At 39.2% G+C, this 144179-nt stretch overlaps 1 protein-coding gene across 3 annotated transcripts; it reads right to left on the bottom strand.

Moving 5' to 3' along the window:
• Nucleotides 1-87895: 87895 nt before the first annotated feature.
• On the bottom strand, nucleotides 87896-135948 carry LRRN1 (leucine rich repeat neuronal 1). Of its 3 annotated transcripts, none has more exons than XM_030921372.1 (3): nucleotides 135442-135925; nucleotides 134299-134580; nucleotides 87896-91135 (listed from the first exon to the last, which is right to left on the bottom strand). In XM_030921372.1, the coding sequence occupies exon 3, from the start codon at nucleotides 90854-90856 to the stop codon at nucleotides 88706-88708; it is 2151 nt and encodes a 716-aa protein (XP_030777232.1). In that variant the 5' UTR covers nucleotides 90857-91135; nucleotides 134299-134580; nucleotides 135442-135925; the 3' UTR covers nucleotides 87896-88705. The 3 variants fall into 3 exon arrangements, with proteins under 3 accessions (XP_030777232.1, XP_030777262.1, XP_010364089.1); XM_030921402.1 differs by having other exon boundaries at nucleotides 134299-134502; XM_010365787.2 differs by lacking the exon at nucleotides 134299-134580 and having other exon boundaries at nucleotides 135442-135948.
• Between the last annotated feature and the right edge of the window lie 8231 nt (nucleotides 135949-144179).

Below are 144179 nucleotides of genomic sequence, written 5' to 3'. Positions count from 1 at the left end.
AGTAGTGGCTCAGTCTGAGTCCCAAAATCTCAAAAGTAGAGAAGCTGACAGTGTAGCTTTCAGTCTGTGGCCAAAGTCCTGAGAACTGCTGGCAAACTACTGGTGTAAGTCCAAGAGTCCAAAAGCCAAAGAACTTGGAGTCTGATGTTTGAGAGCAGCAAGCATCCAGAATGAGAGAAAGATGAAGGCTAAAAGACTCAGCAAGTCAGCTAATTCCACCTTCTTCTGCCTGCTTTTTCTACCCATGCTGGCAGCTGATTGGATGGTGCCCACCCATATTGTGGATGGCTCTTCTTGAGGGTGGGTGTTTGTCTCCCAGTCCACTGATGTTAATCTCTTCAGGCAACACCTACAAACACCCAGATACATCCAGAAACAATACTTTGCAGCCTTCAATCCAATCAAGTTGACAATATTAACCATCACAGGGATATAACAATTTTAAATATATATGCACCTAACACTGATGCACCCAAATATATGAAGGAGATATTAGAGCTAAAGAGACCGATAGGCCCCAATACAATAATAACTAGAGACTTCAACACCCCACTTGCAGCATTACACCAGTGTTCCAGACAGGAAAACAACAAAGAAACAGCAGATTTAATCTGCACCATACACCAAATGGATCTAATAGATATTTACAGAACATTTCATCCAACAGCTGCAGAATGCACATTCTTTTCCTCAGCACATGGGTTATTCTCAAGGATAGACCATATGTCACCTCACAAAACAAGTCTTAAAACATTCAAAAAATTGAAATAATATAAAGTATCTTCTCTGACTACAATGGAATAAAACTAGAAATTAATAACAAGAGGAGTTTTGGAAAATATAGAAATACATGGAAGTTAAAATATGTGCTCCTGAATGACCAGTGGGTCAATGAAGAAATTAATAAGGAAATTAAAAATTTTCTTGAAACAAATGATAATGAAACACAACATAGCAAAACCTATGGAATATAGCAAAAGCAATAGTAAGATAGAATTTTATAACTATAAATGCCTATATCAAAAAAGAGGGAAAATTTCAAATAGACAACCTAACGATGCATCTTAAAGAACCAGAAAAGCCAGAATAAACCCAGCCCAAAATTAGTAGAAGAAAGGAAATAATAAAGATCAGAGCAGAAATAAATGAAATTGAATTGAGGAAAACAATACAAAAGATCAATGGAACAAAAAGTTGTTTTTTTTTTGAAAAGTTAAACAAAATTGATAAACCTTTAGCTAGACTAAGAGAAAAAAGAGAAGATCCAATTAAATAAAATCAGAAATGAAGAAGGAGACATTCTAGCTGATACTGCAGAAATTCAAAGGATTATTGTAGCTACTATGTGCAACTATATGCCAATAAATTGGAAAATCTAGAAGAAATGCGCAAATTCCTAGCCACATACAGCCTACCAAAATTGAGTCAAGACGAAATCCAAAATCAGAACAGACCAAGTAACAAGTAATGAGGTCAAAGCCATAATATTAATAAAAAGTCCCCTAGTAAAGAAAAGTCCAGGACATCAGGGCTTCAAGGCTGAATTTTACCAAACAAGAACTAATACCAGTTCTACTCAAACTATTCGGAAAAATAGAGGAGGAAAGAATACTTCCAGACTCATCCTGTGAGGCCAATATTACCCTGATACCAAAACCAGATAAAGACAAATCAAAAAAGAAAACTACAGGCCAATATCTCTGGTGAATATTGATGCAAACATCCTCAATAAAATACTAGCAAACTGAATTTAACAGTACATCAGAATGCTCATTCACCATCACCAGGTGGGATTTATCCCTGGGATAAAAGGATGGTTCATATGCAAATCAATTGATGTGATATATCATATCATCAGAATGACAGATAAAAACCATATGATCATTTCAATTGATGAAAAAGCATTTGATAAAATTCAACATTGCTTTATGATAAAAACCCTAAAATAACAGGGTATAGAAGGAATATACCTCACTATAATAAAAGCCATATATGACAGACCCATAGCTGGTATCATACTGAATGGGGAAAAAGTGAAAGCCTTTTCTCTAACATCTGGAACATGACAAGGATGCCCATTGTCACCAATATTATTCAACATAATACTGGAAGTCCTAGCTAGAGCAATGAGACGAGAAAAACGTGAAGGGCATCCAAACTGGAAAGGAAGAATTCAGGCTGGGTGCAGTGGCTCACACCTATAATTCCAGCATTTTGTGAGGCCAAGAAGGGTGGATTGCTTGAGCTCAGGCATTCAAGACCAGCCTGGGCAACATGACAAAACCCTGTCTCTACTAATAATACAAAGCATTAGCCAGGTGTGGTGGTGCACTCCTGTAGTCCCAGCCACGTGGGAGGCTGAGACACAATAATTGCTTGAACCCAGGAGGTGGAGGTTGCAGTGAGTCGAGATCATGCCACTGCACTCCAGCCTGGGTGACACAGTGAGACTCTGTCTCAAAAAGAAGAAAAAAAAAAGGGAAAGGAAGAATTCAAATTATACTTGTTTGCAGATGATATGATCTTATATTTGGAAAAACCTAAAGACTCCACAAGGAAACAATGAGAACTGATAAATTCAGTAAAGTTGCAGGATACAAAATCAACATACAAAAATCAGTAGCATTTCTGTATACCAACAGTGAACAATATGAAAAAGAAATTAAAAAGCAATCATTTACAATAGCCATACGTAAAATTAAATACATAGGAATTAACCAAAAAAGTGAAAGACCTCTATACCAAAAACTATAAATCACTAATGAAAGAAATTGAAGAGGAGATAAAAAAATGAAAAAATATTCCATGTTCACAGACTGGAAGAATCAATATTGTTAAAATGTCTATATAACCCAAAGTAATAAATAGATTCAATGGAATCCCTATCAAATACCAATAACATTCTTCACAGAAATAGAAAAAACAATTGTAAAATTTATGTGGAACCAGAATATCCAAAGCTGTTCTAAGCAAAAAGAACAAAACTGTAGGAATCACATTACCTGACTTCAAATTATACTACATAGCTACAATAACCAAAACAGCATGGTACTGGCATAAAAACAGACACAGAGACGATTGGAGCAGAATAGAGAACCCAGAAACAAACTCACATACCTACAGTGAAGTCATTTTCAATGAACGTGCCAAGAACATACACTGGGGAAAAGACAGTCTCTTCAATAAATGGTGCTGGGAAACTGGATATCCATAAGCAGAAGAATGAAACTAGACTCCTGTTACTGTATTTTAAAAATTCAAAATGAATTAAAGATTTAAATCCAAGACCTCAAACCATGAAATTACTACAAGAAAACATTGGAAGAAATCTCTAGGACATTGGTCTGGGCAAAAATTTCTTGAGCAATACCCTACAAGCCCAGGCAACCAAAGCAAAAATGGACAAATGTGATCACATCAAGTTAAAAAGCTTCTACACAACAAATGATACAATCAACAAAATGAAGAGACAACCTATAGAATGGGAGAAAAAAATTTGCAAAATACTCATTTGACAAGGGGTTAGTAATCGGAGTATTTAAGGAGCTCAAACAACTCTATAGGAAAAAACATAATAATTTAATCAAAAGGTGAGTGAAAGATTTGAATAGATATTTCTCAAGACATACAAATGGCAAAAACACACATGAAAAGGTGCACAGCATCACTAATCATCACAGAAATGCAAATCAAAACTACAATGAGATATCACCTCACTCCAGTTAAAATGACTTATATCCGAAAGACAGGCAATAACAAATGCTGGTGAGGATGTGGAGAAAAAGGAATACTTGTATACTGTTGGTGGGAATGTAAATTAGTATAACCACTATGGAGAACAGTTTGGAGGTTCCTCGAGAAACAAAAATTGAGCTCCCATATTATCCAGCAATCTAACTGTTGTATATATACCCAAAGGAAAGAAAATCAGTGTATGGAAGAGATGTCTACACTCCTATGTTTGTTACAACACTGTCTACAATAAGATTTGGAAGAAACGTAGTTTCCATCAACAGATGAATGAATAAAATAAATGTGGTACATATATACAATGGAGTACCTTTCAGCCATAAAAAGAATGAGATTCATGATTTGTAACAACATGGATGGAACTGGAGATCATTTTGTTAAGTGAAATAAGCCAGACACGGAATGACAAACATCAGATGTTCTCACTTACTTGTAGCATCTAAAAGTCAAAACAAGTTAGCTCATGGATATAGAAAGTAGAAGGATGGTCAGGAAGGGTAGACCATCTGGTAGACCAGAGTCAGGAAGGATAGTCAGGGGCTCATGGGAGAGAAGGTTGGGATGATTAATGGATACAAAAAAAAAGCTAGAAATAATGAATAATATTTACTATTTGATAACATAACAGGATGACTATAGTCAATTATAACTATATTTCATAATAACTTAAAAGTACGTAATTGGATTGTTTGCAACTCAATGAATAAATGCTTGAGAGGATGGATACACTATTCATGATGTGCTGATTTCATATTGCGTGCCTGTATCCAAACATATCACGTACCCCATAAATATATATAACTACTATGCATCCACAAAAATTAAAAATTCAAAAAATATTGGTATAAACTGTGGTGCACAAGGGTAATTTTGTTTCGTGCATAGATTGCATAATGGTGTAGTCAAGGCTTTTAGGTTAGTCATCACAATTTTTTAAAAATATATAGATCTGTTTGAGGCAGGGGTGGAAGGAAGAAGATAGCTGAATAGAAACAGCTCTGGTCTGCAGCTCCCAGCATGATCGATGCAGAAGACAGGTGATTTCTGCATTTCCAACTGAGGTACCTGGTTCATCTCACTGGGACTGGTTGGACAGTGGGTGCAGCCCACAGAGGGTGAGCCGAAGCAGGGCGGGGTGTCATCTCACCTGGGAAGTGCAAGCGGTCAGGGGATTTCTTTTTCCTAACCAAGGGAAGTCGTGACTGACTACCTGGAAAAATGGGACACTCCTGCCCAAATACAGTGCTTTTCCCAAGGTCTTAGCAACCAGCAGACAAGGAGATTCTCTCCTGTGCCTGGCTCGGTGGGTCCCATGCCCACAGAGCCTTGGTCACTGCTAGCGTAGCAGTCTGAGATTGAACTACAAAGCAACCTGGCTGGGAGAGGGGCGTACCCATTGCTGAGGCTTGAGTAGCTTAAAAAAAGCAGCCAGGAAGCTTGAACTGGGTGGAGCCCACCACAACTCAAGAAGGCCTACTGCCTCTAGACTCCACATCTGTGGGCAGGGCATAGCTGAAAAAAGGGCAGCAGACAACTTCTGCAGACTTAAACGTCCCTGTCTGACAGCTCTGAAGAGAGCAGTGGTTCTCCTAGCATGGCATTTGAGCTCTGAGAATGGACATACTGCTTCCACAAGTGGGTCCCTGACCCCCGTGTAGCCTAACGGGAGACATCTCCCAGTAGGGGCCAACAGACACCTCATATAGGCAGGCACCCCTCTGGGACGAAGCTTCCAGAGGAAGAATCAGGCAGCAATATTTGCTGTTCTGCAATATTTGCTGTTCTGCAGCTTCTGCTGGTGATACACAAGCAAACAGGGTCAGGAGTGGACCTCCAGCAAATTCCAACAGACCTGTAGCTGAGGGACCTGACTGTTAGAAGGAAAACTAACAAACAGAAAGGAATAGCATCAACATCAATAAAATGGTGATCTACACCAAAACCCCATCTGTAGGTCACCAACATCAAAGACCAAAGGTAAATAAAACCACAAAGATGGGGAGAAACCAAAGCAGAAAAGCTGAAAATTCTAAAAATCAGAGCACCTCTTCTCCTCCAAAGGATCACAGCTCCTTGCTGGCAATGGAACAAAGCTGGATGGAGAATGACTTTGATGAGTTGACAGAAGTAGGCTTCAGAAGGTCAGTAGTAACAAACTTCTCCGAGCTAAAGGAGGAAGTTTGAAACCATCGCAAGGAAGCTAAAAACCTTGAGAAAAGATTAGACGAATGGCTAACTAGAACAAACAGTGTAGATACGACCTTAAATGACCTGATAGAGCTGAAAACCGTGGCACGAGAACCTCGTGACGCATGCACAAGCTTCAATAGCTGATTCAATCAAATGGAAGAAAGGGTATCAGTGATTGAAGATCAAATTAATGAAATAAAGCAAGAAGAAAAGGTTAGAGAAAAAAACAGTAAAAAGAAACAAACAAAGCCTCTAAGAAACAGGGAATGTGTGAAAAGAACAAATCTACATTTGATTGGTGTACCTGAAAGTGATGGGGAGAATGGAACCAAGTTGGAAAACACTCTTCAGGATATTATCCACGAGAACTTCCCCAACCTGGCAAGGTGGGCCAACATTCAAATTCAGGAAATACAGAGAACACCACAAAGATGCTCCTCAAGAAGAGCAACCCCAATACACATAACTGTCAGATTCAACAAGGTTGAAATGAAGGAAAACGTGTTAAGGGCAGCCAGAGAGAAAGGTCAAGTTACCCACAACGGGAAGTCCACCAGACTAACAGCAGATGTCTTGGCAGAAACACTGCAAGCCAGAAGAGAGTGCAGGCCAATATTCAACATTCTTAAAGAAAAGAATTTTCAACCCAGAATTTCATATCCTAGCAAACTAAGCTTCATAAGTGAAGGAGAAATAAAATCCTTTACAGATAAGCAAATGACAGGAGATTTTGTCACCACTAGGCCTGCCTTACAAGCACTCCTGAAGGAAGCACTGAACATAGAAATAACCAGTACCAGCCACTGCAAAAACATGCCAAATTGTAAAGACCATTGATGCTAGGAAGAAACTGCATCAATTAACAGGCAAAATAAGCAGTAAACATCATAATGACAGGATCAAATTCACACATAACAATATTAACCTTAAATGTAAATGGGCTAATTGCCCCAACTAAAATACACAGACTGGCAAATTGGATAAAGAGTCAAGACCCGTCAGTGTGCTGTACTCAGGAGACCTATCTCATGTGCAAAGACACACATAGGCTCAAAATAAAGGGATGGAGGAAGATTACCAACCAAATGGAATGCAAACAGAAAAAGCAGGGGTTGCAGTCCTAGTCTCTGATGAAACAGACTTTAAACCAACAAAGATCAAAAGAGAGAAAGAAGGCCATTACATAATGGTAAAGGGATCAATTCAACAAGAAGGGCTAATTATCCTAAATATGTATGCACTGAATACAGGAACACCCAGATTCATAAAGCAAGTTTTAGAGACCTACAAAGAGACTTAGACTCCCACACAATAATAATGGGAGAATTTAACGCCCCACTGTCAATATTAGACAGATCAATGAGACAGAAGGTTAACAAGGGTATCCAGGACTTGAACTCAGCTCTGCAACAGGCAAACCTAATAGATATCTACAGAACTCTCCACCCCAAATCAACAGAATATACATTCTTCTCAGCAAAGCATTGCACTTATTCTAAAACTGACCACATAATTGGAATTAAAGCACTCCTCAGCAAATGTAAAAGAACAGAAATCACAATAAACTGTCTCTCAGACCACAGTGCAATCAAACTAGAACTCAGGATTTAGAAACTCACTCAAAACCATACAACTACATGGGAACTGAACAACTTGCTCCTGAATGACTGCTAGGTAAATAGTGAAATGAAGGCAGAAATAAAGATGTTTTTTGAAACCAATGAGAACAAAAACACAATATACCAGAATCTCTGGGACATGTTTAAAGCAGTGTGTAGAGGAAAATTTATAGCACTAAGTGCCCACAAGAGAAAGCAGGAAAGATCTAAAATAGACACTATCACATCACAATTGAAAGAACTAGAAAAGCAAGAGCAAACAAATTCAAAAGCTAGGAGAAGGCAATAAATAACTAAGATCAGAACAGAACTGAGAGAGATAAAGACACAAAAACCCCTTCAAAAAATCAGTGAATCCAGGAGCTGGTTTTTTGAAAGATCAACAAAATTGATAGACCGCTAGCAAGACTAATGAAGAAGACAAGAGAGAAGAATCAAATAGACACAATAAAAAATTCCTGTGGGATCAGAGGATATCACCTCTGATCCCACAGGAATACAAACTACCATCAGAGAATAGTATAAACACCTCTACAAAATAAACTAGAAAATCTAGAAGAAATGATAAATTCCTGCACACATCCACCCTCTCAAGACTAAACCAGGAAAAAGTTGAATCTCTGAATAGACCAATTAACAGGCTCTGAAATTGAGGCAATAATTAATAGCCTACCAACCTAAAAAAGTCCAGGACCAGGCAGATTCACAGCCGAATTCTACCAGAGGTACAAAGAGGAGCTAGTACCATTCCTTCTGAATCTATTCCAATCAATAGAAAAAGAGGGACTCCTCCCTAACCCATTTTATGAGGCCAATATCATCCTGATATCAAAGCTTGGCAGAGACACAACCAAAAAAAGAGAATTTTAGAACAATAACCCTGATGAACATCGATGCAAAAATCCTCAATAAAATACTGGCAAACCAAATCCAGTAGCACATCAAAAAGCTTATCTACCGCGATCAAGTTGGCTTCATCTCTGGGATGCAAGGCTGATTCAACATACAGAAATCAATAAACGTAATTCTTGACATAAACAGAACCAATGACAAAAACCACACGATTATCTCAATAGATGCAGAAAAGGCCTTTGACAAAATTCAACAGCCCTTCATGCTAGAAAATCTCAATAAACTAGGTATTGATGGAACGTATTTCAAAATAATAAGAGCTGTTTAGGACAAACCCACAGCCAGTATCATACTGAATGGGCAAAAACTGGAAGCATTCCCTTTGAAAACTGGCACAAGACAGGGATGTCCTCTCTCACCACTCCTATTCAACGTAGTGTTGGAAGTTCTGGCCGGGGCAATCAGGCAGGAGAAAGAAATAAAGGGTATTCAAATAGGAAAAGAGGAAGTCAAATTGTCCCTGTTTGCAGATGACATGATTATATATTTAGAAAACCCCATTGTCTCAGCCCCAAATCTCCTTAAGCTGATAAGCAACTTCAGCAAAGTCTCAAGATACAAAGTCAATGTGCAAAAATCACAAGCATTACTGTACATCATTAACAGACAAACAGAGAGCTAAATGATGAGTGAACTCTCATTCAAAATTGCTACAAAGGAATAAAATACCTAGGAATCCACTTACAAGGGATATGAAGGACCTCTTCAAGAAGAGCTACAAACCACTGCTCAAGGAAATAAAAGAGGACAGAAAAAAATGGGAGAATATTCAATGCTCATGGATAGGAAGAACCAGTATCGTGAAAATGGCCACGCTGCCCAAGGTAATTTATAGATTCAATACCATCCCCATCAAGCTATCAATGACTTTCTTCAAAGAATTGGGAAAAAAAACTACTTTAAAGTTCATATGGAACCAAAAAAGAGCCTGCATTGCCAAGACAATCCTAAGCAAAAAGAACAAAGCTGGAGGCATCACACTACCTGACTTCAAACTATACTACAAAGCTACAGTAATCAATACACTATGGTACTGGTACCAAAACAGAGACATAGACCAATGGGACAAAACAGAGTCCTTAGAAATAACACCACACATCTACAACTATCTGATCTTTGACAAACCTGACAAAAACAAGAAATGGGGAAAGGATTCCTTATTAATAAATGGTGCAGGGAAAACTGGGTAGCCATATGTAGAAAGCTGAAACTGGATCCTATCCTTACATCTTATAAAAAAATTAATTCAAGATGGATTAAAGACTTATATGTTAGACCTAAAACCATAAAAACCCTAGAAGAAAACCTAGGCAATTCCATTCAGGACATAGGCATGGGCAAACACTTCATGACTAAAACACTAAAAGCAATGGCAACAAAAGGCAAAATTGACAAATAGGATCTAATTAAACTAAAGATCTTCTGCATGGCAAAAGAAATTAACATCAGAGTGAACAGGCAACATACAGAATGGGAGAAAATTTTTGCAATCTACCCATCTGATAAAGGGGTAATATCCAGAATCTACAAAGACCTCAAACAAATTTACAAGAAAAAAAAACCTCATCAAAAAGTGGACAAAGGATATGAACAGACACTTCTCAAGAGAGGACATTTATGCAGCCAACAGACACATGAAAAAATGCTCATCAACACTGGTCATCAGAGAAATGCAAATCAAAACTACAATGAGATACCATCTCACGCCATTTAGAATGGCAGTCATTAAAAAGTCAGGAAACAACAGATGCTGGAGAGGACGTGGAGAAATAGGAATGCTTTTACACTGTTGGTGGGAGTGTAAATTAGTTCAACCATTGTGGAAGACAGTGTAGTGATTCCTCAAGGATCTAGAACTAGAATTACCATTTGACCCAGCAATCCCATTACTAGGTATATACCCAAAGGATTATAAATCATTCTGCTATAAAGACACATGCACACATATGTTTATTATGGCACTATTCACAATAGCAAAGACTTGGAACCAACCCAAATGTCCATCAGTGATAGACTGCATTAAGAAAATGTGGCACATATACACCATGGAATACTATGCAGCCATAAGAAGGATGAGTTCATGTCATTTGCAGGGACATGGATGAGGCTGGAAACCATCATTCTCAGCAACCTATCACAAGGACAGAAAACCAAACACCGCTTGTTCTCACTCTTAGGTAGGAATTGAACAATGAGACCACTTGGACACAGCGCGGGGAACATCACGCACTGTGGTCTGTTGTGGGGTGGGGGGCTGCAGGAGGGATAGCATTAGGATAAATACCTAATGTAAATGATGAGTTGATGGGTGCAGCAACCAACATGGCACATGTATAGCTATGTATCAAATCTGCACATTGTGCACATGTACCCTAGAACTTAAAGTATAATTAATATATATTAATTATATATAATTATATATGGCTATATATTTTATATATATATATATATATATATATATATATATATGTCTTCATATTATCTATTTATTGTGTGAGTTTTGGCAGATTGTGCCTTCCAATAATTGGTCCATTTTATCTATGTTATCAAATTTGTGGGCATAGAGTTCATGCTATTCCATTATTATCCTTTGAATGCCCATGGGATCTGTAGCAATATCCCCTTTTTGATTTCTAATATTAGTAATTTATATCTTCTCTCTCTCTTTCTTATCCTGGCTAGAGTCTTATCAATTGTATTGATCTTTTCAAAGAGCCAGCATTTGGTTTAATACATTTTCTGTATTAGTTTCCTGTTTTCAGTTTCATGGATTTCTGCTCTAATTTTTATTATTTGTTTACATCTGCTCACTTTGGATTGAATTTACTCTTCTTTTTTCTAGTTTTCTAAGGTAAACACTTAGAGAATTGATTTTAGATCTTTTATTTTTTCTAGTATCAAAATTAATATAGCTACCCCAGCTTTCATTTGATTAGTATTAGCAAAGTATTTCTTTCTGTATCCTTTTACTTTCATATTTAAAGTGGGTTTCTTGTAGGCGACATGTAGTTGGGTCTTTTTTTTTTTAAATCTACTATCTCTGTCTTTCAATTAGTAAATTTAGCCCATTGTCATTTAAAGTGATTATTGATTTAGGTGGGTTAATGTGTACCAAATTTGTTAATGATTTTTATTTATTGCCCTTCTTCCTATTTTGTATCTCATTATTTTCCTATCTTTCGTGGTCTTAGTTGAGCATTTTCTATGATTTCATTTTCTCTCCTTTCTTAGCATATCAATTATACTTCTTTTTGAAACTTTTTTAGTGGTTGCCCTAGAATTAGTGATACACATTTACAATGATTCCATGTCTATTTTCATATAACAGTATATCACTTCATGGGTAGGACAAGTACCTTAAAATATCAAAATATTCCCAATTCTTCTCTCCCATCTCTTGTATCATTGATGTAATTCATTTCACTTATTCATAAGCTATAATCATTGAATATATTTTTACTATTATTATTTTGAGCAAACTGTTACCTGTTAGCTCATTGGAAAATATGAAAAATAAAAGTTTTTATTTTACCTTCACTTATTCTTTCTCTGGCATTTTTCCTTTTTTAATGTAAATTCAAGTTTCCGAACTATACGATTTTTCTTCTTCCTGAAGAATTAGTTTTAATATTTTTTGCCGGGCAGGTCTACTGGTAATAAGTTCCCTTAATTTTTGTCTGAGAAAGTCTTTAGTTCTCTTTTGTTGTTGAAGGATAATTTTACAGCATATGTAACTCTAGATTGGTGATTTTTATTTTCTCTCATCACTTAAAATATTTCACTCCAGTCTCTTCTTGCTTACATGGTTTCTGAGGATAAGTTGTTTGTGATTCTTATCTTTGCTCCTCTATAGGTAAGGTATTTTTACCTCTGGCTTCTTTCAAGGTGTTTTTTTTTGTTTTGTTTTGTTTTTTTTTGTTTTTGTTTTTGTTTTTGTTTTCTGCAGTTTGAATATCATATGCCTGAGTGTATATTTTTAATGAATTTATCCTGCTTGGTGTTCTCTGAGCTTCCTGGATCTGTGTTTTCATGTCTGATATTAATTTGAAAAAATTCTCAGTCATTATTGCTTAAAATATTTCTTCTGTTTCTTTCTTTTGTATCCTTCTGGTATTCCTATTACTCAACTACCTTTTGTGCTTGTTTCGCTGTTCTTGGATATTCTATTTTCTATTTTCCAGTCTTTTTCCCTTTGTTTTTCAGTTTTGGAATTTCCATTGATATATCCTCAAGCTCAGAGAATCTTTCCTTAGCCATGTCCAGTTTCCTAATGAGCTCATGAAAGGCATTCTTTGTTTCTGTTACAATGTTTTTGATATCTAGCATTTTATTTTTATTTTTTTCCTTAGAATTCCATCTCTGTGTACATTAATCATCTATCCTTGCATGTCGTCTATTTTTTCCACTAGAGCTCTTAGCATATTAATCACAATTCTTTTAAATTTTTAATTCAATGTATCTGCCATATCTGAGTTTGGATCTGATGTTTCCTCTGTCTCTTCAGACTTTACTTTTTAACATATCTTGTAATGGTTTTGTTGAAAATTGGAGCTGGTGCACTGGAGAAAAGAAAGTCTGGTGAATAGGCCTTTAGTGATATGGTAGTAAGGTGTAGGCATAGAGGAAGTATTATTCTGTAGTTCTATGATTAAGTTGCAAACATTTAGTGAGCCTGTTCCCTTGCACTGTAATCTTCACAAGTGCTACTCAGTCCCTTTTCCTCCCCTTAGGTAGGGTAGATAGGATGCCTAGAGGGAGTTGGGGTTGGATATCCCTTCACCGTACAAATGTTTTGTAGTTTTGGGTTTGGCATTTTTTGCTTATCTTTTAATAGATGTCTTTCTAAATACTTCATTTTTTGAGCCACTATGTAAGTGGTCTTTTTAAAACAATTCTTTCTCTAATAATATTTTTTCTCATATATGAAAGTGCAATATATTTTTAATACTAATCTGGTTTCCAGTAACTTTCTGAATTCACATATTAGTATTAAAAATTTACAGATGTATTTGGACTTCCTACATACATGATCATGTCATCTGCATGTAAAAGTTTTATTTCTTCCTTTTTAATGACTATACCTTCTTTTCCCTGTCTTAGTGCACTGGCTAACATGTGCAGTTTAATGGTGGTAGAAAGGGTAATAGTAGAGGTCTTTATCTCATTGCTGATTTTAGAGAAAAAGCTTTTAATATTTCATGAGCATAATGTTTATTATAGTCCCTTCTATTTTTGTAGATAAGATTTGTCAGATTAAGAATGTTCCCTTTTGTTCTTAGCATATGAGATTCTTCTTAAATAGATATTACATTTTATGAAATGCTTTTACTGCATTTATTGAGATGCTTATACATTTTTTTTTCCGTTTTGTTAATTAGTGAAATTTATGGATTTTTTTAAAGAGACAGGATCTCACTGTGTTGCCCAGACTGGAGTGCAGTGTCATGACCATAGCTCACTGCGGTCTCAAACTCCTGGACTCAAGCTATCCTCCTGCCTCAGCTTTCTGAATAGCTGGGACTACAGGCATGTACCACCACACATGGTTGATCTTTTAAAAAATTTTTGTAGAGATGAGGTCTTGCTATGTTGCCGAGGCTGATCTCAAACTCCTGACCTTAAGTGATCGTCCCACCTTGGCCTCTCAAAGTTCTGGGATTATACACATGAAGCATCATGACTGGCCCTGGATTAATATCTTGATAGTTAAACCAATCTTGCATTTCTAGAAGAAACTCAATTGGGTCATGATGCATTAGACTTTTTGTGAATTGCTGGATTCGATTTCTTAATATTTTCCTAATAGACATACATCTATGTTCTTGACAGAGATTGACTAGTAATTTCCCTTTCTTGTAATTTTTTTGGTCAGATTTTGGGACAATGTTATGTTGTTCTGATAAAATGAGTTTGTATTTTTTCTCTCTTTTTCTAAAATCTACAAAGATTTGTGTAAAGTTAGTATAGTTTCATCATTAAATGTTTATAAAATTTCAACAGAAAGGCCAACATGAGCCTAGATATTTTCTTGTGGGAAGCTTTATAAACTATGGATTCAATTATTGGACAAATAGGGAATTATCTAGAGTTTTTGTTTCTTTTTGTGTTGATTTTTATAGGTTTCATCATTCTAGAAATTAGTCTATTTCATGTAAACGTTCAAATTTATTGTCATAGAGTTGTTCCTAATATGTTCCTGTTATCTTTTTAACATCTATAATATCTTTAGTGATGTTCCCTTTTTAATTATTGATGTTTAAAATTCGTGCCATCACTTTTTTCTTAATCAGCTTTGTTAGGTGCTTATCAAAGTTATTCATTGTTATAAAGAACCATTATTTGGTGCTATTGATTTTTCTATTGAATTATTTTATTCCATTAATATTTGCTCTTACCTTTATTGTTGCCTTCCTCATACATTCTTTGGGTTTTATTGGCTGTTTTTCTAATTTCTTGAGATAAATCTTAAATCATTAATGTTCAGACATTCTTCTTTTCAAATAAATGAATTGTAAGGCTAAACATTTTCTTCTGAACACACATTTATCTCCATCCCCCATATTTTTTCGTTATCTAAAATGTTTTAAAGTTGCTTTAATATTTGAAGAGTAATTTGCTCTGAATGAAATTCTATGTTGTAAGTTTCTTTATTGTAGCACGTCAAATATGTCATCCTAGTTTTTCTTGGATCCTATTACTTATTTTGAGAAGTAATCTGTTAATGTTATTGTTGTTTCTCTGAAAATAATGTCATCTTTCTTTAGCATGGCTTAAGATTTTTCCCTTGCTTTCTTAAAATTAGTTTTGCCAAGATGTGCCTAGATGAGTTTTTCATGTATTGATTGTTCTGGGAATCTGTAGTACTTCTTGAATATATGGGTTAAGGTGTTCTGTAGTTTCTGAAAAATTCTCAGCCATCATCTCTTCACATATTGAAGGATGATGAGAACTTTGTTCTCTTTTCCCTTCCCTTCTAGGAGGCAATTACACTTATGTTGGTCCTTTTCACCATGTCTCCTGTAGTAGATTAAAGATGGCCACAGATTATTTGCCAATTTTCCCATTAGGAAATGGAATCTATTCCCCCAAAACACACTCCACCCCCTTAGAGTCTGTCCTGGCCCTGTGACTTGATTTGATTATGAGTACTTCATCCCTATAGCCAGTGGTACACAAAGTGTGGTCACTGGAGCAGCAGTTTGAATATCACCAGAAAAGCATGTATTTTGAGGAGCTATCCCAGACCTACCAAATAAGAAATTCTGGGAGTAGGGCACAGTGAGCATTTTTTAACAAGTCTTTGAGGTGATACTGATGCATGCTAAAGTTTTAGAATAGCTGTCCAAGCTAATGGCAGTTGGTTCATGGGGGTGGTTAGATAAACTAAGCAGGATATTTGAGTCATTTGCTATGATTATATAAACCCTAGAAGGAAGAAGCTCTCATTTTCTGATGGCATTGCTAAGCTAGTGTGATATAACCTGGAGCTATTGACAGCCACTTTCTGTCTCTTTGCAGAAAAAGTGCCCCTGGAGTAGGACAGAATAAGACTGACACATAGATAAGAGAAAGCCCAGACAACTTTGTGTGAACCCTTAATCCCATTGTGCCTGAAGTCCCCAATTAGCTCTTGATTTCTCAGTTATGTGAAATTTTTTCTTTGCTCAAACTAGTTCAATTTGGTTTGTGCACTTAAAACTAAAGAATCATGACTAATACACAAGTAAGCCCCCATCCCCCTACAAATGATATCTGAAAGAGCACCTCTAACATATAAAACAGATAAATGTAGGTCTACCCTGAATGAGGAAGAAGTAGAAGTTCTAAAATCCTACCATGTGGCTCTTCCGGGGTGTGATGGTTAATTTTATATGACAATGTTACTAGGTTAAAAGATACGCAGATAGCTGATGAAATATTATTTCTGGGTGTGTCTATGAGGATGATTGATCCAGGCTATCAAAGGGAAATTGGATAACCGCTCCATAATGGAGGTAAAGAAGCATATGTCTAGAATACAGGATATTCCATAGGGCATATCTTAGTATTACCATACCCTTTAATTAAGGTCAGTGGAAAAGTACAACTCAATCCAGGCAGGACTACAAATGGCCTAGACCCGTCAGGAATGATGGTTTGGGTCACGTTGCTAGGTAAAGAGCCAAGACTGGATGAGATGTTTACTGAAGGCAAAGGAAACACAGAATTGGTAGTAGAAGAAGGTAGTTACAAATACCAGCTACAACCACATGACCAGTTAGAAAAACAAGGACTATAATCATTGTGAATATTTTTGTTATAAGTGAATTTGTGTGTATATATACACATATGAAGGAAATACCTTTGTTTTCTTCCCTTTACTGACTTATGTAAGTATGTATAACTATAACAATACCTAATACAGTTTAGTATCTGTATTAGGTATTGTTAATTTTCTTCATAGTATTTAAGTTATGGGATATCAGGAGAAGAGTAAACATCATTCATGGACTTTATATCCTCTGGGAAGGGATTTGTTCATTTTTGTTTGTTTGCAGGATAGTTACATCCTGCTAGGTGGAATTAGGATCTTGTTGTTATCTTTAATTGGAGAATAAGTATGGTGTAAGGAGATACATATGAGTACCAGCTTGACAAGGGAGGGATTTGTGATTGTTAATTTTATCCATCAAGTTGACTGGGCCATATGATGCCTAGATATCTGATTAAGCATTATTTCTGGATGTGTGTGTTACCAGAAAATATTACTATTTGAACAGGTAGATTGAGTAAAGAAGTTCCCCCTCGTTAATGTGGGTAGACATTATCCAATCAAGGGCCAGGATAGAACAAAAAGGTAGAGGAAAGGCAAGTTCACTATCTTTTCTGGAGCTGGGATAGCTATATTTCTCCTGCCCTTGGACTTCAGATCTCCAGGTTCTTGGGTCTTCAGACTCCAACACCAGCAGCCTCTGTCCCCGCCCGAGGTTCTCACACTGTTTCCTGGTTCTCCAGGTTGCAGACAACTTATCGTGGGACTTCTCAACCTCCATAGTTGCATGAGACAATTCCCGTAATAAGCCTCTCATATATATATATAAATATCTTATTGGTTTTGTTTCTCTTGAGAACCCTAATACACTAGGTCCTTTCTCAGCCCCCCTGGAGCCTCTTTGCAGAACCCCAAAGTTGTAGGCAACATAGTTTAAAAACCACTTGTAGTGGATTCTTTGTGGCCTATGACACAACCTCTTGTTCCACCTGTTTTCAGCTGCAGCTGTGATGGAGAGTTGCTTAAAGTTCCCTAACTCAAGTACTCAACTGTCTCTCTGCTTTTCTGTCCTTAGGCATTTTCTAAAGTCACGAGGCTTGCTTAGTCATAGCCTGAAAACTTGGGGAAGTTAAGGCCTGTGGGAACAACCCTCTACTGGAATGAGTGGTTAAGTGTTGTGGGCTTCCATCCTGTGAAGGCACATTGCTGATATATGTGGTGTATGGCTCTAGTGGGTCCATAGTGGAATTGGGCCCTAGTTTCCCATATTTATAACCAAATCAATGTTGCATTTACTTTTCTCTTCTTTCTGGCCTCATCTTCCTGCTTTATTGCTCCCATTTCTTATGATTACTTCTAAAATAAACCACCTGCACCCAACCCCTTTTCTCAGACTCTACTTTTGGGGAAATCCAAACTAAAATATCAGTGTTAGAAAGTCTTATAGTTCTGAGTCTCAGCTCTGCAAGTTAGGTTATGATATAGGCCAAATTGCTTCCTTTCTGTCAGCCTTAGAGGTGTCATTTGTAAAATGAGGAAGTTGAATTAGCTGTTTACTTGGTTCCTTCTAGCTCTGACTTTCATATAACACTATATATTGTTTCAGAAACTGAACACTTACAACATAAAACTAAAGTGATGAGGCTGGTCAATCTGAATAGTCAGGCCCTTGAAACTTCCCTGTTTTCTAGCCATCTTTTTCCGTAAGTGTCCAGATGATCTCCCTCATCCTCCACCTTGATTGGTGCTTATAGATACAGACACAGAAAAACACCAAAAATACCCAGCCCAAGCAAACTATACACAGCTATTTTGACAGGGAAGAAGCTCTCAAAAACCACTGACATTCAAAGCCTCATGTTTATGCAGGACAGAAAGATTGAGAGTGAAAACAAGTATAGGCTGAATATGTTCAACTATCTGGATGACTAAATGCATCATGATAGCCTTAGTACTTTAGAGCTGGAGCCAAAAATACTTACTGCAAAATGGCTTCCATTTCATATTGATTTTAAAAAATGAAATGTTACACCTGGGGATCCAGCTATAGATTTCAATCTACTTTTCCTTGTAATTTGAGACAAATTGAAATCTATGGTAATGAACATAATCAGGAAGGGAAAGTCTATTATTTTCTTCTTTTAGTAACTAGAAATGATCAATTTGAAATTTTATTGTTTTTTTTTTTTATTTTTAACACAGTGGTGGCTTCCCATGGGGCCTTAACACAATGATTGCATTGATTCCCGTGGGGGAGAAGGACAGAGAGAAGCAATGCTTGCTGTTTTAAATGGAAGCAGGTCTGGAAGGGAGGATATTCTGCATACTACTGTCAGGTGAGATAGGTACTCACTATGCTCACCAGTGGCTTTCTTTAGCAGAACTGGTCTTACATAAGAAGAGAGTAGGCAGGCACCAACAAATATGGTTTAAGGGGTTCAGGCAGGGCTTCTGTTTTTCAGTATGTTTTCTCTTTACTCTTTGATGTGTAAAATTTCTTTGAGGTCAGAATATTCCTCTGAAATTAAAAAAAAAAAGGAAAAAAACCTTTGTGAGGATATAATGAATAGAACTGTGAGTTGGGAGTCAGGAAACAGAATTCTTTCTTCTGTTCTGTAAGTACATCATTGGCTCTGTGAACTCAGCTAAGACCCTTAACCTTTCTGTGGCTTGGTCTCCACATCTGTAAAATGACTGGATTCAGAAATGGTTTCTATCATCCTTTGCAGCTCAAAAATCTGGATTATTGATGGAAATGCATGCTCCTTCATAAATGACAGGTGTCATATTATTTCTTAGAATTCACTAGAGAAGTAGACAAAAAGGAAGGTAAGTATCAAGGCTAGCAGAATCTGAAAGTGGCCTGGGGACACAGAAAGGATGAATGTGCTTCTTTACAATTTTACCTCTCATATGTATTACCACTGCATCTGCAGCATTGCGTAAAATGACATGAAATACAGAGGGAGGCTTGCAGTAGTCTAATAGCAATAGTTTAATACTTTCATTGAAAGACAAACCTCAATTCTTATCCTGGTTCTGCCACTTATTAGTGACTACAGGAAATGACTTAATAGTTTTGAGCCTCAATTTACACATCTGTAGAATGGGGAAGGAAGGAAGGATTTATAAGGATTTATAAGCTGGTTTTTGCCCTCTGGATGACATTGTGTCTCTCTAGTACAGAAGATCATGAGCTCTGCTCTCTGCAGGATATTAACTTGAGAGATAGAGGGAATCATCAGACATGCTAATACTTTGGCAATTTCACCAACAGTTAAGCTACATTAGTACCGCTCAGTGCTGCATCATTTCAAAGATAGCATGCAGTGCTAATATCTTTAGAATCAGCAACATTTTCCAAAAGTAGTGATGCATCATAGATCTTATCAATATCACTGAAAATGGACTCATATCTAGGCATATGAAAAGTTAAAGCTTAATTATGGATAATTGCTGTGCAGTAAATATAGTCTATGTTCATGTAGCAAACAGTCTCAAATAACTGAAACCATTATTTTGAAGAGAATAGTCTGAAGTGAAATCCACATTTATTGTTAATGTTCCTGATGTTGTCAGAAAAGCTCAGTATTTTCTTGTATTCTAATTGGTTTGTTAAGTGTAAAGCTTCAACCATAGAGAAGAAAACATCTCAGAATATATCTTTAGTTGACTATGAAAATTCATGATTCCATAATGTGTTTTTTATATCTTGGAGAGGACTTGATGATTAAAAACTCCTTTTATAATTATTGATATTTTAATTTAAAAGCTCTTTAGAGCCTTTAATACTTCTTTAGAAATCATGAATCCCAATTCTTCCAGTGATATGTTACCTTAACTGACTACCTCCAAACCAAGAGAAGTTGAATTTCATCTTAACTCTGAGGATGACAAATTTTGAAAACCTTAAAACTTCTTGAGCAGTTTGGATCTAATATGTGGACCTCTTAAGTGGAAAATGCTGTGACTTTTCAGCTCCAGCTATTATAGAATCATCAGAATTTATTCCTCCTTTTATTTCTGCACAGTAGGAATAGTATTCAAATTTCCTGCAGCTCATTGCTGCAAAATGAGGCAGTTACATATACCTAATATAAAAAGTTTGTGTGGGAAAATATTCGTTTCCAGTAATTTTCATTACCCAGTTTATCCATTCATAAATACCTTCCAGTGAAACAATGCAATATATACTTTGTAAGTATTACATGTTTCCTTATTAGAATTGGAAAGGAGAACCATAAAATACAACTGGCCACCTCCTTCTTGGTCATTATAGTGCATCTACTAGTGATACTACCAAGAAACATACATTAAGCTCCCATCCAATAGATTTTTTTTTCTTTATGAGAAGAACAATACATACATCTTCCCTTTCTTTGTAATCTCTAATGCCATGTACCTATGTGAAGAGGGGAAATCTAGACACATTCAGGAGCTCACTGATGAGCATAACAAGGACCCAACTTGCAGCATCCCTACAACATCATGTTATTGAGAAAATTGTTATTTATCAGCAGAAGCAGCAGTGAGCTGTTTGTTTCATAAGAAAACTCCCCAGCTCTTATTTAATTACCCTGGAGGACCTTATTCTCAGAAACAACACTATAATGAGTGTACCATCAGACACCAAATTTATTTCCTGAAACAGAGGGGATTTGAAATGTACAGTAAATAGGGAGTTCCTGTGAGCAGAGACTCCAAACAGTAGAGAGAGCTTACTAATGTAGGGCTTGGTATTTGGCCTCTTTTAATTGGTTAAAATTTCAAAATTGGCTAAAATTTCAAAAACAAGGCTGTGAGGAGGAAGAAACAGCATGGGTGGTGATGGAAGAAGTGACTGGATCTCTAGAAACAACTTGAACTCTTTCTGCTCTGCAGCTTGTTGAATCCTTTGAAGATTTTTCTGCATTGTGGCTAGGTTGCTTTGCTGATTATGAGACAGATCCTGGTTATGAGCACATCACAGGGTGATGGTCTTGGTACATGATTGCATTATTGTTTTCAAGTATTCACTGTGTATCATGAAGTTGTTACCAGGTAAGTCTCACCTAGATAGACATCCTTGCTTCGACAAAATAAGTTCTTAAGAAATTTGTTTGTTTTATTTTGGCTGATGTGAAATAACCAGAATGACAGAAAGAATGAGAAAGAAAAGAATCAGACAGGAAGAATGAGAATCACTGTATATGTGATATTCACAAATCTTGGCCTCTTTTTTCCCGAAGGTAGCCAGATCTTTTGTGTTCTTTGTGTCAAGGGCATTTATCAAACTTAAAGTAGAAGCTGCTTGAAAATAAATTTTCTGGTTGCCTTTTGTGACTGTTATTGAGGAAGGGGAGGCAGAAGAGGGAAAGAGATGAGAAATTCCCTAAAGTAGATGTGGGGCAGAGAATGACATGATAGGCGCCAAGTGTATTGGAGACCAGCACCATAAAGCTTGGCAGCATGCCAGGTAGCACTCTGGAAAGAGAATGGTGGTGTGTCCAGACTGGGATCCCTAGGTAAGCTGGTCAAAGGTGACCCTTTTTTCTAGGCTCGCTTCCCTAGGGTCAGCCCCCTGGCTTGGCCTGGTTTTTAGACTGGAGTCTAAAGACATCTCCAGAGCATGATGAGGGAAGGGTGGAAACACCCCTAAGGGTTGAAACTCAACCTCCTATCAACTTGGCAGAACAGGGGCTTGTATTAGATTTCCAGGGCTGCCAAAAAAAAGTACCACAAACTAGGTGATTTAAACAACAGAAATTTGTTCTTCCTTAGTTCTGGAGGCCAGAGGATAAAGGCATCAATAGGGTTGCTTACTTCTGAAGGCTGTGGGGAAGAACTTGTTCCATGCCTCTTTCCTAGTTTTTGGCGATTGGTTGTTAATCTTTGATAATTTTTGGCTTGTAACCCCATCACCCTGATTTCAGTCCTTGGCTTAATCAACTATGTACGTAGTGATGCCACTTGCTGAGATGGGGAAGATTGTGGGAGGGACAGATCTACACAGGAAAAATCAACAATCATATTTTGGCCAAGTTCCGACTGAAGTGCCTATAGACACATAGATAAGGATGTCAAGCAGTTAGCTGAACAGATAAGTTTGGGGCTGAATTAAGAGGTCAGGGCTAGAGAGTCCTTGTTATACATATTATTTTTAAAACAGAAGTCTAGATGAGGATGAATGTAGAGCTTGAAGAATGTAGGGACAGAAAAGAAGACTAAAGGAAAGCTTGGTATAGTCACACTTCAATGACTGAAACAGGAGAGAGAACTAGCGAAAGTGACTGAGAAGTAATGGTCAGTGAGATGGAAGGCAAATCGTGAGAAATCAAGAGAAGGGAATATTTTAAGAAGGAGGGAGTGGACAACAATGATAAATACTGCTGAGAGGTCAAAAGAGATGAAGATAGAGATGATCATTTGAGTTGGAAATATGGAAGACACCCTCTTAAGAGAGGTTTCAGTGGAAAGGGAAGGAGTAGTGTGGTGGGAAAGAAGCCTGGTTTTAGAGGATTGAGGGAGAATAGAAGGAGAAGAAGTAGAGACAGCCACTTAGAGAGCAGAGAAACATGGATATATAGAGCTATATGGGATTATACTGCAGTGACAAAAACCAACTAAAAGCTTCAAACAAAATGGGTTTGTTTCTTGATCACATTCCATGTCAGTAGCTAGATAGAGGTCAGCTATGCCCTGTACCATGTGTCTTATGTCTGGACACAAGCTGACAGAGTTCCCCCAGTCTGGGGCACATCCTTTTGATAGAAGAGAGAAGCAAGAGACAGAACCATGCCATGCAATGTCTCAAATCTTCAGCTTGAATTTGCCATACTACACATTTACACACATTCCATTCACCACATCAAGTGACATGGCCAAGCCCAATGTCAATGGGTAGAGAAGTACACTCCTTCTGTAAGGCACTTCACTGCCTATGGTAATGTGCACAAATGAAGAAATAGTGAATACTTGAAAACAATAATGCAATCTATCCCCCCGCCCCTGCAACCACCACATATGCACACCTTTTTTTTTTTTTTTTTGGTGGGTGATATAGACCATGTTTGCATGCTGTTGGAAATAATGCAGTAGATCCACAAAATGGAGAAAAAATCCTGTGAGGAGGTGAGGTTGCTATTTTAGGGGTAAGAATACTATATTATTAACAGGAAGAAAGGTATAGAGAGAGTACAGAAACTGAAAGGTTGGTACGCTTGCCATGTTTTTTATATGATGACTTCTTGATTCTAAATTTTGGTTCTGTTTTTGCTTCCGAATAATGTGTAAGATCAAGGTACTTGAGGAGTATGTTTTCTGAAATTTGAATGTTGAGACATCTTTTGTTGCCTGTTGCCTTCAACAAAACAGTTTGATGGGTCTGGAATTATTTTTTTAATCTCTAAATGTCTAGCCATGTTGCTACATTGTTGTATAGTAGTATTTCGGTTATAGAGGTGTTTAATACCATGATCTCATGATCTCTAGGACATGCCCCCTGTGGGTTATAGCAGCTCAATGCCTACTTATTGAACTAGTGCATGCATGAACTGCATGCATTACATTTTTTCAGACAACTCTTTAATGGCTCATTCTTTAATATTTTCAATTAGATCATCTTTTTTAGCTCTGGGAGAGTAAAATGCAATTCTCTTTGATGAATACTAAGTATGAAAGGAAAAAATAAGTGTTATAAGCATGTATTTTGAGAATGAAGTCCTGTAAAATGTAGATAGATCAGGCACAATTAAAAACTAACATGTAGGTTGTAGTCTCCTTTCTTGCCTGAGACAGTATGAAGATAATCATGTATCTATTAAGGTGGTAAAGCAGCAAGGCTTTCAGGGTGAAAACTGGATCTTCCTTACAGTCTGTACATTAAGATCATCAATCTTAGCAATAACTTCTACTGGATGAACAAATATAAGGGATTTCACCTACCTAGAGTTAAGAAAAGAACTCACTTCCTTCTCATAAAACATCCTTTCCTTCATAGCAATGGTAAAAGGTGGTAACTCAAGTAATTATCATTGAAGAATGAGAACACCTACTTAAAGCGTCCTTGTATAGATGGCTTCCTTGCCCTCTTCACTGAGCGACGCCGTTGGGATTGGAGAGATGGGTGTGAATGCTCAAGTGTGTGGCACTTCAATATGCCATGGCATTTTTCAGTAAGTTTTGAGCTACTGAGTTGCCACTTGTCTTCTCTGAAAACCATGATTCTTAATTATAAGAAACCCATTTTGACCAAGATTGAGAGCAGCAGAGACTTAAGTGGAAAGTTAACTTCAGAATATCATCTGCCCCCACCCGCCCCCCGCCTTGTTCTGTGTTCTGGAGAGTATTTGAGAACAAAGTTCCAATTTCATAGCTATTGCTCTTTAGTATATTAATTGGCAGTGATGGGAGGGGGAAGTTCATGACATTTCTGTGCAATAACTTTTAAATTATTCCTAAAACAAAAAAATCACTTGGTTCATTTTTGAAATTTAGGTGTTGTCTAACCAATAGGAAGCTCAGGGACATCTGGGAGACAGCAAGCCTTCTTCTGTAGTTTGGCTGTAGATAGACCCAGGTTTGAAAAATGATTCTGTCACCTACTACTTGACTGAAATTGGGAACGATTTTTTTTTCTTTTTGGAGGCTGGTTTTACTCACGTATAAATAGGAATACTAGTGTTTGTCTTATTAACTCATCTATTTACTCTTTTAATAATCACTGAGTAGTTACCATATACTCATCCCTGGTTTGTGGATACTAAAAATGCAAATAACAATAGCTAACATTTGATGAATATTAACCGAATATAAGCCACTTTGAATACATCTCTTCTATTGTTCCCTTCAGATTTGTAAGAAAAATGGATTACCATTATGTTCATTTTACAGATAAGAAAGCTGCACTTAGAGTTCAAGTACCTTGTCCAAGTTACATAAACTAGGAAGCATGGAGCCGAAATTCAAACCAAGACAGTCTTCAGTTGAGAGTTTATTTTCTTAACCACTGTGTTACACTGCAAAGATGTAATGATACACTCTCTGCTTGCTAGTATGGACACAGACAAGAAAGTAAGCAATTATAATAAATGGATGTGCGAAGTATCCAGGCATTGTAGAGGAACAAGCATTACTTCCTTAGAATCAACTTTGTTTTGAGATCCAAGATCCTGATGAATCTACAGAAGTCTTATCTGATGTGTTGGATTTTGTGCTGATATCAAAGCCATTGGCATCAGAAACACGCATACATACTATAATTTTGGAAATGTCAATATTTAACATCAGTCGCTCTCTATAAAAATTCATGATGTTATAGTGATAGAGTACCAGAAATCTTACCAAATTTCTGCTACTAGGAAATACTTAGCACAGGCCACCATTTACATTAAGAAGATGATTAGACTATTTTAAAGATTCTGATTTTGTTAATGACTGATGCTATTAAGAATACAATTCACGGAAAATATGCTAATAATATTTTCATTAATCAAGTGCATATTTTAATAAAAACCAAAACGTAATTTTTATAAGCACATTATAGGAGGATGTGATGTGTGAACTGTACTATAAAGGCACCGATAAATCAGAATGAAACAAATGAAAATAATCAATTTTTAATGACTTGAAGTTTGGGTTAGAAAAAAAGTGAAATTAGAACGTTTTGAATTAGTAGCAGACTGTGAGCTTGAAGACCTTGATAACAATCCACACTTTATATGTATGGTGTGCTATTAACTTGAAAGCAAAAATGGCCTCTGTAAAACATTGCCTTTTGTTAATTAGACAACTTTGAGCCTTTGAACATGAATCATTAACTACTGATATTGCCCTAAGGCCAAATATTTGTGATCTCCTGGGGCTGTGAGAGATAAAGAAGAAAAAACAATGAGGAAATGAAAGTGCTTATTTCTCAGTTTTAGATTATCCAATTATTTCAAGTAGAGAAATATCATTAATAGGGTCACTTAAAATAGAGTAAGTGGGAAAATAGGAAGACAGCATCCCTGTTTCAGGCATAGAATTTTATGACAATTACAAAAGCCTAGCAATCTATCATTTTAATGGTGGCAGGAGAATAGTGGGTTGCAAGCTCCTCTGTGTGAGGAAGATGTGACATGTACCAGTAACATCTCTATTACTACAAAGTAGGGGACCCAGCTTTCAAGCAAAGCCTACCAACTATTATTAAGGACTTCTGTGATGTTCTTGGCCATGTGAGACTATGTAGATTGAAAGGGAAATTTCATTGTATCTTTAAACATTTAAATACTTGGCTTCATAGTTCACTGATCTTGAGCAGCCTGACTCTCATTTTGATTCAGGTTTCCTTTGTTCCTTGGTTATTTATTGATGGTCCCTTTCTCATTTATTGTGTCACATTGAGAGGCGCTCCCTCCCTAAATGTAGAATTACTCTGGTGTGCTGATTTTGCCAGTGATGTGACAGATTTCCTGGGATCATTTGTAGGATTATCTCTTTGAAGCTCTGGTGTCAGGATCCACCGCACACGTGGTGAGGAGAGTATTCTTTATCTGCAAAACTACAGATTACTAGGACGAGCCTGCTTCACTCTGCTCCTACAGCTCTTTTGTGGCCTCTGTTCCTAGGAAGCAAAAGAAGTAGAGGTGATAGGTAAGGACCAAAGTGTTCTCCACTCTGTTCACATCAAGAGACTTCAGCACCCAGAGACTATAAGCAGCGGCTGAGGAGAAATGGAGTGAGGAGGTAGTGTCAAGGAGAAAATGGCTCTGAAATACTTCACAATATGGAAAGTGCTGTATTTAAGGATTGTAGGTATTAGTATTATTTTTATTTCTTGCTTTGACAATTTAAATTTCCTGTGCTCCCTCTGAAATGAAGCAAGGGACCAGGCTGTATTTTTCCTTCTAACACTTTTCTCTTCCCTGCCGCTTTCTTTCCTCTTTGGTACTTTTCATGCTATGCCCCTTACCCCTCGTCTAATAATGAGGTCCAGTAAGTGGCAAATGGAAGGTCTAGGCAGATCCACTCCCTGTCTCTGTTCCATGACCCCTACCCCTTCAAACCATGAGGAAACTAATGGTGATCTTGTTGACTATTCCTGTGTTCGGAACCTTCCACATGAGTCACAGCTAGTTTCTACTCCAGCATCCCTGCCCTCTAAGTGCCTCTCCCAATGTCCTCTCCCTCATATCTAGCTTTTTCTGTGGCCTATTCTTTGTCTCCATTGGCAGGTACTTTCTTTTTTTCTTTTTGGTCTCTTTATGTGCTCAATTTAAATAAAAATCATGGTCCTTTTGCACTGTTAGAGGCATTTTATCATAATCTTCAGGCAATAAAAGAGAGAAACATTTCAAATGAAAGCAACAGGGACTGTGCCCAGATCATCTTTATTGGATACATGCCAGTTTGCACAGCTAATGGTCTTCTTTGTGCATGGGTGGTTATTAGATGTTCAATGACCATTGCTCTGTTAGAACTCTAGATGGTCTTAGCTCTGGGTGAACAGTTTAAAATCTGGCTGCATTAGCAAATACCTCATTGTAAGAAGACATATTTCTTCCTATTTCTAAGTGAGGACACAAGGAAGATTTAGTTTTTATTTTTGTGGGGGATGAGATTCGGTGGGACAGTGGATCTGTTCCATAAATAATTCTTATTGAAAGGCTGCTAGGTAAGGATATCATAAACACCTGGGTATTTAGAATGAAGGGTGATACAAATAGAAATAAATCTTGTTTATAATTTTATTTATGGAGGAAACACATAATTTCTTGATCAGAGATTTTGGGATTCTGTTTCCTTCTGTTTCCCTGGACCTAGGAAAAGACTTGGTCCATAATGGATACTCAATAAGTGTCCTAGCCAACTACATAGTGAATGAATGAATGAATGAATGAATGAATGCAAAATATAAACACAGGAAGAGAAATACATGGCAAGCAGAAGGTAAGTACTCAGACACTGCTAATGAAACCATCAGCCAAGGAAAGCCAACAGTTCAGTGGCAGTATCTCTGGTAGAAAAGGTGAATATACATGGAAAGCAAGTAGTTTTGTTTTTGTGACCTCTCTATGCCTCCATTTCTTCATCTGTAAAAATAAACAGTCTGAATTAGATCAATATTTTTAAAACTTTAGCTTTGTGCATGATAATCACCTTGTTGAAGAGTAAGTTTGGGAATCCACTCCCAGATAATCTGATCTGGTGGTTCTGGGGTAGAGGTTAGGAGTCTACGTTTTTCAAAAGCCATGTTCAGTTACCTCCATGGATTGATGGCCAGTCTTTGAGTTGGCTGACCTTGGGTCAAGTGCACAAGAGTTCTGGCTGGAGTGAAGCTATTCAAGTGTACAGACGATGGCCTTTCCTACTCAAAGAACTGCTTTTCTCAAAACAGGCTGTGAGTGTAGCAAGCACTATGACTGACCTACCCACTTCAGTATTAACCAACTTGGCTCTCACATGCTCATGTGGTAGAAATGGCCTTGCTCAAAGCACCAAGATTCTTCTGATGGAGCTGAAGTCACAATGGGTTTGGTTGCTTCCTGTTCTGGCAAGGCACTTCTGCCTTCCAAATGCCATGCTTTATGCTAACAAAACTGACAAGACTCTGTATCAGCCTTTGCTGATGTTATTGCTGAAAAACTGGTACCTGTTTTTACTTCACCTTGTACCTTCCTAAGTTCTTTTCAGTTGAGTTGATGGACTGTGGCACTCCTGACTTGAGCTCAAGTACATATGCCTTAAGTAAAATGGCATTTATTTTCCTTATCTTTCATTTTTTATGTAATTTTTACAGGAATATACTTTGTAGTTTTATAGCTAGGAAAAAAGTGAATGAGCCCAGGTAATCTTGTTAAATACCTCTCTTCTCTGGGTGTAATGGAATTTTTTTAAAAATTCTGATAAATCTCTCCAATCAGCTTGACATTCCTCCCATCTCTTTTTTAGGTGACTCTTATTTCCTGGTTGGTGAAGAATATCTGTGGCATTCCATAAGTGCTTCTCTCTTAACAGGGTCTTGTGAAACATTTATTATTGTTCATTGGCTCCAGTTGCAAATATTGTAGTAAGAGTTCATTTCCATGATATGTTTTGGGAACTGGAGTGATGCTGACAAAAGAGCACAGTGCCTGGCACATAGTAGATACCCATAAATGCTGTTGGATGAACAGATTAATGCCTGAGTTGGGGATGTCAAGTCCTGACTCTGCTATTTATGAGTTCTGCCTTCTGAGGCAACTCATTCAGCCTTTCTGAACTTCAGTTTCCTAATCTGTAAATGAGTTCAGATGAGGTGGCCTCTTTCTGCTAAAAAAAAAAAAAAAAAAAAAAAAAGTTATAATTCTTTTATGACTCTAAGCATAAAAGGTACCCTGGATAGTTGTGATTATATATTGAATATTTGCATTACCTCTCAGGATGCTTTCTGCTACAAATTCAAAGTAATAGAATCCTAGACTGAAATGGCCTAAAGGACATTTATTCTCTTACATAACAGGAAGATGAGAGGTAGTGCAGGCTTTATATTTCAGTGATTCAGCAGCTCAACAATGTCACAGGAACCCAGGAGCTTTCGTATCTCTGCTCTGTGATCTTCTGCATCAGCTTCATCCTTTTGCTGGTTCTCCTGGAGACTTTATGTAAATTGAAGCGTCATGCTTTTCACATCCAATGTGAGAGAGAAGAAAAATCTCCTAGTCAACTACATAATATAGTTCCTTTTCTTCAGTCTGTTTGGGCCAAACAAAGACCTGTGCTCCTCGCTGGACCAACTGAGCCCCCACAGGATTAAATAGGGTGATTAAATTGGACTGATCATGTGGGATGGAATAGACATGAGTCTACTCAGGCAATGTCTACTTAGGTTTCTTAATCATTTCTGCAATTGCTCTTCAGGTGCCAGTCATATATCTGCTGTCCATTTTTAACTATTATGTATCTGGTCTTGCAGTGGTGAATAGAAGGCAAAATCTACTTTGATGCCTTTATGTATGTACTAGTAGGTATTAGGCTTGCTATTGTAACTATGACAGACCAAGAACCCAGTTTCAACTTGGTTACTATATTGAAGACACCTTTGATATATTTCAAGTTATTCCTTCTTTTCTCAATATTTTTTAATTGACAAAAATTTTATATCATGTACAACATCAATCCTTTTTGGCATCTGTATTTGTCAGGGTTCTCTTAGAGGGACAGAAGTAATAGGATATATATAAAGGGGAGTTTATTAAGTATTAACTTATACAATCACAGTGTCCCACAACAGGCTGTCTGCAAGTTGAGGAGCAAGGAGAGTCAGTCTGAGTCCCGAAACTGAAGAACTTGGAGGCCAATGTTCAAAGGCAGGAAGCATCAAGCATGGGAGAAAGATGTAGGCTGGGAGGCTAGGCCCATCATTGTTTCATGCTTTTCTGCCTGCTTTATATTCGTTGGTGGCTGATTAGATGGTGCCCACCTGATTAAGGGTGAGTTTGCCTTCTCCAGCCCACTGACTCAAATGTTAATCTCCTTTGGCAACACCCTCACAGACAAACCCAGGATCAATATTGCATCCTTCAATCCAATCAATTTGACACTCAGTATTAACCATCAGAGCATTATATAGAAAATCCAGATTAAGTAAATAGCACATTTCTTGCTCTCCAGGAATTCAGAGTTTCATAGAAGAAGCAAGAAAGAAATACTCAAAAAGTTAAATTAGAATACAAGGAGAGTACATGTGAAGTGCCAAAGGACCCATAACAGTATATAACGAACTACTAGACACCTACTGTGTACGAGGCATTGTTTAGGTGTGTTGTTTATGTGGCTATATTTAATTCTTGCAACAAACCTACTAAGTAGATGGTGATACCTCCACTTGATGGAGGAGAAAACTTAGGCTCACAGGGATTAAGTACAAGACCCAGATAACACAGAGCTGGGATTTGAACCCAGAGCTCTGTTTCCAAAGCCTGTGTTAATTTTACTACATCATGCTTTGAACAATATGTAAAAGTAAGACCAGAAACTTCTAACCAATTAAGTATTTTTTATCAACTTATTTTGGGGTGTTGGGCTAAAGGGGATGCAATTAAGAAGAGTTAAGGTCACAGAACAGAAAAAGGTGATTGTCACAGATTGAGTTCTCAAGAAGCAGATGCTAAATGGAGTTTGAGATGCAAGACATTTATTGGGTTTCAACACATGCAAAGGGGAACAGCAAGCAAAATGGGACAGAGAAAGAAGTTAAACTGTGATGCAGGCCCAAGAAACTCATGGCCAGGTTGGCAGGGAGTGCTGCAGTGAGCATTGCCCTGCGTAGTGTCCTGCTACAGGCTGAATGGCAAGACCTGTCTAGCCCCACTTTGCCCAACCACTGGATAAAGCTATCCTGGGAAGGGCATGACCTCTGTGAGCCAGCTCTCTGCAGCTAAGGTGGTCCTGCAGAGGTTGACAGCTGGAGGCTGCCTGCTGGCAATACTCCCTGCAGCAGGGAAGCAAGGCCTTCCTTGAAGGGGACCTGGACCATGCCTTTCTATGTCTGCCACAGTGATGCCAAAGGCAAATTCTGCCTGTATCCCAGTTCTACCCATATCCTAGTTTGTGTCCAGTGGGTGTTACTAAAAGTGGTGAGTGGGGACCTATTTGAGTGAAATGGATAGGGGCCTGGGAGTGTGAGCCCACAGATGTCATTTCCATGCTTGCCAAAATGCTTAGGGAAGGACATCTTTCAGTCTGGCCTCATTTCTTTCAAACTAGGGTCTCATTTACTTTCTCAGAAGCAATTTTGAAAATGGGCCATGGTGTATCAAAAGACAGGAGTCATGCTTTTTATCATAGCAGTGAGGTTGGGCCAAACCAGGTCACCAGAGTTTATTGTTTTTTCAAAGCTGATGGATTTCTAGGATTGGGCTCTGCTGTGGTAATCACCGGATCACAGAAAGCTTCTTGAGGTCAAAAGTTTACTCCCATCATTCAGGGATCCTGGCTGACTCACTGTCTCATCTGCTGAGGCCTAGGTTACTAAAGTGACCTGGAGATCTTTTCTTTCCCACACTGCTTGCTTGAGTTTGCATGTAATAATTAAGAGATATTACAAAATCTAAACCACACTAATGAGCCCATGAAACAAGGCTGGAGGAGAAGTGTAGATTCTCCTTTCTCACTCAGATATCATACATAATAACATTCCACCTTGCCTTGCAATGGTCAGACAGATCTGGAGTAGTCTCTCCTGGCTCTCTGACATGCTAGGATAACTGAGTGCCCAGCATACCCAGTGCAGGTTAGTGGGGATATTTGCAAGCAGGCAGTGTGCATCTATGAAAGAATCCTCCGAAAGAAGCATTGGAGTTGCTAATGGAAGCTATTTTTCCTTCTCTCCTTTCCTGTCCAGAATGTGCTGCCCATCTCCTTCTTAGGCTCTGTATTAGTCCATTTTCATGCTGTTGATCAAGACATACCCAAGACTGGGAAGAAAAAGAGGTTTAATTGGGCTTACAGTTCCACATGGCTGGGGAGGCCTCAGAATCATGGCGGGAGGCAAAAGGCACTTTTTACATGGTGGCAGCTGGAGAAAATGAGAGAGAAACAAAAGCAGAAACCCCTGATAAACCCATTTGATCTCATGAGGCTTATTCACTATCAGGAGAATAGCATGGGAAAGACCAGCCCCCCATGATTCAATTACCTCTCCCTGAGTCCCTCCCACAACACGTGGGAATTCTGGGACATACAATTCAAGTTGAGATTTGGGCCACAGCCAAATGATGTCAGGCCCCATCGGGTTCCTAGGCTTGCTAAGCGGATGTGAAAGGCCTTGATACACTGAAGCTGAGCTCTCAAGCATCAAGCCACACACAACCTCAGCCAGGAGAACAAGGGAGCTAGCTTTTGGCAGGGTTCCACATGGGCTGTATTGGAGAGACAATTGGTGGTACTGTCATTAGGTACCTCTTAATGGCTTTCTTAAATGTGCTGACTTAAATTTATTTAGTTCTAGGGGTTCTCTGAGCAGTCATAACTATATTTCAAATTGTGATTTCTATAAATTAGAAATGCCACTTTTCTTCAGCTCAAGAATTTCAATGAACCAATTATTCAAAACCAAATTTAATCAAGTGCATTTTTTTTTCCTTTGCAAGCCTATGTTCCCTGGGCCTGCAAAGAAACACAATGTTGCCATCGGATTGGCTGAACAGAGCTGATAGATGGGGCTGTCAGAATTTATTGCTAATTTGGCTGTTAAGCCTTGCAAAGACTTGACACAGAACTGGTGCCTTACATAATAATATTTAGTGTCTGGCCTTGGGTATAAACTTCAGTTTTCCCAAGTGTTGGTAAACACATGGCTTTGCTGTGCTTTTGCAAGTACCCTCGACTTGGTTGATTTCCTTTGACAGAAGACAATGTACAGTTGTGGCAATTGTTTTAGTGCATTCTCTCTTTGTTCTCATTGTGCCCCATGTGCTATAACTTGTGCGTGTGTGTGTGTGTGTGTGTGTGCACTCATGCACACAGGTGTTTCAAGTACCTCTGACTGTGGCATCCACAACCTATTTTATTGGATAAGGGTATAAATTCTGGCCAAGGAAAAAGGACTGCAGAAGGTTACCAGAGTAAGAGAGTATGGGAAACATTATAAATTCTTTTGTTGTATTTAGAGACCAAAAATGTACTAAGAGCACAAAATCAGCCCAAGATTCCCTAGGCTGAATCCTGGCATCACTATTTACTAGTTGTGTGACGTTGGTGAGTGACTTGTTGTGGGAATATGATCCATGTAAAGTGGTTACTCATTGCCTGGTTAGAAACTGCCCACTTTATGCTGGCTATTGTTACCATCAATACAAGGTTAGAATGTGCTATTGAATGATTGCTTCACAGAATTCATGGACAAAGGTAACCCCACATAACAGAGACAAGGCTTATAGAGCAATAAATGATGATCTTCCCAGCTTGCACAAGCGTTCATTGAGTTTGACATATGTATAACCTTTAATGGGATCTCTGCCTCTCCAAAAACTAAATAATAATAAAGGAACAAGGTCTTGCTCTTGAGGATTCCAAAATCAAGATATGTTAGACTACAAGATATCTGAGATATTTTTCAGCATAAAGGTATATGATTTACAGTCTCTTTACCCACAAATTTGGTGATTATTATCTTCTAATACCCCCAGGGAACTCTGGGATGAATTTAATAGTGTAGCATTTGGTTACAGCTTTCAGGTCTATATATGGAAGATTTTGGAAATACATCCAGAGCGCATTCCCCATCTTCACCTCATGCCTTCAGGACCTATTCTGGCCCAGTGTCTAGGAACTGAACTGAAGGGGAGGATTTCCCCACGTATTATGGCTGGCTCCAATTTGTGTTCTAGGATGGGTCTCTATCATGGATAATAATTCTAATAGTTAACATTTATTGAGCACTTACTATGTGCCAAGCATTTTGATGATTATGTGCATGTCATATTTAATTGTTACACTCACCCTGTGATCTAGGCATGATTAGGATCTTTATTTTACCTGGGATGAAATTGAAGCTAAGCGGGATAAAATAAGTGGCAGTGTTGGAACCTCACCCCAGATTGCCAAGCCCCAAAGCTCTTCCTGGTACAAGCATGGTAGCATAGATAGTCCTTTCCTGGCTCTTTTTCACCTTTCTCATCTATAAAGTGACGGTGCTAGGCTGTCTCTAAGACTCTTCCAGTTATAACATTCTATGACTTTAGATGCGTTGACTGCTTTATATCAAATAAAATTGTTGTAGAATCCACAGTCATATACATCATCTCCCTAACTCTTTCTTCTCTCCTTTGGCTTGCTTTCAAATGACCTGAGAGTGGATTGCAGAGTAGTATACAAGCATTTTATTTTCTTCTTTTTACATGTGAACTCACCCCAGTGGATCATTATACACTTTGGGCTTTGCTGGTTTCTGTGTCTGATTCTGGTCCTGAGGGGGACCCTTTCTTGACTACAGTGATGTCTGAGAGCAGCTCTCTGGGAACATTTGGCAAGTCATGGCTTAAACAAGGTAATAGTTGTGTTGAGTAGAATGTTTTCAGCCAAGTTAGCACTGAGGCTTGAGGAAAATAGGTGATAGTTGGCCCTCTGTTAAACAGAAGCATTTGAAAATATGTGAGTTCTTTGTAATGCCTGATAATAAATATGTGGTATACTTTTTTTCAGGTTTAGCCTATCACCCCTTCAGGTTTGATTATTAATGAGGAGGCTATGAACTTTGGAGAGTGATAAAGCACTCCCTGCTCTCTGATAAATGACATGTGAAATCAAATGACATGTAAAGACACAGCAAAGAGAAAAGGAAGGTGAACTAGAAAAATTTCAAGTCCTGTTCAAGGAAATGTTTAGGATAAGCCTTTTTGGGCCAGGTGTGGTGGCTCACACCTGTAATCCTAGCACTTTGGAAGGCCAAGGCAGGTGGATCACTCGAGATCAGGAGTTCAAGACCAGCCTGGCCAACATGGCAAAACCCTGTCTCTGCTAAAAATACAAAAATTGGCTGGGCATGGTGGTACATGCCTTTAATCCCAGCTACTCGGGAGGCTGAGTCATGAGAATCACTTGAACCAGGGAGGCAGAGCTTGCAGTGAGCTGAGATTGCACCACTGCACTCAAGCCTAGGCAACAGCATGAGACTCTGTTGAAAAAAAAAAAAAAAAGAAAGAAAGAAAGAAAAGAAAGGAAAATAAAAGCCTTATTAATTTCTCAGAGATTTTACTCCCTTCCTTAGAACAATGCATAATATAAATGTAAACTTATTCAAAACCTGATGACTATATTTATAACTAAAACAGCATTACAGAAGGCTTTTGATTTCAACTCAACAATTAATAGCTAAGAATGGGATGATAAGCAAGTATCCATCTTTTATTCTTATATTTTGTCATCACCCATCTGTGTCTAGAATCAGAATTATTCATGTAGGATTGTGTCTGAACTTTGGAAAGATGTTTGTTACCTTTACTTCAGTTTCTTTCTTTGTAAGATAAATTAGAAATTGCTAAAACCCAAAGACCTTGACATTTGAAGGCCAACATAAATTTTTAGGAGCTTCCTCTAAAGGCTGGATATCTTGGTTTCTTAGCTACCTGACCCTCCAAAGACTGAGAAACTAGTTTTTGGAGCCTTCTGATGTCTAAAGCACACATGCACACATACAAAGTTTATATATAGGGAGTATAAAAATGAGGACCAAGGGATGGAAGAAGCAGCAAAACTATGATCATTGGATTTTATATAGTTGCTAAACATAAGTTTGGCTAAGAGCTTCCTGGTTGCCAAGACAAAAATGGCAACACTAAAAATTATGAGATTCCCCAGTTTTCTTCTGGTGGCAAGAAAGAAAAATATGTATTTTACTTCCGGTGATATTTTACTGTTAGAATATTCCAGAAGGCAAGAAAACAGTAGAAACCCTGTCAGTAACTGTAGAGGCATGCCTCGTTCGTAGCTCAAATATATACAGTGGTTTTATAACCCAAGAATAACCCTTAAGTGAGCTGCCTTCATGGTTCAGATTTTTTCTCTCTCAGTTTACTTCTACTCCCTTACTGAGTTGATTGACAATTCTCTATGTATATCTTACATTCCTCTTCCCCAAGAGAGGAGAACTGGTTGGAATTGTTGGTCACTATTCAGTATGGAGCATTCCTGTTGGGCACACTTCTCAAGTTAAGTAACCCTAGAAGTTATTTCCCAGCATATAAAACACCAGTTCAGCCATGTGTGGCTAATTCGACCTGGTCCAGTGGTAAGAGCATGCCAAATCTCTGAGTAAACATCGTCTTGTAATAGTTTCCTCAAAAGAGCGGAGTGTAACATGTAAGAACTTTAGGTTTTGTGACCATTTGATACACTTTCCTTGACAGAAAGGAAGAAGCCAGTGTTGACTCTATCCCTTATTCCCCACCTTTGAGCAGACACACCATTCCTAGGAAATGGTAATGGCAGGGTGTGCAATGTTCCATTTTACTCAACTTATTCAGGGCACCAGATGAGTGAGTATTCACCCTTTTCTAGTCCTAGGCTACCGGGATTTCTTTTCAAGTAGCAATGCTAACAAGTGAAATAGATGGATCTGAATTACAATGACCTTATTTTTTGCCTAAAGTGACTTAATCAGCATCAGTGAGAGAAACAACAGGACTACAGAATCTAGAAATCCACTTAATAGTATAATATCAAGTTAACTTTTTTGTATATAACAAATTCTTCTCCTTCCTGACTTTTTAAATCTCCCCAAATCCTCCCTAGACTTTTTCTCAAGATGGAGACACTAGATCACTGTGGCACCAGTTCTAATTACTGTTTGTTTTATTCACATGTGGTTTTTCTTATTTTAATGCCAGGACAAGCAGGAATGAAGTATCCAGAGGGAAGCATTTAGCAAACACCACATTTTCATTTATTCAGCTTCATACTGTGTTCTTAGCCAAAAGAATGGAAACCATCCCAAAGTTACTTTGATTTCTCCCACTGTATTATTTCCCTATTTAACCACGATTCCTGACCTGAATGTATTTATCTGAATTTATTTACTCTTTTTATTTCTACTACCCAACTTTGATATTCCCTCTTTGTATACAATTATTTCCCCTTCTATTTATAATACTGCCCATTTGATATGTAACACTTTTACAAAAGAAACAAAACTTTTTCTGGAATTGACTTTAAAAATAAGGTTCCAATATGGACTCTTAACTGGGGATTTAGTAGTATAATTGAGGAACAACTAATGATGCGTTTTATAGCAAAACGAACACAGTTTAAGTTTGATCAACACCCAATATTCCTGGGCAGGGAGTTGAGGAGTCATGTGTTAGACTCCCATGAGTGGAAGTATGAGAATTCCACTTTTTGCCTTGCTTTGCTTTGTCTTGCATTTCCTGCCTGTGATAAATGTGTCCCAATATTTGTCCTTTGGATGTTGTTGTTGAGAATCATTTCTCATAATGGGAAATGTCAAGTCAAATAGTGTGACAGAACTTGCTGAATGATTGAGTCAACTCAACCACCAGTGGTATTGTCAACCATGGCTGTTGAATTAATGAGAACAATTAAAACTCATTTTTCAGAGGTCAAGAGAGGCTCACTTTTGTGACTTCATGTCAGATGATTGATGAATTTTTTTTTGAGATGGAGTCTCACTCTGTCACCCAGGCTGGAGTGCAGTGGCATGATCTCGGTTCAATGTAACCTCTGCCACTCAGATTCAAGCAATTCTCCTGCCTCAGCCTCCCAAGTAGCTGGGATTACAGGCACCAGCCACTGTGCCCAGCTAATTTTTGTAGTTTTTAGGAGAGATGGGGTTTCGCCATCTTGGCCAGGCCAGTCTTGAACTCCTGACCTTGTGATCCACCTGCCTTGGCCTCCCAAAGTGCTGGGATTACAATCATGAGCCACTGCACCCAGCCTGATGACCATTTTTCCACCCTTTATTTTGACATTTTTGATATTGAAAACCACCTGCAACAGAACACCATTTAAGATCAATGACTAGTGTCAGAATGAAAGAGACACTGTTCAGATTTGAGAGGCAGAACCTTAGAAGAAACTGGGTGTTAGACGATTTGTGTTAGAATTCTAGCTGTGTGATTAGCTCTGTGACCTTGGAAATATCATCAAACCTCTAAAAACCTACCTTCTATTGTTTTTTTAACTTGTAAAAGCTAGGTAATATTCTTGCTTTATTTTAATAATCAAATAACATGATAAATGTGAAAGTTTGCAATCTGTAAGTCACACTGCAGATCTATTATATATTATAATTTTCTTTTTTTTTACTTAAAATTTGTTCTGAAAACATATTATTTATCAAATGTTCCTTAAATTAACTTAGTGAGTGCTATATTGGGTCTTCCTTTGGCAGGGCTGTGTATTAGTCCCTTTTCACACTGCTATAGAGACATACCTGAGAATGGGTAATTTATAAAGGAAGGAGGTGTAATTGACTCACAGTTCTGCATGGCTGGGGAGGCCTCGGGAAACTTACAATCATGGTGCAAGGCGAGAGAGAAGCAAAGGCATGTTTTACATGGCAGCAGGTGAGAGAGAGGTTGCCTGTGTGAAGCAAAGGAGGAAGAGCCCCTTATAAAGCCTTCATATCTCATGAGAATTCACTCATTATCATGAGAACACCATGAAGGAAACCACCCCCATGATGCTGTCAGCCTTAAACTGGGTCCCTCCCTAGACACATTGGGGATTATGGAGATTACATTTTAAGATGAGATTCAGGTGGGGGCACAGCCAAACCACATCAGGCTGTTAAGGGCTATTTCACAGGAGATGTGATAGTTTCAAACAAAAGGCAAGAAAATTTTTCTTTGAACAAAAAGATTAATTGTATGCCAGGAAGATTGACTAGAATGCTGAATAAATGTACATCTACTTAAGTAATATGGCTGTATTAGTTTTCTCTTGCTACATAACAAATTACCCCCAAATTTAGCAGCTTAAATGATACATATTTAGTATCTCACAGTTTCTCTGAGTCTGGAATTCTGCTTAGTTAGATGTTTCTGGTTCAGTGTCTCTCATGAAGTTATAGTCAGGATATCAGCTTGGGTTACAGTCATCGAAAGACTTGAGTGGGGCTGTTAATAGGAGGCCTCAGTTCCTCGCTAGCTGTTACCCAGAGGGCTCAGTTTTTTACCATATGGGCCTCACCATAGGGTTGCTTGAATGTCTTCATGAAATGGCAGCTGGCTTCTGCCAGAGTGAGTGATCCAAGAGAGAAGGAGGAAGCCACAGTGCATTTTATGACCCAGGCTCTGAAATCACACACTACCACTTCTACTAGGGTTGCCAGATATGACACAAAATACCCACTTAAATTTGAATTTCAGATAATAAATAATTATTTTTAGTACAAGTATGTCCCGTGCCTGGCTCACCTGCAGTATTGTTGATTCCCAACCACATCTTTTCTCTCTTTGTAGCTATCAGTGGTGCTAAAATCTGAGTTCAAAATGCAAAGAATTTCATATATTTAAAATTAAATAAAATGCAGAGAAACTTAGAGGCAGAGAAAAACACCATGTCAACCACAGGTGTAATTAATATTTTCCAAGTAACTATAATTCTTGAAGGACTGTGGTATTATCAGATACTCTCCATCCTGAGCCCTGAATTCTATGTATAGTGTAACTGCCCCCCATCAGGGGAAAATACAGGGTGCCTCGAAGTTCAGAAGCACAGGAGAATGAATATAATGTTGTCCACGACCACTTTCTCTCTCTCTCTCTCTCTCTCTCTCTCTCTCTCTCTGTGTGTGTGTGTGTGTGCATATAAGCATATATAAAATTTACATTTTCAGACTTTGTAGACATCCGATAGCTAAATGTCAGACAATGTAAAGAGAGAGCAAGAACAGTTAAGGTGTAGAGATAATGCCTGAAGAAAAAAGCAATTCTTTTTGAACAGCATTCTGGGATGATGTACATTTATTCCAAATTATCCAATATATGTAGTTTGCCTTGATCACAGAAATGAAGTCAATGTGGAGGCAGTATGACATAGTGGCTAGGAATATAGCCTCTATGGGTCCCATTATGGCTCTGGGACTTTAGGCAAGTTTCTTATCTCAGAGGGGCTTGATTTCTTTATCTGTAAAATGGGACAAATAATAGTACCTCACAAAAAAATTCTTAGGATCAAATAAATTAAATTTTCTACATAGTAAGAGCTCAAAAACTGTTGGTAATAATTATTTAGGAGTGATTGAAATATAGAAATGAATAAGAATCGTTCCCAAGGAAGAAAAAGTCTGGCTTTGAATAGCTAATCAGAAAGAACTGGTGGCTTCTACATGTTTAGGTTTTATGTGCTTGGTTATCATGACTTGTATAAGACTGATGTGCTGATTGGTAGGGTAAAAATGCTTGTGTCCTTCAGTTGCTGAGTTTCCCCCCAAATAGCAGCGACTGCTTTGTTTTCCCTCAGTTCCTTTGCTCAAAGACTCAAAGACATTCCTGTTTTTCCCACACATCTTCTTCCTCCTTTTCTCTGCTACCTATTGCAGTTAGTGGGAAAGTTTTCTGAAATAAATGAGAACTTTTTCTCCTCTTCTGTCATTTATTTTCCAGATCTTTTCTAAATTATACTTCAAATGCTACTTCCCCATTTGTCACCCACTTTCCTGTCAAGGTTGACAGTGATGATTAGCATACCCTTACATCCTGCCACTCATTCCCCGCCTACCCTAGCATCATCCTGTGGAAAGGAGTCTGCATTTCCACAAGAGCAATGCCAAGTCTCCTTGAAAGGGGCCATGAAATGAAATGCAAAATAAATATCATTGGTGCGCTTCAGAGATGCTGTAGAAGAGATACTTGCTTTGGGTAAGAAAGGGGACTAATGACTGATAAGTTATCATTCTCTGCAAGGACTCCATGAATGTTATGGGAGATTTATCATAATTCACTATGATCTTATTTTATGATTCTTTATTGGCTCCCTGTGGCAAGTTTCTTAATTTTTCTTTCTCACTAACAAGAATGATAATTTGGGGTATGTGAATGAGATAAAAATTCACAAATAGCTCCAAGACCATGGAGAAATTAGTTTGATGAGAATTTTTTATTTTGCCTTTTCCTTCTCTCCTTCATCTTTTATCATTGTACTACTTATTTAAAGCTGTTAGAGTTCATTGATTCTAAGGTGCTTTTTCTCCCCTACAATATTACTTCTCTGCAATAGGGCTATGTCTCATGTTTGATGGTGTTTTACAATTAATTAACAGAATTTTTTTCTTTTGTAGAATCACATGCCACAATGGTGTATCTTATAATGGATGATTTCTTAGAAGCAATGAAATAGGGCATTGTCCAGGCTTTGTGCTATGTCTGTTGCATACATTTTCTAGTTTAGCCCTCACAATAATCCAGTGATTAATTAACCAGTACATTTACTCTTAACAAACATTTAGAGTAATTGTATTTGAGCTAATACAATTAATAATAATATTTAACATATATTGAGCAGGCACTATGTAAGTCCTTTACATATACTTTCTCCACTTAGCACTTAGATGACCCTGGGAGGTAGATATTGATATTATTTTCATGTTTGCATGTCATAGGCCAGCAAAGGAAATAGGCATTGAAAAACTTGCCAAAGTTAGAGAGCTACTAGCAGGCAAGGCAAGATTCAAGACTGGGTTGTTCTGACTTCAAAACCTATGCTATTAACCACTACCCTACATTGTGTCAAATTATTATAATTAACATTGGTGAAGTACTTTACCATTTACAATAGCTTTCACAAACACCTAATTTAATCCTAGCCTAATAACAAGTCAATGCAATTCCTTTTATATATTTTACTTTTAAAGATATAAAACACTGTTAAAAACATTATTAAAAGCCTTCTTAAAAAGGTATTAGCAAACCAAAGAAACATTAAGGAAAACCGAAAAGCTGGGACTGTTTCACTTTATTAGGACAAAGTAGAGACAAGCTGAATCAGAGTTCATGCTAAATAGTATCCAAAGGATAATTGTCTACTTTATTATAGAAAATCAAGCTATTGCACCATATGAGCCTTTGCTCTGAGATCTAAGTTTGCATTTCCAACTAACTAAGGAAAATCAATTGGAGTATTAAAACAATGGGTAATAATAATTTGTAAAATGGATCACTGGAGTTGATAAATATGATAAATGAACTGAGGTCAATGACTCTTTTATATAGCTTCAACTTTACAGGGAATGACTATTAATGTATTTGGGTTAAATCTATTGTCTTGTTATTCTAGTGATTTATGGCCAACAAAAAAATACCCTAAAAGAGGCATATGTCTGGATGAACAAGGGAGCTATAATTAGATTCACATTGTCCCCAAAGAATTCTAACCATTTAGAATTCCTGGTGGATGGCTAGGTGGCTGAATAGGAACAGCTCCAGTCTGCAGCTCCCAGCAAGATCAACGCAGAAGGCGGGTAATTTCTGCATTTCCAATTGAGGTACCCAGCTCATCTCATTAGGACCGTTTAGACAGTGGGTGCAGCACACAGAGGAGGAGCTGAAGCAGGGTGGGGCGTTGCCTCACCCGGGAAGCACAAGGGGTCAGAGAACTCCCTCCCCTAGCCAAGAGAAGCCTTGAGGGACTGTGCCTTAAGGAACGGTGCATTCTGGCCCAGATAATACGCTTTTCCCACAGTCTTTGCAACCTGCAGACTAGGTGATTCCCTTGGGTGCCTACGCCACCAGGGCCCTGAGTTTCAAGCACAAAACTGGGCACCCATTTGGGCAGACACCGAGCTAGCTGCAAGAGTTTTTTTTCATACCCCAGTGGCGCCTGGGACGCCAGTGAGACAGAACCGTTCACTCCCCTGGAAAGGGTGCTGAAGTCAGGGAGCCAAGTTGTCTAGCTCAGTGGATCCCACCCCCACGGAGCCCAGCAAGCCAAGAACCACTGGCTTGAAATTCTCCCTGCCAGCACAGCAGTCTGAAGTCCACCTGGGATGCTCGAGGTTGGTGTGGGGAGGGCGTCCACCATTACTGAGGCTTGAGTAGGCAGTTTTCCCCTCACAGTGTAAACAAAGCCACCTGGAAGTCTGAACTGGCTGGAGCCCAACATAGGTTGGCAAAACCACTGTAGTCACACTGCCTCTCTAGATTCCTCCTCTCTGGAAAGTGCATCTCTGAAAGAAAGGCAGCAGCCCAAGTCAGGGGCTTACAGATAAAACTACCATCTCCTGGAACAGAACACCTGCGGGGAGGGGCAGCTGTGAGCACAGCTTCAGCAGACTTAAACGTTCCTGCCTGCTGGCTCTGAAGAGAGCAGTGGCTCTCCCAACAGAACACTTGAGCTCTGCTAAGGGTCAGATTACCTCTCAAGTGGGTCGCTGACCCCTGTGTATCCTGACTAAGAGACACCTCCAGGCAGGGGTTGACAGACACCTCATACAGGAGAGCTCCAGCTGGCATCTGGCAGATGACCCTCTGGGATGAAGCTTCCAGAGGAAGGAATAGGCAGCAATCTTTGCTGTTCTGCAGCCTCCGCTGGTAATACCCAGGCAAACAGGGTCTGGAGTGGACCTCCAGCAAACTCCAGTAGACCTGCAGCAGAGGGGCCTTACTTTTAGAAGGAAAACTAACAAACAGAAAGGAATACCATCAACATCAACAAAAAGGACGTCTACACAGAAACCGCATCCACAGGTCACCAGTATCAAAGACCAAAGGTAGATAAATCCACAAAGATGAGGAAAAACCAGCGCAAAAAGGCTGAAAATTCTGAAACCAGAAGGCCTCTTCTCCTCCAAAGGATGACAATTCCTTGCCAGCAAGGGAACAAAACTGGATGGAAAATGAGTTTGGCAAATTGACAGAAGTAGGCTTCAGAAGGTGGGTAATAACAAACTCCTCTCAGCTAAAGAAGCATGTTCTAACCCAATGCAAGGAAGCTAAGAACCTTGAAAAAATGTTAGAGGAATTGCTAACTAGGATAACCAGTTTAGAGAAAAACATAAATGACCTCATGGAACTGAAAAACACCGCACAAGAACTTCCTGAAGCATGCACAAGAACTTTGTGAAGCATACACAAGTATCACTAGCCGAATAAATCAAGCAGAAGAAAGGATATCAGATATTGAAGATCAACTAACTGAAATAAAGCATGAGGACAATATTAGAGAAAAAAAAAAATGAAAGGGAACGAACAAAGCCTCCAAGAAATATGGGACTATGTGAAAAGACCAAACCTTCGTTTGATTGGTGTACCTGAAAGTGATGGGGAGAATGGAACCAAGTTGGAAAACTCTTCAGGATATTATCCAGGAGAATTCCCCAACCTAGCAAGACAGGCCAACATTCAAATTCAGGAAATACAGAGAACACTACAAGGAAGCACCTCAAGGAGTGTAACCCCAAGACACAAAATCATCAGATTCACCAAGATTGAAATGAGAGAAAAATGTTAATGGCAGCCAGAGAGAAAGGTCGGGTTACCCACAAAGGGAAGCCCATCAGACTAACAGTGGATCTTGCTGCAGAAACCCTGCAAGCCAGAAGAGAGTGGGGGCCAATATTCCACATTCTTAAAGAAAAGAATTTTCAACCCAGAATTTCATATCCAGCCAAGCTAAGATTCATAAGCAAAGAAGAAACAAAATCCTTTACAGACAAGCAAATCCTGAGAGATTTTGTCACCACCAGGCCTGCCTTACAAGAGCTCCTGAAGGAAGCACTTAATATGGAAAGGAAAAACTGTTACCAGCCACTGCAAAACATTCCAAATTGTAACGACCATTGACACTATGAAGAAACTGCATCAACCAACGGGCAAAATAACCAGCTAGCATCATAATGACCGAATCAAATTCACACATAATAATATTAATCTTAAATGTAAATGGGCTAAATGCCCCCAATGAAAAGACACAGACTGGCAAATTGGATAAAGAGTCACGACGTATCAATGTGCTGTATTCAAGAGACCTATTTCATATGGAAAGACACACATAGGCTCAAAATAAAGGGATGGAGGAATATTTACCAAGCAAATGGAAAGTAAAAAAAAGCAAGGATTGCAATCCTAGTCTCTGATAAAACCGACTTTAAACCAACAAAGATCAAAAAAGGCAAAGAAGGGCATTACATAATGGTAAAGGGATCAAGGCAACAAGAAGAGCTTACTATGCTCAATATATATACACCCAATACAGGAGCATCCAGGTTCATAAAGCAAGTTCTTAGAGACCTACAAAGAGACTTAGACTCCTACACAATAATAATGGGAGACTTTAACACCCCACTGTCAATATTAGACAGATTAATGAGACAGAAAATTAACAAGGATATTCAGGACTTGAATTCAGCTCTGGACCAAGCGGACCTAACAGACATCTACAGAACTCTCCACCCCAAATCAACAGAATATACATTCTTCTCAGCATCACATCACACCTATTCTAAAATTGACCACATAATTGGAAGGAAAACACTCCTCAGCAAATGCAAAAGAATGGAAATCATAACACACAATCTCTCAGACCACAGTGAAATCAAATTAGAACTCAGGATTATGAAACTCACTCAAAACCACACTTGGAAACTTAACAATCTGCTTCTGAATGACTGCTGGGTAAATAATGAATTTAAGGCAGAAATAAATGTCTTTGAAATCAATGAGAATGAAGACACAACCTACCAGAATCTCTGGGACACAGCTAAAGCAGGGTTTAGAGGGAAATGTATAGCACTAAATGCCTACAGAAGAAAGCAGGAAAGATCTAAAATTGACAACCTAATATCACAATTAAAAGAACTACAGAAGCAAGAGCAAACAAATTCAAAAGCTAGCAAAAGACAAGAAATAACTAAGGTCAGAGCAGAACTGAATGAGATAGAGACATGAAAAACCCTTCAAAAAAATCAGTGAATCCAGGAGCTGGTTTTTTGAAAAGATTATCAAAATAGATAGACCACTAGCCAGACTAATTAAGAAGAAAAGAGAGACGAATCAAATAGACACAAAAAAAAATGCTAAAGGGGGTATCACCATTGATCCCACAGACATACAAACTACCATCAGAGAATACCATAAACACCTCTTCACAAACACACTAGAAAATCTAGAAGAAATGCATAAATTCCTGGACACATAAACCCTCTCAAGACTAAACCAGGAAGAAACTGAATCTCTGACTAGACCAATAACAAGTTCTGAAATTGAGGCAGTAATTAATAGCCTATCAACCAACAAAAAGCTTGGGACCACATGGATTCACAGCCAAATTCTACCAGAGGTACAAAGAGGAGCTGGTACCATTCCTTCTGAAACTATTCCGAACAATAGAAAAAGAGGGACTCCTCTCTAACTCATTTTCTGGGGCTTGCACCATCCTGATACCAAAGCGTGTCAGAGAAATAAAAAAAAGAAAATTTAAGGCCAATATTTCTGATGAACATTGAAAAATCCTCAATAAAATAGTGGCAAACCAAATCCAGCAGCACATCAAAAAGCTTATCCACCATGATCAAGTCAACTTCATCCCTGGGATGCAAGGCTGGTTCAACTTATGCAAATCAATAAACATAATTCATGACATAAACAGAATCAATGACAAAAACCACATGATTAACTCAATAGATGCAGAAAAAGCCTTTGATAAAATTCAACACCACTTCATGCAAAAATCTCTCAATAAAATTGGTATTCATGGAACTTATCTAAAATAATAAGAGCTATTTATGACAAATCCACAGCCAATACCACACTAAACGGGCAAAAGCTGGAAGCATTCCCTTTGAAAACTGACATAAGACAAGGTTGCCCTCTCTCACCACTCCTATTCAACATGTTATTGGAAGTTCTGGCCAGGGTAATCAGGCAAGACAAAGAAATAAAGGGTATTCAGTTAGGAAAAGAGGAAGTCAGATTGTCTCTGTTTGTAGATGACATGATTGTATATTTAGAAAACCCTGTTGTCTTAGCTCAAAATCTCCTTAGGCTGATAAGCAACTTCAACAAAGTCTCAGGATACAAAATCAATGTGCAAGCAATATGAAAAATCACAAGTATTCCTCTACAACAATAATAGACAAACAGAGAGGCAAATCATGAGTGAACTCCCATTCACACTTGCTACAAAGAGAATAAAATACCTAGGAATCCAACTTACAAGGAATATGAAGGACCTCTTCAAGGAGAACTACAAACCACTGCTCAAGGAAATACGAGAGGACACAAACATGGAAATACATTCCATGTTCATGGATAGGAAGAATCAATATCACAAAAATGACCATACAGTCCAAAGTAATTTATAGATTCAATGCTACCCCTTTCAGGCTACTGTTGACTTTCTTCACAGAATTGGAAAAAACTACTTTAAATCTCATGTGGAACCAAAAAAGAGCCCATATAGCCAAGACAATCCTAAGCAAAAAGAACAAAGCTGGAGGCATCATGCTACCTGACTTCAAACTATACTACAAGGCTACAGTAACCAAAACAGCATGGTACTGGTACCAAAACAGATATATAGACCAATGGAACAGAATAGAGGCCTCAGTAATAACATCACATGTCTACAATTATCTGATCTTTGACAAACATGACAAAAACAAGAAATGGAAAAGGATTCCCTATTTAATAAATGGTGTTGGGAAAATTGGCTAGCCATATCCAGAAAACCGAAACTGGACGCCTTCCTTACACCTTATACAAAAATTAACTCAAGTTGGATTAAAGGCTTGAACGTAAGACCTAAAACCATGAAAACCCTAGAAGGAAACCTGGGCAATACCATTCAGGACATAGGCATGGGCAAACACTTCATGACTAAAACACGAAAAGCAATGGCAACAAAAGCCAAAATTGACAAATGGGACATAATTAAACTAAAGAATTTCTGCATGGTAAAAGAAACTATCATCAGAGTGAACAGGCAACCTATAGAATGAGAGAAAATGTTTGCAATCTGTCCATCTGACAAAGAGCTAATATCCAGAATCTACAAGGAACTTAAAGAAATTTACAAGAAAAAACAGACAACCCCATCAAAAGGTGGGCAAAAGATATGAACAGGCACTTCTCAAAAGAAGACATTTATGCAGCCAACAGACAAATGAAAAAAGGCTCATCATCACTGGTCATTAGAGAAATGAAAATCAAAACCACAATGAGATACCATCTTATGCCAGTTAGAATGGCAATCATTAAATAGTTAGGAAACAACAGATGCTGGAGAGGATGTGGAGAAATAGGAATGCTTTTACACTGTTGGTGGGAGTGTAAATTAGTTTAACCATTGTGGAAGACAGTGTGGTGATTCCTCAAGGATCTAGAACCAGAAATACCATTTGACCCAGCAATCCCATTACTGGGTATATATACAAAGGATTATAAATCATTCTACTATAAAGACATATGCACACATATTTATTGTAGCACTGCTCACAATAGCAAAGACTTGGAACCAGCCCAAATGCCCATTGATGATAGACTGGATAAAGAAAATGTGTCACATATATACAGAATTTTATGCAGCCATAAAAAAGGATGAGTTCATGTCCTTTGCAGCAACATGGATGAAGCTGGAAACCATCATTCTTAGCAAACTAACACAGGAACAAAAAAACAAACACTGCATGTTCTCACTCATAAATGGGAGTTGAACAATGAGACCACATGGACACAGGGAGGGGAACATCATACACTGGGGCCTATCAGGGGGTGGGGGGTTAGGGGAGGGATAGCATTAGGAGAAATACCTAATGTAGATGACAGGTTGATGGGTGCAGCAAAACACTTGGCATGTGTATACCTATGTAACAAACCTGCATGTTCTGCACATGCATCCCAGAACTTACATATAATAAAAAAATGAAAATTTAAAAAAAATCTAGAATTATCATAAAGGCACAGAGTTGTAGAATTTTAGAGATAGGAGTCGTCTCAGGAGGTTGAGCATTTCCCACTTACACAGATAGAACATGAGCTCTCTTAAATAGCCATCAATATTTCATTTCTTCTTTGTTGGGCATCTTCTTTAATTGCAATATGTCCTTGTCTTATAAGTCTTTATAGATACCTGACCTGGGTTTGTGGTTTTGATACTTTTATTTTCTGGAACAATACCCTTTCTAATCCCTTTCTGACGGGGGGGGGGGCAGTGATATGGAATGTAATGTCACTTTTGACAAAGGGGTAGAAATATTACCATTTTGAACACCAGGCATCCTTCTCCAACATGTCCCATGTTTTATGCAAGAGATGGATTATGCTTGGCCCTGAATGCCTGCCTTTTAGTCAAAGATCTCTACGGTGAATGAAGCACCTACCAACTAGGTAAAGGATTAGTAACCAAGGTGAGGAAAAGAAATCTTCCTTGTATCCAATTCCAAACTTTCCCTTCTTCCTGTCCTTCCGTCTATGGAGCAAAACCCTCACAATAAAAAAGCCTGTATAGCCCAAGAGACAGGCAATAATTTTTTATCTCAATATTTAAATAAAATTTCTTATATTTTTCTTTAAAAATATTAGCCAACATTATTTGCCATGGAATTACAATGGATTTAGAACTGGAATATACCTCAGAGATTATCCATTCCAAATTCTCTTATTTTGCAAATGAAAGATTTTGTAACTGGAGTGATTAAACGCCTTACCCAACAACATATAGCTATTTGTGGCAGCTGTAAATCTAGAACCTTTGTGTTACAGTCTGTTTGTGCTGTTGTAACAAAATACCACAGATTAGTTAATTGATAAAGAACAGAAATTTACTTTTCACAGCTGTAGAGGCCAGGAAGTCCAAGATCAAGACTCTGGCATATGATAAGGGCTGCTGTCTGCTTCCAAGATGGCACTTTGAATGCTGCATCCTTTGGAGGGGTACAGCACTGCACCTTCACATGGCACAAGGTGGAAATGCAAAAAGGAACAAAACTCCATCCATCAAGCCCTTTTATAACAGCATTAATCTATTCATGAAGGCAGAGCCCTCATAATCTAAACACCTTCCAAAAGACCCCACCTTCCAACACTATTGCAATGGGGATTAAATTTCCAACACATGAATTTTGAGGGACACATTCAGACCATAGCACCTCGTTTGCTGACTCCCAACTTGACTCTCCCCCTACAAAAAATTTTTCAATTTTCAAGTAATATTGTAAACTTCTTACAAGTAAGAACAATTCCCATAAAACTTTTTCTTTGGAAAACTGGCAAAAGATCCTGACTAGGTTGCAAAAGAGATTGCTCTTTAAGACAGAGTTTCAGAAATGACCTTTGAGGGCATTTTCCATATTTCTGATTAGTGGGTGCAATAACCTTTAGCTGAAGAAAAGGGCACCCAAAAGAGCAGAGCAATAATAGAGGAATTACTTTGGCAATTACTATTACAAGTCCACCTTTGAAAGCAGGTGGAGAAGTCAGTGATGGAAAAAGCCAGCATCACAACCTATGATAAGAACAGAAATGTCAATATCAGCCATCTAGGGCATTTCTTTGCCTTCTGTGATTGGTAGCAAAAAACAAAATGAAACAAAACAAGCAAAAAAAAAAAAAAAAAAAAAAACCACTATGGTTTTTTCCAGTTTAGTGAAAGGTATTTTCTATGCAGCTAGGTGTAATTAAACCTACGAAATTACTTGGTATCTTTTAATTAATATAAGCCATAGCCTTGTCACCTCTAAAATGAAAGTAGTGTAACCTAACCAGCTTACCTCATATGATAAACATAAATTTAATAAATGATAAGACTGAGAAAACCATTCTGGTTTTGAGTGAAATGTTTGAACTCTGTTAGAGCTTCCTCTTAATGAGAGTAGCCTTTAGATGCATTTCTTTAGATTATTTTATTTAAGTGCTGACTCCTGTTTCCCAGTTCTCTATAAGATATGGAAGAAGACAGAGCATATCTTACTTAAGATGAGAAAAGCTTCAGGTCATTTTTATTTAACCTATTCAGCTGAGGATAATTGAGTGAGGGAATGCTAGATGTACCCAAGTGTATGCCTTCAACATTTCCCACAACACAGGCTTGGCTTTGCCCATGGTGGGCATACCAATCATAAACAAAGCCCATCCTAGCATGGCAGAACACAGATTAGACCAATAAGCCCTTTATTTGAGCAAGTTACATTTGCTTTAGTTTCTTTTATCCCTCCAAAGAATGCAATGAGAAAAAATTACCTTTTCTCTGACATTAGTTTTTCTAGATTCCCAAGTCCTTCTTTTTCTGTTTTTTGTTTTTTGTTTTTTTTTTTTTCCAGAATTAAGAATTTTTGGCTTGTGGTGACATGGAGTGTCAGCAGTTTTTTTTTTTTTTTAAAAAAAAGACCTTCATGACTCTGCCATCCATCAGTTCACACTCCCACTTGGGACCATGACAGTTTTCTTGCAATTTCTCTTACCTGTTGCCTCCTTGGAGGAGAAAAATACTGTCTTTTATCCATAGTTTATCCATTAGGGATATCCTGAGAATAAATGAAACCATCACATGTTGAGATAATCCTCTGAATAAAGATCTCTTAGAATCTGATACCATTCAGAGTTTTAATAGAGTTACAGAGTCCAAAATCTCTCACTCTTTGCCAGGCTATCCCAGCTGTAGTGCCAGAAGAACATCACCTGTCAGCTCCGTGCCAAGCCTTCCCTTCTCCAAAGCAGCCACCATCATCTTTTGACATCATTTTTTTTTTTTTTTAATTGAGACAAAGTCTCACTCTGTTGCCAGGCTGAAGTGCAGTGGCATGATCTTGGCTCACTGCAACCTCCACCTCCTGGGTTCAAGCGATTCTCTTGCCTCAGCCTCCCAAGTAGCTGGGACTACAGGCGTGTGCCACCATGCCCAACTAATTTTGTATGTTTAGTAGAAACAGGATTTTACCATGTTGGTCAGGATGGTCTTGATCTCTTGACTTCGTGATCTGCCTGCCTCGGCCTCTCAAAGTGCTGGGATTACAGGCATGCACCACCATGCCTGGCCCATCTTTGACATCTTAACCAGTGCTCCTAACCAGTTCCTGACCTCCAATTTAGAATAGGACTCTACCTGGACAGATGATTTAACAAACCATATAAAACAAAAATATTTATAGCTATATAGCACCTTTTTAGATATAAAAGTACTTCCTCATTCATTAACAGAAAATTAGGCCAAGAATTTGAGGAATATGCTTTTTCAAAACCTGAAGTAATCTTCACAAACCAGCTATCTTAAGGCATCAGCCTAGCTTTGCCACTTGACTTAAAATTTCTGTGTTAACAGCTTTCCCCTCTGGGGAGAGGCCAGAAATGTTATGAGAATAATGAAGCCACCACTGGATTCAGACAATTTCCTGGACAAAAAATGAAAATGTCCTGTGAACTCAAAATAATGTTAGTTATTCTATGGACTTTGTGGGTTGCTGTGCATGCATTTGTGCATATGCATTTTATCTCTGTTTCCCTGGACACTCCTTCATCAAATTTAATTGTTCTCATTTTTTTCTGTTAATACCCCTTGACCACATTCAAATCCTTGATTTCATGCTAAGGCTTTGAGACACTAAGAAGGAGCTATGCTACTTGATATAAGTGGAGGTTCCACTTCAATTTAAGAATTTCTGAAATTGCCTTAAGCTGTAATCAGAGCAAAGGAGCAAGTGTCAGAATATTTCTGTCTGTAATGGAAATAACCAGAGAAATGCAAAATATTTTTCTCTAGTCCATTCTCACCAATTCTATTTTAGATTCCAAGGCAACTGTCAGTTTGATACCTGGGTCCCTTTAAGCAGAAGTTTTGACTTGCAATAAATTTAACAGGGTGCAGGTTATTAAATGACTGTTCTCTTTATAACAGCTCCCTCTCCCTTTTGTTTGAAAAATTAAAAATGGAAATCACATAGTCAAAAATTCCTGATTTATTTAGGTTCCTCCTTAACCTCACTTGTCCAACCAATTGGGAGAAACAGTGCTTTTAGAAGAATGTCTTAATTTTGGTTTCTCTGGAAGCAAACTCTGAGAAAAAAAATTGAGTACAAGTAGTTGATTTGGAAGGTGATCCCAGGAAACAGCAGTCTAGATGTGGGGAAGAGAAAAACAGAAGGAGTCAATAAAGCCTTTCTGATTAAACAAATTACCACTGTGGATAACTGAAGCTCATTCCTGCTGGAGAACTCTGAGAACTAGTGTAGAACACACACCTCCATGCTCTCTCCCTGGAGGAGTGAGAGAGCTGGGGCATTTATAAAGCAATTCCAAAACCATCAGATTTTGTTTGAGAAATGCTGGTGGGGATGTTTTGCAACTTACCAGCAATAGGTCCTTGATTACATCACTTAAGTCCTTGAATTTCATTTTCTTAAGAACAAAGTGAAAACAAGAATATTGCTTCACAAGATTGTGGTAAGAATTCCATGCACTAGTGTGTTAAAGGGGTTTGTAAATTACTAATGTGCTAGACAAATGTTATTTATTATTAATATAGATGAATAACACATGCTCTACACCACCAAGGAGCTTGAAGTCTTATGGAGTTAAGACATAAACATAAATAAATACAGCAGTTCTCCCTTATCCTTGGTTTCACCTTCCACAGTTTTCGTTACCAAAGGTCAATCACAGTTCAAAAATCTTAAATGGAGAATTTCAGAAATAAACAATTCATAAGCTTTAAATTGTGCACTGTTCTGAGTAGCATGATGAAGTTTCACACTGTCCAGCTCCATCTTGCCTAGGTCATGAATCCTCCGTTTGCCCAGCGTATCCATGCTGTAGCTGCCGCATATCCACTAGTCACTTAGTGGACATCTCAGTGGTCAGATTGACTATCGCAGTATCACAGTGCTTGTGTTCAAGTAGCCTTTATTGTCCCTAATTGTTCTATTTTATTATTAATTATTATGGTCAATCTTATACTGTGCCTAATTTATAAATTAAACTTTATCATATGTATGTATGTACAGGGAAAAAAATGCATAGTATATATATAGGGTTTTGTCCTATCCGTAGTTTCAGGCATCCACTGGGGGTCTTGGAATATATTCCCCATGGATAAATGGTGACTACTGCAGCTATCAAAGACAATATGTAATCTGTGCCATTAGAGAGGAACAAATTTGTCTGATAGTACAATGGATTAGGAACCTAGGCTTTGGAGTTCCAACCTTTGCTCTGCCACTTATTAGTTTTGTGACCTTGGGCAATTTACTTGCTCCCTATGAGTCTCAGTTTTCTTATCTACACAATGAGAATGCCAGAACTGTTAATGAAGTTAGTATAAATATTAAATTAGACAATACAGGTAAAGCGCTTAGTACTTATTAAATGGTGGTTTTATCACTATTATTATTATTTCTGCTGCTACTCCTACATGGGACTCAGAGGAGGGAGAGATTACTAGTTTGGAATGTGAAAGGCTCTGGGAAGTCTCCTGACATGAGGTAGTGAATATGGAAGTCCTTCATTAACTGTACTTTCTATCATCAATTTCAAGGTATGATTAATCATACATAAGGTTACATGACTTGGGCATTATAGTCTGTAGAACTATGGAGGCAGACGTAAGAGAGGAAAGGCATTTTAAATATGAGAAATGGAACATGGAAATGAGAAAAGACTGCAGTGTCTCAGGCATGTTTTGTGAAGAGTGAGCAGAGTGGTGGGCATGAGGAGGAGGAAGAACGAAGTGGGAGATGGTGTCAGTACAGGGAAGGTCTCAGGGACCAAGGTAAAGAGCTGGAGACCCAATTAACGTTTTGAAGAGATGAGTGACTTGCAGTCATTGCTCTCACAGCCTTGCAAGCCTGAGCCTTCAGATACACTCACGTGTGGCCTCTTCAGTCCTGAATCCAGAACCACCATTGTACTGCCTGGCTTGATTTCCTTCTCCTTCCTCTGTCCTGCGTGCTTCTCTTCCGACTCTCCCACTTGTCTTCTTGCTAGTCTTTGCTAATGCCGCACTCCTCACCTGGAGTCCCCTTTCCCAATTGCATCCTCCTTAATCACAGCCAGCCATGCATTTCGCACAGTAATCCCTTCTGCCTTAGCACTTTCAACACTTTTAGTCCCTACCTTCCACTTGACCCATTTCCCAACAAGAGTAAGGCCTTTCAATGCAGAGAATGTATTTTCTGTTTTCATATTCCACATAATTTTGGATTCACAGAGAGTTCTTAGCAAATACTTGGCTGCTGAGACCAGTGGCCATACCTTCCCAAAAGGGCCTCAGCTTGTGTTTGTTAGGTCAATTGTGTCTTTCTTGAATGCACCTGGTCATAGTCAGGGGAGTAAAATGACAGGCTTGTCTCGACTTCTTTAAAGAAGGTCTGGTGATGTTACCATTACATGGCAATGTGAAATGGGATCCATGAAGCTCCAGGTAGCAATTGGGAAAAAAGACTGATGTTTTCTGTGATATTTTGGATATAACTGTCTGGTGTGCTATTAAATTTCACCTCTATTCACTACTAGCTTTGAACCAGAAGTCAAGAGATCCCATTGTAGTTCCAGATTTTCCATGAACTAGCTGTGTGCATTTGGGCCAGTGTTTTCCTCTCTTTACCAGTAATAGCTGTCATTTATTTGACTGAGTGCTAGGTACCCTGCTAAGTGCTATACATTCATTATCTCAATCTTCACATCACCCCTGTGAGGTGGGTACCATGACTCATCCTATTTTCAGATGAGTAGAATCAGGTTCCAGTCAGTAAAGTAACTTGCTCAGAGACACAGAACTAGTTAAGTGGCAGAATCAGAACTTAAAGCCCGGGATGTCTGATTCCAAAGTCTGTGAGTTTAACCACTATGCTTCACTGCCTCAGTTTCTTCAATACTCTGCATTTTCAGCCTTACATAAAGAGATGGGACTCAGATCTTTCGGATAATTTCTAAGTTTATGACTGTACTCTAGGATCTCATGTTATTTCAGGCATGAAATAGAGATCTGTAACTTATAACTCTGCCATCATCCAGCTTCTAGCTAAGCTTATTCCCTGAGGAAAGTCTCTCACTCTCACTTTGCAAGGTGTGTGTGGTGGGGTGGCTGACCTTTGCTCCTCCCACCACCTCCGGGGCTGGCATGGGACCAAGGACCAGGCTGATCAGCTTGTTGTATCCTTGGGCCACAGTGCTTGGTTCAGATTTGACCATGTGATTTAATTCAGGCCAGTAGTAATGAGGCTCAGGAATTTTATTCTGACTTTGGAGGGAAACAAGTACTCATTTGCACTGAAATTGAACCTGGGAAGATGTAGACTCAGAGCTTGTAGCAGTCAGCCACATTGCTTCTTGTGGAATCTGGGAATAAAACTACACAGAACAGAGGAGAGTCAAAAGAGGGAAGGACTGAATCTTAGTGACATTGTGATATCCCCCGAATCCAGCCCTGTCTGAGGTCAAGGTCTAAGGCTGAACTTTGCAGATAATTGAACCAATGTGTTCCTTTTGCAAGGTTCAGTTTTCTGTTTCTGAGCACCAGAAGGTAAGAGGAGATCACGATTCTTTTCTTTCTGGCACAAACCTACCAAAATCTGATTGAACAAGCAATTTCTTCAGGATCACACCCAGTCAGAGTGCATCAGGCCTGGAATCACCTCTAATTATTGTAGGAAATATGTTATTACAGTGGATGGAAAAGTACCTAATTTATCATGTGATAAAATATCTGTTAAGTGGTACGATGAAACTTTATGATTCCCTTCTGCCAAGAGGCTTCCTGATCATTTGCTTGTCTCCAGAAGACATTAATTGCTAATTGTCAACGTGCATTTCAGGAAAGTGAGCTGCTGACCGTGATGCCTGTTAGCTTCCAGTGGCAACTCATGTCTGTCCTCTTCATTTCTTTGTAATTACATTTGAACTTTGAAACCCAAAATCATTTACATTGAGGCAATATAACTTGATTGAATGAATTATCTCTGTATTTTTACATTAGTCATTATATTTCACTGAATCGTGGAATGTTAGGGTCAAAAGAGACCTTTAGAGAATAGATTTTCCAACCTCTCTAATTTAGTAGATGAGGGAAATGGCAGCCAGATGTTGACACTGAGTTATAGAGTAGTGAGAGGCTGTTGGGGACTAGAATCAAGGTCTCCTGATGAAACCAGGATAATTTTCACTATACTATACCATCTCTCTTGACCCTGTCCTGATGTGTTACATGAATATAAACTAAGAAAAGCCCAAGAGACATGCTGAATAAGTGTAGTCTGCCAGATATGAATTTACATCATTGATAGTTCCCCCTCCCCAGTTCTTTTTCCCCACCTTCTGTTCTTTCCGTGTGTCAGGCTAAGGGGGTTGAAATGTCTCCTGGGTAGCCGATTCAAGTCAGGAAACCTACCAAGAAGTTAATGCAAAGTAAGGTAAAACCTTAGGCATTTGTCCCCACAATTTGTGATGAGTTTTAAGGAATTTGTGATGAGTTGTGGTGCCTGGAAAAGAACAAATTTTTCTATGTGATATAAGAAAATTCATTTTCTAATTACAGGTGGTTTTTGAGTTTTCATTACAGTAGGTTTGATCCATTCTCTGCCTGGCAAAATGTTAGAACTTCAATTTATATTATTATCCTTGAAAATAAGAAGATCCGAATTATTAGTTACATTCTGTAATTTATCTATTTTTCTTTCTTTCTGTGTTTGTTTTTGTTTTTGTTATTTTGAGACAGGGGCTCACTCTATCACGCAGGCGGGGGGGCAGTGGCATGATCATAGCTCATTGCAACCTTGACTTTCTGGGCTTAAGCAATCCTCCAACTTCAGCCTTCCAAGTAACTAGGACCACAGGTGTTTTTCTTTTTTCCAGATTTACTTTGTGCACCAAGATTTCAACTTGTTTCAGTGAGAGAGAAGATTAAATTTGTTTTGGGATCACCGAGTCCGTTGTAGACTAAAGCCACTTAGCAACACTGCAAAAATGCTATCTTAATTCATCATTAAGGGTCTCCCTCCTAAAAACTTAATTAGTACACTGCTGTCAGTAGTTTTTCAGAATAAGAAATCAGAGAAGAATCAGGAGGAGGACCAATAGGAAACTTGGATTTCCTGTTGGATTTATAAGGACACATTTTAAAAGATGGCTTTCACTTTAGTGACAGTAAATAACTGGAAGTGCTAACAACCATCCCTGAGGTTGGTTAACCAAGGGCATAGACTGTCACTCAGACTCTCAGAGTGAAGAGGGACAGCTGCAGAAATTACCCTTTGAAAATGGACGTGTATAAGTGATGGCCCTTTTCTGTTGTCTCTGAAAATTTACATTGCAATTCATCAGTACAGCGTCAAAGACAAAATTTAGGCTCCCTGAATTTTTGAGCTTTTGATAGACAGGCTTAATAAAAAGTGAGAGCCTCAGTTCAGAATTAGAAACATAACTTAGCAATTTATAAAGTAAAGTTAAATTTTGACACTAAAAAATATCACATCACAAATATCTGTTTAATTATTGATTCTTGCTAGAAGTATTAAGGTCATAAGAAGAAGAAAGATAACTTTGGAAGATATCAAAACGAAGCCCAGTGTAACCTTTCCTAAAGTAAAATGATTGGAAGGTGATCGTATTTTTTTTTAACAATTAAGCAAGTGATAATATTGATCCTGATAAACTGGGTTTCTAACCAAAGGTGATAATCTTAGGACCCAGTTCTATTTTATGGAAGATGTATTGAGAGCTTAGTGGATGTCTTTTAGAAAGTGTTAAATCCCTGTAAAAAATTCTGTCAAGCCAATAGGAAAACTGCCCACTCTCTGCTAGCAGTAAAGCATATTTTATGGACTTGAAATGTTAAAGGTAAATGGACAAGTTTACTGCCGATTTAGTGTCCTGTCTCTGCCGAGTTCTAAAGCTTCATGTAGTAAAGAAAGGAAGGGCCTTTTAATAGGAACTGCCCCCAATGAACCCCTGGAAGGGGGCTGAAGGAGGGTAAGGGACTGAGCAAGGGTGGCCATTTAATACAGGTGGCAGGTGTTACAAAGATGGCTGTGTTAACAGTGCAGAAATGCCCTCCAGAGCCTTTTCACAAAACCACTACCACAAAACAAACACCACCACAACCAAAACCAGCCAGGACAGTGAAAAAATGAAAAAGTGCCAGATTGTAGGCCCCCAATCACATCTGACAGGTGGGCACAATGCCAACCCTTTCTGAGGACCCTCCCAGCCTCCAGGGCTCCTCAGGGTCCATAGTCCTACAAGAGTATGGCACTCTAGAGTTGACCTTTTTCTGCTGTCTGTGCCATTATGTTGACCCATGTTTGAAGATGAAATAATTAATGCAATCTTCAACAAATCCTTATTGGACACCTATTCAGTGGCATCCTATGATTCTTATAAAAGTATCCAAATATGGATTAACATAACTACATTTTTCACTGATACAGTAGTAGATTGTAGACCTCTAATACAACTAGTTAATTACATTCCAACTAGTTAGAACTCTTCACTTGAATATTAAATAATTAATGCAAATCTTAAATACTGAGTGAACACCTATTGGGTGGCAGATTTTATTGCCTCACACCCCAGAAAGACTCTTTATTTATTGAAAAACAATGACATTAAATTAATAAGAAGAACATAGTCCCTGCCATTTGGGTTTAGTGAGGAGACAGGCAATAAACAAGTAAACAAACAGAGAATTTATAAATCATTGTAAGTACTAAGAAGGAAACAAACAGGGCTCAATAATAGAGGACATTAGGAGAAAGAAGAACGCTGAGACCAATAGATGGACCATTACTTGTGCAAGACCCGCCAAGAAGTTAGTGGTGGAAAGGAGATTCTAGAATCTGTAAGCAATTCCTGAGCTCTATGTCCCAGGTATTGTTCTAGGCACTGGTAGAATAGCAGCAAAAGCAACACCGACTAAAATGTTTGCCTCTATGGACCTTTAATTTTAGTTGGAGATATAGACCACAAATAAATGAGCAAATAAAAACATATAGTATGCTTATATTTCTAATTACTATGGAGAAATAAAGCAAACCAGGGAAGGTGGATGAAGAGTGCCAGGTGGCAGTGACTTACTCTATTAAGTACTTTGATCGGGAGAGCCTCACTATTAAAGTGACATTTAAGCAGATACATGAAAGAAGTGAGGGAATGAGTCATGCAGGTATCTCAAGGAAGAGCACACTAGACCTGCTTTGTCTAATATGATATGCACTAGCAACATGTGGCTGTTTACATTTAAAGTAAATAAAACACATACAATTAAAAACTCAATTCCTCAGTTGCATTGGCCATATTTCAAGTGTCCAATAGCCACAAGTGCCTGGTAGCTACTGTACCTAAAACAGATCTAGAGCAGATCTAGAACAGCACAAATCTAGAACATTTCCATCATGACAGAGAGTTCTATTGGATAGACAGAGGGACTAGCCAGTGCACAAAGGCTTTCAGAGGAAAGAGGGTGTGGAGTGTTTGAACAATGGCAAGAAGACAGGCGCAGTAGTAGAGGATTGACTGACAGAATTGGAGGGTGTGAGGTCTCAGAGGTAGCTGGCAATGATAGGAGCACAACTGGGCCTGGAAGGCAGTTGTAAGAATATGGGCTTTCACTCAGAGTGAGTTGGGAAATCACTGGAGGGTTTTGAGCTAGGGAATTCCATGCTTAGTCTTACATTTAAGGGGATCATTCTAGCCTAGGGTCAAGGGCAGGAGCAAGGGGACCATTTAGGAGTCTCTTGTAGTCAACCAGGCAAGAGATGATAGTGAATTGATCCAAACCAATCATAGTCTGGATATTTTTAAGGCAGAGCCAACAGAATTCGCCAATATTTCAAGTGAGAGGTGATGGTGGCATGGATTGGGTTTGTGTCATTGGAGGTAGTGAAAAGGTTGGATTCTGACTTTGCACCAAAGGTAGAGCCAACAGGATTTGCCGGTAGAGCAAATGAATGGTATGAGGGGAACAGAAGAAGCCAGGATGTGTCCAAGATTTGAGACTCAGACAAAATGCAGGTGGAGTTGCCCTTAGCAGATATGGGGAAATTTGGGGGTAGAGTACGTTTGGGGGGAAAATTAGGAGTTCAGTTTCAAACATGTTAACCTTAAGAGGCTTAGTAGAAATCAGGGTAGAGATGCATATTAAAGACTAGAACTCAGGAGAGAGATGTGACCTGGAGGTAGAAGTTTCAACTATGAATGTACAGGTGACAATCAAAGCCCTGAGACTGGAGTGTGTGCGGATGGAGGTGTGAGGATTGAGTCTTGGGGTACTCCACAGCGAAGAGTTTGGGGAGATAAGGAGAAACCAGCAAAAGGGCTGAAAAAGACTGGTCTGTAAGGTAGGAGGAAAATCAAGAGGGCGTGGAGTCCCAGATGCCATGGGAAGAAACTGTTTCCAGGAGGAGGGAATGATCAACTGTGTCAAATGCTGCTCACACTTCAAGTAGGATGAGGACTTTAAAGCAGTCATTCAATTTAGCAGCATGGAAACCATTGGTGTCTTTTTCAAGATCAGTTTCAGGGAAGTGGATTCAAAAGAGTATGGGAGGGGATAAACTAGAGAGTTTTGCTTTAAAGGGCAGCTGAGAAATGAGGTGATAGCTAGAGGGAAAAGTGGGTAAAGATTGTTTTGTTTTGTTGAGATGTAAGAAATTACAGCACACTTGAATGCTGACGAGGATAATTCAGTAGAGAGGGAAAATTTAATTATGCATGAAAGACAGGGAACAATTGCTAGGGAAATATCCTAAAGTAGGCAAGAGGGGATGGCATCTACTGCGCAATTGTGGGGAATGAATTTAGGTAGAAGCAAGGACAGTGAGTCCAGGAAGCAAACAGGAGGGACAGGAGGGAAGGCAGGGCATATGGACACAAATGCAGGTGGGAGGGTAGATGTGGTTATGAGAGCATTCAGAATTTCTCTTCTTATTGCGTCTGTTTTCTCCATGAAATAAGGAGCAAGGGCATTCATTAGCTGGGAGTGAGGGAATGGGAGGAGTTGGGATGCTAGTGGAAACACAAAGCATGAAATACTTCTCTTAGGAAAGGGGGAGAGGGAATGGACTGGGGGATGCAGTAGGATTACTGGGTACTGCTATAACCCTTTGAGGTTCAAGGACTTTAACTTAAAGGCAGAGCATTTTTAATGGTTGTAGTTTTCTTCCCCTAGCCATTTCAGCTACATAGGTATAAATTCAGGGTTGTTAAAGAGTTGGATTTACCTAGAGTAGAGTTTGGTTGGAGAATACGAAAACAATAAGGGGCGTAAAAATGGGGGTTGTATACACATCAAGGAATGACACACCTGGCATAGAAGTTGGGTAATAAGGAAGTGAGGACATATGAGGTTTAAAGGACAGGAAAATGGCTTTAGAACTAGCGGACTGCTTGTCCTAGTTGGGAATGAAGAATCACAGGAGGCGATGGATCTGCTTTCCAGAGTGGACTATTTGGAATTGAGAGTATGGAGCGTTGTTAGGAACAATGAGGTCCAGAGAATGACTGTGGGGTAAGTGGCTGAGACTGTGTATGGGACAAGGTCATTGGAAGACAGGAAGGAAGTCAAGGAATTAAGATGCCACGCAACTGGAAGGATTCTCTACATCAATATTAAAGTCATCAGGAATGACGACAGGAGCAGTATTGGAGAAAGCAGCAGTAAGTCAGCACCTAAGAAAGATCTCCAAGAATAATGGAGAGTGACAGGGATCTGTAGAAGCCTGTAACAAGAACTAGTAGTAAGGGGTAAAGCCAGATCTTGTGATGTTTATAGAGGAGGGGAGGAGAAAGGTCTTTAAGTAGAATGAAGCATAGGATGCCTTAGAATCCTATTCTTTCCTTAAATGCCTTTATCTTCACCTAACTACCATAAATACCTTTTCCCTGCTGGGTCAGGGGAAAGAGCTGGGTTGGCACCAGACAGAGTTGGCACTGCTCATGATTTTTGTCAGTTGAGGACAAATTGTGTTCTTATAATATTCCTGGGTCTCAAGGTTGTGAAGACACATAATTGCAGAGATGCCAGAGGGAACATGGCCCGTTGGTGAAAGTTTTCAGCTCTAGAATCAGAAAACCTATATCCAACCTACCTTTCTTCACTTACTGTGTGACACTGGGCAAATCGCTAAATCTATTTTTGTTCTCCATGTTCTCATCTGTGTGACAGAGTTAATAGTATCAATCCTTACAATTGCATGGCATCTTAATCTATTTTATCAAATTGTGGTGAGGATTAAAGGAAATAATTTACATTAAGGGCCTTGAATGTAGGATGTAACTGGTAAGTTTCAGCTATTGTCAGTGATGTTCAGATTGTGATGTTCATCTTTACTCAGCAAAATGTACTTCGCAAAGTACATTCATTCCTAGATTGGGAACTGGTTGGGTCCTTACAGATACTGGACTTGTAATTCAGGTAGGTCTCACCAGAAGTAAAGGCCTCTTAGATTTCCCAAACAGGACTTCTCCCCAGGCTGACCTAGTGGATTATCTGTCCTCTATTCAACAGTTGAGAAATCTCCAAACTGCTTTCCACAGTTGTTGAACTAATTTACAAATACAGCATCAGTCTATAAGTGTTCCCTTTTCTCTGCAGCCTCACCAACATCTGTTATTTTTCGACTTTTTCATAGTAGCCATTCTGACTGGTGTGAGATGCTATCCCATTGTGGTTTTGATTTTCATTTCTCTATGATTAGTGATGTTGATCATTTTTTCATGTTTAAAGAAACATAAATTATTCTACCAAAAGGTACATGCACTCATATGTTCATTGTAGCACTGTTCACAATGGCAAAAACAGGGAATCAATCTAGATGCCTACAAATGGCAAATGGGATAAAGAAAATGTGGTACATGTACACCATGGAATACCATGCAATCATAAAAAAGAACAAAATCATTTTCCTTGCAGCAACATGTATACAGCTGGAGACCATCATCCTAAGCAAATTAACACTGAACAGAAAACCAAATACCATATGTTCTCATTTATAAGTGGGAACTAAACAATGAATAGACGTGGATATAAATATGGAAACAAAAGACACCAGAGGCTGCTATAAGATGGGGTGAGGAAGGGTGACAATGGTGGAAAAACTAATTATTTGGGTACTGTGCTCACTACCTGGGTGATGGGATCAATCGTACCCCAAACCTCAGCATCACACAATATACCCTGCACATGTACCCCCTGAATCTAAAATAAAAATTGAAATTAAAAAAGCTGGTTGAAAGGAGAATTTGCTTGTGACCTTGAGCAAACTATTTAATCTTTTGAACATTAGTTTTGGTATCTGTAAATTGAGATAATAGTACTTCTCTGATCTTACTCAGGTACTCAATAAATATTTGCTGAATCAGTCAATTCGCTACTACTTGGAGGAAGCCTATCTTTACAGCCTTATTTCTAACACTCCCCACCTTGAAATCCATGCTGTAGTCATGCCAGACTATCTGCATGTCCAAGAACACACCATTTACTTACACATCTCTGTCCTTTGGTTGTACTGTTCTGTCAACTGGAATTTCATCCTTGCATTTCCAAACAGCTACATTCTGCTTTTCTTAAAGGATCAGTCATAAAATAATCTCTTTTTTGAACCTTCTCATTGTCTTCATTGAATTATTCAGTCTCTGTTTTCCCTCTCCAAGGCATTCTGCATGTAGAGTTATGTTTGTATTGACCATAACATTGTATTATAGTAGGGGATATAGGTGTTTTCATTATTAAAGGATAGGTTCTTTATGGGGAAAGATAAGTCTTCTTTATAATTACACCTCCAAAGGCTAGCTCAGTACCTCAAAATTAGAACATGCCCGATAAATGTTGGCTAGGTATATAGGTTATAAGCAGGCTCTGTGTTGGTTATTTTACATCCATTTTCTTTCAGATTTTTATAGTAGTATCCCATAGGGATAATTACTATTATTATCTCAACTTTGAAGATGAGGTTAAATTCTTGTCCAAGGTCTCAGTAACTGGCAGAACCTGTATTTAACCCTAGACAGTTTGACTCCAGAGCCCATAATCCTTAGAATGTAGCTACTAAAATGGGGGTTTCAAATACAGAACTCTCATTTTGGACATCTCTCATGTTTCAAGATGCCAACTTTGCAAATCATTTTTGTGAAAAATAGGATTTGCTGAAAACGTGCAGTACAGAAGTCTGCCATCTATTCTTACATCAGTATAGTTATTGCTGTCTCTCAATTTTGTTTCTTTAGGAACAAAGTTACTTCTTTTAATCTCTTCATTAAAACTTAATTTTCAACTCCCAGAGCTACTATATTTCGAGAGAGAGGGGGCAAAAAAAATGTATAAAAGCAGAATTGGAAGAACAGGATAATTAGAAAGAGTCGTGTGCAGCTGGGCCTATTTCTATATCCATAATTTGGTAAGAAGCAGATCCTAGCACGTCATAGAAGAGCCTCACTTTATGTTTTCTTGGTATTTCTGCAAAATTCCCCATCCATTCTCTCTTCCTCTGAACTACTGACATAGGAATCTAGATTACAAAATTTATTATTTGATTTCGTGGTGTCTAGATGTTTTTGGGGTGCAAGATTTCCTAAAATTCTAAGATTTTAGAAAGTTGGAGCTAAGTGACAGCTAAGACATCATCTGTTGAAGTCTATCATTTTATTTTATTTTATTTTATTTTATTTTATTTTATTTATTTATTTTTATTATACTTTAAGTTCTAGGGTACATGGGCACAATGTGCCAGTTTGTTACGTATGTATACATGTGCCATGTTGCTGTGCTGCACCCATTAATTCATTATTTACATTAGGTAAATAATGTAATTACATTCCTCCTAATGCTCCTAATGCTATCCCTCCCCCTCCCCCCACCCCACGACAGGCCCCAGTGTGTGATGTTCCCTTCCTGTGTCCAAGTGTTCTCATTGTTCAGTTCCCACCTATAAGTGAGAACATGCGGTGTTTGGTTTTATGTCCTTGTGATAGTTTGCTCAGAATTATAGTTTCCGGCTTCATCCATGTCCCTACAAAAGACATGAACTCATCCCTTTTTATGGCTGCATAGTATTCCATGGGGTATATGTGCCACATTTTCTTAATCCAGTCTATCATTGATGGACATTTGGGTTGTTTCCAAGTCTTTGCTATTGTGAATAGTGCTGTAATAAACATACGTGTGCATGTGTCTTTTTAGTAGCATGATTTATAATCCTTTGGGTATATACCCAGTAATCGGATCACTGGGTTAAATGATATTTCTAGTTCTAGATCCTTGAGGAATTGCCACACTGTCTTCCACAATGGTTGAAGTAGTTTACACTCCCACCAACAGTGTAGAAGTGTTCCTATTTCTCCACATGCTCTCCAGCACCTGTTGTTTCCTGACTTTTTAATGATCACCATTCTAACTGCTGTGAGATGGCATCTCATTGTGGTTTTGATTTGCATTTCTCTGATGGCCAGTGATGGTGAGCTTTTTTTATATGTCTGTTGGCTGCATAAATATCTTCTTTTGAGAAGTGTCTGTTTATCTCCTTTGCCCACTTTTTGATGGGGTTGTTTGATTTTTTTTCTTGTAAATTTGTTTGAGTTCTTGGTAGATTCTGGATATTAGCCCTTTGTCAGATGGGTAGATTGCAAACATTTTCTCCCATTCTGTAGGTTGCCCATTCACTCTGATGGTATTTTCTTTTGCTATGCAGAAGATCTTTAGTTTAATTAGATCCCATTTGTCTATTTTGGCTTCTGTTGCCATTGCTTTTGGTGTTTTAGTCATGAAGTCCTTGCTCACGCCTATGTCCTGAATGGTATTGTCTAGGTTTTCTTCTAGGATTTTTATGGTTTTAGGTCTAACATTTAAGTCTTTAATCCATCTTGAATTAATTTTTGTCTAAGGTGTAGGGAAGGGATCCAGTTTCAGCTTTCTACATATGGCTAGCCAGTTTTCCCAGTACCATTTATTAAATAGAGAATCCTTTCCCCATTTCTTGTTTTTGTCAGGTTTGTCAAAAATCAGATGGTAGTAGATGTGCGGTATTATTTCTGAGGACTCTGTTCTGTTCCATTGGTCTATATCTCTGTTTTGGTACCAGTACCATGCTGTTTTGGTTACTGTAGCCTTGTAGTATAGTTTGAAGTCAGGTAGCGTGATGCCTCCAGCTTTGTTCTTTTGGCTTAGGATTGTCTTGGCTATATGGGCTCTTTTTGGTTCCATATGAAGTTTAAAATAGTTTTTTCCAATTCTGTGAAGAAAGTCACTGGTAGCTTGATGGGGATGGGATTGAATCTATAAATTACCTTGGGCAGTATGGCCATTTTCACAGTATTGATTCTTCCTATCTATGAGCATGGAATGTTCTTCCCTTTGTTTGTGTCCTCTTTTATTTCATTGAGCAGTGGTTTGTAGTTCTCCTTGAAGAGGTCCTTCACATCCCTTGTAAGTTGGATTCCTAGGTAGTTTATTCTCTTTGAAGCAATTGTGAATGGGGGTTCACTCATGATTTGGCTCTCTGTTTGTCTGTTAATGGTGTATAGGAATGCTTGTGATTTTTGCACATTGATTTTGTATCCTGAGACTGGTGAAGTTGCTTATCAGCTTAAGGAGATTTTGGGCTGAGACAATGGGATTTTCTAAATATACAATCTTGTCATCTGCAAACAGGGACAATTTGACTTCCTGTTTTCCTAATTGAATACCCTTTATTTCTTTCTCTTGCCTGATTGCCCTGGCCAGAACTTCCAACACTATGTTGAATAGGAGTGGTGAGAGAGGGCATCCCTGTCTTGTGCCAGTTTTCAAAGGGAATTCTTCCAATTTTTGCCCATTGAGTATGATATTGGCTGTGGGTTTGTCCTAAATAGCTCTTATTATTTTGAGATACGTTCCATCAATACCTAGTTTATTGAGAGTTTTTAGCATGAAGGGCTGTTGAATTTTGTCAAAGGCCTTTTCTGCATCTATTGAGATAATCATGTGGTTTTTGTCTTTGGTTCTGTTTATATGATGTATTGTGTGTATTGATTTGTATATGTTAAACCAGCCTTGCATCCCAGGGATGAAGCCAACTTGATCGTGGTGGAGAAGCTTTTTGATGTGCTGCTGGATTCAGTTTGCCAGTATTTTATTGAGGATTTTTGCATCAATGTTCATCAGGGATATTGGTCTAAAATTCTCCTTTTTTGTTGTGTCTCTGCCAGGCTTTGGTATCAGGATGATGCTGGCCTCATAAAATGAGTTAGGGAGGATTCCCTCTTTTTTTTGATTGGAATTGTTTCAGAAGGTATGATATGAGCTCCTCTTTGTACCCCTAGTAGAATTCGGCTGTGAATCTGTCTGGTCCTGGACTTTTGTTTGTTGGTAGGCTATTAATTATTTCCTCAATTTCAGAGCCTGTTTGTGGTCTATTCAGGATTCAACCTCTTCCTGGTTTAGTCTTGGGAGGGTGTATGTGTCCAGGGATTTATCCGTTTCTTCTAGATTTTCCAGTTTATTTGCATAGAGGTATTTATAGTATTTTCTGGTGGTAGTTTGTATTTCCATGGGATCAGTGCTGATATCCCCTTTATCATTTTTTATTGTGTCTATTTGATTCTTCTCTCTTTTCTTCTTTATTAGTCTTGCTAGCGGTCTATCAATTTTGTTGATCTTTTCAAAAAACCAGCTCCTGGATTCATTCATTTTTTTGAAAGGTTTTTTGGAAGATTTTTTGAAAGATCAGTTCTACTCTGATCTTAGTTATTTCTTGCCTTCTGCTAGCTTTGGATGTGTTTGCTCTTGCTTCTCTAGTTCTTTTAATTGTGATGTTAGGGTGTCGATTTTAGATCTTTCCTGCTTTCTCTTATGGACATTTAGAGCTATAAATTTCCTTCTGCACACTGCTTTAAATGTGTCCCAGAGATTCTAGTATGTTGTGTCTTTGTTCTTATTGGTTTCAAAGAATATCTTTATTTCTGCCTTCATTTCTTTATTTACCCAGTAGTCATTCAGGAGCAGGTTGTTCAGTTTCCATGTAGTTGTGTGGTTTTGAGTGAATTTCTTAATCCTGAGTTCTAATTTGATTGCACTATGGTCTGAGAGGCAGTTTGTTATAATTTCTGTTCTTTTACATTTGCTAAGGAGTGCTTTACTTCCATTTATGTGGTCAGTTTTGGAATAAGTGTGATGAGGCCTGGAACATGTAAATGACTTGCCTAAAGTTACATAGCAGGGAAGTGGCAGCACCAGAATTGGAGGGCAGATCTGCTCACACTCAAACTAAGACTTTGGACACTAGATCAAGGTGTCTCTTGCCTTCCAAATTAGATGTTGAACATCTCTTCAAATATTTACTCTTGCCTTCATATAACAGACATTGACAGAATGTTTTCTATGTGCCACACATGTACTAGGTAACGAAGTATGAAGAGGAATATGTTCCCATCTCGAGAGCTCAGGCATGGGGCATCCTTACCTCAGTCCCTTGAAAACTCATTCTTACAGGCATGAGCATTAATGAAGGTGTATACAGAATCCTCCCAGACCTCTGTGTGTACAAATAAGTTTCCAAGCAGGAGCTGGGAGGCAAAAGTCATCCCAGCAGAGGGATGGGCATTTGCAGTGGCGTGGTGTATGAAGGAGGATGGTTTGGCCCAGAGCAGAGTGTACAACGTAAGAAGGTATGAGAATGAGACAGGAGGAAGAATAAGGGAGCCCCTTGGGGAGTTGTGAGCAATGAGGCTGATGACTGTGGACAAGGGTCAAATTTTGAAGGGCATAATATGGTATCCTTAGAATGACAGACTATATTCTATAAAGAGTAGGAAATTACTACAAGTTATTAAGCAGGAGAATAATGTGATCGGACAATATTCTCTTTACTTTTCTTAAACCCCCATGTAGAGTCAGGGTTGTGTTGGGTAGATAATAACTGATATGGTTGGCTGTGTCCCCACCCAAATCTCATCTTGAATTGTAGTTTCCATAATCCCCATGTGTTGTGGGAGGGACCTGATGAGGGGTAATTGAATCATGGGGGAGTTTCCCTCATGCTATTCCATGATAGTGAGTGAGTTCTCATGAGATTTGATGGTTTTATAAGGGGTTTCCCCCTTTGCTTGGCTCTCTTCTTCTTCCTTCCACCACGTGAAGAAGGATGTGTTTGCTTCCCCTTCCATCATGATTGTAAGTTTCATGAGGCCTCCCCAGCCTTGCTGAACTGTGACACAATTAAACCTCTTTACTTTATAAATTACCCAGTGTCTGGTATGTCTTCATTAGTAGTGGGAGAATGGACTAATACAATAACATGAACTTAATTAACTTAGAAACTAGACTCAGTGGTAAGTTTCCAATCAAATATGCACTTTCTCTTTCAGGAATTTCTGGAAATGATCATGCTTTATTAAAATTTATTGGCTTTTTTGGACAAGTACAATGGTTTATACGTATATTGGTTGCTGTAAAAATTATAGCCTTTAGAATAAAGGAGTAGCCCGCCTATTCTGTCTGTCTCACTATTATACTTCCCTACTGTCATGCATGTAAAATGAAGGCAAAATGTAGAAGGAGGCACAATGGATAAGCTGAGGATGCTCAAGAGGAACTTCAGGGATTCACATTGGGCAACTAACTTAGTGATCAGAGGTTGAGAGTTAGTGGCTATTTCAAACCGATCTTGGCCTTCATTTCTCCTTGTTTCCTTACATACTGCTTACGTCCTGTATTTCCTTCTATAGAGAGTTCCATAAAATAACATTCTCCAAGTTTTTTAAAGAACATTTTTATAGTCTTTCATTATTCTAGTATAAATCCACTTTCCCTTGGGTTTGCCATGTAGATGTTTATCAACTGACCTTTGGTCTTATCTGTGATACTTGTTAAGTACTGCAGAGTATATGGTGAAGCTAAGTTTTACCAATGATACCAAATTTTATAAGCCTCTGTGTTTCTCTGGGGCCTTTTTCAGTCATAATAGATAACGTCCTCTATCTCAAATTGCCAAGAACCCATAGCAAGAAAGTAACACATTGAGATGAGATCCACAGAGAGACACATCAAAGTGTGCTGCTTTGGCCTCTTTCAGGATTGCTCCTCACTGCTTATTTAATGACTGAATTGTTGTAACAGAAGAGAGTGTTGGAGGGGATTAGGAAGTCTGGTAGTATGGGCAGTCAGTGCTCTGACCTTATGTTGTTGAATTTACACCAGTCTGAGTATAGATGTCTACATCTGTGTCTCATTGCCTGAGGCTTCCTCCAATCACAGCATGCAGAGTGGAAGTGCTGGTGAATAAACACCCCCAGAACGGTCCTTTAAAAATGGCTGATGATAGTTGGTATATATATTAGTTTCCTACTGCTGCTGTAACAAATTACCACACACTTCATGGCTTCAAACAATACCAATTTATTATCTTACAGTTCTGGAGGTCAGAAGTCTGACACAGGTCCCACCAGGCTATCTCAACAGGCTGTCAGGGGTGTGTTCCTTCGGGAGGGTCTGGGGAAGAATCTGACTTCTTGCCTTTTCCAGCTTCTGGAATTCCACGGTCTGTGGCTCCATTTTGCTCTGACCTCTGTTTCCTTGGTCACATTTCCTTTCCTGACTCTGACTCTTCTGCCTCCCTGTTGTAAGGACCCTTGTGATTACATTGGGATCACCCAGTTAATCCAATCTAATCTCCGCATCTCAGTATCGATGTCCTTAACTTAATCATGTCAACAAAGTTCCTTTGGCCTTTATGTAAGGTGATATATCCACAGGATCTGGAGATTAGGGCATGGACATCTTTTGGTGGGTGGTGGACATGATTCTGCTTACCACAGTGTATGAATATTCTAGTTTCCTCATTCTTTAAGTGGGGTAACTGAAGCATATGTTCTGCTGTTTTCAAGGTCTCCAAGTGAGATTTAGCCCTAGCTGTTCATATTGGTTACTTGTGCAATAAATACCCTTTCCTGGTTTCCTTCCCTTTCCCATTTCACTGCCTCATTTCCTTCCCAACGGCTCCTAGAATTACCTTCCAAATCCAAATACTTGTATTTAAATCCTTTTCTCAGGGTCTGCTTCCTATAGCTTGTTTAACTTCTGTCATTTCTTATGAGTGAATTTCTTTGAGTGCTCAAATAATGATGGACAAAGGGACAGGTCAAAAGGACACAGGAGCCAGCTTGAAGGAACTCCCACTGGCCAAATCTGGGACAACTGGAAAACCAAAATAAATAATCATAATAAAGGGTTACAATGTATTGAATAAAGTATTATAAGAATCCATGAGTCCATAGATAAACAAAAAACAAATGAAAATGGAAAACTCTTTCTTATAGTCAAAATTCAACTAATAAATGTAGAAAGGAAGATGAAATTATCAAATCATTATTTGGCAAACATCATAATAATAACTAATCCAGATAAGAATATTCAATGACTCTTAAAACTAGTAGGTGAAAGTTTGAGGAGTAACAGGATATTTACATAGTCTCAAAGCATTTCCCTCATGAGACAATTACGAAGGGTAAAAGAATAACTTTATAGTGGAGAAACCTGATACACCACCTTAACCAAATGACCTAATTGACTTGTGGAATATGGGATATATATGTAGCATGTGCCTTCTGATATGACACACTGAGAAGAACTCAGCATCACTTCTGTGATATTTCTGCCAAAAGTGTGTAACTTTAATCTAATCTTGAAAAAAGATCTGACAAAACCAAATTGAGGGACATTCTATAACCTTGGCCTGCCCTCTTCAAAAATGTCAATGTCATAAAATACAAAGAAAGACTCAAGAACTATTCCAGATTGAAAGAAACTAAAAAGACATGAACACTAAGTGAAACACTTAATCTTAGATTTTTTCTTTTGCTATAAAGAACATTGTTAGGCAATGTGATAAATCCAAATAAGGACTCTAGATTAGATAATAGTGTTATATCCATATTAATTGTCCTGATTTTATAAATTGTACTGTGGTCATGTAAGAGAACATTCTTTGTTTTAGGAATTATACACTGAGGTATTTAAGGATAAATGGACATCGTGTTTGTAACTTGTTCTTAAAGAGTTCAGAAGAGAGAAATGAAACACATGTAGTAAAATGTTAACATTTGGAGGATCTGGGCAAAAAGTATATGATAATTCTTTGTATTATTCTTGTAATTTTCCTGAATGTCTTTAAAATTATGATAAAATTTTAAATGCACAAAAATTTTATGGTGTTTTGAGTCATTGGGTCTTTGTGCTTGCTTACCTCCATGATAGATCTTGTCATTATGAGATAAGTGAAGTGTCCTCAGAATTCTTGAGCCAAGATATCTCTGTCTATATATGTGCATTGGGAAACCCAAGGATGTACCGACTATTAAGGAGATTTTCTAATACCTGTACCAGAGCACAGGATTTGGATTAAAGAAAACAGAATTTGAGTCTTGCTCAAAAGTTGTAAGACCTTTGATAAGTGATTTCACTTTTGTTGGCTTTAAACCGTGTCTGGAATGTGAAGGGCTTGGTATCAGTGATTCTTCTTTAACCCTTCCAGAACATTAATTTATTATTCTCATATGTCCTTTGAGTATTTAAATAACTGAGTCTGTTCTTCTGAATGTGGCTCATGATGGCTGCCTTATCATAAATTGCACTTGATGTGGTCATGAATTCATGTGAAAGAAACTTCCATTGTAAGGTTACTTGTTTGTTGTTTTAAAGGAAGAAAAAGCCAGATGAAACCGTCAACAAAATTATTCAGTTTGTGAATTTCTCATATAGGAAATTTTCTCATATAGATTTTCTCATATAGGAAATTTTTTGAGTTTAGGCAAACAAACTTCGTAATAATAATTATTGAAAACAATTTACTTAGTGTAACAAATATGCCCCATTTGTTGAGTTGGGATTGAGTTGGTTTATTTCTAAAACCTTTGGGCATATGTTAGTTCCCAACTTACATTGAAGGATAGAATTAAATAGTCTAATGTAAAAAGCTAGAAACAGGGGGATCTGAGCTGAGCCACAACATCAACCCCACAGCTGCTTTGCTCCTTAATATTTGGCAGAGGGTAGTTCTCCAGTCATTGCCCTTCCTCTTTCTTAAATAGAAGTAATGAGGCTTGAACCTCTCTTGCCTCTCAGGAGTGCTGCAGTGATGAATGGAAGTGCCATTTGAAAACTGCTGTGAGTTCTCTGCTAGGAAGATATTTAAGTAACAAAGCATCCTCATCAGAGTACAGTCAGCTATAGCTACAAAGTCAGCACCAGGGGAATGAATCTTTTCATAATAGCGTGATCTAGAATGTGCTGTAGATAGCTGTTGGCCAGGTGGGGGAGGGGGCGGGCGGGGAGCAGAGGGAGATGCGGGGGAAGGAATAGGCTACCTTTCCTCTCTCACACCAAGTATTCTTATTTCAGTACTCTTATTTTTTTATGGCACTTATCATAAACCCAAATTAACTAATTATTTAACTTATTATCTAGTTGCCCTTGAAAAACATAAATTCAAAGACAGCAAGAAACAAGTGTGCTTTGTTTTCTTGTATCCCTTGACAAATGGTACCTCAATAAAGACTTATTTAGAGATTAATGAATGAATTAGAAAATCCATGATACAATTTTGCTATTCTTTTTTGACAGAATTTGAGCAAATTTGCTAATATGCTTATAATTGCTCTTGAACATTTGAATTTCCATAGCCAAATAGGCAATTTCCCATGCATGTGATTTTTAAGATACCAATTGTAGACAACAAATAAGTAAGTTGTCATGAGATGCTTAAAAGTGAGTACTTCATCAGCACAATCTTCTTAAGGAGCTTCAGCATGTATACCTAGTATCAGTGAAATGGATAATTGAGAATATAGATTTTTTAATATATATTTGGAAGGTAATTTGTGTGTGTGTATGTGACAAAGTCTGGCTCTGTCACTCAGGCTGGAGTGCAGTGGTGTGATCATAGCTCACTGCAGCCTTGAACTCCTGGGCTCAAGGGATTCTCCTGTCTCAGCCTTCTGGGTGGCTGGGACTACAGGCATATGCAATCACAGCCAGCTAAGTTAAAAATAATTTTTTTAGAGATGGGAGCTCGTTATGTTGCCCAGGCTGGTATCAAACTCCTGACCTGAAGTATTCCTCTGCCTCAGTCTCCCAAGTAGCTAGGATTACGAAAGTGAGCAGTGCACCCTTGAAGTAATTTTTATGTCTGTTTTTTCTGCTCCATATCTTGTCACGTTTTGTTGTGTTACATTGCTATAAAAAGCGCATCATCCACTTTATATCCATCTCTTTATATCCAAAGAGCTAAGGGGCTCATACGACTGCAGGCAGAAAGGGAGCAAGGTGGCAGTAGGGCCACCCACTGGGATTAATCATTTGTCACAGGTAGTCCCCATACTTCTATGGGTAATTGATCTTTACTTTCATGCTGGTTTTAAAGATGAAGAAACTTGTGTGTTGCACCTTGCAACAGCCACCAGTGAACATTTGCTTCATTTGTCCCTCTAGCCGCCTCTGTACTGGTGCCCCATAGTCTGATGTCCTTAAGCAATTCATGAAATACAGGTGGGGAAGGATGAGGACTGTCTTTCTCCTATTAACTGCCTCAGTTCTTTAATGGTAGCTGAAGCGGGGAAATGACCTTGGTACTTGAAAGCTGCACTTTTATTTATTTATTTTTTAAGCTTTTTGTAAGAAGTCTTGGTGGGGGTCTTTTTTGCATGTATTTTGGACACTTGATCCTTGATCATTGTATTATTACCTTGACCCTCCTAAAGAATGACATTGATTATGTCATTCTCATTGTTCAAAGTCCTTCAGTGACTCCCCTCTACTTAGAGAAGATAGTCTCAGGCCTTCACTCCAGCATACAGGTTTCCTCATAATATAATTCTAGGATAGTGTCGTGGTGATGAGCATTGATTCTGGGTTAAATACCTGATTCTGCCTCTTGTGACTTTGAACAAATTGCTTAACCTTTCTGAGCTTCCTGTTTACTCATGTATAAAATGGAGGAAACAAGAGAACCCGTCTCATAGGATTGTTTTGAAGATTAATGCAATTATTCATATAAAGTGCTCACCATTGTCCCTGGAACATTGTAAAGGCTCAAAAAGGTTTGTTATTTTTATGACCTCTCCCTCCTGAACTAGTCCAGCAACTGAACTAATTATTGTTGCAAGTACCCCATAATTTACATTTTCCTTCAGACTTCCTTTGGTTCATGCTTTTCTTTACTCCTTCCCCGACTTTCTCAAGTTCAAATGCTCCCCATTCTCTGAGGCCCTGCCACAGTGTTACCTCATCTCTAAATCCTTCCACAAAAAAAATACTTGCGCCTGTTTTTCCCGCTACAGTTCTAAGAGATCTTTCCTTTCCCTGAATTCGCTTAACACTTTTTGAAAGCCACAGCCACTTAAATCAAGGAGGCTCTCTGGACTTCCACTTAGGTGAGGTCTGAGGGATGTGTCTTCTGTGATGAGGTAATGTCAGTCTACTCTACCATGCTGACTCTAACCAGTAAAGAGGACCACCCATAATTATGCCCAACACATAATAGTTGCTCAAAAAGTATTTATTCAGTGAAAGGACCTTCCTGTGACTACTGTACAGATCACTCCACCAGAATCCCTAGTTTCATCCCAAACTGAAATTCCTCAGAAAGCGTGTGTTGAGATTTCAAAAACTGTTGAACCTTGGGTGTGGGGAGGATTTGGTGACATGTCAGATATATTGTATGACTCATGAATTTAAACTAGTTTGGGAGATTCTATATGCTAGGACTCGATCTTTTCAAACTAAGAGTTCTTTTCTCCATGACAGCTATCATTTTTGCTTATGTTAGAGCTTCAAAATGATTGCATGGGAAGTGAAATGCTTTGGTATTTGAAAAGATTAGGAGGAGTTATTTCTGTCTTGCTATCTGCTTCCCTTACAAGATGGCAGGGGAAAAGATGACACCCCTATATTTTGGGGAAAAAAAGTATTTTTTTATCCAGAAGAATAGAAATGGGCTTGAGGGTTGCTGCCTGTGGTTTTGCTCAGTGCAGTTGATCTAGGCAGGGTGTTGGGGTAAAAACAGAATGGAACTTCTACACATTATAGGAGATAACAGCAAGACTGTCACTCACTGGTGACTGTTGGAAGGTGCAATATATATATAGCCAGAAATATATATGACCATAGATTATTCTTCCTCAACAGACTTAATGAAAAAATTAGCCTCAGGCAATTTTCCTCATAATGCAAGATGAGAAAATTTGGGGGGAAAGCTTAAGTTTTCCTATTTCTAAATAGGAAAGGCTTTAGTTCTAGTTTCAGCTTCTCCACTCACGGGTTGAGAGTGCTCGGCTAAATTATTCTCTTTCCCTGGGCCTCCGTTTCTCCATCTGCAAAACAAGGGTATTGAACTAAATGGTCTATAAAGGTTCCTCAAATTTTTATCAATATGCTTTGATGAGACAGCGCAGGTTGGGAGCACCCATTTGGTGAGTGAGAAAAGCAGAACTTGTTTAGTATGTCATTGTGAAGGGTATGCCCTACCCAGGATTCACAATGACAGTCAACTACCTAGGCATAGTCATCCAAGCAGGACCCCCAACTGTCGTGGTTGAATTGTTTCCCCAAAGTTCCTAACTGCCAGTACCTCAGAATGTTACTGTATTTAGAGACGGTCTGTTTCGAGAAAATCAAGTTAAAATGAGGTCATTAGGGTGGACCCTAATATAATATGACTAGTGTCCTTATAAAAAGAGAAAATAGGGCCAGAAGCAGTGCTTCATGCCTGTAATCCCAGCACTTTGGGAGGCCAAAGTGGGTGGATCACCTGAGGTCAGGAGTTCGAGACGAGCCTGGCCAGCATGGTGAAACCCTGTCTCTACTAAAAATACAAAAAAAAAAAAAAAAAGAAGAGGAAATAGGACACAGACACACAGAAGGAAGATCATATGAAGACATAAGGGGAAGACAGCCATCTACAAGCCAAGGAGAAGAGCCTCAGAGGAGACCAACCCTGCCAACATTTTGCCTTGGACTTCTAGCCTTGAGGACTATGAGGAAATAGATTCTTGTTGTTTAAGCCACCCCGTCTATGGTAGTTTGTTATGGCAGCCCCAGCAAATAAATACAAGGACTGTGCTCTCTAAGGAAAAGTAGAAATGCTATTGTGGTGGGGGAGAATAGCAGGAAAAAATTGGGGTGAGAGAAAAGAGTTTGCAGGGCTGCTCCTAAAATTGTGTTTCCTAAGTGCCCAGTCCTTGGGTCAGAAGTTGGGCATACATTTACTCATTATTTAGAAAGGGGAGAGAAGACAATTGAGAAGTTACCTGGGGCCATGTGTCATAGGCCCTAGGCATGCAGTAGTGAATAAGGCAAATATCTTCCAGTGGTGAATAAAGTCAGCAGCCATGACAGCTGCTAAGATGGAGAGAACGGCCTAATATAAGAAGGTATGACAGGCAAAACTAACTTAATCTGAGCTCTTTGAAGGCTTTGTCTAAAAAGCTCCAAGGAAAGAGTGAGGATTAAGCAGTAGAAAAAGGATGAGGCATTTCAGTGAGAGGATCTATGTGAATGTGAGAAGGTATGACCAAGGTTCTGAAAAGCAGTCTAGTGGAACTGCAATACAGCGAACAAGAAGTAGGGATGTGGAAGTATAAGCCAGTAAATTAGAAAAGATAAGTAGCTTAATTAGCTTAATACTTTTCATGGAGGAAGAGAAAAGACTAGGGTTAGAATTTAATTGACCAAGCCATTTGGCTCTGACTGCTAGCCATTCTAGACTTTATCCATCATTATTTCACCTTCAAGATGACTAACCAAGGGATGGTCAAGCCTATCATATGCATTTTTTTTTTAATGCACGGAAAGAGCTTTTATTCTGGATGCCTCTTTCCATATTCCCTGGGGAACTGGCCAGGACAACTTAAAAAGAAAATTTTAGGATCCTTAGAGTCCAGACCTCTGCCTCCACTCTTCTACATCCAACTTTGAGTTTTCCTCACTCCCCAGAATGGATGTTGCCTACAGAGAAGATGAGAACCCAAATGAGAGGTGTTACGAGTAATTGTAGAAATTCTGAAGAGCTTTGCTTAGAGAAAGTGAAAAAGAAGAGGGAAAAAGATAGACTGTTTCCTAAGAGGCCAGTTTAAAAGGCTCTTCTTTCAGCAAACTTTCAGTTATAATTTGTCCACTCCCACCAGGATCTCATGTTACAGAGCTTTGAGGGAGAGAGAGAGAGAGATGTCTACCACTCTGCCCCTAAGCAGTATTTTCTGACTGCACCGTCTCCACTGTTTGACATTTCCACAGTGGCTGTGTGGCTTTCTTTCCCTTCCTCCTCTGGTGTCATTACTCCTTCCCAAACTTCTCCCTAACCTGACCTTTGGTAGTTGTGATACAAGAGGAAGATTGTGTGTTAATTTCTGGTATTCATCTCCAAAGTGCAAGATTTGCTGGGGTAAAAAAAAGATGGCTGTACTCTTTTGAATAAGGCTTCCAGAGTTTGAGGAACTGTGAAAGTGTACCCCACTGAACTATGAAGAATAGGTACTCATCTGCATGGTTACCAAATCTACTGAAAGTTGCTATGTGCCCAGAAAAATGTAAGCTGTTAAGTTGTATGTTCAAAGTAGCACCTTGGGGAGCTGAACACAAATCCAAACAATCCCAGATCATTACAAGTGGCTCAGCCCAAGCAAGTTGTCCTGGGTTGTATGATTTCCACAAACTTGGAATGAAGTTAAGGGAAATTTTCCCAGGTCTCAATATGGAAGAAAAGAAAGAAAGAAAATTTAAGAAATGCAATCTGTTTCCCAAAATCAACCAAATGCCAGCTTGCTCTCTGCAACAGTCCAAAAATCTATTACAAGACAAAACAAAGTATAACCAGGGAGATGAATGCATCTGCTTCTAGCAAAAACTTATTATTCACTCCAAAGTCAAAGTTGTGAATGAGTTCATTCATTCAACAAACCTCTGTTGGCTTTTGGATGGTCCAGTGTTTTTCATTGTTTACAAATTGCTCCTCTCAATGTATGTAGTTAATGGGAAGCTAACTATAACTTGTAAGTCTGGGGAAATGAACTGAAATTAAGCTTTTTGTAAGATGGCCAGTTGAGTATTTCTCCAGAGACAGACCAATAATTCAGAGGAGGTAGTGATGGAATCTGCCTTGGACAAATCTCCTAATGATCAAAACAACAAGAAGTATAATGTCCACCCATATACTTGTTAAGAGCAGAATTGGGGAAAATAACCTTTTCTATCAATCTCTTCTTGCTATCAGGAATTTCTATGATCAGAAGTCAATCCAATTAAAAACCCAAGGAAAATCCCATAGGAATAGAATCTAGATTCAGAAGTATTTTGTATTAAGTTATACTACAATGTCTTTGACCTGTTTTACTTTTGGAAACAAAGGGAGAGGTGCAATATGGAGTTTGGGGGTACATGTATCCAAGTATGAATTGTTCTTTATTACTATTCCAAGTATAAGGCCTTGTTTGTTACATTAAGAAAAGGATCCGAATTTTGTCTAAGCAAGTGAACTAGAAGTATTTGTATTTAGTGGGCAAAGGACAAGCTGATGAGGATTCATTTGTGCTTTTAAACACCACAAAATCAGTTTCAATTTTCCAAACATGCACTTCCTATTTTCTTGACACCACAGACACCAAAGAAAACCTGTACTAAGTGGAAGCCACTGACTGGGATAGTCTTAAGCAATTAGGGCAATCTCGCAACTGTTTAATGCTTGTGTCTTACATATTACCACAGCTGAGGTTCCACACTGAGGCCCCAGGGCTTGGAAGGTTTATCAAATTGCTCTTGCGAGCTTCTCTTATCTCACCAGGAAGGCACTCCCCTCAGTGATTATGTGGAATGGCTTAAAAAATTTAACTGGGAATAAAGCTTCATCTGGGGACCATAGGCTCCTCATACAACCCAGCATCTCCCTCTCCCCTCTGCACAAAACCTTACTGTAGTTTCTCTCCTACTTCAGCTTCCAATGTAGTTACCCTGTATTTTTAGGAGCCCCTTCCCCTTTATCAGAAGGCCTCCAGAGTCCCCACGTCCTCTGGGAAGACTTCTTCCACATCCTTGGAAAGTCTGTGATCACGGCAATTTGTTTGCTGCCTAGGATGCCCTCCCTCTGGACGCTTGCTTGTGAAGCCCTCAGCTCATCTTTTCATTCTGAGCTTAAGTAGTGAAATCTGAAATTTGAGCTCCCCAATCTGACCAGGGTTCTTCTTCCCTGTGCTGTCGTGCCGTTTCATCTTCTCCGTGTAGTCATCGTACTGGATGGTCCTTTACGTGGATGTCTATCTTCCTCTGTGACTACACCCTGGAGAGCAGGGGCAGGGTGGGCTCATCTTCATGTCCCTGGTGCTTGACATGGAAGAGGCAAAATGCTTCCAAAAGGACTTATTCCATTACTGAATATCCGTATGATAGATGGTTATACAGCCTTTAATACCATGGTTTCCAAGATAGTTTAATAATATAAAAAGATGCTTACATTTTGCATAATAGAAAAAAGTGTACAAAGCTATATATACTATGATTCTAATTCTATACTCATAAAGGTATATATTTTTATAATTATATGTATATCTACATATATAAATATATACACAGAGAAAAAAGAGACTAGAAGGAAGTGTACCAAAATCTCATCTGGTTTTGAGTTGTGGAATTATATGCTATTTGTAATAAATATTTTTCTCTAGATTCTCTATAGTAAACATATACTACTGTTACAATCAGGATAAAAAATGTAATTTTTAAATGAGTTGCAAACACGAACCATCTTGTGATGGCAGTTAGAATAAAATTTGGTAAAATCAAGTACTGTTAATAAGTGTGTGGTGCTCTGATAAGTGGGAAAATAATATAAGAGCATATATTTTGGTTGATATTCACAGTCGCCTTCTTTTCATAGTTTCCTCAGTAGCACAGGAGATACTTAAACTGGTCTGCCTCTTACAAGATTGAAAGTAATACATTTTTAAACTAAGGGCTAATGAGATCACAAAGACACAGGATTAGGCATAAAACTCTTCACTAACAGTTCTCCAGGGAATTTATCCTCCTAGCACCCCCAGCCCCCAGAATGATCTATAGGAAAGTTAAGATGCAATTACTTACAGCATCAGAACACGTCTTTGCTCTGGATGATGTGGTATATGATTAAAATGGGAGACTAACTTTAATGGTTAAAAAATAAAAAGAGCAAGGTAGCATTTTCTTTTTTTATCTAAGGCTATGGCATTAAATGCCACATTAATAAGCCTTCTGTAGGGAGGTTCCTTGCAAGATTATGACACCTACTCTTTTCTTTGTTCCTCATTCTCAGGAAAGAACTGAATTCGCCGGGCCAATGAGATGGCCAGTCCAGTACTCTGAGTGCCTTTTCAGCTAGAACATAGTTTCATGGTTAGTCTTGCGTCTGGGAGTCTGACAGCCAGGGCTGCTTGGCTTCATCACTTATAAGTGATGAACTGAGGCTCAGTTTCTCTATGTGAAAAATGGGGACCTGAATACCTACTTTACAAAGTTATTGAGGATTCCACAAGATAATACAGGCCAAGTGCTCACCACGGCATCTGAAGCATAACAAGTGCTCAAAATGTGGCCATATTTGGGACCTAGTTTTACTCCCACTCACTTTTTGACTGATTGCTTGACTAGTTTTTTTTTCTTTTGCAGCTTCAGTTTCTTCCAGTTCATTGTATGGATTTGTTGTCACAGCCATGGAAGACCTGTCCTTTACTTAGTCCTCTTTGGCTTATGGTTTCCGCAGTATTGATCTCAGGTTTGAGTCTTAAATTAGACCTTGCCTTTGCTCCATTGTTCCTGACTCAAATGCTGAATATTTGGGGGTTATGTGTTCTCTATTCTTGACCTAGATTTAGTTTGTGGACCATTATACAGGTGGAAAACTACTGGTTTTAGTCATACAGTCCTGAGTTAAGTCTCAGTTGTTTCTTACCAGCTGTGAGATTTCAGGCAAGTTGCCTGGCTCTGTGAGGCTGAGTAAACACTGTTCTCTAACATAGGGATGATACGGGCAACTGAAAGGATTCAAAGTAATCTATGTGAAGCTCCTAGCAGAGGGCTAGATGCACAATAAATGCTTCTCCTCACTTTTCCTTAAGTCACAGCTGTAAAAATGTAGTCCTGTCTGTCCCAATTATATGGTTTGTTTTCCTTCTCCTCATGACCACTGTCTTCTGTTTATATGAATGAGGCATGCTAATATGCAGACTGATGCATTAAAATGCTACCTTATTAATTCAGTATAGCCCCTTATTAGGAATTCATGATTATTCTGTCAGGGCCTAGGCTGAAATTTACCTTGTCAGTCTAATCTTATGGGAGGGAGACAGGGAGGCCTAGGTGGAAAGGAGAGGCATGATCTGACCCACTTTGTGACCAGAACTACTTTCATGAGGTGCATGATACTGGATTTGCTTCATATTTAATATATAACTGACATAATGGGCTGTCAGGAGGGCGATTGCATAATGCCACTTTCATGTCTTACAGCATCCATATAAACTTGAGAGGGGCCTAGATGATTTCCTAAATATAAACATATCCACAGACTCCACAATTTGGTAATTATGCAAGAGCCATTGTGTCTGGCTCTTCCCTGTGTTTTCAGGCATGTCAGATACCCTTGCAAACTGCTCAATTCATATGAACTTCACATTTCCCCATTTAAGCTTTGGAGCTAAACACTTGAGTTTGTCATTAATTTTATAAAAGCTTTGCATGGTTTAGTGCTAAGGAAAGAGTTTGGTGTCTTCTCCACAAAAATCTATACATTTCAAAATTTTAGGAGTGTGTAACAGAAAATAGTACGGGGCAGTTCAAGATTAGAATTAAAATTTAGCCTGATATAAGTATAGTTTTGGAATATACCTCAGATTCCCAGCATATAAGGTTTCTTAAAAAAGAAAAGATAAATAAATTTGAAGACATAAAGAAAGCCTGCATTGTCATCTCCCGCCGTCAAGTCTCCTAGGAATTGTTTAATATGAGAAACCCATTGAGTTCTGTTTACCTGTTCTGGGCAATGTTGAACAAGCAGATGTAAAAATCATTAGTTCCCTCAGCATCTCCTTTTTACTAAAGAAGCTGGTATCAGTGCATATGGAGGAAGCGGGGGTGGGGGCAGGGGAACTGTCCACACCAGATTAGATCAAGTCCTGCAGAGATTCCAGGCCAAAATTATTCTAGACCTCCCGATAATGATTCTGAATCACCAATTTTTAAAGAAACATTTTTTTTTCCTCCAAGCTAATCCCTTTTGAATAATAATAAAAAAGTCTATTTGCAAGCAAGGAGAGAGTGAAAGAACTGAGGTGAAGAAAGCATTTGCAATTGTACTTAGAATGCATCAGAAGTAGTTACACTTCCCTTTTCTGTGAATAGAAAGGGAAAAAGTATGGTTTTTCCCAGCAAAGTGTTGGAGATCTAAAATGTTTCTCCCTACCCCAACAATGGTGAAAACAGTAATAAAGAAAAGAAAAGGCCCTGGAAAATGAATACAGAAATAGAAAGCAAACACCAAGTAAAGGGTTGACTATGGTGTCCTTAGCAAACGAATGATTGAATAAATAGAAACCACATGAGAGAAAATATGCACTTTGTTATTGTTTGCAAAAAAAAAAATGGAGATGATTCCTTTTTGCCATATCAGAAACACTGACAATCAAACATTGCATTTGTTTTTATATCCATGGCATCAGTTCAATTTTTCATTAATTAAATGAGAAGTTAGGGAATGCCTGTTTTAAGAAACTGCTCCAAAAATAACCTTGAAAAATCAGGTTAGAGATACACTATATACCCTGAGGGCAGCAGAAAGCAAAAGGGAATATATGAAATTAGAAAGTGACCTATAATAACCACTTCACTGTTAAATGTGACATAACATTCATTATCAATCAGGATCTAGTTTGATGTCTAATTTCACTGGCTGTCTAATTAATCAAATTAAATACAAATGAGAAAATACTTGGCCACGGAAAAAAGTACTCTATCATTTTGTTTTCTATCAGCTGAAAATCAACTGATTAGCACAGACAGGGAAAAGTAAGCTCCAGTACTTTACTGAAGAAAAATGTAAAGGGGATTATTTTCCCCTAAACTGGGCTGGCAGAAAATATTGTTGATGAAAAATCTCAGATTTCCCGGTGCTTGCTATATCTTCAGAATGGAGAAATGGCTGAGGTTTTTCCCTTCATTTATTGCACCAGTATTTAAGTGCTCATTCTGTCTAAGTTCAAATATTTGCTTTATGGGCTGAATGAAGCCTCGCAGATTTGCAACTGCAGGCTGCTGAGGGTCTAATGCATCAGTGCCACCCTTTTCGTGGTTCACGGATGGAAAGGAAAGTTGTAATATGGTCCACTACTCTCTGCAGACGTTTGAAGACAAGAACTCCTCAAGGGAAACACCCCAAATTTGCATTCAACGCAGCTCCAATTCTGTGTGTTTGCCATACATACTTTGCAGTACTAACGATAGAGACACCATCTGATCTGCCCTATGCTAAAATGTATCCTGAGTAAACGGGAACTTGAGGATGTACTGCATTTTTGAAGCAGGCGCACCAGAGGTTATTCAGAACTGTAAAAGAGGGGCCCTGCACAAGAACCCAAAAGGCTGCTGGGCCTAGAACAATCCATGGAGTGCAGAGCGCTGAACCAGCAGGAGTCTGATCTGGGTAAGCTGCAAGCCCTCCCTGGGCCCAGGTTTTTCTCACCAATAAATGAAGGCTTTGGGAAGGGATGCTTTGAGCTCGGATACTGCTTATTTTTATGTTGTGGCTCATTTGTTTCAAGATCTGAAATTCTGTTTGCCAAAACCCCTTAAGAATGGGAAGAAAGTGATTGTTTTTTAAGTGATTCCCAAAACCAGGGTATTGCCAAAGAAAAATACCTCAGCCTCCATCAGCTGGACTTTCTGTCAACTTTTCCTTGCTTTTGCTTGTCTGGCACCTGTCTGATGGAATGGTGTGTGCCTGGCGGCAGCTGCCTTTTCAAACAACCTTTATTTTCAAATGGGTTCTTCTTTACCTATTAAATCCCATCCCTCTGCCCTTTGTGGAACTGGCCTTCTACCTAAACCTAGTTCCATCTGCTCTAAACGTTACACACGTTTGCTTTGTAATCTTGAAACAATTCTCCAAAACTGTCTATATATATTTGGATGAAAAACGTCAATTGTATGGAAGTTGTTTTGTTTTCTATTAATCATTTACTTGTCTCAGCAGATATCGCCACACAGATACAGAGACTAATTAGGGTCTAAGCATATAGACAACTGTTAAAAAGAAATAACATGTCATACATTTTGGGACACTTCGTAGATGTTTTTGTACTTTGATGAAGAATGTGGATACTACAAAAGAAAATCAGGTTTTAACAAAACTCTTACAGAAATAACATATCCAATATATTCATATATATACACAAGCATTATGTGTGACAGGTTGGGATGTGTGTGTATATGAATATATTGGGGTGTGTGTGTGTATATATATATATATTTACCTTTATGCATGGGATACAACAATACACCTCTTTTTCTTCATATGAACCACCCTCCCACTGCCCCATGCTAGTCAGTACTATTTAAAATACAGAAATCCTGTTCATTAAAATATCTTAATTAAAATAGACATTTCTTCCCTTAGAAAAAGAAGTAAAACTTTTTAGGGCCTAGCTTTAAAAAGCAACATGCTATAGCTGATTTATTTTGGTGGTTGTTTTTATGGATGTGAAAAATATTACCACTGCAACTAGCAAGAACTATAAATGATACATTATTGCAAGTGTTCTAGAAAATCAGAACAAAACTAATTTATTATAGTTCTGTCTTCATTATATACCACGTTTTGGTGAGTAAACACAACAAAATTGTCTTTTCTTTTAAAAGTGTCTACTAAAGATAAAAAGAATAAGATAACAATTAACATGTAGTTTGTTACATTAAAAAATTTGATATACATATTTCTATTGCCTGTTAGCTTGTTCTAAGCCTCTTTATTACAAAAAAAAAAAAGAAAGAAAAAGAAAATTCATTGTTTAAAGGCAAACATTCAATTCAGTTGATACAACATTACAGTACAGTCAACTAACATCATTCAACGAAGGTAACAAGTCTAGCCTTAGCTTCTCAAGTTAAAAGTCTGTAGACCAGATTGCTACAAAAGTTTCAATGCTGCTTCAAAACTGTATGTTAGCTTTTGGAGGACAAGGTACTTTCTACAGATGGCTTCAGAAGGGGTCATGCTACTGGTAAAAGCACAGGGGAACCCCAACCTGTCATTAATCATTTTATTGAGCACTGTAGTTAGAAGAGCATTACTGAGCTTAGCACAACAACTAAAATAAAATAATATAATAATAATCATAATAATAAGAATAAAAACCAAACACAAACTGGAAGCCTAGAGTCGCTGCCAGCCATGTCAAACCCTTGCGATACGCTATACTAAAAAAATTTGAAATATCCACCCGTCCTCTCCACTCTGCCACAAACTAGCAAAGTCAAAAATACAAAAGTCTTCAACTGGTTTACTTTTGCAGAATAAAGCAAAAACGTCTTTGTGCTCCTTACTACCAGAAGCAAAATATCCTCTGAGTTACCACATGTAATAGCTTCTGGATGTGTCAACCTGGGTTGGCTTGGTGTCTGCAGAACCATCTTTGTCTTTCTCACTGTCGCCTTCCCAGAGGTTAATGAGTGGTGGGTACAGCTCATTTAGTGGGATTGAAGAGGTTTTTTGCATATACTTTTTTAGTGAGTGGTGGTAGTTTTTTCTCTTAAATCTTTTGGCAAAGTACACAGCAATGGACGCAAGGCTAATGACGGCAAACATAGACCCCATTACTGCAGCAAGGGCTGTACTGGTTTCTTGATCAGAGATGTCCAGTGCGAAGGCGGCATTTTTGGTTGTGACATTTACGCATGACTTTTGAGTCTGCTGATGAATATTGGACACCGTGAGACACACTTCATAATCTGTGGAAGGCTGCAGATGTGTTAGGTTGTATTCATGGACATCTACTGGGACCCTGGCAGTATATGTTATGTGGGGGTTATCAATCTTCATGGTGGCGGACGACCATTTTAAGTTTGACGTCATGACGTTGGAATTAACTTTCCAGGACACTAAGATGGAATGGGATTCTGTCTGCTTGACGTATATTTTTAGCACCTGGGTACCATCCAGAAGGGTCCCATTAACCTTAATTGTTGCTACCCGAGTGTCTGCCCCTTGGACATTCTGGGCAACACACGTGTATCTTCCTGAGTCTTCAATTTGTATGTTAGATATTTCCAAGGTACCTTCGCTACTTAGCTTGTATTTATCTGAAAGGGTTTCCACAGTTATCTTATTTCCAATGGGCGTGACCCAGTAAATTTCAGGTTCTGGCTCAGCCATGGCTCGACAGTCTAGGAAAACCGTCATGCCGATATCCATGTTTAAACGATTTGGGAAGGTGTCGTGAGATATCATTGGGAGGCACTGTTCACTCGAATCCTGGATTAAAACTTCCTTCACCTGGTGCCCTTTATATTCGGGCGGCATGGCACAGAACATGGATAGGGGCTCCATGAAGCGGATGTTGGTTTTGTTGGAGTTAATCCAGTGGATCACGCAGTCACACCTCAGGGGATTGCTGTGGATACTGATCTCACGCAGATTGGGGAGGGATTCGACTGTCTTTTGGTAAATGGCATTCAAGGCATTGTTGTTCAACATCAAGCTTTCCAGAGCAGGGACACTTCGGAAAGCCAAGCGGTGGATATAAGAGAGTTTAGGGTTATTGGTGGCTTCCAGCTTTGTGAGTTCAGGCAAGTTATCCAGGGCATAGCGGTCGACAGAAACGAGTTCTCCCATATTGTTGATTCCCAGTTCTTTTAACCGAAGCATATTTTTGAAGTCCCCTTCTTGGATTTTGTGAATGGGGTTTTTGTTGAGGTCTAAGAATTTCAAATTTGGAACTTTTTGCAGGGCAAGTTGAGGGACTTTGACCAGTCTGTTATCATAAAAAGACAGGCTCTCAAGGCTATCCAGACCCACCAAAGCATTTCCAGGAATATCAGTGAGATACATTCCTGCCAAAACTAAGCTTCTCAAATTTACGAGGGGTTTGAAGTTCATATCCAGAATTCCAATCACAGGGTTTTCTCCAATCATGAGAATTTCCAGGTTGGGTGTAGAATCAAACCAGCGACTATCAATAACTTTCAATTTGTTAGAGTTCAGGTGGAGCCTTAATAGATTTTTTAAGCCTGCAAAAGCATTAGCAGAAATAGTGCTAATTTGGTTGTGGTTGATGTAGAGTTCTTGAAGGTTGCTGAGGTCTTGTAGACAGTAATCAGTCATCTCCGTAATCTGATTTTCCTCCAAATGCAGCGTCGTGAGCTGGGTTAGGTTTGCCAGCCCGACCTCCTTAATGTTAGTAAAGTTGTTTTGGGAGAAATCTAGTTCAGTCAAGTTGAAAAGCTGCTGCAGCTCATCCACAGTCTTTGCGATGTTATTGCTCTGTAAGAGAAGCACTTGTGTGTCACTAGAGAGGTTACTGGGAATCCTTGTTAAGCGGAGGTCATTGCAATCAACAGTGGTGGCTTCTCTGTAAGTTGACTGTGGGGTAAACCAGGGACGAATTTCACATACGCAAAGTTGTGGACACTCACTATTCTGTATGGAAGACTCAGTTAATGAAGTCATTAGTAGGCCCAGCACCAATTGGCAAGCTGCTACAACAAAGCTCATTCTAGCCATGCTGGCTTGCTGAGCAAGCTCAACTCCTGACACCCTTAAGTTTTAACAAAACGTGAACACGATACTGTGATATGTAGGACAGCGAGCAGAAAATGTAAACATTCAAGCAAAGTCTTGGTTGAGCTGTGTAGAATTCCAGAGTCCAAAAGGATGGTTTTCAGGAGTTGTCAAAAGGCAGAAAGCAATCTGAAGTCTTTTAAACTGTGTCTTTCAATTCTAGGCATGTGCACAGGTCCGTGGCATGAGTTACTTCAGCCAAATTGAAGTCTGGAGATGTGCCTGAAAATTAGATTAGGACAGATGTTACGCTTATTCCATATACTTTCTACGTTACAGCCTTTCTTTTGTTTACTAAAAAGGCACAGTCACTCGCAAACCTAGTATTGAATGCATTCAAAATCCATTCAGGATAACCAAATAGGCTTTTAAATTGTAGGACATTCTTACTATATCCCACTTACTATACTAAAACTAATTTTAGAACTCCTTCAATTTTACAATTAAATTTAGACTCCATGTACCACCAGAGTCATATGACTGTGTACAGTTGTATGTATACACATGTAAAGTCACTAAACATGCACACACATACACATACAAATGCACACACTCATACACACTAGAAACACTAAGAAAAAGCCTGCAGATGTCATTTTTTAAAAACAAAGATGTCTTTAGAAACTACATTTATAGCTCCAAAACATTAAAAGTTCATTCCTAGTAAAAGCAAAACATGAATGGTAGCTTATTAAAGACTCAAAGCTAATTTTCAGTTCTTTACATTTTAGTTAATACCTCATTTGTCTACAGGAATTGTTTCTTTTCTAAATGGTACATTCTGTAGACATATTCAGCCAGTGCTTTTCTAGCTCAATTATTCTTATGCAAAAAGTTAATTTAATATTCTACAACATGGATGAAAACATCAAAAACATGCTTGAAAGATGTCAGTCATAAAAGATCACATATTGTACGATTTCACATATACAAAGTATCAAGAATAGGACAACCTGCAGAGACAGAAAGTAATTTAGTAGTTGCCTATGGCCAGGGGTATGGGGGGGCACAGTGGGAGGGGTGCTAAAGGCTACAAAGTATTTTTTGAAATGATGAAAATATTCCAAAGATTGTGGTGATGGTTGCACAATTCTGTGAATCTTCTAAAAACTCTTGACTCAAACATTTTAATGAGCAAATTACATTATGTGAATTATATCTTGATAAAGTTATTATTTATTTTTAAAGTTAATTTAATATAACTAAAAAAGGAAAACATCAGTTTTTCCTATATTCGAATAGCCACATCAGATCTTGACTGAATAATAAAAGGACTTCATTCTGTCATACCACTGGTCTCCATTTAAAAACACAAACATACACAATAGATGTATTTGTATCTCACACAGATGATTTCATTAATCTCATGAGAATGTCACTCACCGCTTAATAACTGTTGACCATGAACATGTTTACATAACCTCTTGAAGCCTCAAGTATCTTCAGTTATAAAATGGGGTTGCTCATACAAGCACAGTTCTCATAGGATTATTGAGAAAATTAAGGGCATCTATGTAAAGTTCTTAGTGTGGTAGCTGACTCACATTATATGCTCACAAAAGTTAATAATAGTTGTTATTCATCATCTTATATCTCTAATCCATTTTAGTTTTAGCTAAATAGTGGTTATCAGAGGACAAGTGAAAGAAGGAAAGCTGAGAATATTTGTTTTTATTAACCATCATCTATTGATTTCAATAAAATCTTCTGAAGTCAGATATGTACTGCTCACCTGTTTGCAAAGATAATATTAGTAGTTAATGGTTCTATTTTTTCTGCATTCCTATCAGGTCTAAAAAGCCATTATGGATCCAGTGTTGTCTTGCTTTCCCAAACTGGGCCATTCACTTGCTAAAGTATTCAAAGCAGAGTTACATGTTTTCCTGGTGTTTGTCTTGCTATAGTGCACTTGAGTCTTGAGCACTGAAGGAACTTCAGTGACTAGTGTATTCTTTACCTTCCTACTATAAGGTTCTAATAAAATCGAGCATATGTGTTTAAACCCAGTGCTCAATACATAGCAAGCTCTGAATTCATGCTAGCTGCTATTAATAACCTTTTGACTTTGTAAAACATAGTAATCTTTGTGACTAAGAGTATAAGAATACAAATAGCCAGTACTAAAAGTTATGTATTTAATGAGTCATATTTTCATAGTAAGAAGAAAAAGTCCTACAACTTTTTTGTTATAAAAAATATGAAAACTGCATTACTGGTCTGACAAAAAAAAATCAAATCCAGACTCTGGCAAGTGTGAGACAGGAGTAGGAAATGATTGTGTAGGAGTAGGAAATAAGTGTGTTGCCTGATAGTAGATGCCTTGTAGTCTTGGTGGAAGGAAGCATACATTTGGCATTCTTCTCCCTCCTCCTCATCTCCAAGTCTGGTTACTTCACCATTTACTATGTAGTCTTATGCCACCATAAGGAAAGTTTGGCCAATGATGGACCGCATATACAATGGTAGTCCCATAAAATTGTATTCATAGTATCATATTTTTACTATACCTTTATGTTTCAATACACAAATACTTGCCACTGTGTTACAACTGCCTATTGCCTTCAGGATAGTAACATGCTATACAGATTTGCAGCCTAGGAGCAATAGGGTTTATCATATAGGCTACATACCACCTAGGTTTATGTAAATATACTCTATGACATTTGCACAATGATGGAATCACCTAATGACACATTTCTCAGAACATATCCCATCATTAAGTGACATGCCTGTATTTGCAAAACTTTTCAGTATTATAAAACTAGTTTAAGTCTGACTTTTATCTGGAAATTCTATGAAATGAAAAAATATGGACTGGGCGTGGTGGATCACACCTGTAATCCCAGCACTTTAGGAGGCTGAAGGGGCGCAGATCACGAGGTTGGGGGTTCGAGACCAACTTGACCAACATGGTGAAACCCTGTCTCTACTAAAAATACAAAAATTAGCCAGGTGTGGTGATACACGCCTGTATTCCCAGCTACTCAGGGGCCTGAGGCAGGAGAATCGCTTGAACCCGGGAGGCGGAGGTTCCAATGAGCCAAGATGGCACCACTGCACTCCAGCCTGGGCGACAGAGTAAGACTCTGTCTTTAAAAAAAAAAAAAAAAAAAAAAAAAAAAAAAAAAATACCGCAGAGAATAACATTTTTATTATTAACTCCACAAATTTATTTCACTTTTGTTTCTGTTTAGAGGAATCTTGAAACAGGTGCAACGGCCACAATAAATTGCTAAGAAAACTTCTGCCACAGGTTATTTCTCAATCATAACTCAAAATAGAAAACCAAAAGAATAAAGCTACCTTTCATAACTGAGACAGAATTTCAACTAATTTTTTTTGTTTATTTATTTATCTTTGAGACAAAGTCTTGCTCTGTCGCCCAGGCTGGAGTGCAGTGGGGCAATCTCGGCTCACTGCAACCTCTGCCTCCCAGGTTTAAGCAATTATCCTGCCTCAGTCTTCCGCGTAGCTGGAACTACAGGCACATGCCACTACGCCTGATTAATTGTATTTTTAGTAGGGACAAGGTTTCACTGCATTAGCCGGGGTGGTCTCGATCTCCTCACCTTGTGATCCGCCCACTTCGGACTCCCAAAGTGCTTAGGATTACAGGTGTGAGACACCACACCTGGCCTCAACTAATTTTTAGGTTGCAATTGAATGTAAGGAAATATATCAAGAAGTAAAATATGTATTAAAGTTGTGTGAGAGACTTCCAAATCAGTCTATTAGTATTGAGAAATAGCCTTTATGGGGCTATAGTTTGAACATTATTACAGCTAATACCCCCATTTTAGTTTAAATTATATGATTTGAGATAATTGTGTTGAAATCTCCAAAATTTTCTTTGACATACACACATACCTTTTTCAACCAACCAACCAACCAACCAATCAACCATGGAAACCCAGAATGTTAGAAATCAGATCAAGTGGCCGGGCGCGGTGGCTCAAGCCTGTAATCCCAGCACTTTGGGAGGCCGAGACCGGTGGATCACGAGGTCAGGAGATCGAGACCATCCTGGCTAACATGGTGAAACCCCGTCTCTACTAAAAAAAATACAAAAAACTAGCCGGGCGAGGTGGCGGGCGCCTGTAGTCCCAGCTACTCGGGAGGCTGAGGCAGGAGAATGGCGTAAACCTGGGAGGCGGAGCTTGTAGTGAGCTGAGATCCGGCCACTGCACTCCAGCCTGGGCGACAGAGCGAGACTCCGTCTCAAAAAAAAAAAAAAAAAAAAAAAAAAAAAAAAAAAAAGAAATCAGATCAAGCACAGAGGAAGACATTTTTTTTCTTCTACATTCTATAAGAATGTATGTATAAGAATTTCCTCTCCACATCCTACAAGACATTCCTTTGGCAGCAAGGAATTAAACATCCTTAATACAAAAGGAGGTGTTAAGATATTTCTATCTCTATTTAATTCTGAATTATCTTTAGTAAATTTCACCAAATATTTTTAACATGACATTATACATAGAACAACTTTTATAGAGCCCTTAAGCCAGTTTAGATGTTTACAATGTAGGGCATTTCTCAGGAGCTACTCGTTAATAGTGTTTAAACGTAAATCCATTATCGCAACAAGAAAACTACAGACCAATATTCCTAATGCCTACTGATGCAAATCTTCTCAACAAAATGTAGCAAACCAAATTCAAGAGCATATTAAAAAGATTGTATATGATGAACAAGTTGGATTTATACTGGGAATGCAAGGAAGGGAATGTGAAAAACAATTAGTATAATATACCACATTAACATAATGAAGAAGTAAAAACACATGATCATCTCAATTGATGCACAAAACCATTTGACAAAATTCAACACTTTTTCATGATAAAAACACTCAACAAACGAGGAATGGAAGGAAAGTACCTACACATAATAAAAGTCACATATGAAAAGTCCACAGTTAAAATCATACTCAATTGCAAAAAATGGAAAGTTTCTCCTCTAAGAATGGGAACAAGGAAAGGATGCCTATTCTTGCCATTTCTACTCAACATAGTACTGGAAACTCTAGTCACAGCAATTAGACAAGAAAAATAAATAAAAGGCATTTAAATGGAAAAGAAATAAAATTATCTGTTCCCAGATTACATAATCTTATATATAGAAAATCCTAAAGATTCCACAAAAAACCCACTAAAACTAATAAATGATGTTAGCAAATTTGCAGGATACAAATCAACACACAAATGAGTTGTATTTCCATAAACGAACAATGACTAATCTGAAAGGGAAATTAAGAAAACAACCCCATTTACAAAAGTCTCAGAAAGAATACAATGCTTAGGAATGAACTGAACTGAGGAGGCAAAAGACTTGTACAATGAAAATTATAAGAGATAACCAAAATAAATCAAAGATGACATAAACACAATGGTGAAACATCCCATGTTTATAGACTGGAAAATTTAATATTGTTATACTGTCCGTAACACCAAAACAATCTACAGAATCAATGCCATCTCTATCAAAATCTCAATGGTAACTTCCACAGGAAAAATTTTAAAATTCATATAAAATCAAGAGAATTTAAATTGCTAAAGTAATCCTGAAAAAGAACAATGTTGGAGACCTCACACTTCCTGATTTCAAAACATACTGTAAGGCAACAGTAATCAAGATGGTGTAGTACTGACATACAGACAGACATATAGACCAATGGAACAGAGTCCAGAAATAAACCCTTCTATACATGCTCTTTATGACCTTTGACAAGGGTGCCAAGACTATACAATGAAGGACAGTTTCTTCAACAAATTGTGTTGGGAAAACTGGATATCTACACGAAAAGAATGAGGTTGTACTCTTCCCTTATGTCATATACAAAAATTAACTCAAAATGCATTAAAGACCTAACCATAAGATCTAAACCTTTAAAACTCCTAGAAGAAAACATAAGGGAAAAGCTTTTGGGTATTTGGCAATGGTTCCTTAGATATGATACCGAAAACACGGGCAACAACAGCAAAAGACAAATTAGGTGATTTCAAACTTACAGCCTGTGCATCAAAGGAGACAATCAACAGAGAAAAAAGATGACCTACAGAATGGGAGACAGTATTTTTAAATTATATATATGATAATAGGTTAATATCCAGAATATATTGTAAACTCCTACAACAAAATAACCTTATTAAAAAATGGGCAAAGGACTTAGACAGTTATCCAAAGACATACAAATGACCCACAAGCATATGAAAAAATGCTCCATATCACTAATCATAAGAGAAATGCAAATAAAAAGCACAATGAGATATCACCTCATACTTATTATAATGGACACTATCACCACAGAAAATAACACGCACTGGAAAAGATGCAGAGAAATTGTAACCCTTGTTCACTGTGATTTCTCAAAAAATTGAAAATATAATCACCATATGATTATATCCCAGTTCAGGGTACATATCCAAAAGAATTAAAGCAGAATCTCAAAGAGATTATTATTTGTACACCCACATTCATTGCAACTATTAAGAGGTGGAGGCAGCCCAAATGCCCAATGACAAATGAATGGATAAATAAAATGTGGTTTAATTAGATCCCATTTGTCCATTTTTGCTTTTGCTGCAATTGTTTTTGGTGATTTTGTCACCAAATGGTGATTTTGCCTGGGCTTATGTTTTGAATGGTATTGCCTAGATTTTCTTCTAGGGTTTTAATAGTTTTATGTTTTACATTTAAGTCTTTAACCCATCTTGAGTTAATTTTTGTATAAGGTATCCAGGTTCATTTTTCTGCATATGGGTAGCCAGTTCTCCTAGGACTATTTATTAACTAGGGAATCGTTTCCCCATTGCTTGTTTTTGTCAGGTTTGTGAAAGATCATATGGTTGTAGATGGGTGGTCTTATTTCTGAGTTATAAAGAGAAACAAGATCATGTCCTTTGCAGGAACATGGATGGAGCTGGAAGCCATTATCCTGAGCAAACTAATGCAGGAACAGAAAACCATACACCACATAGTCTCACCTATAAGTGGGAGCTGAACAATGAGAACACATGGACGCACAGGGAGGAGAACGACACCAACAGGGCCTGTTGGATGGTGGGGTGAGGGGAGGGAGAGCATTAGGAAATACAGCTAATGCATCCTGGGCTTAATACGTAGGTGATGGGTTGACAGGTGCTGCAAACCACCATGGCACACGTTTGCCCATGTAACAAACCTGCACATCCTACACATATACCCTGGAACTTAAAAAAAATTAAAATTAATTTTAAAAAATGAAAAAATATGTGGTGGCTCAAACTAGACTGCTCTGATCCCACAAGAACTCTGCTGCTGTCCATTCACATCAGGACCACCCAGGAAAGCAAACAATTTAGCCTTCCCAGCATGATATCACCTAGTCCCTTGGACTACAGAGTGAGGGCTTATGTGTCTCCTATTTAGAGAGTGTGTTTCATAATTGTAGAAAGGGTAGAAAATAGACCAACCAACAGGCTGAGTCACTTTTTAAGAGGGTGGCAGTAATAACCCCAAATGAACTCAACAAACCTGGGGAATCCAAGGAATGGTACTTGAAGGGAAGTGGGGTTGGTTGTGGTCCTTAAACCTCTTGGCACTTTTATAAAATGGGGCGGGGTGGGGATGGAGTAATACAGCCCTTGCCTCCAATCCAAATGCACTCAAGGACTTAGTATTTAGTCTTATTTTCCAGTTTTGTTTGTTTACAAAGCAACCTTGCTTGATACTGCAGGGAAAGTCAAGTTTTTCATTTTGCCCACTCAGGGCTACCCACCTGGGTCAGCATCTTCCCTAGCATCTTCACAGCACTCCTAAGGAAGACTTTTGCAGTGCTCTCCCGAGCTGAGGGGAGTGGAATTCAGTCAAGAGAAAGTGAAAGGAAACTGAGGTTTCCCGTTTCTTCTCCTCAAGGTGGATGTTCTCAGCTTCCTTCACACCTCCTTCCCATGGGTGCAGGAGACAGTACAGCTGGGTTGTGTAGGAGGGCCGAGAAGAAAGGGGCACTTGGTCCAGCCCCATGTTTGGCCCAAGATAGGTACATAGCAGATACCATCCTATCTTCCCCTCTTAATAGCAGGCCAACCACATGTAACCCTTCCCCTTCTTTACTAATGCACCCTCTTACGTGGTACCAGCAACAAGGGACAGACAGGCCTACCCACTCTAGTCTAGGGAGAGTTTTGCTACTATCCCTAAAATTGTACCACCCTCATATCCCACTCCTTTTTGTAAAAACAAAAGGAGTTTAAACCTGTAAGCATGCTATTGCTTTCTATGTGTTAATCAGTTTCCTTCCATTTGAGCTGCATAAGAGGGAAGGGTATCGGAAGCATAGGCCGTAATCTTGTGCCAATCAGTAAAAACCACTACTACACACACACACGAAAATGTGGTGTGTACATACAATGGAATATTATGCCGCTTTAGAAAGGAATTCCTGTCATATGCTATAACATGGATGAATCTTGAGGACATTATGAAATAAGCCATTCACAATAGCGTGAATACTACATGATTCCATTCATATAAAGTAGTCAAAATCATAGAAACAGAAGGTAGAAAAGTGGTTGCCAAGGGCTTGGAGGTAGAGGGAACTGGTGTTTCATGGGAATAAAGTTTTAGTTTTGCAAGATGAGAAAGTTCTAGAGATCTGTTACACAATAATGTGAATATACTTAACACAACTGAACTGTACACTTAAAATTGAGAGATGATAAATTTAACGTTAAGTGCTTTTACCACAAAAAAAAGTGAAGCCATTATAATTCAGGCCAACTTTTATAACATATACAAATTAATTATCTTAAATTCTGCAACAAATAAATGGCTGGAATAGATTTTTTTTTAAGTGAAATTGCTTTCTTCTAGGGCTGATTGACTAGATCTATCAAATGTAAGAAGAAAATGTCCTGCTAATTACCAGGGTGATGTTCCACAAACAAGTCTGGCGGTTTAAAGAAACAATCCCTTAAGTAACAAAACATGGCTTTAAGGCCCAGAATTGGCAAGGGATGTGTTTCGAGAGTCCCATGAACAATTATACAATTACATTTGATGGTTCTTTTTTTTTCCAACAAGATATATTTGGGACAATCTGCTCTGAGTATAAAATTCTGAAGGCAATGAACTGCATGATCATCACCATCACTGCACTTGGCAAGCACTCTCATTTTCCCCATAGAATTGTGTTAGATAGGATGTTAGTTCAACAGAATTAAAATATTTGGTGAGACTTAGCACTATGATTTATATGCATTAACTTCTTACGAAGTTCGGCAAAAAGAAGTATGTACTCACAATAACAAGCTGGTTATTTGTATTTCTGTTACTGAAAAAAAAAAAAAATCTGGCAGCTCTGGGGTTGGAGAAAGAATTCTACCCTGGAGGAATCAAGTGTTCTGTATTCGCATTATGCTTCTCTACTTACTAGATGTGTCACCTTGTGCAAGCTGTAGACCTTCCCCAACTTACGATAGTTCAACTTACAATTTTTTGACTTTATGAAGGTGTGAAAGCAGTACACACTTAGTAGAAACCTGAGTACCTATATGATAGCATTCTATTTTTCACTGTCACCACAGTATTCAATTACACAAGAAATTCAACAGTTTATTAGAAAACAGACTTTATGGTAGATGATTTTGCCCAATAAAACTAATGTAAATGTTCTGACAATATTCAAGGTAGGCTATGATGTTTTGGTAGGTTAGGTGTATTAAATGCATTTTCAACATAATGATATTTTCAACTTAAGATGGGTGTATCAGGATGTAACCCTATCATAAGCTGAGAAGCATCTGTACTTAAATTCTCTGTGACTCAGTTTCCATAGCTAAACTTAAGGCTAAGTATATATGGTTCATATATGTACATTATGGTAACAAAAAAGTACCTATGTAAAAATATTCAGCCTAGGGCCTGGGTATGATGGTTAATACCCAGTGTCAACTTGACTGGATTGAGGGATACAAAGTATTAACCTTGGGTGTGTCTGTGAGGGTGTTGCCAAAAGAAATTAACATTTGAGTCAGTGGGCTGGAGAAGGCAGATCCACCCTTAATCTGGTGGGGACAATTTAATCAGCTTCCAGCGAATATAAAGCAGGCAGAAAAACATGAAAAGGAGAGACGGGCCTAGCCTCCCAGCCTACATCTTTCTCCTGTGCTGGATGCTTCCTGCCCTTGAACATCAGACTCCAAGTTCTTCAGTTTTAGGACTCAGACTGGTTCTCCTTGCTCCACAGCTGGCAGATAGCCTAGCCTATTGTGGGACTTTGTGATCATGTAAGTTAATACTTAATAAACTCTCCTTTACATATATATATATATATATCTCCTGTCCTGTCCCTCTACGAGAACTCTGACTAATACAGATTTTGGTACCAGGAGTGGTTCTAAAGGAACAGAATATTAAAGGATGGAGTTCTTTCATTGATTTTGGGGTTTCTGGAGTTGGCTGCTTAATATGATTAGACCCCAAAATGCTAAGGACTCTACTTCTAATAGGATGGAGAACACTGATAATCGTTGGTGTTAACTATTTAGAGACTTATGCAAAATAAGTGCATTTGACACTGCTGATTCACCGCTTGTCAGAGGCATGGAGTTTAGTGACCCTATACATATAATACCTTTGACCATATGAAGAAACATAATGAAGCTGGTTGGTTGCTCCTAAGTTCAGTGGACAAAGTGATGAAACAAAATTCTATCTCTATCTCCTTTGCTTCAGAAGCAGATACTGAGCCTCAAATCTGCTAAGACTGCCCTGAGTCTTATCTCCTGAAGCGAAAGAGCTGAAATTGTGGAAAAACAAACACAAGTTCTTATGCTAGCGGCTGACATGCAATGAAAGGTGCATGCACAGCCTTGCCAGGTGTCTACAGTCAAAGTGAGGGCATTGATTGGAAAAGAATGGGACCCTGAAACTTGGAATGGGGATGTGTGGGAAGACCCTGATGAAGCTGGGGACACTAAGTTTGTAAACTCTGAGGAACCTTTTTAGCCAGAAGAAACAGCTTCCCCATCCCCAGTAGTGGCAACATCCCCTCCCCAACACATGCTGCCATAGGCCTTTCCACCTTTGTCTGAGGAGACAAACCCTGCGCTGCCTGAGGCAACAGTGATGGCCTCTCCCCTGAGGCAGCTGCCAGGCAAAATAATGTTGATTCTCATCAGGAGCCACTCTCAATACCCCATGTTTGCTTCTAGACCTATAACTAAAGTCCCCTGGAAGTGAGGCTGAGAGTGTGACCCATAAGGAGCTACACTACACTCGAAAAGAACTGTTTGAATTCTCTAATTATATAAAGAGCAATCTGGAGAACAGGCTTGAGAATGGCTATTAAGGGTATGGGATAATGGTGGAAGGAACATAGAGCTGGATCAGGCTGAATTTATTGATTTGGGCCCACTAAGTAGGGACTCTGCATTTAATGTTGCAGCTCAGGGAGTTAAAAATATTCTAATAGTTTATTTGCTTGGTTAGCTGAAACATGGATTAAAAGATGGCCCACTGTGAGTGAGCTGGAAATGCCTGATCTCCCTTGGTTTAATGTAGAGGAAGTGATCCAAAGGCTTAGGGAGATTGAGATGGTGGAGTGAATTAGTCACTCTAGACCCACTCATCCCACCTGGGAGAGCCCAGAAGATATAGCCTTGACCAATGCCTTGCAAAATAGATTTGTGAGGGCAGCACCTGCATCTCTAAAGAGCCCTGTAATTGCTCTTCTCTGTATGTTGGATCTAACAGCGGGAACCACAGTCACTCAACTATAAAATTTAAATACAGTGGGAAGAATTGGATCCCAAAGTGGCAGGGGCCAAGTGGCAGCACTCAACTGTCAAAGGCAAAGTGGGCGTAGTTACTGTAATGGACAGCAGAGACAAAGCAGCAATCAGAATAATCTGACTCATGGAGAGCTCTGGCACTGGCTAATTAATCACAGTGTTCCTAGAAGTGAAATTAATAGGAAGCTTACTGCATTCCTACTTAAATTATACAAACAGAAAACCTCTAGGTCGCATGGACAAAAGACTAATTTGAATTATAAAAACAGAGATCATGACCTCTCAATCAATTTCCAGACTGGAGCCAGTGTATGGAACCAGAACCACTTGAATGAAGGGGAGCCTGGGTCCCTTTAAGGAAAAACCCCAATACATTACCAACAATTTATGCAGTGAATCTTTCTCCTATCCTTCCTCTAGGAGACCTCCAGCCTTTTACCAGGGTAACTGCACTGGGGAAAGGGAAATGATCAGACATTTTGGGGACTACTAGACACTGGCTCTGAGCTGATATTGATTCCAGGAAACCCAAAACATCATTGTGGTCCTCCAGTTAAAGTAGGGGCTTATGCAGGTCAGGTAATTCATGGAGTTTTAGCTCAGGTCCAACTTGCAGTGGGTCCCCTGACTCATTTTGTGGTCATTTCATTTCTCCAATGCCAGAATGCATAATTGGCGTAGACATACTTGGCAGCTGGCAGAACCCCTACATTGGCTCCCTGAACTGGAAGGCTATTATGGTGAGAAAGGCCAAATGGAAGGCATTAGAGCTGCCTCTACCTAGAAAAATAGTAAATCAAAAACAATATCGCATCCTAGAGCAATTGCAGAGATTGCTTGCCACCACCAAGGACTTGAAAGACGGAGGGTTAGTGATTCCCACCATGACCCCATTCAACTCTTCCATTTGACCCGTGCAGAAGACAGATGGATCTTGGAGAATGACAGTAGATTATCATGAGCTTAACCAAGTCGTGAGTCCAATTGCAGCAGATGTGGTTTCATTGCTTGAGCAAATTAACACATCTTCTGGTATCTGGTATGCAGCCACTGACATGGCAAATGCCTTTTTCTCCATTTCTGTCCATAATGCCCACCAGAAGTAATTTGCCATCAGCTGGCAAGGACAGCAATATACCTTTACTGTCGTACCCCAGGGGTATATCAACTCTCCAGCTTTTGTGTCATAATCTTATTCGAAGAGACCTTAATCACTTTTCGCTTCCACAAAATATCACAATGATCCATTACATTGATGACAGTATGCTGAATGGATCCACAGAGCAAGAAGTAGCAAACACACTGGACTTATTGGTGAGACATTTACGTGCTAGAGGATGGGAAATAAATCTGACTAAAATTCAGTGATCTTCCACCTCAGTAAAATTTTTAGGGGTCCAGCAGTGTGGGGCCTGGTGAGATATTCCTTCTAAGGTGAAGGATAAGTTGCTGTATTTGGCCCCTCCTACAACAAAGAAAGAGGCAGAACGCCAAGTGGGCCTATTTGGATCTTGGAGACAACACATTCCTCGTTTGAGTGTGTTACTCTGGCCCATTTATCAAGTGACCTGAAAGGCTGCCAATTTTGAGTGGGGTCCAGAACAGGAGCAGGCTCTGCAACAGACCCAGGCTGCTGTGCAAGCTGTCTGCCACTTGGGCCATATGACCCAGCAGACCCAATGGTGCTTGAGGTGTCAGTGGCAGATAGGGATGCTGTTTGGAGCCTCTGGCAGGTCCCCATAAGTGAATCACAAAAGAGGCCTCTAGGATTTTGGAGCAAGGCCCTGCCATCTTCTCCAGATAGCTACTCTCCTTTTGAGAGACAGCTCTTGGACTGTTACTGGGCTTTGGTAGAAACTGAACGTTTGACCATGGGTCACCAAGTTACCATAAGACCTGAACCGCCTATCATGAACTGGGTGCTTTCTGACCCATCTAGCCATAAAGTGGGTCATGCACAGCAGCATTTCATCATCAGATGGAAGTGGCATATACACGATCGTGCTCAAGCAGGTCCTGAAGGCACAAGTAAGTTACACAAGGAAGTGGCTCAAATGCCCATGGTCTCCACTCGGGCCACCCTGCCTTCTCTCCCCCAGCCTGCCCTGATGGCCTCATGGGGAGTTCCCTATGATCAGCTGACAGAGGAAGAGAAAACTAGGGCCTGGTTCACAGATGGTTCTGCATGATGTGCAGACACCACTCGAAAGTGGACAGCTGCAGTACTACAGACCCTTTCTAGGACATCACTGAAGGACAGCACCGAAAGGTAATCTTCCCAGTGGGCAGAACTTCAAGCAGTGCACCTGGTTGTGCCCTTTGGATGGAAGGAGAAATGGCCAGATGGATGATTATATACCAATTCATGGGCTGTAGCCAATAGTTTGGCTAGATGGTCAGGGACTTGGAAGAAGTATGATTGGAAAATTGGTGACAAAGAAATTTGGGGAAGAGGTATGTGGATTGACCTGAGTGGTCAAAAACTGTGAAGATGTTTGTATCCCATGTGAGTGCTCACCAATGGGTGACCTCAGCAGAGGAGGCTTTTAATAATCAAGTGGATAGGATGACCCGTTCCATGGACACCACTCAGCCTCTTTCCCCAGTCACCCCCGTCATTGCCCAAAGGGCCCATGAACGAAGTGGCCATGGTGGCAGGGATGTAGGTTATGCATGGGCTCAGCAACATGGACTTCTGCTCACCAAGGCTGACCTGGATCCAGCCACTGCTAAGTGCCCAATTTGCCAGCAGCAGAGACCAACACTGAGCCCTCGATAAGGCACCATTCCTCGGGATGATCAGCCAGCTACCTGGTGGCAGATTGATGATATTGGACCTTTTCCATCATGAAAAGGGCAGAGGTTTGTCCTCACTGGAAAAGACACTTACTCCGAATATGAGTTTGCCTATCCTGCATGCAATGCTTTTGCCAAGACTACCATCCATGGACTCATGGAATGCCTTATTCACCATCATGGTATTCCATACAGCATTGCCTCTGACCAAGACACTCACTTTACAGCTAAAGAAGTGTGGCAGTGGGCTCATGCTCATGGAATTCACTGCTCTTACCATGTTCCCCATCATCCTAAAGCAGCTGGATTGACAAAACAGTGAAATGGCCTTTTGAAGTCACAATTAAAACGCCAACTAGGTAACAATATTTGCAGGGCTGCAGCGAAGTTCTCCAGAAGGCCATGCATGCTCTGAATCAGCATCCACTATATGGTACTGTTTGTCCCATAGCTAGAATTCATGGGTCTAGGAATCAATGGGTGGAAGTGGCGCCACTCACCATCACCCCTAGTGATCCACTACCAAAATTTTTCTTTCCTGTTCCCACGACATTTCGTTCTGCTAGCCTAGACATCTTAGTTCCAGAGAGAGGAACGCTGCCACCTGGAGACACAATGATTCCGTGAAACTAGAACTTAAGATTGCCACCTGGACACTTTGGGCTCCCCCTACCTTTAACAGGCTAAGAAGGGAGTTACAGTTTTGGCTGGTGTGATTGACCCAGATTATCAAGATGAAATCAGTCTGCTACTCTACAACGGAGGTAAGGGAGAGTATGCATGGAATACAGGAGATCCATTAGGATGTCTCTTAGTATTACAATGTCCTGTGATTAAGGTCAATGGAAAACTACAACAGCCCAATCCAGGCACGACTACAAATGGCCCAGACCTTTCAGGAATGAAGGTTTGGGTCACTGCACCAGGAGAAAAAAAAAAAAAAAAAAAAAAAAACAACCTGATGAGGTGCTTGCTGAAGGCAAAGGGAATATAGAATGGGTAGTACAAGAAGGTAGTCATCAATACCAGCTACAACCACATGACCAGCTGCAGAAACAAGGACTGTTAACTGTCATGAGTGTTTCCTCCTTGTTAAAAACATGTTTGTGCATGTAAATACCTGTACTAAGAAAATATCTTTTTTTTCCTTTATCATGTGACATAAGATTTATTGACTTTATATCAGCATGTAAGTATTGTTAACTTTATGTAATAGTATTTGGGTTAGGGATTAGTGTGTTTCTGGTTGTAGGAAGGATAGTTGTATTACGTTAGGTGTAATTATGACCTCATTATTGTCTTTATTTGTATGTATGGTCTCAGGAGATGTGTTCAAGTTGACAAGGGATGGACTGGTGATGGTTAATACTGAGTGTCAACTTGATTGGATTGAGCGATACAAAGTATTAATCCTGGGTGTGTCTGTGTGGGTGTTGCCAAAAGAGATTATCATTCCAGTCAGTGGGAAGGCAGACCCACCTTTAATCTGGTGGGCACAATCTAATCAGCTTCCAGCAAATACAAAGCAGACAGAGAAACACGAAAAAGAGAGACGGGTCTAGTCTCCTAGCCTACATCTTTCTCCCATACTCTATGCTTCCTGCCCTGGAACATCAGACCCCAAGTTCTTCAGTTTTGGGACTCGGACTGGCTCTTCTTGCTCCTCAGCTTGCAGACAGCCTATTGTGGGACCTTATGATTGGTTTAATAAACTCCCTTTATATATATAATAGTCACATATACTAATGGGAGATATATAATATATAAACTATGTGTATACATATATAATATAATATATATAATATATACATGTAATATGTAAGATATATACATATATTAATATATACATATATGTATATATTATATGTATATATTATATATACATATATACATAGCTTATATATATATTATATATCTCCCATTAGTATATGTGGCTTATATATAAGATATATATATGTATATATATCTCCCATTAGTTCTGTCCTCTAAGAGAACCCTAACACACTGGGAAAACATCCAGCACATCGTGAGCCCTCAAATACTCATTTTTGAACCTCTGGAACCCTATCAGATTTACCTTTGAATTTCATTTTCATCTTGTTATTGGGAGTAATGAATAATCTCTTTAAGGCCCTTGGGCATGGTAGATGCTTAGTAAAGAGTTATTATCATTATTATTTGTCATTTCCATTATATTTTCCACCATTATCATTGGAATTAATAAAATTCAGAGACCCAATATTGTATTAGAGCTAAACTGAAACCCTATCCAGGCAAATTATAAAACACAAACCTCCAACCTGGAAATTATCACCATCTCATAGATAATATAATCACAGCAAAGAACTAAAACTTTGATCCCCAAATGAAGAAACATGCCTTCTGAGGGCATGAACTTTATTTATCCTTTCTGGATTGGCCAAATTCATATCATGTAGATAATGCTAAAATAAAAAACATTCTTTTAGCTCTTTCTCAGGCTCCAAATAGATCCAGGGCTAATGCAGCATTCAAATTTGCTTCCTTACTTTTAGGAATGGCTTGAATAATGGAGAAATGGGATTTTTGTTCAACCAAGATCTCCTTCTGGCCCTACAGAGATTAAAAAAAAATAGATTGCCTCAACACTAACACTCCCTGTAGTTACTCCATGAGGCAAGGTGGACCCAGACTCCACTGTGTGGATGGACCTCCCAGAAGATTCCTCCTGTCCCTGAAGGCCACTCTGCCTTCTGCTACAGGTCCCAGTGCTGATTGTGATACTTAACAAAGGCTTTCAGATGTCGGAAACAAGAGTATAGCACAGAGTTAAGAATGTGGCTTCTGGAGAGACAAATTCGGTTTCAGATTCAGTTCTGTGACCTTGGGTACGTTACTGAAACTTTCTAAGTCTCAGTTTCCTCTTTAAGAAAATGGAGATTACAAAACCTGCTTTATAAGGATTGTGAGAGAATCAGAATGAACTGTTAAATGTAAAGCTTTTGGCAGAGGGCCTGGCACATGGCGAGCCCCCAGCAGATGTTAGCTACTATTATTTACTAGATTGATGTCTCGTATTCAATCTGAGTCTTTTTCATGGGTGTTGAAGATGAAAGTAAGGCACAGATAGTTGAAATCAGTAGAGAATGCCTTTTGTGATATGATCCAGTACAAGTTCTGTACCTTAAATAATGTAGCTAGCCAGTACAGGGTGGTCAAAGAGAGAAATTACAGTAAATTTTGTATTGAGGATGTATTTGATTCTCCTTGGGAAGGGAAGAGGGCCTTGCACATACATTCTGAACACTGAATCTGCACAGACTATTTTTAAAGACATTAGTTTCTTAGACATTTTTCTGGCACCTGACCCTTTGTGACTTTTAGATTTCTTTCTCCAACAATTTTCCAAAATTATGTGCCTGGTTCACACATTATCCAAAGCCAAACACTCTGTAGTGTGTGTTAGTGATCACAGACGGAGGGTCGTATGGGAGGAAGCGCTATAAGAGTCTCCATAATGCATTAAGGAAACAATAAAGTGTATCCCCTTGCAAGGACATAATGGAGCTTCCTGAGGCTCTTTTGCATAAGGAACTGTTCCTAAAAGCCCACGTTATTCATCAGCAAGCAGTGCGGCCACACATCTCAGTAGGCCGGGCAACAGAACAAGGATGTTCGCCAGGAAAGAAATTATTAATTTTGGCTTCACCACAAACTTTCTGGACGACCTCGAACAAGTCATGTAACTTTGTATCCTATTTTATTTATCTTACCTTAAGTAGTCATAGCTTCCCAGACCTGAAGGAACCTCAGGAAGTCATCAACCCATTCCTCTGGTGTCATGGAAAACTTTACTTCCAACCATTTTCAGAGAGGCAATGCTTCCTCCCTCTCTTTCTCTCCTTTCTTCCCTTCTTTTTTCTTCCTCTTGTGTTATTAAATTGTTTTGGAGGGATGGAGTTTGATTGTGACAAGGATCTCAAACTTAATTCTTTCTAGGGCCAGGTAGGTGTAGAGAGTTGAGTCTAACACAGTAAGAAGCAGTAGTCATGTAGAAGGCTGGAGAGTGCATGAATTCCAAAAGGCATCCCAAAATGTTTTAACTGTGCAGGCCAAACAGAACCTATCGCTTTCAGAGTCCCTTTATGGCCCATGGCCAGTTTGCAACCTCTGAATATAAGTATAAAAATAGCACCTATAATGCTGAGCTAAAGGGAATATATGGTAACTAGATGGTTAGATATAAATTTTCAAATATTATTGGCAAATACTCCATATGTGAAAATCTATAATTATAAATTCAGTTTATTATGGTGTGAATCTCTGCTCAGAAGAAAACTTCTTTAGTGCTTTAAGAAGAATTACATTTCCAAAAATTCATTTTACACTCCTTTCTTTCAGAAGACCTACTTTAAAAGATAGCACCTTAGAGATCCCCTAGGTGATCCAAATTGACCCAGATAATTGCCAGGGGAACAAAATAAAACCAGAGTGCCTTGCTCCCAAAATCAGTGTATCCTAATCTGGCCATGTTAAATTTCTGGGGTGGTTTTACTGGCTCCTAGAGAAAATTAGATTGTCCTCCCCCTAATTTTCTTTTCCTTTTCTCTTTTTTCTTGTATGTTATTACTATTAATTAATACAGACAAAAATTATCTGGTGTACTTGGGTGATATAAATGTACTAGTGTACAAAGAAGGGGATGGATACAAGTGATCTTTTGATTCTCCCTTATTTTCCTTCCTCTTTCAGGCGAGGGCAAATCCATCACACTGCAGGTGCAGTCTCATCCAACATCTCTGGGAAAAGCCCAAAGGCGCAGCTGGTCTCCAAGTCGAGCATAAAAGCTGGGGTCACAATTCATTCAGCTCCTAAGAGGAACTGGGCATGGATGGCACTTTAGCCCTTTCAGGAGGGTTGGCCAGGCATGGGAAGCAGGGTAGGCTGGACTGGATGGACTTAAGAGTTACAACAGAAAATGTAAAAAGCAAAAGAAAAATGAAAAGCCAAAAGTCCAGTGCCAGCTGGCACAAATCCAAACCCAGGAAGGTGGTCTTGGGACGGACGGGAAGGGTGTCTATGAAAGAGCCCTAGGGAATAACGTCAACCTCAGAGTCTAACTTGACTTCAACTGATCAAAAGCAAGCAGGCTAGCCTCCCTGTGAAATACACAGAAGCACAAACTGTGAAAGGTAGAGACGGCCTTACAGATCACCTGACACATCTACAATAACCTCTCATTTTGCAGAGGACACCTCAGAGAGGTGAGGTCACATATTTGGAGGCCAAGCTCCACTCTCCAAGCACCCTGTCCTGCACTCTACATAAGAGAATCCCACATTGCTTTGCTTTGTCTGGGGTTAAATTCGTCATCTTTACCATGAGGGCAGGGTCTACAATTCTTTGAATGACATTAGTCTTTAGTGCTCCATTAATCAATCATTTATCAGTAGCACAGGCAAACATCACTCAATTTAGGGATAGTTCAGTGGCTGGTTTTCTTTAATAACCTCCATTTTGACCTTTGCTTAGGTAGGTTGCGGGTTGTGTAGCAACTCAATCAGTTACACTGATGGCCAGCTTATTCCAAAAAATTAGTCAGGTCAGCTGAACAATGTTCATTGATTTTTTTTTAACATGGCAGTAAGTTGATGGTAATGTTGATCTGTGCTATATAAGCAGAGCCAAATTGCATGTATAATTTGTAAAATGCATAGGTTAAACTTCTCTTAACTGGTGATAGAACATGTGCCTTTAAAGTCTATGAGGGCATAGAAATTCAAATGAAAGAAATATAGATTTTTTAAATAATTAGGAGTTGGAGTTGGACATTCAAGATAGGAAAGCCCTCATGAATAATATGAATGTAATGAACTCTACTAGTAAACTTACTTTAATAAAAGACTATGTACTAATCACTACACTGAGTGATTTATGTATATATGGTATGATCATCCCTATTCTTTACAATGAGGTCAACTCATTTGTCTCAAGCTAGTAAGTCATGGACATAGATGCTGTCTGGTTCTGAGTCCTACATGATTCTCAGGTAGTTTGAGAACAGCATGGTACAGGGGCTGGAGCACTGGACCAAGAGTTAAGGGACCTTATCTCTGGTCTTGACTCCAGCTCAGTGCATGTTAGCCATCTTTCCTGCCTCTAAATGATGAGGCTGGGCTGAAACTAGGGCTCCAGCTCCAAGGTATTGAGTATTTGATGCTTTGTTCAGGTTTCTACTCTTAAAAGATAGATACCCATGTAAGCAGCACTTCTTGATTGGGAGCAAAACACTTGCTCCCAGATTTTAAAGAGAAACTGTGTTTAGCTTTAAAAAAGAAATTGAAAAGAAAGGCACAGTCTCAAGAGGCAGAGAGAGCTGGGTCCATATCCTGGCACTACCTATGCCACGTGGCACAAATGACTCCACCTCTGTAGGCCCTGGCTTCCCCCTCTTTTTGATGGGCATAGTTATACCTACCTCATTTGGATGTTCTGAAGATTAAATGAGATAACATGTCTTGAGCAGTGGATCATAGCAGGATTTCAACAAATTTCCTTTGGCGCCAACTTAGACAATTAGAGTCAAGTGCTGAAAACCTAAGTTAATATCTACTCTTCCGATAAGAAAATTAATTTATTTCCTGAAAACAATCTCCTGAAAATTATCTGGAACTTTTCTTCTTTTTAAACTAGGCCTTCTTTGGTGTTTTACTTTTTTTTTTTTTTTTTTTTTTAAAAAAAAAAAAAACAACATCCCCAGGAGCGAGGTACTATGATTGTCCCCTTTTTACACTGAGGAAATAGATGCATAGAGATACTAAGCAACGTGCTCAAGACAAATATCTAGAAAGTGGTGAAGGAAGGAATCAAATGGAATCGTCTTGGTTTAAAAGCCCGTGCTCTACGTACCACCTCCCACATGACACAAAATCATCCCAAAGAATCCCCAATTTTGAATCAAATGAATGAAGTATCAACAGTGTAGTCTAGCTGCCTGGCAGCATTTATAGCTGCTAAAGCCAACACCAATTTTTCCCAAATGATTTGAGCCCAACCAATCACAGTGAAGACCCTGGGATAGTTCATCTATTCATTGAACAGCTTGGGTGCCACAGAAATATCCTCTATCCCTTGGGTAAGGATAGAGCAGATTTCTAGAATATTAGAAAAAGTTTAAAGCAAAGGCAGTTTTCATGGAATCTGAAGTAAGAATAAAGCAGGTCCTGAATTTGAAATTAATTTCACTATTATATACAGGTGCACAAGAAAGTGTTCTTCTCCCCCAGACAAAAGAGTGGGAAGGACTCAGGAAGGCTCAACTTGCAAACTCCCCAGTATCAAGTGGCTGCCTTCAAAATCCAACCCTTCTCTTCCCAGCTCATTTCCAGTATGTATTTGCAAAGGCCATGTCATTTTTGAAGGTAAGAAAAAAAGTCACACATTTATTTTAATGAGACAAAAGTTAATTAAATATTTGCATTCTAGTTATTAGGATTTCAGTTTTGCAGGTTAATGGTGAGCCTCTTTAAAGAATTCTCCTTTGTGATCTCTCTACACCAAGATAGGTTGAATGACACCTGAAGCATTTCCATATTCTTGTCTGGAAAGAAGTGTTTCAAACAAGTTAAATCCTTCACCAAAGAAACACAAAAAATAAAACATGAGATAGGCATCTACCAAAACATTTATATATCCATCTCAGTCATTCGGGATGCAAGGATGTAAATAGTAAGCTAAAGGAATTAAACTGTGAACTCAAGAAAGACAAAAAACATCCTTTCCAAATAATGAATTATTTTCTAACCTTGCAGACACCTCATTTTTTACATCTTAATGTTAATTGCAGGGTAGTTTTGGCTGAGTAGTAGTTGTAAGAGTAACAGTAGTTAGTACTTATTAAGCTCTTATTATACAACATGCACTGCACTGAATCATTTACATAAATTATTTCATGGAATGCTCACAACCCTATGAGGTGAATGCCATCATGTTCCTATTTTTATGAGTGATGGAATGGAGACTCAGAAAAATAAAATGAACTACCCAAGGTCTTGGAACTAGTACAGCAGAGTGGTTGAGGTTCTTTGTGAATCCAGGCATCTGATGCCAGAACCCAAATCATATCGCTTTTCTATCCCAATCCATCTAGGCAGGGAGAGTCCTTGCCAATATTTCAATACGCCAGCATGAGAGTGTGCGTCTCACGGAGTGAGGAACCCGTTTCCGTCTTGTTCACTGTGAGTCATTCCAGGGTCAGGCAATGAGTCTGACATCTACATAGTGGGCACTCAATAGATAAATCAAACAGCTAGCTGACTCAAATCAAATGTGCTTTCGAGGTACCCAAATATGACAACAGGTTTAGGCTTGCAAATACTCACAACTCTGGTGGGTCTCTCCTACATTTTGTGCTTAAGAAAACCTTGCAATTTAGCACGAATCCATCCTACGGTTTGTGATTGAGACAAACCTGCTCTGTGATCCATCCTTTTCTCTAGACTCTGATGAAATCTAGTGTCAATCAAAATGCAAAAGATATCCAATAAAATGGTGCCAATTGAATCACACTGATTTAATTAAAAATACATTGAGTGTTTACTGTGTCACAGGGCCAGGAAGACCAGACCCTGCCCTGAAACAGCTTCTAATCTTAAGAGGAGTGAATAAGACAAGTACACAAGTTACTCTAAAAAAAAAAAAAAAGAAAAACAAAAGGTACATGTCAAAAGGGAGGAATAAAGAGATAGGTGGATCTTTGGGAGGGAGGAATGAGAGTTGCTAACTTGTGTTTGCTCTATCAGCACTATCTAATGCAACTTCCTGCAATGAGACAGAAATATTCTGTCTGCACCGCCTAGCATGGTAGCTCCTGAGTGGCTACTGAGCAAGTGACATGTAGCTGGTGGGAATGAGACATGGAGGTTTTACATTTTATTTCAATTGACTGGAATTACATTTAAATAGCCAGATGTAACCAGTGGCTACCACACTAGGCAGCACAGCCCTAGATCTCCAAACTCAGTTTTCATGAATCTGGAGATTGTATTAAGGGAATGCACACTGTCATGCCTCATGGAGATTTTGATTTATTAAGTCTGGGATGGGGTCTGGGAATATCTGTGTATTTTTAAAAGCACCAGAGTCCCGTCATGCAGACCACATTTAAAAAGACTCCAGCCTTCGTCTGGCTCTGACCTACCACCACTCACAGGCTCAGAGGATCCAGCAGGCATGTCAGCAAAGACACAGGTAGCCATGGCTTTGCTCTAAGCCACACTGTTTCATTCTTCCAGTCACTCTTCAGAGTGTTCTCAGAGGTGACTCAAACTCTTTAACTGCAAGGTTATGTTTTCTTCATCCTGGTAGGTACTGCACTTAACACAGTGACTAGCCTGCAAGTGTTCAATGAAACAACCAGAGTATGTCACAAAGTATATTTAGACCTTTCTTCATTTATTGCACTTCTCTTGCTATACTTGAGAGAACAAAGGCTGTCTGAAACAGGTGTATGGACTCTTATAAAGTTCACGTAATTTGAATCCAGAAGGAAATACATAAGAATTCTTTTACCTAAACTCTAAGGATGGAAGCAAGCAAAGGTTTCCATCAGAATAGAGCTCCTCTTTTCAAGCATCAGAGTACACCATTGCTCTCCTTATTTACTGTATTCAGATATAGTAACTGAAGAGCAGTTTACATAGAAAATAACTTCAAAAAAAATGTTTAGCCCTGTATGAAATGTCATGACTCCCACCATATTCCCTAAAGAAAACGCTGAATGAAACTTTTTAGAAATTAAGAGCTTTTGATGGCAAATTTGCCACACAGGGCCTAGTAGAAATGCTAGCCCTAGAGGGGGTACTCAAAAATGACTGTTGATGAACAAATACGCCTTTTTAGGTGATACCTATTTGTTTTGTACTTTAGGCATTTTAGTTACTTCCTATTAAAAATATGTGTCATTTCTAGATCACATTCTTAGACAACGTAATTACAGAAGATATGAAGTAAAAGTAATTCTAAAAACTAGCAGGGTAAATTAATATTATTGTGAGAAAGGTGGAGATGGTTTTTGAGAACTCAGAAAATTATTTCTAGATTTTTCCAACAACAACAACAACAAAAAAAACGAGAATGGGAAAACAGGATCCCTGAGAAGGCAGCTCTTTAGAATATGAGAATGAGCATAGGCTTTGGAGTCAACAGATTTGAGATTAAAATCTAGCTCCACACATGATACTTTTCTAGTCTCCACATCTTCCTTTGAGAGTAGTGTCAGCATCCTTTCCTCATGTGGTTGTTAAAAAGATGAAATGAGTTAATATGTACAAAATGCCTACATCATTTACCATGAGTCCATCCCATGATCTGGGTCAAAGTGCTTGTTAGTTACGGATTGTGGATTTAAAAAAAGATATGTTGAAGTCCCAATCCCAAGGACCACAGAATGTGGCCCTTTTTTGGAAATAGGTTCATTGCAGATACAATTCGTTTAGATGAGGAGTACACTATTGGAGTAGGCTATAGGCTAGGCCCCTAATCCAATATGACTAGTGTCCTTTAAAGAAGAGGGAAAATGATGTGAAGACAGAGACACACAGCAAAAACACCATGTGACAATGAAGGCAGAGATTGGAGTTCCACAGCTGTAAACCAAGGAATGCCAAAGTTTGCCAGCAAAGCCCCAGAAGCTAAGAGGCAAGGACTTACTCTCTTACAGGTTTCAGAGGGAGCATGGCCCTGTCGACACCCTGATGCTTTCATCTTGGACTTCTAGCTTACAGTACTGTGAAATAATACATTTCTATTGTTTTAAGCCACCCAGTTTGTGGTGCATTACCATGGCAGCCCTAGTAAACCAAATAAGTGTAAGATTTTAAAGTAGTTAACATTGGGCTGAGCACAGTGGCTCACACCTGTAATCCCAGTGCTTTGGGAAGCTGAGGCAGAAGGACTGCTTGAGCCCAGGAGTTCAAGACCAGCCTACCAACATAGTGAGATCCCATGCCTACAAAAAATATAAAAATTAGCCAGGCATGGGGGCATGTGCCTGTAGTCCTAGCTACTTAGGAGGCCGAAGCAGGAGGGTTGCCAGGAGTTCAAGGCTGCAAGGGAGCTGTGATCACGCCACTGCACTCCAGCCGCCTGGGTGAAAGAGTGGGACTCTTATCTCAAAAAAAAAAAAAAAAAGTAAAGTAGTTAATTGATATGTATATTAACTACCATCTAAATTATTTTTGTATGAATGCTTATTTTATCAAATAGTTAGGGTCCTGACTTTCCTCACCCTACCTCTCCCTGTTTTACTCTTACTACAAATAATTGATTATGAAAAGAGTTTGCTTTCTACTGTTGCCTGTATATCCTACAGACAGGGAGACAGAGGTACCTGTTCCTTAACTTTAAAAGCTGTGGTAAGCTCCATGATCCTTGTAACTTCTTCTAGGACCCAGCAGGCTAGACTTCTTATTATTCATGAACTACCTTAGCTCTGTGCCAAAATCATTTTCCTCTCATGTTCTGAAAGTCACACACCAGATACAGTTTGAAGAATCTTGAGCCTTTAGTCTTTCACAGCCCTTTTAAACCCAAGATTCTATCATAGGCAAAGAAAGTAGGAGGGAAAAAATTTTTTTCTGTTTAAATCACTTGTAAGATCAGGAAAGTTTTGTTTTTCTTTTTAAGAAATGGACTATTTGCATAGCTGGAATCACAAAAGTGGCAATTTAACATAATTGAATTGAGAAACTGACAGAAGGCCCGGCACAGAACAAAACATCAACCAACAACTGGGCTGTTTTTATTGTTCCTTTTTAGTACCAGCAAGTGAAGTTATTAAAAACTACCATGAAATCAATTAATTTTAGTCTTTTACAGATTATTTTAATTCTCTTCCTGTAATATGTCTATATGAAATAATTGCTTTGTAATTAGCTGCATGATTAAATGTTAAATGCTAAATCTTTACTTTGGCAGGCTTAATATGCCTGGAAGGCCCAGTTGCACGACTTCTGTTTAAGTATTTCACAGTACAACACTGGGTATCCTCACTTCAGACAGATTTCACCATGCCCTGTTAATAAATGTTGCATAAGGAACTGGTTGCTACAGTGGTTCCGGATTGTACATTCAACACTACACATACACCAGTGGAAAAAATAGACCTGTCACTGTGGGTACTGAAAGTGCCAATATGTAGGCGGCTAATACCGAGCCATAGATTTTTGGATGCTGATCAAGTCAAGCAATTCCATTAGACTATATCAGATTTGCTTTTGCTCCCAGACTGAATTAAAGTTTAGTTTGTAATGGAGAGGATAATTCTCCCCATCAAGGAAATGGCTAACATTTTCACATTCATTTCAGAACATTTATTGCATTTTTCTCTGCTCATCTAGAGCTCTGTACTGTCTTTTGTTATATTTTTTAAACCAGTAGTAATCTGTACTAATTATCTGACATTTTAACAACATTTTTATTAAGAAAAAAAAAAAACGAATATCCAATGTCCTTAAGATGGGAGCCTTTAGCTCTGATCTACTGATATTTCTCTAAAGAGCCTGACTGCTTAGGATTTGCTAATTAGAAGACGAAGTGCTGTTTAAACTTTAGACTGAGAAAATGTCAAGAACATATCCCTTCCACATTAAAATGTTCCTTTAAAATTTGAAGACAGATATACAGAAGTGTGCATATATTTAACATAAAAGTTCCTGCTAGTCAAGGTTAAAGACAGCAGTGCTTGGGTGAATGACACAGTACTTGTCCTTTGACTTAATAGAACCCAACCACATTGAATGCCATCTTTTTTTAAAGAAGCAAAGTAAAGCCATCTGTCCCTGAACTCTTAAAATAAACTTTGTTCCAAATTCCTTTTCTAAACTAATTTTTATGACTATTTCTAATAAAGACTTAAAGAACTAGACATTTTTAATCACTGCAAGAAAATGAAGTAGAGGTATGCCTGCTTGTTGAAACCTTCCCTCTGAAGGCTTGGGGGCCACAGTGGGTCTCTTAAGTAAGTGGCCAAAGACAGGGGTGGGGAACAGAATACAAAACAGAAACTGTGGAAGGTGCTTTACCTACATTCTTACAACACTGGGACAGAACATCGGTTTTCCAGCTTATAGATGGCAGGTGGTGGGGCTTCTCAGTCTCCACAATCAGGTAGGCCAATTCCTGTAATAAATCTCTCTATCATATCTTATCTATCCTATCAATCAATCAGTCACCCATCCTATTCATTCTCTTTCTCTGGCGAATCATGACTAATTCAAGTAATGTCACAATTCCCACAGCTATAGGTGAACCAGCTGAGGTTAAAGCCAAGTTCGTTGCACAGAACCTTTCTGTGATACCACCTGCCTTAATTGTCTTATTGGACCCCAAGTGTACATTGCGGCCTTCTTTTAGACACATAGAAGAAAACTAACTTGTAGAGTGAAACCTTGGTTAACGAGAGCATTAGGCTCAGGGAATTTGCAAATTTAATTTTCTGGTTGACTGAAGGTTTCCTAGAAAGCTTTTGTAGTTTCAAATTGTAATACCTATATTTTTGCCTTTAATAAGGGTGGTTATATATTTTTTATTAAGACATAGTTTTCTTCAAGGCCCTAATAATGAACTCATATTGGAATATTTTTTTCTTAATCAAAAGCCCTGGTTCAATTATTTTCTTCCAGTCTTCCCTTTTCTTCTAAAAGTAGACTGAGGGTGGAGGGGATCTAGTTAATTAGGATTTCTGTTAATCAGGTTTTTTAATTGTTTGGTAAATTAAAATCAGGTGAAAGTTATGTCCCTGAATTTGAAAGAGTTTCTTATTATAGCTTTTCCTTGATGCCAGTGTCTTCCCCTATCTTAGTATGCATTTGAAACTAATCGTCCGATACTCAAAGTGCTCAGATCATTGATGACCTGGACACTGTAAATCCACCAGTGCACATTAGTGGATGGTCCTTAATTACACAGCTTAGGCCTGTGTAATCATATGGTGCAAAGGAACAGCTGAGAACATTAAAATGCATTATAAATAATAGTGCATTCTACAATCTCTCTTCAACTAATATGTTTATTATTAAAAGTAAAAAGAAAAATTTTAGTTGAATATCCACATTGTCCTTCATAACCATTAAAATATAAAATAATCCAATGCTATTATAAGATCATCTTTATTGGTTTACCTCCTAGTTTTCTAATAGAAATTGTAGTTGGATTTTGAACTTTCAATATAGAAATGTTTTAAATGAAACAAAATTAAAGTTGTCTCTTAGAAAGACTAAGGAAGGGTTATTTCTTAATAAAATAAATTTTAGAGTAAATGGCAGTGCAATCTTATATGTCTAGGATGAACATGTACCTTAAAAATTTCTGTAGAGTTTTTATTTAAGGGGACATAATTTAAACTATAGAACATTCAAATGGTTATAATAGTGAGGAGATATATTTTAATGGTGGTTTATTATTACTTCAAATTACATTTAATTGAGGATAATGAAGACATAATTTGAAAACAAGACCAGAAAATGCGAATTATTTTATTGGAGAATTAAGCAACATTAAGTAGTATGCTTCACCAACTTAGCATAAAATGTGAGCAAGTAGTTAGTTTATTTTCACTTCAGGGTTTTCAAGTCTCAAAAATCCAACTAGTACCTATGTTGGCACTCACCAAAAGATTCTGGGTACACAAATATTACCATCAACATGTGGCTAGTAAGTAGTTTTTGTGCCATTCCAAATGCCCACAGGAGTGATAGAAATGAATTTAAATAGTTTATTGAGCAACTCTTCTGTGTAAGGCACTGAGGGCAGTGGCAGGGGAGGTGGGGAAAGCTGTGGAGCATCCCAGATGGAGGGGGAGTTGTACACAAAGCGATGGTATTCTGAGCCAGTTGTGAGCATTTCTTTCCAAATCTGAGTTCAGAGACATCACACTGGTAGCTTAAAATTGGTCATAAAAAGGAGGGCTTACCTTTTTGGAAAGCCAGTTGTTAAACATTTACAGGCATGCCACTAGTGTAAAGGTGCCAAGGCAGCAGACACCAATAGGGGACAAAATAGGAATGCGTTCATTTTGAATGGGATTTTGGTTATGCCACAGTAGCAATGGAAATCTAGATAGGAAGGTAGGATGGTTCCTAGATATGGAGGGCCTTTATGCTTCACTAAGGAGTTTTCTCTGATTTCTCATCCTTGTCAGAGACTCAGAAGAAAACAGATGGTACATTAAAGAGGGAATGAATAAAGAAAGGTTTTAAAAAGGGAACATTTATAAGATGTCTTACTCCATTCCTGTCACTACAATAAAATACTTGAGACTGGGTAATTTATAAAGAATATAAATTTATTGTCTCACAGTTCTGGAGGCTGGGAAGTCCAAAATCAATGTACCAGGAGATGTGGTGTCTGGTGAGGCCTGCTCTCTACTTTGAAGATGCTGCCTTCTTTCTGTGTCTTCACATGGCAGAAGGGGGCAAAGACAAAACTGAAGCCGTGTCCTCACATGCTCACATGGCAGAGGAGATGGAAGGACAAAAGGAGACTAAAGAACTCCCTTCAATCTCTTTTATAAGAGCATTAGTCCACTCATGAGGGCAGAGCCCTCATTACTTCATCACTTCCCAAAAGGCCCCACCTCTTAATACCATCATGTTGGGGTTTAAGTTCCAATATACAAATTTTAGAGGGATGCATACATTCAAACAATAGCATAAGGGATGGGCAAGGTTAAAGTCAACTCAAAAAGGATGGGCAAGCAACCCTGAGTGAGCTACCACAGGATGCAGAACCCAACAAGAAGCAAGGGACCCATTCATGGGTACAGTCCATATACATCTGATTCCTGGGGTACAAAGCAAAGTGGAAAGGGGTACCGGGTGGAACTGGAGGGACATCAAGAATATCCAGCACCATACTACAGCCAGGGGGAACCATTTAATGCCTCTTTACAGGGGAACCATGGGATCCCTTCTATAATTCTGAAAGATGAGTCCACCAGCTGTATGTTAGACTGGAGAGGAGGCACACTACATAGGGGGAAACTGGTTAAGAAGTACTTTCAATAAGCTAAAGGAGAGGTGATAAGGGCTGGAATTGGGGTGGTGTTCACAGGAACAAAGAAGCAGCGCCATATTTAAAAGACACTAGGGAACTATAACTAGAGAGGCATCTATTGGATACTGCAGTTGACTAGATGTGCAGACAGGGGAGGGAAGAGTTAAAAATAATTTCAAGGTTGAGCCTGAGTGATGTGATAATAGCAGTTCTCAAAACAAGATAAGGGCCAGCAATGGCAGGAGCTCATTTTGGGAGTGGGGTGAGTTTCCATTTGAATGATTAGAAGAGGGTGGGAAAAGACAGGTTGGAGTACTTCTCCTCCTGGTTCCCTCCCTGCTGCGTTAATAGGCAGGGGTTTCGTTCCTCTACAAAAGGAACATTCTCTCTCCTCTTGTACAGCCACAGTTCACTCTGCATCCCGGAAACCACTTCTTCCTCTTGCTGCTTCAGTGATGTTGTGATTTTCAGGGTGAAAATATGCAGCAGGCATTTGGAAACATAGAACTGGAGTTTGGGAGTGACGCTATGGTTGGAGACAAATTTGGGAGTTTTTCTCATAATCTAGTAAGTAGAAGACTTAAGATCTCAAGAGACACAGAGAGAAAAGCAGGTTAGGAATAAAAGGGTGCAGGGGAGTCCAAGATTTACTGCCATAAAGCATGCAATAAAGGATAACTCAGCATCTTGCTGAAAAATAACCAACTCTACCCCCACTATCTTTTTCTCATAAGTATTTGGTAATAGTGTCTAAATTTACTTATAAGTCAATACAAAGATGGAACTAAAACAAATTGTTACAAGGGCAAAATGCTAACTCAGTGTTGAAATGGTCTAATATTACCACCCATAATTAAGATCAGGCAGAAAAGTACATCTCTCCACTGAGGACAAATCAATAACAACTAAGTGTTATGGTCATTACAGCTCCAATGAAATTGCCATCTAAAGCTTGTGGAGGATCTTGTCCACTCACCATCAGTCACCTTTGTTCATGCGAACAGCAGCCAGATGTGGCTAAGTGCATTTTACACACACCAGCAATCACCTCTGTTCATGCGAACAGCAGCCAGATATGGCTAAGTGCATTTTACACAATGAGTTCATGAATGAGAATGATAGTGCATGCATGAAGCATTTGCATGCCAAGCAAGAGAAATGTTTCAGCTATCACCAAACTACTATAAAAAATCTACATCTGTGGGCAACACAGGTGATGTGTTGTCAATTAGCAAGTGTCTTAATCAGAGGTTCACTACAATGAAAGGAAAATGTAGAACAGGGAAGAAAAAGGCAATGAAGAGCAGAAAATAAAACAAAGTAAGCTAATTTACTAGACACTATGTGCCATGTTCACATGCATTATATCTTCCCATTCAGAGAAGTTAATCAGCATGCTCAAAGCCACACAGAAATGGAGAAGAAACTTTCTTCCTGGTGTGCCCGACTTGGCATATGCCAGTCCACACATGTAAGACACTGGCATGCCACCCAACCGGCCAAGACTCAATAGAATTGCTCACACAATTTCCCTCTCCACCAATTCAACCCTTCTGTTATGGTGACATATCTCTTTGGTATAGGATGCAGTCTCTTCCTTTGCTGAACTTTGTACAAGTTCTGCCTTCTCTGAACTCCAAGTGCACTTTGGAAGTAGGCAGAAAAGAAGGTCCCCTTTTATTCTATTCTAAGCCTCACTGGTCTTCTCCCTGTTGATCAAGCATACCAAAGTCCTTCTCACCTCTGGGCTCTGGCTTACCAAGCTCTTCCCTCTCCATACCCTTTGGCTGGCTAACTCTCCCATGACCTTCAGATTTTGGCTTAAATAAACGTCACTTCTTTAGGAAGGTCTTTTCTTCGAAGGCTTTATGTTACATTCTCCTGGCCTCATGTACTTCTTCACTGGACTTAACACAGCCATCATTTTACACTTACTTGTGTGATGATTGGATTATTGCTTTTATCTCACATCAGACAGCAAGCTCCACATGGGAAAGGAGCACACATCATCTGTTTTGCTCACCACTGTACTCCCAGCTCACAGAAGAAGATCTGCACACAAGTGGGGCTGTCGATATCCGCCAAATGACTGCAGTGAATGTCATGTTCTAAGAACTGTACCAAGTGCTTTCCCATACATTCTCATAGCAGCCCTATGGGTAGACATTATTTCTCCTTTCTACAGATGAGTTTGGGGGCAATAAATTGAGTCTTTTAACCAATACTGAGCACAGCTATTACGTGACAGAGTTGAGATTCAAACCCGTCTGGTCTGAGCTCCTGTTTTTCTGCTTTGTTGCAGAATTCCTACAGATGATCACTTAATTATTTTGATTTGCTTCTATTCACTCTATCTCCCCAATGAGTCTGGAAACTCGTCTGGACAGAAATAACACCATGTACATTTTCTTCAACCCTCATATTACCTTTCTAATAGCACTTGATACTCGATATGCATTTAATGAATACTTTTTGATTAATAACACTTCCTTGGCAATAATATCACAAAAAGCATTCCCAAATGAGCTCAACTTTCTATAATAACCTCTCTAAAGCAGTAACATAGTAATATCTCTGAGTATAATACAGGTTTATGAACTACTCATTTTCTACCAAAATACAGATGAAATAACTTTGTAAAAATTACTTTAAAGAAGCAATATGGCAAAATGAAATAGACATATGATACGGAAATTCCTTTCCTCTTTCAATGACTGAATATTTGCTAAGTACATTTTCCACATGCCAAATGCTTTCATAGGTGCCAGGGACCTAAGACTCAGTCACAGTCTTTTCCCTTAAGGAGCTGCTTGGTGGTGGTGGTATTACAGGATGTAAATAAAGATAACACATGCTAGACTTGAGTGAGGACAAGGAGATGTGGGGAAATCAAGGACAGTGTGACTAACTCCGTCTGGAGGAAAACCAGAGTTAAGAGTATTGTTCCTACGCATACTTCTTACTAGCTGTAAGATACTGGGAAGATCCTTGTCTCGGGTGTTTTTTTCCCACATCTTTAAAATGGGGATAATACATAACTCCCAGAGTTGGTATGTGTTCCTCTCAGCACACTTAGAAAACTCTATTTATTGGCTTGCAAGGGTAGCCAGGTGACCAGCTGTGCGGTACTGGCTTTCCCCCAGAGCTAAGAGTATGGATATCTACAATTACCTGTAAATGTGGTCACAGCAATTGGGAAGCACTGATGATGAGGATTAAACAAGACAATGAATATGAAGTTCTCTACAAATAATTACTATTTCCATCTCACAAAGAATTCAAAGAAAATCAAGTTAATGGTATCCTCAACTCTTCCCTTCATGTGCAAGTGAAAATCAGCTAGCTGAAACATGGGAGGTACTGGGGAGGCCAACTCATAGCAACCGGCCTCTGTGGGTTCACCAGGGATCTCCCTAAGGGTCACACCTGATTTGGCTTACCTGGTGACTGTCTCTCTTTTTTTTTCTTTCTTTTCTTTTTTTTAAGAGACAACGTCTTGCTTTGTCACTCCGGCTAGAGTGCAGTGGTGTGATCAGGAATCACTGCAGCCTGGACCTCCTGGGTTCAGGTGATCCTCCCACCTCAGCCTCCCAAGTAACTGGGACTACAGGTGTGCACCACCATGCCCAGCATGCCTGGTGACTTTTTCTTGCTTCCAGAAAGATTTGTGGCTAAATTGCACTGTTCTAATCTGGTCCTAACCAGGAGCCTTGTGGTTTGGTCAAGATATAAGGTAATGTTGTATAATGACGATGATACTAAGAATTAACAATAACAATGGTAGCTGCATTGTCTATGGACCATTTACAAGACGCTCAGCATTGTTCTCAGAGTTTTACATGGCCCAACAACCTTAATATCACAATGGATGCAGAGAGATGAAGCTTTTGGGTTTGTTACAATGTCTTAAGTTCAGCTCTTCTTGGTGGAATGATAACTCTGAATCTAACCCATTCTCTTTATTTGGAAAATGTGATTCCATGAATTACCATTTAGGGACATTATAATATTTCCAGACAGAAAAGAGAGAGTGGGATACAGAAGAGGATCTAGAAACAAACAAAAAAAGGCTCTAATGTATTCACCTGTTTGCCAGTTCTTTCAAGGCACATCAGCAGAATCCAGATTTCTCATGTCTGGACAAATATAAAGCAATCTAGGGGTCTACCATGAAAGGTGACAGCCATGTGAACTACTGACTTCATAAAATATCTAGTCTGAGTCTTCTTGTCCCTTAAAATCTCTCTCCTTGCCTCAGAATTAGCATCCTCAGAATGCAGACCTTGTAGCAGCAGAAATATCAGATGTGAACATAAATACTTCTACTCATTGCTACTGTATGCTAAGTATGTACCTTGGAACAGGAACTGTTCTAAGGACTTTATATGCATGTTCTCACTGAATGATTCCAACGATTCTAAAAGGCAGGCTCTATTATTATCCCATTTTGCAGATGTAGATACTGAGGTTCCATGAAATCACTCTAGATCACAGAGCTGAGAAGCAGTTCTGAAACTAATTCTTCCCAAATCTAGGACATGCCTTGTTACCCACTCCTTCCCCTGCCTTAGGCTGCACATCCTGTAACACGATGGCAATGACTGACACATTGCTCTGATGCTTCACTTGCCTGTCAGAAGGACACCTTAAAGCAAAACAATCTTTAGAAGCGAATCGCAAGTAGTAGTTTTTAATACTGCTAGCAGTTTGAAGCTCATAAAAATCATTCAGTACTCTTCATGGTCAGGCGTGGTGGCTCACACCTGTAATCCTGGCACTTTGGGAGGCCGAGGCAGGTGGATATCTTGAGGTCAGGAGTTTGAGAGCAGTCTGGCTAACATGGTGAAACCCTGTCTCTACTAAAAATACAAAAATTAGCTGGGCATGGTGGCAGGCACCTGTGATCCCAGCTACTCAGGAGGCTGAGGCACAAGAATTGCTTGAACCCCGGAGGCAGAGGCTGCAGTGAGACAAGATCGCGCCACTGCACTCCAGCCTGGGCGACAGAAACAAGGCTCCATCTTAAAGAAAAAAAAAAAAAATCATTCAATACTATTCATTAGATTCAGCAACCTACTTATTTCTGCAAATATCGGCAGTAATTTTTTCAAAATTAATCACTTTACGTGTCTTTTCCCTGTGTAACAAAAGATGCTTTTCAATTTTTAGACACCTTCTAAATTTAGACAATGATGATATAACTTAATAGGCAGTGAGATGGTAATGGTTAGGAGAATGCAATCTGTATGCATTCTCATCCATTTAAAATGATTTAAAGAGGGTTTATAAATATGTTGTTAATAATAATTTTAAAAGATAATTCAATGATTGGTTAAATAGAAATACCAAACTAGATTTCAAAATTAAAAGTAGTAAAAAAAAAAAAAAAGGTGATTTATTTTACATAGACTTTAATATGGAACCATGTAATTTTTTGAGTGGAATGGGCTGAGAGCTAACGTAGTCCAGTTCTCGTTTTATCGCTGCAATTAAAGAGGAAGAAACATAGCCAAGCACTTTTAACAGTACAGGTGTCAAGTCAGACAGACCCAAGTTCAACCCCTGCTTCTCCACTGACCAGCTCTTCCCCTATCATTCACAAGTCACAGAGGCAGTTCTTGAAAATGCCCTGCCTGGGAAGCAGGAATGCCATAAACTGAGAATTCAAATAAAGGACTCTCCTCTAAAACAGATGTGTATCCATTCATTCACTCATCCACTTGACAAATACTTATTACATACACACTAGTTGTCTGACCTTGGGCAAGTTACATAGTTGCAGTCTGCCTTGGTTTCCTGAGCTATAAAGTGGGTGTCTACATTACAGAGTTGTTGCAAGGATTAAAGGAGTTAATCACAACACATAAGGTGTTGGTGGTGGGTCCCAACACGTTGGAAAGGCACAGTGTAGGATATCATTATTCTACTGCTACTACTATATGCTACGTTAGGAAAAATGGTGGTCACTAAAGCATCTCATTTGCATAGAACTAATCTCTCGCTCCAGAGATCAATCCTGGTAGTGAAGCCATTTGGGAACTTGTTCACCGGGACTCCATTTTGACAGTGTGAATGAATGCATGAAGAGAAAAATATCCCACCAGCATTTGCCCACATATTTCGTGTTTTGCCTTCAGATGGCTTTGAAGTGACCTATGTTTTTCACATGGCCTTCACGTGAGAAAGGATGTTTCTGAGTATGTGAGGAAGCTGGCTATGTCCCTGTAGAACACAGCAAAGCTAACTGGTCCTTTGGGGGTTAGGCCTTACATGTAGTCCTCACTGCACAGAACCACAATCAGTTGGAATAACAACCTGGAGAAAGCCAGTCATTGCTACTGCACTGTCCTTATGGTTCTCTGATGGTCTGAAGAGTTCATGTAGATTCCACATGTGTCCTGGAAATGCTCAGGATATGGCTGAAGTCCTACCTAACTCTCACTCCTGATCCTGGAAACCACAGAGAATGAAAAGAACCTTGAGTAGTCATGTGGCTTCTCAGTCTTACTTCTCATAGGAAACCTTACACTCATCAACCCAGAGAAACCAGAAATAAGACCTTGAGGGAAGGTTCTCTCCAAAACTCGTTCTGATGTGCAAGTCTTACTAAACAAACAAGAAACAAACATAAACTTGTACGAAATCTGTCTTCCCTGCTCTATATGTGTGATATGTGTGCATATCTGTATACACTGGTCATTATTCTCTGAAAGTTAAAATGTTCCTATCAAAGAAAAAACAAAAATCAACAAAAAATCATTAAAAAATGTCCATTCGTCCCACATGTTCTGGGTTGTCCCATTTTCTATCTTGTTTTCTAAATCTAGCTGCACTCTCCTATGAACCTTCCTTCCCAGATTGTCACAAGTATTTTTTAAGTGGCTAAGGTCAGCTTAAGATAAGCCATTAGGGAGGAGGTGTGACTAATCCTTAGGTGGAGGGGAAACCCAGTTGAAGTTTCCCTGCATGATACTTTTTAACTGATGCGTCGCAGGTCCTTGCTTTTTTCGGTAACCCAAGAGCTAGCATGCTGAGTCACCGTCATCTTGTTACCGGTTAGGACTCCACAGTTTAGGAAGCAGCTACCATCTGAGTGGAAGACACTAGGTCTGAGAGAGGCAGGAGTCTCATGTCTCATCCCACCTCCAGTCTTCCCCTAGATGCGTGACCCCAGACAAATTCAACTTGTGCTAGGAAGAGGAGCCTCACAAGACCTCTTCTTTTATAGATGAACTTCGTTGAGTGACTTGTCCACAGTCACAATGAACCTTTCCATGACTCTGATCTCTCAGTTATTGGGGAAAAGGAGAAAGAACAATCACATGTGGTATCTCAGGATGTTACAGGTCAAATGAGATACATATTTAAGGATCTGGCAAAGTTTAAAGCTCTAAAATATGAGGCAGTGACAGCTTTGTCAACTCAGCTCTATCTTCTCTTCATGCAGCATGTGCTGTCCTATGTTTATTGCTATCGACTTTCTGTTTCCAGCCTCCTCTCCTGTTTACTCAAGACACACTGAATTCTGACCAAATCCTACAAGGCATTAACTCCATCTTCAGTTTAAAGTTCTCGACAAACTTAAGGAGTCTACCCTCTCTCAAGCAACCATCCAACCCACTATGTTCAACGAGGCTAGATCGAAAATCGTCTCCCGCTGAGCACTTGTGTGGCAGGTAAAAGCCCGTTCTGTGAATTAACCAGTACGTTTCATAAAGCCTCTGCTGGCAGCCGACATCTGAATTAAGGCTGCTGCTTTTGTACTTCTGTAGCCTGCACTCTCACCATCATAGCACACTATGCTGCACTTGTCAGTCTCCTTTCTGTAACCCCGACTAGACTGAAGCTCACTGAGGGCAGAGGCAGGATCCTTGGCACTGATGACATTTGGACCAGATAATTCTTCATTGTGGGGCTGTCCTGTGCTGTGCATTTTGTTGAGCAGCATCCCTGGCTTCTACCCATTAGATGCCAGTATACCACCCTCATTTCTACCCTCACTTGTGACAGCAGCTGACAAAAAAAGGTCTCCAAATATTGCCAAATGTCCCCTCAGAGGCAAAAATCACCCTTGGTTGAAATCCTCTGTGCAGAATGCCTTTTTCATGCAGAGCACTCAAGAAATACTTGTAGAAGAATGCATAGGTTAATGGAAACAAAATGCTGCAATGTACAAGCTGCAGAAAAATCAAGCTAACTTATTTTAGTTGTATTGCTTTCTGTAATGCCTGGCATACAGCAGGTGCTCAACATATACTTGTGGGGTGAACAAATGTTTAATGATTGTAAATGGCTTCCTGTACCCCTGGTAAAATTTTTCCCCTCAGGTGGGCCCAGGTGAGGTGGTGAGCAACTGTCAATGCTAGGGAGAGAACAATAAAATCTCTTAGCTATGGAATTAGGGGCCAGAAACATCACCTTGCAGAAAGGTAGGGGCTGTGCCCAGACCATTAGCTCTCCATATAATTCTAGCTCTTGGGACAGAAATCAAATTATTTGCACTGGTAATATTTAAATCATCTACCAGTGTTCCTGGATCCTTTAATGCACAACTCTGATAGGACCATGAAGCACCAGGAGGATTGCAGGACATCCAGAAGGTCAGACATTGAGTCATTAGTGTCACTGCTGGGAATTGAGCCTGCGCCTTCCTGATCCTCTGTACAGTACTTGATTACACTGATTATTATGGATGCAAATTAAGACTTATCACTATTATGAAATAACAATGCAGGTTAATGATATTCTTTATTGCCATGCTAACATTTTTTTTCTAGAGGGGAAAATTATAGGCATGAAACCAATTAAGCCACCTTTCTTTCTTTTAAAGCTTTTTTAGTTTTTCTAAAGGATGATTCTTTCTGTGGCTCACTGCTTAACAGTGCAAACTCATTTTTTGTTTCCTAGGTCTTATTGAGATAGATGCTAATATTGGTACTGCCCACTGTGCCCCTACAAATTGAAAATGACTAGGCTAATACATTATCTCACAAAGGGCAGTCATAAATAGGAAAAGCAAATATTTTGAAATGAATATTCAATGGACATTCTCCTGAAGAGGTTAGGCATTGCTGGAAATGCCTCCCTTGAAAATCTTTGTTTCCAAGATTTCCCTATCCTGGACACTACTGTAGGATGGCTCTCTTCCCTGGATTGAAATGGTGGCTCCAGAATACAATGGCAGACTAATTTATGTGTTCCCCAAACTTAAATAGTTTTCCTTTACTCCCAGGTCTACAAAATATCTGCCACAGAAACCTCTCACATAGAAGGATGTCATGTCATATGTATATTGTTAATGTAACTATGGTAACCAAAAATGCCACCAGTGTGTCTGTTTCATACACAAATGAGGGGACAGCTGTGGAGTCCACATGTCTGCCAGTGGTATAATAGATGTGAGCTAGGACAGCCTGGGTTGGAAAATTACAACTCATTTATATTAATCAGAGCTTTCAAATAACACTCCAACCTCTGAGCAATAAAGAGTATAAATGGAAGGCAATAAGCCACTCTAAAAGCAGTTTTCACTCCACAGATTTTAAAACTAAGTGTCTTAAGCTGATACAGCAGCATCTTTAGAGGGTACTCTGAAGTCAGAGTGGACAGGACCTTGGGAATGTATTATTTCAAGTTCACCCTTAGCTTCTTCGCATCTCAGTTCATTAGATAAAATGGTTCCATATAAGTTAAATGTTTATGTTAATTGTGGTACTGGAGGTATGGCTTACATAAAACTTTTAGTAATCTCGCTGATTATGGCAGTTAGTCCTTCCAGCCTTATTCTCCCAACTTGATTATGTTATACATGACAAAATTGAAGGCTGGTATGGAGTTAAGCAACTGATCCAAGATCATCCAGCTATGACTGGATAATAGCTTGCTAACCAATCAATCAAGTGATAAAATTGTTAATAACTCCCGACATTTGCCTAGAGCTTTGAAAACATTCAAAAAGTAAAAAATACAATAGTAGTAAAGCTTGCATATTGTTTCTTTTAAAAAACTGTAACATAAAATGGTATGTATTTTAATTATTGGATAATATGCTTAACAGTTCTACAGGGTGCCCATAAAGTCTGGAAACATTTATCATTTTATCATGGATTATAATGCAATGTCAATAAACCATTTATCATGCATTTATCTATATTTGAAAACTTGGGAGGCTACATTCTGTAATAGATCTGTAAAGTAGGTGAATGCTAATATGCTAAAACAAGAAATTAAAAAGCAAACTTCACCTAAAAAGACTTGAGAACAAATGGATCCCTTGGTCACTAAAGTATTGAATTTTACAGATAGGGTTTAACTTTTATCTCTATTCTGTACTTTGAGCCAAAACAAGAGAATAAATGTTTTTCTGACTTCATCTATATAATTTCATCCTGAATTAAATATTAATCAAAGCTCTATTCATGAGTTAAAGATACTTTCATTGTTCCCAGAAACATACGACTCTAAATGAACATATGATTCTAAAATGGAATTTGCTTTATCTCCAGATTGGCTTAACCCAAAATAGATGTTCAGCATAATTTTTAAAAATTAAATACAATATTTGAATAACCTGACATTAGTGCTGAAACGAATCATTCAGAGAACTATTATTTTGTAACTTAAAAATAAATTTTAAGTAAGCATTATGCAAGTCTTGTAAAAATGGCATCTGCATCCTATAATTTACCATATTTTATTTATGACTTATGGCCTACTTATGGTGGTATAAAAAGCCCACCATTCTGATTATTTATCATCATTATTTATATTCCACTGGCTTGGGAAGTAGCAATATAACTCTGTAAAGACCGATTTTCTTTAGTACCTAGTATATTCCCGTGAGTGTCACTGCTTTAGACTATGTGGTAATGGCTCTAGCAGTTTAGGTCAAGAAGGTGGCCTTAGCACAGACTAACTAGTGAGAGATCAGTGGTTGAGTTTTTCCTTGCTTTCCCAGAATTTCAGACATTAACCAGAGCTAGCTGAGGTTATTTTTTTTAGAACCACAGTCTGCAGTTGGATCTGGTCTTGAGATCTTTTATTTAGCAGAATGATCCCTTTCTAATAATTAAACACTTTATTACTTTTATTTACCAAGGAATGAGTTCTAATTTTTCCTTTCATTAGACTTGCAGAATAAAGATTACACAGGCAGGTTAACTGCCAAAGATAAGGTTTCACAAATGTGAGCGTCGTTTTTAAGTTACCAGGTTTCAAAAATACCTTGATAACTTTACAACAAAATGGTTTATAGTCTAGAAATGTCAAGTTTAAGTTACCCTTCAACTCTATCAGGAAGACAGAATCCCAGGCGTGAAGAGCCAAATTAAGAGTTTATTATGATGATTTGTTACTTTCTGACTTCTATATAGCTCTAAGACAGAAAATGCAAACTTGGCTATAACATTTTCTTACTGAAAATAGATTCAATTCATTTTTCCCCTCCTGGGAAAATATCGCCTTATGTATAAAAGGCACTGAACCTGCAAAAATAACTTAAGGGAACATGTAAAATAGCAGACTAACATCTGTTGTCCACCCCTCCCCCCAAACACTGGGCCCTCCAAAACAATGTTGTCTTTTTATTCTGGTGGGGGGTGGGGGGTGTTGTATTTTAATGTCCCTTTCAGTGAATATATAGGATACAGGGGCAAATGCTGTTCCGTGAATAGGTTCTTTTTCCCTTCAACAGTGTTTGAGGTTGACAAAAGAAGAGGCCACTTGGGCTGGTTAGTCGTAGGTATTAATAAAATCGCCTGCCTCACGTGCGGCCCACACTGCCTGCCTTTTGTTCAGCTGTCGCACAATGCCAAGAGGTGAACAGTGCAGTGTGGTCACTCAGCTAATGTTAGACACAGCAGAAAGGCCCTTGCTCCACAGTCTATTGCACGACTGCCTCCCCGTTCACTGTTCTGTGACCTGAAAACCATTAGGGTAACTAGGGATGGGACAGTTGCATCACCTCCAGTTCTACAAGTTTGGTGCCTTAAGAACGGAAATGACTTTGACCAGACAGTGGACATTCTCAGGAGATCTTCATGTCGGTCAACGACAACGATCTTCTACTATAATGAATAGCTCTGAAGATGAGTACCAAATTTGAGCAAGAGTCAAATTATTAAAAGAAAACTCGAAAAGTTGGGTCAATTCAGAAATCATTTCAAGCCGCCGGAAGTGGATTAAAGTTACTGTCTGCTTCACACAAACATTTTCCTAACTAGCACAGGATATCCAGCTTGAATACTGCACGAATATATACAGCCAGGTAAAGAGCAAGCAGCACTTTGAGCTTTCAATACAATAGCACTTAAAGAATTTGTCTCTTGAATAAAGGTGTCAGCAAGCCATGGAATTTCCAAACAGGAAAACTCACACTGCGTCTTTATTCTATTTTCTTAAGGTCTATTGTTAACTGAAGACTCCTTGTCTTTTCCAATTCCTTCATGTGAATGGATGAGGCCAGACATCTGCCAGGATCCGCTCACATTTGCATGCAAATCAGAGACTTCGGGACACATATGGCCCTGGAGCCAATAACACTTTTACTCTAGATTTATACTGATTAAAGTGCCTTCCTGAACTTTCCACTCCTCCAGCCCTAGCTTTTAAAAATGAAATAATGAGCCTATTCCACTAATATTATTTAGACTGTCATGGCAAAACAAAACAAAACATGTTGTCTTTTATCCTCCACGCAAAAGCTCAAGTCGGCAGTACCTGTTCCCTCAGCCAATTAGAATTCCACTTTTCCTTTACTAATTTAGGTTTGGGAATGAAAATACTTACGGTGGGATGGGATTTATACTCTTAGCCTTTGCCTGTGAGGTTCAAGTGCTTCACAACCATTTGTACCTCGGCCAGTCATTCCCTCACGGCCAGGCTCTGTTATTGGCGTTGGGGCTACAGCGGTGAACACCGCAAGCAAGGTCCCTTCTCCTGGATCTGGCATCCGGGCCGCGTTTCCTGGTCCGCATTTCCGCGCGGGCTCCCCTGGAACCGTCCCGGGACAAGCGGCCCTCCCGCTGCTGGACTTTTCCCCCCAACCCCAGACTGCCAGGCAGGGACTCCCTGGGCGAGAGGCGGGCGCCGCGGGAGGCGGGGAAGCGCCGAGTCGGCGGCTGCCCACACCCCTCTCCACGCAGCACAAAGGACACTCGCTGGCAAACTTTCCTCGCTTCTGACCCCGGCCGAGCCAGGAACTCAGCGCCGGCTCTGTTCCTGGCGGGCATGAGGCTTCCCTAACATTTTAGGCTCTCTGGCAAGCGTCCTTAGGGTGCCACTCCTTCTGGGCTCAAGGCTCACAGGCTGAGGTCTGTCCCTGCGTGGACCGCCGAGAGTTGGGTAGATTCTTCCCAAGGCTCTGACTTCAATACTTTCAATGCCTTGTTAATTATGCCTCTTGCCCCTTTCCCTTACCAAGGCCACCGCAAAGACACCTTTTTTCTATTCTCTTCCCATAACCCGTCACTTTCCCTTCCCTCCTCTTGGCCCTCTTTCCAACTCCCTGGGCCCCCTTTCCGCGCTGTTCTCCAGCCCCAGCTGCCTTCCCCAGTTCACATGCCGGCAGCCCTCCTCCCTCCCAGTCCCCGGGCACCACCCTCCCCTGGTCGGCCCCTGAAATCCATCGGGCTCGGCTCCAGTCACTGCCTTTTGCCTATTTCTATCTGGCCTGCCTTCCCAACTAGCGCTCTCCCACACCTTTGTTTTTTGGTAAGGGGGACAGAGGGAAACGGGGCACTATATTCCCGTTTCCCGACTTCGTCATTTTCCCCAGCTCCATGAGCCGCGCCCCCTCGTCCCCCTTAGGCCCGCGATCTTACCCAGAGGTTCCCACACCCTGCATAGTCTCCCACGCCACCAAGTTTGCCTCGACTTCCCCACGGTGCCTCCCACACCTCCCGCCGCGGCGCGGCCGGCCAGGGCACTTACCCCGAGGCCCAGCCGGTGGGGGTGTTGGGGTGCGCACGGACCTGGCACCCGCGGCAGCAGCAGCAGGAGGAGGAGAAAGACGAGGAGGAGGACCGGCTGAGCGGCGCCTCCTTCCCAGCCCGCAGCGCGCACTGGCTCCTCGGGGGACCCCCGGCAGAGCACCAAGACTGGAGACAAGGCGGCGACACAAGCAACAGCTGCTGCACGGGACTGGGCTCAATTGGCTCTTGGAGGCCAGGGCAAGGGGAAGCAGGATTGGGAAGGAGGGTCGGAGAAGTGGGGTGCAGAGGGCGGGGCAGCGAGCTGCCAGGTCCTGAGGAAGGCGCCCCAGGCGCCTAGGGATGCCGCCGCGCCGTGGCCGCCGCCCCGCTGACGCCGCTGGCCCCTCTCCCTGCCCGGCGGGCGCTTGCAGCCGCGGGCGCACGGGCCTCGCCTAGTTCCGCCGCTCGCTGCCTGCGCCTTCGGTGCGCCCTGCTTTGTGCTCCCCGCAGCCGGCGTGCACCTGGTGTAAGCAAAGGCGGTCAGCTGATGGGCCGCGCGCGGATTGGCTGCTCCGCCGTCTCCTCCCCTCCCGCCCGACCCCCTTCCCGGCCTCCCCCTCCCTCCCCCGCCCCCGCCCTCGGCTCAGCCCCGTGCTGGGCACCATCTGTAGACCGCCCAACAAAGGCGCAGCGCGGCGGGCCTCGGGTGGCCGGGCCGCGCTGCGCCGCCGCGGTCGCCGCTGCAGGGAACAGCCGGCCGCCGCTTTTTGTCTAGGGGACAGCAGGCTGCGGCTGGGTAGAGAGGCGAGGCGCATTGCCGTTTCTTAGCAAAAGACTGACCAAAAGAAAAAAAGCGTCCGTGCTAGGAGGCCAGCTAGGCACAATGGGGCCACATCTTTTTGCAAGGTAGAACTCGGGCTCGGGAGCTGAGAATCAGACACAGTTCGGCCTGGGGTTGTGAGAGCGAAGTTTCCGGGTGAAATCCGACCCTGCGTCTTAAAATACAGGGCGCGTCCTCGGGCTATGTGTGCGCGCCCGGGGGTGTCCTCGGCGGAGCTGGCCCGGGCCAGTGTCCTTGCCGCGGGAAGGAGGATTCGGACGCTTAACTCAATGGCGATGCCGCTTCCCATTTGAGGAGGCTTTCCGAAAACGTTTCTGAAACTTTGAAATTACAGCTTTCTGATTTGTTAGGTGTGGAAGTTGTGTTTAAATAGGCGGTGGAGGACTGACTGAGAACGCCGTCTTATGTGGAGGGTGTCTTAGAGAAAGGGGAGGAGAGTGGGGAGGGAATGGGTCTTCGGAAACTGCACGTGAACCTGCGTCTCAACTTCAAAGTCGCCAGCCCGGAACAGGGCTCCAAAGAAGCCTTGGCACCCTTTATTGGGGGAATCGGCTTTAAGCGAAAGCATCATTAGCCCGTCACTACTGAACAACTTCTGGCAAAGGAACGTGGTGACATTTCATCATGATGTCTAAGCTTAGAACTTCTGGAGAATTTGGAAGGATACATTATTAGAGAATCATCTTTTGGATTCTTCAAAGCCACAGGATAAATTCAATGTCAGTAATCATGTTCTTGATCCCTATAAAATTTCTTGGCGTCTCGCGTAGTTTCTGATAAATGTTTGATGTCTTTGTGTGTCTTAATACTTTGTTATCCTGAAACTGTGTCATGTAGACATAAATGGTCACAATTTGTCTTAAAAGGCTTTAGGAAAAGATGATATTAGCACTTGGGCTGGAAGGTCGTGCAGAGCAGAGGAAGAAAAAGGCCCACTGCTGTCTACAAATGAATAGGAAGATTTAAGATCTTTCAAAGCAAGTTGAGTCTAGACCCTTACCCAAATTTTGTAACATGATTTGGTCTCTTCCCCCCTTTTCATGCGGATTATCTATGGAGTTAGCATGCAGATAGCATGGAGTTAATCTGATAGAAGGTGGCCTCTGGTGGAAGTACAGAAATCGAATGGTCAGGGAAAGATAGAATGCAGGTTTCTTAGGTAGTCTCTATTAGGTTTCCAGCCTGTCTTCCTGGGAGTGGAAGAGAGATGAGGTTGTGCCCTTCGAGGAGGAGCTTTACAGAGGTAGGTCTTGGAGGAGCAGTTGGAGCAATTAATTAATGATGGTGAGAGTTGCTCCTAGGAGGCCAGATCTAGAACAGCCTCCAGGTTTTGGAAGAGACTTCATGAGAATGGTATGAGTCAGGGACCAAGGTATGAATTTTGAAACCAGGCCAACACTGTTTAGATCCTAGCCCTGCAATTTATAAGCTGTATCCCTAAGGGCAAGTCACTTTATCTCTTTAAGCCTTAGTTTCCTTGGCTGTAAAGTAGGGTTAATAACAGTACTTATCCCAAAGGATTGTGATGGTTAAGTGGGAGTAAACACATAAAATGCTCAGGACGTGTTTAGTATATAGTAAGCATTCAACGACAGGTGTAAACTCTAGGCATTATTAGGCAGATATTGAAGACTAAAACAAGACATCACTTCAGACAGGTGGGATAATGATTCCACATGTGACAATATCTCAAAGGCACTAGCTGCTCCAGTGGAGGAAATGGACTCTATCTCCCCACTGTTCAATTCATTTCTTTTCAAATTAGCATATCATTTATTTAAACTAATTTCCCTCTTCCCCAAAGCAAGAGTGAGAGAGGCAGCTTTTCCCATTTCTACTTGACCACTGCATGCATTTGGTTCCAGACAGAGAGAAGAGCATTATCATTAGGAAGACGTGTGTCAGGGATGGGGGGCGGAATTTGGGTGAGAGGATGGGGCTTGCTGTGGACAGAAGAGGACACATGAGCATGACAATTATAAAAGAGTCCGAAATGTGGTGCAATTATTACAAATTTGCTGAATTGCCTGAATTGGCAATTGGTCCAAATTTTAGAAATTGCCATTTTTTTAACTCCGCAAAGGGGTTTTGGGACTGTCTTGTTAACTGACACTTAAAAGCTCCTTGTCATTGGGATGGATGAAGAGGAAACACACAGTCAATGAACCAGCATAACCAAGTCTCTTACTTCTTGCTTAAAGAGCTCAAATCCATCTGAATTACTCCTAGTGAGCTCACCCAGTCCTGGGATCCTGAATTTATTAGTTAGTAAAAAAGCACTTAATAGTTATTTATTAAGGTGTGGTAGAAGACCTTGGAATCTTTGAAGGAGAATGGAATTGGAGACAAGAGCCCAAGAGTTCCCAAGAGAGCAAGGTCTTACTGTTGATGTAAAGAGTTCTTGCCCCTGAACTGGCTGTGTTGAGACACCACAAACCCCTCTGGATTCCTGCACCCAGCCCCTCAAGGTTCTTTAGCTTTGGTGTGAAGGAACATTATAATTGGTATTAGCCTAATTGTACTGATCTATGTGGTAAATGAAGAAAAAAAAGAAACTTCAGAAGATAATCATTTGAATAATCTTTAAAAGAACATCTATTTTTTGAAAAGAAAATTATCATATGCCACTTAAAACTGCAATTTTTCAAAGTTGAAAATATGTCTCTCTCTAATTGAAATATTAATAGAGTAGTGGTAGTCAGAGTTCTTTCCAATTTCTGAACTAAAATTGTAGTTTTAAAACAACCACCAGCAAGCTCTTAGAGGGTGATGACGGCAGCTTAAAATTATGTGACTATTGTGATCATTGTTAACTTTCATACCAAATATATTGTTTCCCTAAGAATTTTTGACAATGAGTGAGTTTACTACATATACATAGTTCCTGTTCTTCTAGGGGATTAGTTGAGGTTTCTGTAATTAAAACTAGTTTTTGCATTTTTGCATTTAAGCTTAAAAATTTGACATAGAACTAAAGTGACCAACCATCTTAGTTTGCCTGGGAATCTCTAGGTTTTAGTCCTAAAATTCTCAACATCTCAGGTAACCCCTTAGTCTTGGATAAACCAAGATGATGGGTGGTTCTAAATGGAACTAACATTAAAAGGTTTATGGTGCTGTTGCAATTTTAGTTGAGTTGCAGCTTTGCAGATATACCAAATAACATTTTATTCCTGACTGAATAAAGGGTTCTGTTTCCACTTGTAGAACTTGGTTGTTGCAGAGATGTTGACAATCATTGTATTGGTCCATTCTCATATTGCTATGAAGAAATACCCAAGACTGGATAATTTATAAAGAAAAAGAGGTTTAATGGACTCATAGTTCCCATGGCTAGGGAGGCCTCACAATCATGGCAGAAGGCAAAGGAGGAACAAAGGGATGCCTTACATGGCAGCAGGCAACAGACCATGTGCAGGAGAACTGCCCCTTATAAAACCATCAGATCTTGAGACTTATTCACTATCATGAGAACAGCAAGGGAAAAACTTGCCCTCATGATTCAATCACCTCCCACCAGGCCCCTCCCATGACATGTGGGGATTATAGGAGCTCCAATTCAAGATGAGATTTGGGTGGGGACACAGCCAAACCATATCAGTCATCAAATCCAACTTCTTTATTTTTGTAGATTAAGAAACTAAGCCCTAGAAGAGGAACACGGCCAGTTTATTTACAAATCCTACTCTGAAAGCTAGACCATATACTCTTTGGAGAGGGATGATGTGACCAGCTCCCAGCCCAGGGCCTATACCTTGTAATGGGTACTCAGTAAACTTCTTTAAAATAAATGAAACAATAAATGTCTTTATGTAATCGGGTCACATTATTTCATGAGTATTTTCTTCATATCATTAAAAAGTCTTTGAAGCTATAATGCTTAATGGCTGCATAATTCTACCAACTTTTTGTTGGTGAGAAATAAGGACTTTCTCAATTATTTGTTATCACATAAACATACTTGTTTAAAAATACTATTTTGGTTATTGATCTATAGATACAAACTACACTTTATTATCAGCTTAACATATTCAACTTTTTCTATTTCCTTACTGTTCACCTTTAGCCAGCCAAACCTTACTAAAAAAAAAAGAATGTTTGTTTGCTTTTGTAAAGATTTCAGTTAGAATTTTAGAATTTTCTTTGTTTTTAATTGTTTGCTCTCCATTCTAATTTCTCTTTTGTCTGTATAACAATGGTTAACATAAACTAAGAATTAACTCTGTGTCATTACATTACACTTAGTAATTTTTTTTTTGCATTGAGAGAGGCAGTCTAGTGTAACGATTAAGAGCCAGAGCTCTTGATTTGGGGTCCCTAGATTTACATTCCAGCTCAACACACTGTGTGAATTTGAACAGGTTACTAAGTTCTCTGTGCCTGTAATAGTACCTGTATCATGGAGTTTTGTGAGGATAAAGAGGTGCATATGCAGCACACCTATGTAACAAACCTGCATATATACTCCCGGAGTCTAAAATGAAAGTTTAAAGAATAATAATAAAAAAGATGCTCAACATCACTGATCATTAGGGAAATGCAAATCAAAACTACAATGAAATACTACCTCATGCCCATTGGGATGGTTATTCTACAAACAAAACAAAACAAAACAAACAAAAAAAAGCCCACCAGTGTTGGCGAGAATGTGGAGAAATTGGAACCTGATATGGTTTGGATTGGTGTACCCACCCAAATCTCATGTCAAATTGTAATCCCTAATGTTGGAGGTGGGGCCTGGTGGGAGGTGACTGGATCATGGTAGTGGATCCTTTATGAATGGTTTAGCACCATCTCCCTAGAGCTGTTCTTGTGATAGAGTTCTCATGAGGTCTGGTTGTTTAAAAGTGTGTAGCACCTCCCCCATCTCTCTCTTCCTCCTTCTCTGGCCATGCAAGACATGCCTGATCCCCCTTCGCCTTCTGCTATGATTGGAAGTTTCTTGAGGCCTCCCAAGCCATGCTTCCTGTACAACCTGCAGAATTCAATTCAATTGAATTGTGAGCCAATTCAACCTCTTTTCTTTATAAATTTCTCGTTCTCGGGTATTTCTTTACAGCAGTGTGAGAACAGACTAATACACAATGCTTGTGCACTGTGGGTGGGACTATAAAATGATCCAGCCACAGTAGAAAACAGTATGGGAGTTCCTCAGAAAATTAAAATTAAAATTACCATATGACTGAGCAATTTTACTTCTATGTGCCCAAAAGAACTGAAAGCAGGGTCTCAAAGAATTATTTGTACACCCACATGCATAGCAGCATTATTCACAATAACTAAAACATGGAAGCAACCCAAATACCTATTGAGGGATGACTATATAAACAAAATGTGGTATATACATATGTATTAGTCTGTTTTCATGCTGCCAATGAAGACATAGCTGAGACTGGGTAATTTATAAAGAAAAAGAGGTTTAATGGACTCACAGTTCCACGTGGCTGGGGAGACCTCATAATCATGGCGGAAGGTGAAAGGCACGTCTTACATGGCAGCAGACGAGAGAATTGAGAGCAAAGTGAAAGGAGTTTCCCCTTATAAAGCCGTTAGATCTCGTGAGACTTACTACCACGAGAACAGTATGGGGGAACTGTCCCCATGATTCAGTTACCCCCACTTGGTCCCTTCCACAACATATGGGAATTATGGGACCTACAATTCAAGATGAGATTTGGGTGAGAACACAACCACACCATATCAACATACAATGGAATATTATTCAACTTTAAAAAATTAAATTCTGACATACCCTACGACATGAATATGAAATGAGGACATTGTATTAAATGGAATAAGTCAGTTACAAAAAGACAAATACTGTATGATTGCACTTATATGAGATACTGAAAGTAGTCAAAATCATACAGAAAGTAGAATAGTGGTTGCCAGGGCAGGCAGAGAGCAGGGAATGTGGAGTTATGATTTAATAGGTGTAGAGTTTCAGTTTTATAAGATGAAAAGAGCTATGGAGATGGCTGGTAGTAATGGTTGCATAACATTAGGAGAGTGCTTAGTGACACTGAACTGTACACTTGAAATGGTTAAGATGGTAAATTTTATATTTGTATATTCTATCACAAGGAAAAAAGAAGTGTGTATGTGCCTAGCATATAGCAAGCACTCACTAATATTAATGTATTAATATAATGGTCACTGAGAACAAATAAACCAAAGACGATCAGTGGCTTAAATAAGGCAAGTTTATTTCATATTCAAGTAACAGAGTATGTTTCTGGCCGGGTGCCCTCTACCTAGTCGTTCCAGGCTCAGGTGACTTCCATTTTTTGCTTCTTGCTCCTCTATGGCTATAGACATTTTTTTCATTTGCACAGAGTGTAGAGAAAGAAAGAGAATAAAGGATCCCATGGGAACATTCTATGGGCCAGTCTAAGAAATGGCTCATATTATTATTGGTGAGAACCCAGTTACATATCTATGTCTAACAACAAGGGAAGCAGAGGAATGTAGGCTAGGTATGTGCCTAGAAAGTAGACAGAGAAATTGTGCAACATATTGCAATCTGTATTAGCAATATAGCAATGTACATTAGAAACACAGTCATCTCTCCTACCATTGGCTGTTACCTTCCTTAGTCCTCATAACGAGTCTGGTAAGGTAAGAGAGAAAATGACTAGTTCAGGAACATCCTGCAAGTAGGAGGGTTTCATTATAGCAAACAAAATGTGTATACAACAGCTACTAGAGCAGTGCTTTCCAGTTCTCTGTTGAGCTTAAAACTTTTCTTGGTTGATTGCTAACCTAATTACCATCAACACAGTGCCTTCTTGAAGCTCCCAGAGACTTCAAGCAGGGAGAAGAAGACTGTCAGCTGCCCCGCCCGCCGCTTGTACTTCTTATTCTTTCAATAACATCTTTCTCCTTTCAGTAACCATAAAACTTTAAGGAAGTTCAGAATTGTTCCTCATAAGAAAGTGCTTAGAGACTACTGCACTGGAATTCAATGCCCCATTATCATAAATTTAATATCCACACTTACTTTTAGTCCTAGGGGCCTATGAGGCTATAAAAGAAAGATTGGCAGATAGAGTAGACGCAAATGGCTTATACACATTTTGCAGAGACACTGAAGCCCACAGAATTTCCTCTACATTTCATTTAGTACCTTCTTCTGTCAAGTTTGTCTCCATTTTGCCTGCACTTCATTTTATTTTTATAATAGAGAGCTCTCATACTTGTTATCTCTGAGTATGTTAACAGTCTCTTTTGAGTAAAACATTGCCCATATTGCATTTTCATGGATAACTAAGTATTCACCTACTGGACCAATCATCTGTTGAAATCCGTATTTTCTTGAATTCAGTTCACATCGTACTCCTGAGTCTGTATCACTTTGCTCAAACTTTGCATCGCATCCAAGCTATCTTTTGGAAAGGAGACTGAGTTTTTTAGTTTGGTAGCCTTGGAGAAAGAAGGCTGCAGATGGATGTATGATGTATGAATGGTGACTTATCTAGTCACTAGAAGCAAGGTCATATTGTAATTCAATTCAGTAAGGACCAGAGGGTTTTGGAGCTATAAAGAGCCTTAGAGATGATCTGGCTCAACCCTTTCATTTTATAGATGAGCAAACTGAAATCTCAAGAAGGCCAACACTTCCATGTACTTCAGAGCATCTTGGAAATTTGACTGGATTTAAATCCTTATCCGAGGTCCCACTGCTGGTTAATAGGAGAGCTGGGCTAAAATCTCATTTTCTTGATTTTTCTCTTATATTAGTGTAATTTTAATTAGGATCCTCAGGCCTTCCTGAAGTTCATGGGATATACTTTTAAGAGTCTGCGACTTTGCTATATATGAACCTCAAAGCACGGATAACAAAAGCAAAAGTATCTGAATAGGATTACATCAAACTAAAAAGCTTTTTCACAGCCAAAGAAATAACCAACAGAGTG

Source organism: Rhinopithecus roxellana, chromosome 1 (genome assembly GCF_007565055.1).
Source record: "Rhinopithecus roxellana isolate Shanxi Qingling chromosome 1, ASM756505v1, whole genome shotgun sequence".
Classification (NCBI taxonomy): domain Eukaryota; kingdom Metazoa; phylum Chordata; class Mammalia; order Primates; family Cercopithecidae; genus Rhinopithecus; species Rhinopithecus roxellana.
Note: the sequence above shows the minus strand (reverse complement) of the source record. Positions and strands in the feature narration are given on the sequence as shown.

Bases quoted from the DNA above. Each gene is read 5' to 3' on its own strand.
- LRRN1 (XM_010365787.2), bottom strand. From the start codon at position 90,856: ATGGCTAGAATGAGCTTTGTTGTAGCAGCTTGCCAATTGGTGCTGGGC.